We start from the raw sequence: 138,129 nt of genomic DNA on the forward strand, positions 1-138,129 counted from the left end.
AGTTCCTTGCTACGGGTCCAGATCCAGGGATCCCAAGGCGGCTCTAGTGGATGCACTAGTAGCACCTTGGACCTTCAAACTAGCTTATGTGTTCCCGCCGTTTCCTCTCATCCCCAGGCTGGTAGCCAGGATCAATCAGGAGAGGGCGTCGGTGATCTTGATAGCTCCTGCGTGGCCACGCAGGACTTGGTATGCAGATCTGGTGAATATGTCATCGGCTCCACCTTGGAAGCTACCTTTGAGACGAGACCTTCTTGTTCAGGGTCCGTTCGAACATCCGAATCTGGTTTCACTCCAGCTGACTGCTTGGAGATTGAACGCTTGATCTTATCGAAGCGAGGGTTCTCAGATTCTGTTATCGATACTCTTGTTCAGGCCAGAAAGCCTGTAACTAGAAAGATTTACCACAAAATTTGGAAAAAATATATCTGTTGGTGTGAATCTGAAGGATTCCCTTGGGACAAGGTTAAGATTCCTAGGATTCTATCCTTCCTTCAAGAAGGATTGGAAAAAGGATTATCTGCAAGTTCCCTGAAGGGACAGATTTCTGCCTTGTCTGTGTTACTTCACAAAAAGCTGGCCGCTGTGCCAGATGTTCAAGCCTTTGTTCAGGCTCTGGTTAGAATTAAGCCTGTTTACAAACCTTTGACTCCTCCTTGGAGTCTCAATTTAGTTCTTTCAGTTCTTCAGGGGGTTCCGTTTGAACCCTTGCATTCCGTTGATATTAAGTTATTATCTTGGAAAGTTTTGTTTTTAGTTGCAATTTCTTCTGCTAGAAGAGTTTCAGAATTATCTGCTCTGCAGTGTTCTCCTCCTTATCTGGTGTTCCATGCAGATAAGGTGGTTTTACGTACTAAACCTGGTTTTCTTCCAAAAGTTGTTTCTAACAAAAACATTAACCAGGAGATTATCGTACCTTCTCTGTGTCCGAAACCAGTTTCAAAGAAGGAACGTTTGTTGCACAATTTGGATGTTGTTCGCGCTCTAAAATTCTATTTAGATGCTACAAAGGATTTTAGACAAACATCTTCCTTGTTTGTTGTTTATTCCGGTAAAAGGAGAGGTCAAAAAGCAACTTCTACCTCTCTCTCTTTTTGGATTAAAAGCATCATCAGATTGGCTTACGAGACTGCCGGACGGCAGCCTCCCGAAAGAATCACAGCTCATTCCACTAGGGCTGTGGCTTCCACATGGGCCTTCAAGAACGAGGCTTCTGTTGATCAGATATGTAGGGCAGCGACTTGGTCTTCACTGCACACTTTTACCAAATTTTACAAGTTTGATACTTTTGCTTCTTCTGAGGCTATTTTTGGGAGAAAGGTTTTGCCAGCCGTGGTGCCTTCCATTTAGGTGACCTGATTTGCTCCCTCCCTTCATCCGTGTCCTAAAGCTTTGGTATTGGTTCCCACAAGTAAGGATGACGCCGTGGACCGGACACACCTATGTTGGAGAAAACAGAATTTATGTTTACCTGATAAATTACTTTCTCCAACGGTGTGTCCGGTCCACGGCCCGCCCTGGTTTTTTTAATCAGGTCTGATAATTTATTTTCTTTAACTACAGTCACCACGGTACCATATGGTTTCTCCTATGCAAATATTCCTCCTTAACGTCGGTCGAATGACTGGGGTAGGCGGAGCCTAGGAGGGATCATGTGACCAGCTTTGCTGGGCTCTTTGCCATTTCCTGTTGGGGAAGAGAATATCCCACAAGTAAGGATGACGCCGTGGACCGGACACACCGTTGGAGAAAGTAATTTATCAGGTAAACATAAATTCTGTTTTTGGCTTAAAAGCATCATCAGATTGGCTTACGAGACTGCCTGACGGCAGCCTCCTGAAAGAATCACAGCTCATTCCACTAGGGCTGTGGCTTCCACATGGGCCTTCAAGAACGAGGCTTCTGTGGATCAGATATGTAAGGCAGCGACTTGGTCTTCACTGCACACTTTTACTAAATTTTACAAATTTGATACTTTTGCTTCTTCTGAGGCTATTTTTGGGAGAAAGGTTTTGCAAGCCGTGGTGCCTTCCATCTAGGTGACCTGATTTGCTCCCTCCCTTCATCCGTGTCCTAAAGCTTTGGTATTGGTTCCCACAAGTAAGGATGACGCCGTGGACCGGACACACCTATGTTGGAGAAAACAGAATTTATGTTTACCTGATAAATTACTTTCTCCAACGGTGTGTCCGGTCCACGGCCCGCCCTGGTTTTTTTAATCAGGTCTGATAATTTATTTTCTTTAACTACAGTCACCACGGTATCATATGATTTCTCCTATGCAAATATTCCTCCTTTACGTCGGTCGAATGACTGGGGAAGGCGGAGCCTAGGAGGGATCATGTGACCAGCTTTGCTGGGCTCTTTGCCATTTCCTGTTGGGGAGGAGAATATCCCACAAGTAAGGATGACGCCGTGGACCGGACACACCGTTGGAGAAAGTAATTTATCAGGTAAACATAAATTATGTTTTGTTTTTTTTTCTGGCAATTTTCAAAATTGACTTCAATTTGCCAGCCCCCTATACCATGTGACACCCATCATCAAATCACAGAATCACACACATATACATTTTGAACTCTTGCACATGCTCAGTAGGAGCTGGAGCCCCAGAGAGTGTGCATATAAAAATGATGCACAATTTGATAACAGAACTAAATTGAAAAGTCTCTTGAATCTGAATGCTCAATTTGATTTGTGAACGTTTAATTTTGACTTTAGTGTCCGTTTAAAGGGATATTTAAACCCAAATGAAATTCCTCATAAATGTTTAAGTATAGTAATATATGTGTTGTTGTTTTTTTCCTTCTGCCTCCATAGAAACTGGAATGCATGCTGCATGATTCACAACCCTGACTCTGTTAAATTCTACAAAGCAATTGCTTGATCATTGCTAAAGCTATTTTATCTGTCCCTAACTGGCCACAGGACATCCCAGGGCTGCTAAACAGTGCAAATTTTGTTTTTTAAAAACAAACAAACAAAAAAAACAATATAAATGCTTTTAAAGACATTTATTTTATATAAATCTTTTTCAATGCAGCATTTTTTTAAATTACATATAAAAAGTACAACTACAGAAGCAATACATTATGCAGAATGACACATTAACTAGCGCGCTCTATCTGTCAAAAACTGTCAAAATGCACTGTGATAAGAGGCGGCTTTTAAGGGCTTAGTATTTATCATATGAGCCTATCTAGGTTTAGTTTTCAACAAAGAATACCAAGAGAACAAAGCACATTTGATGATGAAAGTAAATTGAAAAGTTGTTTCAAATGGCATGCCCTATCTTAATCATGAAAGTTTAATTTTGACTACACCGTCCCTTTTAGATTTTAATGATTAAATTATTTGTGTATTAGCCCTACATTAGTAAATACAAAGCAACATATAAAGTACATTTCAAGAAGTAAATTATTCTTACAATTATATGCGAAAGACAACATAATAGTATGTTTATTCATTTTTTGTAAACAAATTACATTGGCATTTATATGGTTTGTTGTTGATGCAGGTTGGAGAACTGCAATATGTTCCCTCAATCTTCTAGTTCATGTATCTAATACAGTATATCAGAATACTCCATATTTATCAAATATTACAATCATTGCAATATATTATCTCTGTCTAATCCAATTTTATTTAATTTTTTTTGCAGATTCAGTGGGGTGCATGTGCCCTGGTACTCACAGGAAATGCTGTCATTTTTTCCACCATTTTAGGATTTTTCCTAGTTTTTGGAAGCAATGATGACTTCAGTTGGCAGCAATGGTGAATGGCTTGTTAGCCCTTGTAGAACTTGCTCCACAGCGACCATCCATTCAGCCAACAAAGCCATCCTCGTTCTGGTTGAACCAAGCGGGAAGTAGCATGTGGAATTTTAATCACACCTTATCGCCATGCTTTTCGTCATGGGCATTTAGAATGGCTTACCAGGAAAGCTCTTTTACCAAGAAAACATACTTCTTCCTTTTTTATTTTATTTTTATACACGTCGTATTGGGTACTTTATACAGTTATGTTAAAAAGAAATGTTCCTCTAGTCTGTTTCTCAACTATATTGTTCTTTTGCAACACTGGCCACTAATACCCATGCTGTGAAACTACTCCTTGTGCTGGGTATGTTTTCTATCCCGTTTATTTAAAGCATTATAAAGTCTATCCCATTGCCTCTGTCCGAAAAAATGCATGTGCCCTCACTTTGCTACTGTACAGAAATTTAGAAACATTAGAGTTTGTAGTTTCATTGTGTCTATTATATTGAGGAAACAATGTACACTACTGGAACGTGTTTAATTAAATTTAAAGGGATAGTGTACTGTAAACCTCCCCCCCCCCTTCAATTTGTTCACAGTAATCTCTTTTACCTGCTAGAGTGTATTAAATTGATTGCAAATATTTTTTAGATTTTTTTTTTTTGCCTGTTGTTGTATCCCTACCTATACTGACAAAAATCCAGTACTTAAATATTGGCCTGGAAAAGCTGTTTAAAGATAACAGGAAAAGAAATTACACTCCCAGTAGGGGGTATGAGATTTAAGTACTAAAATGTACATTTACAATTATTCTCTTAATGTATACAGCTATAAGGTGGCTTTGTGTGTTTGTACAAACAGCGATAAGGGAAGGACAATTTATTTCATTGTAAGATCAGTCCATTTTAATAGGTTTTGGCTTCATAGATTAAAGTTCATATTCAAAAATAAAGGAACAATTCCCAATACATTTTATTCTCTTCAGCTGGTAAAACAAGTCATTGGAATCCAGTTTTACAGTGCACTGTCCCTTTAATTAAATAATGTAAGGGGGGTACATTAATACTTTTGTATTGTGTAAGTTGAAAACCGTTGTTAGCATTAAAATAAGATATTTAAAAAGATAACGGTTGACAAAATAATCGGCTTCTGGGCATTACAAAGGTGCAACCTCATTTGTAGACAAGCTGTAGAGGTCAGTTGTGTTAAAATATGTGGTTTTAATCTCTTGTCTTCATGACTTCCCAAGAGGCCAGGATTTTAAGATCTTTTCTCTTCCGTTCAAATTAAGTTACAGCTTGTGCTCAAGTAGAAATACCCTCTCATTCTCGTGAGAAATAGAACTGACAAATACCATTTTTTTGTTGTTTTGTTATGATGATTTAGCCTGATATGGGCCAATATGTCTACCAAGGAAAGAGTCAAGTTCTAGTGAAGACGTCACATGACTTATCTCGACAACATGATGAATATATTGTTATTTATTTGCACTTGACTTGTTTAAACTATGTTTTTTTTATTTTGTTTATGCCATAAGGATGCAGTTCAGGTAGCCCTCAGTTTACGCCGGGGTTAGGTTCCAGAAGCAATGGTTGTAAATCAAAACCGTTGTATATTGAAACCCAGTTTATAATGTAAGTCAATGGGAAGTGAGGGAGTTAGGTTCCAGGCCCCTCTCAAAATTATTATACGTAACACATAATACATTATTTTTAAAGCTTTTAAAATGAAGATTTTAAATGCTAAACCGCATTATAAACCTAATAAAATAATAACACAACACAGACTTCACTTGCATTTTTCTGCAAACAGTTCTTTCCATGCATTCCTATCTGGACTGATTTATAGACAGGAAGATCTTGTTCCTTTGAAATCTGCTTGATAGCTCAGCTCTGGTTAACTGATTAATTTCAGCTTGCTTGGCTTAACTGCAACACAAGTGGACAGCTCCACCTACTGGCTATTTTAATGAATGCACTGCTTCTCAATGCTTTTTCAATAGCAGTCACATGACTTGAAAAAAAGGTTATTATTCTGAAACGGTGCAAATTGAACCGTTGTAAACCGAGGGCCACCTGTACTGACTAGCTTGTATGATATGATATTCATAGGTCTTCTTAACTTAGAGTATGGCAAAATCAGGACTCATTCGACTTTCTATACATTTAAGAGTGGCTTTGATTTTTGCGATATTCCCCCTATAAGTTCATTTGAGAGCATAGAAAACCCAATGCTGCAATAATGGCCCTGAGCAAATACTTATGGCTGTTTTTTTATTTTTATATTTGCTATATTGTCAGTTGAATGTCGGCTTTGTACATTTTCTTTTGCACACTAAAGGTTAAATGATATGTTGTTAATACTCCCAGATACTACTGCTACATTTAACCCCATTAAAATTGATATGGTCAATGTGATCTAAAAGCCTCCTGATAGCTATAATGGGAACCAGGGCAGCTATATATGAATATATGCTCCTCATCCAGATTTGTCAGATACCTTACCACCTGGGCTATCTCCTTCATTAAGAGATACACATATGGCTGTCTCCAGACCACTTCACTTTAGCCCTTATACTATAGTACTATACCGCCATCCCAACACCAAACCTCCCCCCCCCCCCCAGAGATTTCTCTTACAAGGTAAGCATAGGAAAATGCATGCCTTGAAAACCACATCTAGACTTTTCTTCATTTCCTCCCAAACACCCCTTCAACTAAAGATAATTTATTAGAGGTCTTTCTCTTCTACTTGGGGACAACAATTAGCTAGCTGTTTTATTATCTGGTATGGGGATATATAAATCTATAATCGTTCAAAAAATAACTTAAAAAAATAAGGCTCTGTACTGTTTGTTCAGTATTTACATACCGAATATGATATATTGAGACATTTCTATGGTTCAATTTATTATGCTGTTCTACAACAACCCTTACAGAACACTGCATCTTGTATTATGTTTGTTACTTTGTAACATTTGTCCATTGTGATATATGTTCAGCCTACAAATTGTATTATTCTGAATATCTATATTTCTTTATTGCCTTTAATAAAAATTATATCAAAGGAAAAAAAACAAAAAAGGTATGGCAAATATACTAGTACCTAGATGAAACTGATTTCTACAATTAAACCTCACTTTAAAACCCCTTAAATACCCTAAACTACTATAGCTTAATTTCTCCAACATAGGTGTGTCCGGTCCACGGCGTCAGCCTTACTTGTGGGATATTCTCCTCCCCAACAGGAAATGGCAAAGAGCCCAGCAAAGCTGGTCACATGATCCCTCCTAGGCTCCGCCTTCCCCAGTCATTCTCTTTGCCGTTGTACAGGCAACATCTCCACGGAGATGGCTTAGAGTTTTTTGGTGTTTAACTGTAGTTTTTATTATTCAATCAAGAGTTTGTTATTTTAAAATAGTGCTGGTATGTACTATTTACTCTGAAACAGAAAAGAGATGAAGATTTCTGTTTGTAAGAGGAAAATGATTTTAGCAACCGTTACTAAAATCGATGGCTGTTTCCACACAGGACTGTTGAGAGGAATTAACTTCAGTTGGGGGAAACAGGGAGCAGACTTTTGCTGCTTGAGGTATGACACATTTCTAACAAGACGATGTAATGCTGGAAGCTGTCATTTTCCCTATGGGATCCGGTAAGCCATTTTTATTACATAAAGAGAAAAAAGGGCTTCACAAGGGCTTTTAAGACTGTAGACATTTTCTGGGCTAAAACGATTTATATATAAGCATATTTTATACTCCATAGCCTTGAGGAATTATTTTAATCTTGGGAACTATGTAAAATAACCGGCAGGCACTGTATTGGACACCTTATTCTCTAGGGGCTTTCCCTAATCATAGGCAGAGTCTCATTTTCGCGCCTCTATTGCGCACTTGTTTTTGGGAAGCATGACATGCAGATGCATGTGTGAGGAGCTCTGATACATAGAAAAGACTTTCTGAAGGCGTCATTTGGTATCGTATTCCCCTTTGGGCTTGGTTGGGTCTCAGCAAAGCAGATACCAGGGACTGTAAAGGGGTTAAATATAAAAACGGCTCCGGTTCCGTTATTTTAAGGGTTAAAGCTTCCAAATTTGGTGTGCAATACTTTTAAGGCTTTAAGACACTGTGGTGAAATTTTGGTGAATTTTGAACAATTCCTTCATACTTTTTCACATTTGCAGTAATAAAGTGTGTTCAGTTTAAAATTTAAAGTGACAGTAACGGTTTTATTTTAAAACGTTTTTTGTACTTTGTTATCAAGTTTATGCCTGTTTAACATGTCTGAACTACCAGATAGACTGTGTTCTGTATGTGGGGAAGCCAAGGTTCCTTCTCATTTAAATAGATGTGATTTATGTGACACAAAATTTAGAGAAAATGATGCCCAAGATGATTCCTCAAGTGAGGGGAGTAAGCATGGTACTGCATCATCCCCTCCTTCGTCTACACCAGTCTTGCCCACGCAGGAGGCCCCTAGTACATCTAGTGCGCCAATACTCCTTACTATGCAACAATTAACGGCTGTAATGGATAATTCTATCAAAAACATTTTAGCCAAAATGCCCACTTATCAGCGAAAGCGCGACTGCTCTGTTTTAGAAAATACTGAAGAGCATGAGGACGCTGATGATATTGGTTCTGAAGTGCCCCTACACCAGTCTGAGGGGGCCAGGGAGGTTTTGTCTGAGGGAGAAATTTCAGATTCAGGGAAAATTTCTCAACAAGCTGAACCTGATGTGATTACATTTAAATTTAAATTGGAACATCTCCGCGCTCTGCTTAAGGAGGTGTTATCTACTCTGGATGATTGTGAGAATTTGGTCATTCCAGAGAAATTATGTAAAATGGACAAGTTCCTAGAGGTCCCGGGGCCCCCCGAAGCTTTTCCTATACCCAAGCGGGTGGCGGACATTGTGAATAAAGAATGGGAAAGGCCCGGTATACCTTTCGTCCCTCCCCCCATATTTAAGAAATTGTTTCCTATGGTCGACCCCAGAAAGGACTTATGGCAGACAGTCCCCAAGGTCGAGGGGGCGGTTTCTACTCTAAAAAAACGCACCACTATACCCATAGAAGATAGTTGTGCTTTCAAAGATCCTATGGATAAAAAATTAGAGGGTTTGCTTAAAAAGATGTTTGTTCAGCAAGGTTACCTTCTACAACCAATTTCATGCATTGTTCCTGTCACTACAGCAGCGTGTTTCTGGTTCGATGAACTAGAAAAGGCGCTCAATAATAATTCTTCTTCTTATGAGGAGATTATGGACAGAATTCATGCTCTCAAATTGGCTAATTCTTTCACCCTAGACGCCACTTTGCAATTGGCTAGGTTAGCGGCGAAAAATTCTGGTTTTGCTATTGTGGCGCGCAGAGCGCTTTGGCTAAAATCTTGGTCAGCGGATGCGTCTTCCAAGAACAAATTGCTTAACATTCCTTTCAAGGGGAAAACGCTGTTTGGCCCTGACTTGAAAGAGATTATCTCTGATATCACTGGGGGCAAGGGCCACGCCCTTCCTCAGGATAGGTCTTTCAAAGCCAAAAATAAACCTAATTTCTCCAACATAGGTGTGTCCGGTCCACGGCGTCATCCTTACTTGTGGGATATTCTCTTCCCCAACAGGAAATGGCAAAGAGCCCAGCAAAGCTGGTCACATGATCCCTCCTAGGCTCCGCCTACCCCAGTCATTCTCTTTGCCGTTGTACAGGCAACATCTCCACGGAGATGGCTTAGAGTTTTTTAGTGTTTAACTGTAGTTTTTATTATTCAATCAAGAGTTTGTTATTTTGAAATAGTGCTGGTATGTACTATTTACTCAGAAACAGAAAAGAGATGAAGATTTCTGTTTGTATGAGGAAAATGATTTTAGCAACCGTAACTAAAATCCATGGCTGTTCCACACAGGACTGTTGAGAGCAATTAACTTCAGTTGGGGGAACAGTGTGCAGTCTCTTGCTGCTTGAGGTATGACACATTCTAACAAGACGATGTAATGCTGGAAGCTGTCATTTTCCCTATGGGATCCGGTAAGCCATGTTTATTACGATCGTAAATAAGGGCTTCACAAGGGCTTATTAAGACTGTAGACTTTTTCTGGGCTAAATCGATTCATTATTAACACATATTTAGCCTTGAGGAATCATTTTATCTGGGTATTTTGATATAATAATATCGGCAGGCACTGTATTAGACACCTTATTCCTTAGGGGCTTTCCCAAAGCATAAGCAGAGCCTCATTTTCGCGCCGGTGTGGCGCACTTGTTTTTGAGAGGCATGGCATGCAGTCGCATGTGAGAGGAGCTCTGATACTTAGAAAAGACTTTCTGAAGGCGTCATTTGGTATCGTATTCCCCTTTGGGCTTGGTTGGGTCTCAGCAAAGCAGATACCAGGGACTGTAAAGGGGTTAAAGTTTAAAACGGCTCCGGTTCCGTTATTTTAAGGGTTAAAGCTTCCAAATTTGGTGTGCAATACTTTTAAGGCTTTAAGACACTGTGGTGAAAATTTGATAAATTTTGAACAATTCCTTCATGTTTTTTCGCAATTGCAGTAATAAAGTGTGTTCAGTTTAAAATTTAAAGTGACAGTAACGGTTTTATTTTAAAACGTTTTTGTACTTTGTTATCAAGTTTATGCCTGTTTAACATGTCTGAACTACCAGATAGACTGTGTTCTGAATGTGGGGAAGCCAGAATTCCTATTCATTTAAATAAATGTGATTTATGTGAAAATGACAATGATGCCCAAGATGATTCCTCAAGTGAGGGGAGTAAGCATGGTACTGCATCATTCCCTCCTTCGTCTACACGAGTCTTGCCCACTCAGGAGGCCCCTAGTACATCTAGCGCGCCAATACTCCTTAATATGCAACAATTAACGGCTGTAATGGATAATTCTGTCAAAAACATTTTAGCCAAAATAAACACTTGTCAGCGTAAGCGCGGCTGCTCTGTTTTAGATACTGAAGAGCATGACGACGCTGATATTAATATCTCTGAAGGGCCCCTAACCCAGTCTGATGGGGCCAGGGAGGTTTTGTCTGAGGGAGAAATTACTGATTCAGGGAACATTTCTCAACAGGCTGAACCTGATGTGATTGCATTTAAATTTAAGTTGGAACATCTCCGCATTCTGCTTAAGGAGGTATTATCCACTCTGGATGATTGTGACAAGTTGGTCATCCCAGAGAAACTATGTAAAATGGACAAGTTCCTAGAGGTGCCGGGGCTCCCAGAAGCTTTTCCTATACCCAAGCGGGTGGCGGACATTGTTAATAAAGAATGGGAGAGGCCAGGTATTCCTTTCGTCCCTCCCCCCATATTTAAAAAATTGTTTCCTATGGTCGACCCCAGAAAGGACTTATGGCAGACAGTCCCCAAGGTCGAGGGAGCGGTTTCCACTTTAAACAAACGCACCACTATACCCATAGAGGATAGTTGTGCTTTCAAAGATCCTATGTATAAAAAATTAGAAGGTTTGCTTAAAAAGATGTTTGTTCAGCAGGGTTACCTTCTACAACCAATTTCATGCATTGTCCCTGTCGCTACAGCCGCATGTTTCTGGTTCGATGAGCTGATAAAGGCGGTCGATAGTGATTCTCCTCCTTATGAGGAGATTATGGACAGAATCAATGCTCTCAAATTGGCTAATTCTTTCACCCTCGACGCCACTTTGCAATTGGCTAGGTTAGCGGCTAAGAATTCTGGGTTTGCTATTGTGGCGCGCAGAGCGCTTTGGTTGAAATCTTGGTCGGCTGATGCGTCTTCCAAGAACAAGCTACTTAACATTCCTTTCAAGGGGAAAACGCTGTTTGGCCCTGACTTGAAAGAGATTATCTCTGATATCACTGGGGGTAAGGGCCACGCCCTTCCTCAGGATCGGCCTTTCAAGGCAAAAAATAAACCTAATTTTCGTCCCTTTCGTAGAAACGGACCAGCCCAAGGTGCTACGTCCTCTAAGCAAGAGGGTAATACTTCTCAAGCCAAGCCAGCTTGGAGACCAATGCAAGGCTGGAACAAAGGAAAGCAGGCCAAGAAACCTGCCACTGCTACCAAGACTGCATGAAATGTTGGCCCCCGATCCGGGACCGGATCTGGTGGGGGGCAGACTCTCTCTCTTCGCTCAGGCTTGGGCAAGAGATGTTCTGGATCCTTGGGCGCTAGAAATAGTCTCCCAAGGTTATCTTCTGGAATTCAAGGGACTTCCCCCAAGGGGGAGGTTCCACAGGTCTCAGTTGTCTTCAGACCACATAAAAAGACAGGCATTCTTACATTGTGTAGAAGACCTGTTAAAAATGGGAGTGATTCATCCTGTTCCATTAAGAGAACAAGGGATGGGGTTCTACTCCAATCTGTTCATAGTTCCCAAAAAAGAGGGAACGTTCAGACCAATCTTAGATCTCAAGATCTTAAACAAGTTTCTCAAGGTTCCATCGTTCAAGATGGAAACCATTCGAACTATTCTTCCTTCCATCCAGGAAGGTCAATTCATGACCACGGTGGATTTAAAGGATGCGTATCTACATATTCCTATCCACAAGGAACATCATCGGTTCCTAAGGTTCGCATTCCTGGACAAACATTACCAGTTCGTGGCGCTTCCTTTCGGATTAGCCACTGCTCCAAGGATTTTCACAAAGGTACTAGGGTCCCTTCTAGCTGTGCTAAGACCAAGGGGCATTGCTGTAGTACCTTACTTGGACGACATTCTGATTCAAGCGTCGTCCCTTCCTCAAGCAAAGGCTCACACGGACATCGTCCTGGCCTTTCTCAGATCTCACGGATGGAAAGTGAACGTGGAAAAGAGTTCTCTATCCCCGTCAACAAGGGTTCCCTTCTTGGGAACAATTATAGACTCCTTAGAAATGAGGATTTTTCTAACAGAGGCCAGAAAAACAAAACTTCTAGACTCTTGTCGGATACTTCATTCCGTTCCTCTTCCTTCCATAGCTCAGTGCATGGAAGTGATCGGGTTGATGGTAGCGGCAATGGACATAGTTCCTTTTGCGCGCATTCATCTAAGACCATTACAACTGTGCATGCTCAGTCAGTGGAATGGGGACTATACAGACTTGTCTCCGAAGATACAAGTAAATCAGAGGACCAGAGACTCACTCCGGTGGTGGCTGTCCCTGGACAACCTGTCACAAGGGATGACATTCCGCAGACCAGAGTGGGTCATTGTCACGACCGACGCCAGTCTGATGGGCTGGGGCGCGGTCTGGGGATCCCTGAAAGCTCAGGGTCTTTGGTCTCGGGAAGAATCTCTTCTACCGATAAATATTCTGGAACTGAGAGCGATATTCAATGCTCTCAAGGCTTGGCCTCAGCTAGCGAGGGCCAAGTTCATACGGTTTCAATCAGACAACATGACAACTGTTGCGTACATCAACCATCAGGGGGGAACAAGGAGTTCCCTAGCGATGGAAGAAGTGACCAAAATCATTCTATGGGCGGAGTCTCACTCCTGCCACCTGTCTGCTATCCACATCCCAGGAGTGGAAAATTGGGAAGCGGATTTTCTGAGTCGTCAGACATTGCATCCGGGGGAGTGGGAACTCCATCCGGAAATCTTTGCCCAAGTCACTCAGCTGTGGGGCATTCCAGACATGGATCTGATGGCCTCTCGTCAGAACTTCAAAGTTCCTTGCTACGGGTCCAGATCCAGGGATCCCAAGGCGGCTCTAGTGGATGCACTAGTAGCACCTTGGACCTTCAAACTAGCTTATGTGTTCCCGCCCTTTCCTCTCATCCCCAGGCTGGTAGCCAGGATCAATCAGGAGAGGGCGTCGGTGATCTTGATAGCTCCTGCGTGGCCACGCAGGACTTGGTATGCAGATCTGGTGAATATGTCATCGGCTCCACCTTGGAAGCTACCTTTGAGACGAGACCTTCTTGTTCAGGGTCCGTTCGAACATCCGAATCTGGTTTCACTCCAGCTGACTGCTTGGAGATTGAACGCTTGATTTTATCGAAGCGAGGGTTCTCAGATTCTGTTATCGATACTCTTGTTCAGGCCAGAAAGCCTGTAACTAGAAAGATTTACCACAAAATTTGGAAAAAATATATCTGTTGGTGTGAATCTAAAGGATTCCCTTGGGACAAGGTTAAGATTCCTAGGATCCTATCCTTCCTTCAAGAAGGATTGGAAAAAGGATTATCTGCAAGTTCCCTGAAGGGACAGATTTCTGCCTTGTCGGTGTTACTTCACAAAAAACTGGCTGCTGTGCCAGATGTTCAAGCTTTTGTTCAGGCTCTGGTTAGAATTAAGCCTGTTTACAAACCTTTGACTCCTCCTTGGAGTCTCAATTTAGTTCTTTCAGTTCTTCAGGGGGTTCCGTTTGAACCCTTGCATTCCGTTGATATCAAATTATTATCTTGGAAAGTTTTGTTTTTAGTTGCAATTTCTTCTGCCAGAAGAGTTTCAGAATTATCTGCTCTGCAGTGTTCTCCTCCTTATCTGGTGTTCCATGCAGATAAGGTGGTTTTACGTACTAAACCTGGTTTTCTTCCAAAAGTTGTTTCTAACAAAAACATTAACCAGGAGATTATCGTACCTTCTCTGTGTCCGAAACCAGTTTCAAAGAAGGAACGTTTGTTGCACAATTTGGATGTTGTTCGCGCTCTAAAATTCTATTTAGATGCTACAAAGGATTTTAGACAAACATCTTCCTTGTTTGTTGTTTATTCCGGTAAAAGGAGAGGTCAAAAAGCAACTTCTACCTCTCTCTCTTTTTGGATTAAAAGCATCATCAGATTGGCTTACGAGACTGCCGGACGGCAGCCTCCCGAAAGAATCACAGCTCATTCCACTAGGGCTGTGGCTTCCACATGGGCCTTCAAGAACGAGGCTTCTGTTGATCAGATATGTAGGGCAGCGACTTGGTCTTCACTGCACACTTTTACCAAATTTTACAAGTTTGATACTTTTGCTTCTTCTGAGGCTATTTTTGGGAGAAAGGTTTTGCAAGCCGTGGTGCCTTCCATTTAGGTGACCTGATTTGCTCCCTCCCTTCATCCGTGTCCTAAAGCTTTGGTATTGGTTCCCACAAGTAAGGATGACGCCGTGGACCGGACACACCTATGTTGGAGAAAACAGAATTTATGTTTACCTGATAAATTACTTTCTCCAACGGTGTGTCCGGTCCACGGCCCGCCCTGGTTTTTTAATCAGGTCTGATAATTTATTTTCTTTAACTACAGTCACCACGGTACCATATGGTTTCTCCTATGCAAATATTCCTCCTTAACGTCGGTCGAATGACTGGGGTAGGCGGAGCCTAGGAGGGATCATGTGACCAGCTTTGCTGGGCTCTTTGCCATTTCCTGTTGGGGAAGAGAATATCCCACAAGTAAGGATGACGCCGTGGACCGGACACACCGTTGGAGAAAGTAATTTATCAGGTAAACATAAATTCTGTTTTTCGTCCCTTTCGCAGAAACGGACCAGCCCCAAGTGCTACGTCCTCTAAGCAAGAGGGTAATACTTCTCAAGCCAAGCCAGCCTGGAGGCCAATGCAAGGCTGGAACAAAGGAAAGCAGGCCAAGAAACCTGCCACTGCTACCAAGACAGCATGAGATGTTGGCCCCCGATCCGGGACCGGATCTGGTGGGGGGCAGACTCTCTCTCTTTGCTCAGGCTTGGGCAAGAGATGTTCTGGATCCTTGGGCACTAGAAATAGTCTCCCAAGGTTATCTTCTGGAATTCAAGGGGCTTCCCCCAAGGGGGAGGTTCCACAGGTCTCAATTGTCTTCAGACCTCATAAAAAAACAGGCATTCTTACATTGTGTAGAAGACCTGTTAAAAATGGGAGTGATTCATCCTGTTCCATTAGGAGAACAAGGGATGGGGTTCTACTCCAATCTGTTCGTAGTTCCCAAAAAAGAGGGAACATTCAGACCAATCTTAGATCTCAAGATCCTAAACAAGTTTCTCAAGGTTCCATCGTTCAAAATGGAAACCATTCGAACAATTCTTCCTTCCATCCAGGAAGGTCAATTCATGACCACGGTGGATTTAAAGGATGCGTATCTACATATTCCTATCCACAAGGAACATCATCGGTTCCTAAGGTTCGCATTCCTGGACAAGCATTACCAGTTTGTGGCACTTCCGTTCGGATTAGCCACTGCTCCAAGAATTTTCACAAAGGTACTAGGGTCCCTTCTAGCGGTGCTAAGACCAAGGGGCATTGCAGTAGTACCTTACTTGGACGACATTCTGATTCAAGCGTCGTCCCTTCCACAAGCAAAGGCTCACACGGACATTGTCCTGGCCTTTCTCAGATCTCACGGGTGGAAAGTGAACGTAGAAAAAAGTTCGCTATCTCCGTCAACAAGGGTTCCCTTCTTGGGAACAATAATAGACTCCTTAGAAATGAGGATTTTTCTGACAGAGGCCAGAAAATCAAAACTTCTAAACTCTTGTCAAATACTTCATTCTGTTCCTCTTCCTTCCATAGCGCAGTGCATGGAAGTAATAGGTTTGATGGTAGCGGCAATGGACATAGTTCCTTTTGCGCGAATTCATCTAAGACCATTACAACTGTGCATGCTCAGTCAGTGGAATGGGGACTATACAGACTTGTCTCCGACGATACAAGTAGATCAGAGGACCAGAGATTCACTCCGTTGGTGGCTGTCCCTGGACAACCTTTCACAGGGGATGAGCTTCCGCAGACCAGAGTGGGTCATTGTCACGACCGACGCCAGTCTGGTGGGCTGGGGCGCGGTCTGGGGACCCCTGAAAGCTCAGGGTCTTTGGTCTCGGGAAGAATCTCTTCTCCCGATAAATATTCTGGAACTGAGAGCGATATTCAATGCTCTCAAGGCTTGGCCTCAGCTAGCAAAGGCCAAGTTCATACGGTTTCAATCAGACAACATGACGACTGGTACATCAACCATCAGGGGGGAACAAGGAGTTCCCTGGCGATGGAAGAAGTGACCAAAATCATTCAATGGGCGGAGACTCACTCCTGCCACTTGTCTGCAATCCACATCCCAGGAGTGGAAAATTGGGAAGCGGATTTTCTGAGTCGTCAGACATTTCATCCGGGGGAGTGGGAACTCCATCCGGAAATCTTTGCCCAAATTACTCAATTGTGGGGCATTCCAGACATGGATCTGATGGCCTCTCGTCAGAACTTCAAGGTTCCTTGCTACGGGTCCAGATCCAGGGATCCCAAGGCGACTCTAGTAGATTCACTAGTAGCACCTTGGACCTTCAAACTAGCTTATGTATTCCCGCCGTTTCCTCTCATCCCCAGGCTGGTAGCCAGGATCAATCAGGAGAGGGCATCGGTGATCTTGATAGCTCCTGCGTGGCCACGCAGGACTTGGTATGCAGACCTGGTGAATATGTCATCGGCTCCACCATGGAAGCTACCTTTGAGACGAGACCTTCTTGTTCAAGGTCCGTTCGAACATCCGAATCTGGTCTCACTCCAACTGACTGCTTGGAGATTGAACGCTTGATCTTATCAAAGCGAGGGTTCTCAGATTCTGTCATTGATACTCTTGTTCAGGCCAGAAAGCCTGTAACTAGAAAAATCTACCACAAAATATGGAAAAAATATATCTGTTGGTGTGAATCTAAAGGATTCCCTTGGGACAAGGTAAAAATTCCTAAGATTCTATCCTTTCTTCAAGAAGGTTTGGAGAAAGGATTATCTGCAAGTTCTTTGAAGGGACAGATTTCTGCCTTGTCTGTGTTACTTCACAAAAAGCTGGCAGCTGTGCCAGATGTTCAAGCCTTTGTTCAGGCTCTGGTTAGAATCAAGCCTGTTTACAAACATTTGACTCCTCCTTGGAGTCTCAATTTAGTTCTTTCAGTTCTTCAGGGGGTTCCGTTTGAACCCTTACATTCCGTTGATATTAAGTTATTATCTTGGAAAGTTTTGTTTTTGGTTGCAATTTCTTCTGCTAGAAGAGTTTCAGAATTATCTGCTCTGCAGTGTTCTCCTCCTTATCTGGTGTTCCATGCAGATAAGGTGGTTTTACGTACTAAACCTGGTTTTCTTCCGAAAGTTGTTTCTAACAAAAACATTAACCAGGAGATAGTCGTGCCTTCTTTGTGTCCGAATCCAGTTTCAAAGAAGGAACGTTTGTTGCACAATTTGGATGTAGTTCGTGCTCTAAAATTCTATTTAGATGCTACAAAGGATTTTAGACAAACATCTTCTTTGTTTGTTGTTTATTCTGGTAAAAGGAGAGGTCAAAAAGCAACTTCTACCTCTCTCTCTTTTTGGATTAAAAGCATCATCAGATTGGCTTACGAGACTGCCGGACGGCAGCCTCCTGAAAGAATCACAGCTCATTCTACTAGGGCTGTGGCTTCCACATGGGCCTTCAAGAACGAGGCTTCTGTTGATCAGATATGTAAGGCAGCGACTTGGTCTTCACTGCACACTTTTACTAAATTTTACAAATTTGATACTTTTGCTTCTTCTGAGGCTATTTTTGGGAGAAAGGTTTTGCAAGCCGTGGTGCCTTCCATCTAGGTGACCTGATTTGCTCCCTCCCTTCATCCGTGTCCTAAAGCTTTGGTATTGGTTCCCACAAGTAAGGATGACGCCGTGGACCGGACACACCTATGTTGGAGAAAACAGAATTTATGTTTACCTGATAAATTACTTTCTCCAACGGTGTGTCCGGTCCACGGCCCGCCCTGGTTTTTTAATCAGGTCTGATAATTTATTTTCTTTAACTACAGTCACCACGGTATCATATGATTTCTCCTATGCAAATATTCCTCCTTTACGTCGGTCGAATGACTGGGGAAGGCGGAGCCTAGGAGGGATCATGTGACCAGCTTTGCTGGGCTCTTTGCCATTTCCTGTTGGGGAGGAGAATATCCCACAAGTAAGGATGACGCCGTGGACCGGACACACCGTTGGAGAAAGTAATTTATCAGGTAAACATAAATTCTGTTATCCCCTAGACAAATGCAATTAGCTTTACTACAGCTGAAACAAAACGCGTCCATATTAATAAACGGTTTAATATAAAATAAACCCATTTCTGTTCTACTGTTTAATGAAAACAAAATATTTCTATTAAATATGTATCAAACGTTTCAACAAATAAATGTAACATGATCCATCAAAAAAAGTTAAACCTCTCTTCTATGATACGTTCGCTTGTTAATTTATTTGGTACAAGTATATCTATTGGTACAAGTAGTTCAGTGTTTTTGGCAGCCATGTGGCATTATGGAGGAGCAGGATAGCGGCAGTGTAATACTTTGCAATATTATGACGTTTTCTGTTAATTATAAATATTACATACGCTATCCAAAACTAACGCTAATTGCACAATTTTACATAAAGGACCAGTCAGTACTGTAGATTTGCATAATCAACAAATGCAAGATAACAAGACAATGCAATAGCACTTAGTCTGAACTTCAAATGAATAGTAGATTTTTTTTTCTGTCTATTTCCACTCCCCCTGTACCATGTGACAGCCATCAGCCAATCACAAATGCATACACTTACCATGTGACAGCCATCAGCCAATCACAAATGCATACACGTTTTATTCTGTGAATTCTTACACATGCTCAGTAGGAGCTGGTGACTCAAAAAGTTTAAATATAGAAAGACTGCACAGATTGTTAATGGAAGTAAATTGGAAAGTTGTTTAAAATTGCATGCTCTATCTGAATAATGAAAGTTTAATTTTGACTTGAGTGTCCCTTTAAATTGATTTAATGATAATTTGTGCAACCAACATTTAAAAAAATTATTGGCAGCTAATTGTGGGTTAATACTGGCTTAAATTTTACCTGGGTGGTCAGTAAAATCAGCTGGATGGTGTGCCCATAAAATTAGTCCATGGAAGGGCACTGTAGTTATTTACTGTTGGTGGGTCAAGGTCAGGCTGGTAGCAAAGCCACTACTAGGCTAGCAAGTTTTGCGGGCCCAATGTTCAGTGGTGGAGAAAAATAATCTGTTTATTTTACTGAGTGTTATATTGTAAAGTAAGTGTATCTCCTTTACATAAAGCATAGTGGGGAAATCCCCTTAAAGGGACAGTTTACTCAAAACAAATCTCTCCTTTAATTTGTTCCCAATGATCCACTTTACCTGCTGGAGTGTATTAAATTGTTTACAAGTATTTCCATTAACCTTATATTGACATTTCAAATAGTTTATTTATTTAGTCTGTGGTATCCACACCTATTCTAAAAGTTTTTGGACTCGAGGCCAAGCTGTGTTACCCAGCCAGTAGAAGAAATTACACTCCCAGTAGGTTATAGAAGAGATAAGGTAATAAAATCTTAATTTTCCACTGTTCTCTCCAAGTAACACAATGTGATAAAGTAATGAGATCTGATTATACCTAAAAGCTCGTCCCATTTTATTAGGTTGTGGTTTCAAAATACAAAATCGGCTAATTCATATACACAAACCTTAAAAAAGCAAATCTCATACATTTTGTACTCTGCAGCTGGTAAAAAAAAAAAAAGTAATTGGAAACACATTAAGGGGAAAACAATTTTATAGTATAGTGTCCCTTTAATGAGATACATTGTTCCCAATCCCAAGGTAAAATTGTCCCTGAGAGATCTTGTAATACTTGACAAGGCATTTATAGAATCTCTCCAGATCAGAGAGCTTTAGAGAATTGGACCCCTGGTCTCTTCCGAAACAAGTATTAAAAGTAGACAAGAAAAATAACTTTATATTAAGCATCACCTTCCCTTTGTGACACTTTTGAGACAAATAAAAACTTTGTATTATAAAAAATGTTTTAACCCATTAGCGCATAGTTTTTGTATTATTATTGTGGATGGAGTATCAACCTTTGTAATATCTCTGCAGTGCAGCCCATCAGGATATCAGTTTGCAGCAGAGACATACTGAACTCTAGCAATGCTATTAATCTTCACTTAGAAGCTAGGGTTAGGTGCTGTATTTAGAAGTTATAGTAACCCCTTTGAATACGAGAGAGGGCAGCAATACAGTTGCATATGTGTGTAGAATCGACGACCACGTTATTTCATTTTTACTAATAATGTTTACATCAGAACTTTGTTCCGATGTGAACACTATTATCCCTCCACAAAGAGGTTAAAGGAATATTTTTCATTTATTTTTCACCTTCATTATCTCACATGCAGAGCTTACCGCTTGAATGCTGTGAGGGATACATTGTATTTAGAAACGGTGTATTGCAGCCCTATTTGATGGCCTAGATAAAAAGTGCATTCCCACAAACCCACAATGTTTATTTAGTGAAATTCCAGCCTTTTACTGAATATCTGTTTTGTTTGTCACATGCATCCATTAAGGTTTAAGGTCTATTTGATGGCTGTTTCCCACCCTTATAAGACAGTTGACTTACATTGAATTGATAAATAAACCTAAAGGTAAAGCATTAAGTATATTGGAACAGCAGTCATTACATTTAATCCATTATACACTGTATTAAATATCGCATAGTCTCTATAGCTACAATATAAAATGTGTGTTACATTTCTACCCACTAGGTATTTAGTAGTGGAGCAAAAAATGTCCTTATTGAAAAATAAATAACACATTTTTGGCATCTCTTGTTAATAGGTGAGATATTTGTGTTTAAAACTTTTATTCCTGTCATACTATAGTTTCTTATATATGGTAGTAGCATGAAAAGTGAAGCAGTCTTCACGTTTCTGATGTTTTTTATTTTTATATATATATAATAATTGTTAGGGATGATTTTTTTTTTGTAGATCAGTATAGAGCCATTGATAGTCTCTTAGTATATTCAGCATAAATACGTGTTTGTTGTTTTTTTAGTTGCTTAGTATTGATATTGGGATACACTTAAATAATGGTATATGTGTGTGTGTATGGGTATATATATATAATATAGAATTTAAGTGTATCCCAATATCGATACTAAGCAACTAAAACACACACACACATATATATATAAATGTAGAAAGAAAAAAGCCATATGCTGTCTTAAATAAAACGTCCAGTTTATTGGTCAATCTTAAAAGTATTGACAGTACTCAAACGAAAAAGTCTATATATATATATTATTCATGAGCCTCCCTCTGACTATGAGTGCCGCCATTTTGGAACGTAGGTTTTTAGAACAAGTATCTGAAGGAAAGTTGCTGCCCATGTACTAACCACGTCACTACTGGAATGCAATGAAATCTAGATTTCAGCATCTCGGCACCCACAACAAGAGAAAGGCAGGTAATAACCGCAATACTATACAGTACTTATAAAATGTATTTGGTATTTAATTCCCCTTTAAAACCTAAACTGTAATTGGCCTTTGATGAATATAGTTTGTCTTTTATTTATTTTTTAATTAAATTTAAAGCAAAGATTGTGCAACAGGACAGTCGCATTGGTATGTTGTGTAGACTTACAGTATGTCGATCATAAACTCTGTTGATATTGAAAGGTCTTTACTTATACACATTATGTCTGTAATATTACCTATTTATATACATGCACTTCTTAAATTTTCTGTTTTTATTTTTCGTCACTTTAAACCATTAATACATTAATGGAATCATAGCTTTATTTAAAAAAATAAAGTGTCATATACATTTCTAGAGATTTATATGGGATCTCGCAAGCAAAAACATTTAAACACTGCATTAGTATGTTTGTCCTGAAAAAAAGAGGCTGCATTTAAGCTGATGGAAAATGAGAATGTTAGTAAAAAGAAAAAAAGTTGGTTTCTGGAATCTTTTTATATATTTTTTTTTATTAAGAAAGCTAAGATTTTGAGGACTTTAACTGACAGTTACAGTAATATATATATTGTTTTTTTGGGGGTGTTTATCATCATTGTAATTTGTAAGTATTCTTAAATTGTTAATAACTTTATACATTGCACAGGTATTTGAATGTTTAGTTCAGATGGGGCTGGATACTATGTTAAATGTGCATCATCATAAATTAACACCCTGTTGTTTATCTGGTAATATATATTTAATTTGTTTCTTGTGCACATGAGTTTGTGTGGTGTTTTTTTTTTTTTTTTTTTTGGTTTTTTTTTAAATAGAACAATTATCTATTACTTTTTTAAAATGCAATTCCTATGCTAGGCAACACCTATTATAAGATCACTTGCTTCAGACAGATAATTAAAGGGACATTAAACACTAAATAAACCATTGGTAGAATGGTGTATTCAGAGCAAATATTAGCCTGAGAATAATATATACATGTATTTTTATTTGAATAACGTAAGTTTTTACAATTTTGAAAAAACAAGAGTAACATTCTTTTGGTCATAAAGCAGTGGCTGCTGCCATATTGTAACTTAGGTTTTTTTTTCTGCTAAGACCAATTAGAGACCATTTAGATGGCCTACTAGAGTGTGCAACCAATGACAGTGTGGATTACATTTTTGTCTGCACTTGGAATTTGGGAAGCCCACAATATTCAGAATTAAATTACAAGAAAAGGGAACAAAATAAATAATGAAAGTATATTGCAAAGTTGTTTTACTACATACAATTAAACATGTTTTATTATTTCAGTGTTTAATGTCCCTTTTAATGTATTATTCTGTTTTACTTGAATGTATTGGAATTGGCCTGAACATTCTCATTTCGCAGGATTTTGTTTTTGTTTTTAAATGTCTTTATCCCTAGAGTGCACACACAGTAGTCACACAACAATGAAAAAGCTTCAATAACAGCCTCCTAAACAGAATTAAGAAACTTCAAAAGGTCATATAAGCAAAAATAGGCTACAATCTGTATGTTAATCAAGTGGCACCAATTTAAGGTATAACCCCATATTATAACACACAAAAACAAAAATAAATAATAAAATTAATTAGCCAAGTTGTGTTTTTTTTGACATCTTACCTCTGCTGTGAATAAAAAAAAAATTAAACTGAGCATTGGTAAGTCACTAACATTAAGGGCAAGATTTATGATGAGGCGAATGCCCCGACCGGTTGCTGCCTCACTTATTTGAGCCTGCAACTGAAGCAGCTGACTGACAAGCCCTACATTCATGCAATTGGTTGCGTAAGGTTAGGGGGGCAGCATTGCACGAGCGGTCCGTCATCCAATGATAAATATGGGGAAGATATCCACCTCACAATTTGCATTAAAGTGTGGACAGGTTCACAACTTGTGAATCCTGTCTGCTCGCAAATTGCTAAATCTTGCCCTAAGTATGGCTGCAAATTTGTGTTGAGAAAAAAAAACAAATTGTTTCAAATTTATTAGATTTTTTTTTTTTTTTTTAAAGGTTAATTAAAAATGTATCCAATTGCTATGTGCTTATTTAACTAATAGTGTCCTAGGGCTCCATGTCAATTCATCCATCATTGTAGACGCGGATAAACTCGCCGTTACTCGCCGCGGGCGAAATGGTGTCCGCTGTCGCTATGTACTAATAATCCCCCAAAAAATAGACACGTCTAGCCCGCTGCGAGCAGTGGCGGAATATTGATAAATTTGACGCCTCCCTCGCCGCGACTATTTTGTGCAGTATGCAGCAAACCAATATAATTTTTGCAACTTTCTCAAGTGCATACTGCATAGCACCACCAGAACGATCAAGATATCAAAACCGCATTTTCAAACCGCATGTACATGAGTACCCTCCATCTCCTAATAGAAGATATAAAAATAATTATAAAGATTGACAACAATACAAATTTAAAATATACAGATTACTCTTTAATTACAGTCGACAAATTGGGCGCAATTTATGTACATGGAAATGAGAGACAAATTAGACGCCAATTATGCATGGAAATGAGAGACAAATTAGACGCCAGTTATCCTTACCTAGAAGCCATCCTTCAGGCATATTTCCGTCCGAAATGAACAATGTAAGTACAAGGCTGATATTACTGCCTTTTTATATATGTCTAGACTGGCGTTAAGAGTGACTTTCCTATTGTTTTGTACCTTGCCCGCCACCTAAAAGGTGGCGAGGCAAAAATAACGAGGTGGGAGCGGAAATTGTCGCGAGCGGACAAATAGCTTTTTTAGTACATTCGTTTTTGGCGAGTTGGTGGTCAAATGTGTGTAATTACAGTGAAAAATGGAGAGGTAGCGAGGTTTGGCGGATAAGTACGCTCGCAATTTTAAAGATGCGAGTTTGAACATAGTTGACGACTTTGTACATATCAGTTTGCGAGTTTTGACGCAAGATTTGTTGCGGGTAGCTCGCTGACTGCTTAGTACATGGAGCCCCTAATCTCTTTTAAGGTTTATTCGCTAAGACATTTTATTTTATGCAGGTCCATGATGCTGGTTCATTATTTTGATATGCTGAAACCTTGCTTGTAATAAATGTTGTGGAAGGTTAATTTTTTGGCCATGTAACAGAAGTTCGTGTGCATTTCCTATCTATTTCTGTATTTTCTTTTTATTATTTCTTCCTTTCATAATGGTCTCTTTGACCAAAAAACAAACAAACAATATAGACTGATGTATTTAAAATAGTTGTCAAGTGTGATGTTTTATTATCTGGCTAAGATGTTAATGACAAAGCTAAATTCCAATCTATAATAGTTTATATTTAACAGAATCTCAGATATTCTATTCTCATGCCAAAAAGTCATCATGGTAGCACTCTTAATATAAATATATTATAAATACACCATTATTTCTTCCAGTTTGCTAAGCATCCTGCCTGAGACATTTATGTTGGTAAGCACCCATGCATTCACCTTGCTTACTGTTATATACATAAATAAAACACTGACTGTTCTTAAACTTTTACTAATTCATGTAAGAAGTTATTGTCTACTACACTGATTTTCAAACCTGTTCTCAGGCCTCCCTAACAGGCCAGATTTTGTGGATATCTGAACTAGAGCACAGGTCAAATATTCATCTGAGTAGTAAACATGGTTATTAACCTGCACGCACCAAAGGTAATCCTGAAAATCTGTCCTGTTAGGGACTAGTAGAACCAGTGGACTAGTACTTTTCCCCCAAAAAAATGCAATTTAAAGTGACACGAAACCCAAAATGTTTCTTTGATGATTCAGATAGAACATACAATTTTAAACAACATTTTAATTTACTTCTATTTTGCTTCATTCTTTAGATATCTTTTGTTGAAGAAATAGCAATGCACATGGGTGAGCCAATCACACGAGGCATCTATGTACAGCCACCAATCAGCAGCTAATGAGCCTATTTAGATATGCTTTTCAACAAAGGATATCAGGAGAATTAAACAAATAAGAAAATAGAAGTAAATTGTAAAATTGTTTAAAAATGCATGCTCTTTCTAATTCATGAAAGAAAAAACTTGGGTTTCATGTCCCTTTAAGTTGGTTTGATTGGTTTCTTCCCTTAAATTCTCATGTACGCTGAGGACTTTTATGTTTATGTTTTAATAGCTGCTTGTGCAAAAGTTGAATTTGCCTATAATGCTGTTATTTTCTTCTGAATTTTGACATTTTTGAGATGATCGTAATTGGACCTGCAAGCTAATTAACTGTAGCGCTAGCAGTGGGTTTTCTATTTTTTCTCTTTTTGTCATTCTTTATTTGTATATAATATGCACAATCGTTCCATACTAAACCACAAAACAGGCACTTACTGAGATTTTCGTTTTATAAGTCGCCCAATTTCCCTTTTCATATAATCCGTTAATAGTACTATTGTAGAGTATTCATAACTGTTTTGTGTGTAACATTATAGAGTTGCCCAATATTTATTCAAAAAATAGAAATGACAAAGTAGAATAAACAGTTTAAACATATATAGTGAATGCACATTTTTAAAGACTATATATTTATTAAATATATATTGTGGGTTTAACCTACATAAACATTACTGGTATAACATAATTTATCTTCTTTAAAGTGAATGTAAATTTTGAAGATAAAGTGCCCGTTTTTTAAAAAATTTGATTAAAAACAGGGGCACTTTAATTCAGCAAAATTTACATTTCACTTGTGTTGTGAAAATACCTTTTTAATCTTGACAGCCGCTGCATCGCCTGTCGCAAAGCTTCTTCCTGGGTCTAAAACGAGGAATCCGGCTTCCTCCAATCACGGCGTTTTATCAGACACTGATTCCCTCGGGGGGGAAAGCCGTGATTGGAGGATGACCGATCCGTTATTTCTGACGTAGGAAGAGGCTTGCGACGACCGGGGGAAGCTGGAGCGGCTGTCAAGATTAAAAGGTAAGTATTTTCACAACACGAGTAAAATGTAAAATCAAGCAAGGGATCCTCAGGGCTATGTAGGTTTCATTTTTGCATTCATGAGAAGTTGTATTTTCTGTGTAAGATAGAAATCTATAGAACAGTTTCTTCAATGTTTGTGTTTTCAATAACCCAAACTGACATATCTTCACATTTTTTGTTGAACAGTGAAGTAGATGTGGCAGATTATTTATTCCAAAGGACTAACTGAATTTATTTTAAAATAGATTATACGTTTTTTGGGATAGAAAAAGAAGTTGTTGCTGTATTGGTCCCACAGATTTTATCTACATCTGAAAAAAACCTGTGAGGTCTTGATAGCTTATTGAATAAAAAAAAAAAAAAAACTTGATTTTGTTGGTCCAGGAAAAGGTATCACAATCTACTAAAGGAAGTCTTTGGAAGTGATACATGAAAAGTCCAAATTAAACGTGTGTTATTCACATAGACCGTGCAGTTTTAAACATCTTTTCAATTTCTTTTTATTATCTAACCAAGCTTTGTTTTCTTGGTATCCTTTGTTGAAAAGCATAATTGGGTAGCTTCATAAGCAGCAACATACTATTGGGAGCGATCCGGTGATTGGTGGCTGCACATATATGCCTCATGTCATTGATTTATCAGATGTGTTCAGCTAGCTCCCAGCAATGCATTACTGCCCCTTCACAAAGGATTCCAAAAGCAAGTTTCAATAAGCAAGTTTGATAATAGAAGGTAAATGGAAACTTGTTATCTGAATCATGTAAGAACATTTTTGGATTTCACGTCCCTTTTTGTTTACTGTGCATGTAATATACTTGTTTATATACATGCTGTCTAGAGCAGACATCCGCAAACTTGGCCCTCTAGAGGTTTTGGAACTACATTTCCCATGATGCTCAGCCAGCATATAGGCATAAATTAGACAGCCAAATAGCTAGCATAGGCAGTGTGCAGCATTTAAAAAACCTAGAGTACAGATATGGGGGGTCTTGCCTCACTAGGGAGCTTAGGACAAATCACAATTTATACACAAAAACATGGTGTTTAATGTCCTATTGACTATTCATAGGTTCTTGGAAAGGCTTAAAGGGACACTGAACCCAAATTCAGATAGAGCATGACATTTTAAGCAACTTTCTAATTTACTCCTATTATCGCATTTTCTTCATTCTCTTGGTATCTTTATTTGAAATCCAAGAATGTAAGTTTAGATGCCAGACCCTTTTTGGTGAACAACCTGGGCTGTTCTTGCTGATTGGTGGATAAATTCATCCACCAATAAAAAAGTGCTGTCTAAAGCCTGAACCAATAAAAAGCTTAGATGCCTTCTTTTTCAAATAAAGATAGCAAGAGAACGAAGAAAAATTGATAAGAGGAGTAAATTAGAAAGTTGCTTAAAATTGCATGCTCTATCTGAATCACAAAAGAAAACATTTGGGTTCAGTGTCCCTTTAAATGGACATGAAACACATTTTTTATTTTGTGATTCAGATAGAGCATACAGTTTTATTCAACTTTCCAATTTCTATAATCAAATTTGCTTTATTCTCTTAATATCCTTCTGAAATAGCAAAAATGCACTACTGGGAGCTAGCTGAACACATATGTAAGCTAATGACAAGAGGTATATATGTGCAGCTGTCAATCAGCTAGCTCCCAGTAATGCATTGCTTTTTCTGAGCCTACCAATCTATGTCTTTCAACATTGCATACCAAGAAAACAAAGCAAATTTAGTAACATAAGTAAATTGGAAATTTGTTTAAAATTGCAAGCTCTATCTGAATCAGGAAAGTTTAGTGTTGGCTGTACTATCCCTTTTATATGCAGACCTTATCTTAAAAAAAAATTGTCATACACTGTTGTAAACAATAGTAAAGAGTTTTTGCAATAAATATTTTAATTTAGATTATTTCTTTGGCGGCAAAATATGTTTATCCCCTTAAGGACCAGCGACGTACCCTGTATGTTGCTGGCCTTTTTTTGGGACTTGATTGTTTTATAGCGCGGTCTTGCCACCAGTGTTGAGACTGCTCTATTCCACAAAGCCTGCTGGAGGGAGGGCATTAATAGCGTGTTCTTGCTAGACTTGTGCTATTATGTCCTGAAAAAACCCTTAACGACCAGTGACATACAGGGTACATTGTGGTCATTAAGGGGTTAAAAATATTCACTTGTGTTCCAACATTGGCCAGCATCTTCTTCTCATTCAACCATGTCTGCTACTGAGTAACCTCAAGACTAGAACAATTCATAAGCTGTTTTTAACTAGGCACCTTATATCATTTAACGTCCAGCATTATTTCTGTTTTAATGTGTTTATTCTTGTAAATATGGCAATTGCACACTTGTGGATTTCCTGTAATAGACAACCACAATGTTTTCATGTATTATGCACTGAAATGCTGTTGTCTTTCTCTGTACAAAAATTACAAAAAAAAAATACATTTTTGAAAAAATAAAACTTTTAAGTATGACAAATGATAAAGAGTCTGAATGTTTTTATTTGATTTTCTCGTAAATTAACTAAAAATTATACAAAATAATTTTATTAAGCAATTTATCTTGTATCTCTTAAACATAAAAGGGCAAAAAGAAAATGATCTGTGATCTATACAAGTAATAGTGCAATAATAAAATGCTCCCCTACATATTTAAAGTTCCCTCCAGAGCAGCAGTGCACGTCTGGTAGCTAGTTGAACACATTGGGTGAGCTAATGACAAGCATATGTGCATAGCCACCAATCACTAGCTAGCTTCCAGTAGTGCATTGCTCCAGAGCATATCTGGGTATGCTTTTCAAAAAAGGTTACCAAGAGAACAAAGTACATTTGATAGTAAAACTAAAATGCATGCTCTATCTGAACCATGAAATTTTCATTTTGACTTTCATGTCTCGCTTAAAGGGATATTAAACAATATTCCTTTAGTAAAAACAAATATGTTATATCAAAATAAACCTAAAAAGAAACCTGTAAAAAAATAATACTAATCGGCAAACAATTTACTTTTTTCTTACAAAATTAGCACTTTTTCAGTGTAGCCACTGGCCTAAGGGAGATGAGAGCTGACATATTGCTAACTTAAATTCTGACTCTTCTGAGCATGTGCGAAACTGATTACCTGTTTATCTAGTATTCGGTTATAGTAAACCAGCTCATGTTACTCTAAACATTTTATGACATCACGCTAGATACAGACCCCTTGTAGGGCTGTGAGAGGAAGTAATGTACCCTGCACAAAAGAAGTTTAAAAATAAGAAAAATAACCCCTTAAGGACACAGCTTCAGTTTGCTCAATTGTTTCATGACGGAATAATCCCGTCATTGGTCCTTAAAGTGAGAAATAAAAGGTAAAATTGTTTTAAAATGATGAATAATACATATTGCAATTATTTATATTAGTTATAAGCCACTACTCGGCGTACCCTGTGGATGTACTTACGTCTAACCTTCTGCCTCATGCTGTGGTCCTTGCTGTCAGCTTCCTTTACTATATGAAGGCAGATCGCTGATGCAGACCCTATACTAAGGTAAAAATTAAAAAAAAAAAAAATCTATAAAGTGGGTACTGGCAGAAAGCTGCTAGTATCTAAGATGGTGGCACCTATTTAGAGGGGATCAGGGAGCTGGGTTCCCTACAATACAGAAATAAAGAAAATACTATCCCTAAACTGCATATTGACAGACTGTCTGCCAGTACCTAAGATGGTGGTGACCAGTGGGGTGTGAGGGAAGTAAGAGCTGTTTGGGACGAATCAAGTAGGGATTAGGGGGTGTTAGGTGGGAGGGTAATCTCTACACTACAGCTAAAATTAACATTGCAAGCTACCTGATTAACCCCTGCCAGGAATATAAGAAGTGTGTTGCGCAGCTGTAATTAGTGGTCTTCTAATTACCAAAAAACAATGGCAAAGTGATGCATGTCTGCTATTTCTGAACTAAGGAAATACCAGAGAAGCTTTTACAACCGTTTGTGCTATGATTGCACAAGTGGTATGTAAATAATTTCTGTGAGAATCCAAGAGTTTGTGAAAAATTTTACTTATTTTTTTTTATATGATCGCATTTGGTAGCAAAACAATGGCACAAAATATACCAAAGTGGGCCTAGATCAATACATTGGGTTGTCTACAAAAAAATATATATAGCTTTGATAGGTAACTTTTCTGTTTAAATGGAGTGATGGCAAAAATGATCAAAAATGTTTGGTTCTTTGGCCAAGTATTTCTCTAAAATTTCAGGTCCTTATGGGGTTAGGCTGTCTTATATTCAATTATTCCACATTATAGATACAGCCTGGTGTTCATTACATTACATTACATAGAGTTTGGTAAGGCAAAACCTCTTGGCTTTATTTTTTTAAGTATAATTGATTTCGTTCCTCAATTTGTATTTCCCTCTTCCAGGATTGCTCCCTTGAGTAAAAATGTTATACTAACACTGATTCAACCAAAATTATGGTACATCTAATAGCTCTTGTATCGTGGTGATTATTTAGGTAAAAAATAACTGACGTGTTTTTAAATGCTGTTATATCTAACTTAAATATATTTACATGTCATAATACAGCTTATACATGCAACCTAATGGTAGTTTTTATATTTATAAGAATTTTTTATACATAGCGCCATTATATAGTACAGTACTGTAATCCTTAGGTAATGGATGTTTTAAAATAAATATAGACTTGCATTTTAGATGACAAAAACCATACCAAAGATGAAGACAGATATGATTGTGACTTACGACTTACTCCGATGAGTGTGTAATGCCAGTACCTTCACTTGTGAGACACTCCATCACTGCGAGCGAGAGTGTAAGAAGCAGCGGTCATTAGCTATTGCAGGAAGGAGGCTTGCATGTGCACACCTGCCCCGCAAGGGCTCCGGATAAGCTTGCACTTTTTTGTACATGGAGCCCAAGTTACCCATTTGTGTGTCTCTGATGTTGACAGAGCAGATACGATAAGGAAATCCTAGGTTTCAGCATGGAAGCACCAATTACTTTCTAAAAACCTAAAAATTTACACTTAAATATCTAAAAAATATAGTTGAGAATGCGTATTATCATTTTGCAAGCTAACCGTTGATTAGTAGTATTTTAGTAATTTATGGCCATTTAAAACCAAATAAACATTCACATTAGAAGTAATAATTTAACATACTCTGAGAAAATTTTTTTAGCCAAAAATGGAAAACTTTAAAGATAACTTTGATATTCATAAAGTTTATATGCAAAAAATATTATGGAATAAAAATATATTTAGCAGCTGTTATCTGTTATCTGAATGAATATTATGGAATAAAAATATATTTAGCAGCTGTTATCTGAATGAACAAATGTGACACATAAAAAAAAAAAGTTTTTATTTACTTTGTGATACAAAATTAAAATGCACATTTATTACAGTTCATGTTGAATTCAAACGATAACAATGATATGGTGAAGTAAGCAGATATTTGGATGTTATATGTTTTTGTGGAGACTGATTTCCAGTAAAGTTGGGCCCTCAATATCTGAGGGATTGTTTTTGAATAATACTGTCAGAATTTTTTTTTAATGTTTTATATTCATCATTTAAATGTTATGCTCAATATTCAAAACGTGAAGCTGTGAGTGGTGTGCAATAATAATCAATATTTAAAAATAATTATCAGTGTTGCGTATCGAGAGATTATGTGCAAAATAACAATCGTATGTGCTTTTTAAAGGGACACAAAACCCCCACATTTTTCTTTCATAATTCAGATACAGGACACAATTGTAAACAATTCTCCAATTTACTTATATTATAAAAAATTACTTCTTTCTTATATGAGAATACCTAGGTAGATAGCTTGCACGTATCTGAAACACTATAGGGCAGCAGTTCTGTAAGAATGCTTTTGAGCACCAGATAGCAACAGTATTTACAGAATTTATGACATTATTAAAGGGACAGTTAACACCAGAAATGTTGTTGTTTAAAAAGATAGATAATCCCTCTTACCAATTCCCTAGTTTTACATAACTAACACAGTTATAATACACTTTTACCTCTGTGATTACCTTCTATCTAAGCCTCTGCAAACTGCCCCCTTATCTTAGTTCTTTCGACAGACTTGCATTTTTGACAATCAGTGCTTGCTTCTAGGTAACTCAATGTTATCTATATGGCATACGTGAACTAATGCCCTCTAGTGGTGAAAAACTGTCAAAATGCCTTTAGATAAAAAGCGGCCTTCAAGGTCTAAGAAATTAGCATATTAGCCTACCTAGGTTTAGCTTTCAACTAAGAATACCAAGAGAACAAAGCAAAACTGGTGATAAAAGTAAATTGGAAAGTTGCTTAAAATTACATGCCCTATCTGAACCATGAAAATATATTTTGGACTTGACTGTCCCTTTAAAAGAATTCTTGCAAAACTGCTGCTGTAGATTATTCCAGACATGTGCACACGCCTAAACCAACCTACCTGCTTTTCAACAAAGGATACCAAGAGGATGAAGAAAATGTAATAATAGAAGTTTTTAAAAAAAATGTATTGGTACATTGTATCTGATTTATGAAAGAACCATTCTGGGTTTTATGTTCCTTTAAGTGTTTCTTGAAGCCCAGGTTTAAACATAGCTGCTGGTTACCCACATCCTTAGAGCAGGGGTAAATATCAGAACCGATCCTGTAATAGACACTGTCAGAAACAGCCAAAGGAAAATGCGATCCAGAACTTGAGCAACAAATTTCCAGTCTTGCACCACCTGAATAGAGGGGGAAAAAAAGTTATTCTTTTTGTATTTAAAAACGATTTTGTGCATACAATATTCATTTAACAGTTGTGGATAAAGTGACATTAAACACTAAATGCATTTCATATACCTCCTTCAAACTATGGGTGCCACCATTTTGAAACCTAGGTGAGACTGCAGGTATCTGCACATATGTAAACAAATCGGCACTGGAATGCACTATAGGGGAGGCAGCACATAATGGGTAGAAAAAAAAGCTACTCTAAAATGTAACTATATATATATATATATATATATATATATATATATATGTAAATCATAGCTTGAGGGCACTCACAGGTGCTTAAAAAATCTTTTCAAGACAACCAAACATAATTATTTATAATATTTGGACTATAGTGTCCCTAAGCCGAAAATCGATTTTGTTGAAAATATGTTTAAAGGAAAATTAATAGGATTTTTTAAGTATCTGTTAGTGCCCCCAATCTATGATTTACTTCCACATAATGTGGAAGTAATGTGGAGTGCATGGCATATATATATATATATATATATATATATATATATATATATATATATATATATATATATATATATATATATTATGGGGGGAGATAAAAAACTGAAATTAAAATCCTCCATGTCTCAAAATTAAATCAATGTAAAGTGTATAAATTAGAATCTAGGGAGCGCCTCAAAGTGGGCTGGGATATATATGCACATAAAACGTTGATAAGATTTATAAGAAAATGCACAGGTTTATTCATACAAGCACGATAAAAACAGTAAAAAAAATTGTAAAAAATATGAAATTGCAATCAGATTGAGTTGAAATTACTCAACTATTTAGATGTGTATCCTCTTATACATTAACTTATATGGTATCAGACAGGGTGGTGATACAAAAGTGTAAAAGAGTAAAAAATATAAAAAGAAGTCATTCATGGATCCATGAGTACAATATAAAATATGAATAAAACCATATAGCAGGTACAGAAATGCAAACTTCAAAGTTAAAACACTAAAATTACAATACAATATAGTTAACGATTCCTAAATATAATAATTGTGAACAGTGTGTAGTGTCTCCTATGTGTATTAGACAATCCCTGATATCAGGGTATATGAAATAGTTCCAAGTTCCTTGGGGGCAGTGCTGCCCTATGGTGAGTCGATCCTAGGGGTGATAGCTGTGAAGGTGTCCAAGAAGCCTGACTTAGTGGAAGGTGATATAAAATTTAAAAAATGTGGAAAAAACTAATAAAAAAGACTAATAGAAAAAATGAAATCCTAGTGCTGTGATCAATAGCAATTCAACTCAAATCCAAAAAATGTGATAAAAACAAGTAAAAAATTGAAAAAAGTTAAAGAATATTCGTTCTAATGTCCTAAATCCAAAATCCAAAAAATATAATAAAAATCCAAATAAAAAACGGATAAGATTCCCAGTGTACCTGTGGAATACAGAACAAAAACAAACGTTTAGGAAATTCTTAGTACAAATGAAATGAGGCTTACCATCAATAGCCAACGCGTTTCGGCCCTTCCTTGGGTACACTGGGAATCTTATCCGTTTTTTATTTGGATTTTTATTATATTTTTTGGATTTTGGATTTAGGACATTAGAACGAATATTCTTTAACTTTTTTCAATTTTTTACTTGTTTTTATCACATTTTTTGGATTTGAGTTGAATTGCTATTGATCACAGCACTAGGATTTTATTTTTTCTATTAGTCTTTTTTATTAGTTTTTTCCACATTTTTTCCACATTTTTTAAATTTTATATCACCTTCCACTAAGTCAGGCTTCTTGGACACCTTCACAGCTATCACCCCTAGGATCGACTCACCATAGGGCAGCACTGCCCCCAAGGAACTTGGAACTATTTCATATACCCTGATATCAGGGATTGTCTAATACACATAGGAGACACTACACACTGTTCACAATTATTATATTTAGGAATCGTTAACTATATTGTATTGTAATTTTAGTGTTTTAACTTTGAAGTTTGCATTTCTGTACCTGCTATATGGTTTTATTCATATTTTATATTGTACTCATGGATCCATGAATGACTTCTTTTTATATTTTTTACTCTTTTACACTTTTGTATCACCACCCTGTCTGATACCATATAAGTTAATGTATAAGAGGATACACATCTAAATAGTTGAGTAATTTCAACTCAATCTGATTGCAATTTCATATTTTTTACAATTTTTTACTGTTTTTATCGTGCTTGTATGAATAAACCTGTGCATTTTCTTATAAATCTTATCAACGTTTTATGTGCATATATATCCCAGCCCACTTTGAGGCGCACCCTAGATTCTAATTTATACACTGTTCAATATCTATAGACAAACTAGGTGTCTTACTCTTTCTGGGGAGCTAGTTGGATATAGAGGAGACGCTGTGAGGAACACAACCTATTAAATCAATGTAAATATTTGCATAGGAAATTAGTACATCTAGGCAAGTATCCCCGCTTGCTTTTCCCCAGAAATTCTTAATATGCAATGTTTCCAATGCACAAGAGAATTATGGGTAAGATATGCAAATTAGATATGCAAATTCTCAGTTTTTTTTGCTTCAAAAATACTGTTTCGACACAGCGATCCTTTTAAACAGGATTATGACAGCAAACCAGAAATCAGCTTGTCTAGTGAGTGATTTCTGGTTTGCTGTCATTATCCTGTTTCAAAGGATCGCTGTGTCAAAACAGTATTTTTGAAGCAAAAAAACTGAGAATTTGCATATCTTACCCATAATTCTCTTGTGCATTGGAAACATTGCATATTAAGAATTTCTGGGGAAAAGCAAGCGGGGATACTTGCCTAGATGTACTAATTTCCTATGCAAATATTTACATTATTTATATATATATATATATATATATATATATATATATATATATATCAATTAAGGAAGCGCACAAGGATACTCCTCATGGTGCGTATCTTTAATAATATCAAAGTTCAAATTCTAAAATAAATAACAATCCAACCCCTTAGGGTGCCTACTCACAGAATAGACCTTTAAACAATATGAGGTATGTCAGCATATGTAAGGGTTGAGTCTCCCCGACTCTCAAAGTGTCAGTGCTTGTAGCGTCTCTCAGTATTAGGTCCAAGTATACCGTCACTCATCGAGGAATAGCCGTTCCTTAAACTTGCTTTTTTCACAAAAGCTAGTAGTTCATTGGACATAACTCAGATAGTGCTCAGTTTGTGCTCCAGCGTTTAACTGAAAGCAGGCGAGAGTCTCTTCCCACAGCGTGGAACAAGCTGACAGCATTCAGTAGCATAAGGTGGGCTTACGCATTTCTCGGATATCTCTGCTTCGTCAGAAGCCTCTGACGAAGCTGAGATATCCGAGAAATGCGTAAGGCCATGCCCACCTCCAAAACCTACACCATCACACACAAGAATCCCAAAAAGCAGTTTACCTCCAAATTATATGATCTGATACTTGAAGCACAAAACCAAAACATCATCTCTAAAGATGAATTTGATTTTCTATTTAAAGAGGAGTCTAAAATTCTAATTTTTTATCTAAAGTCCATAAGCATGCCACAAGACCCCCAGGTCGGCCTATCATTCCCTCACATCAAATTTATCAGCCTTTATAGATTTCCTCCTCCAACCATATGCACAAAAAGCAAAATCACACTTAAAAGACACTAAACATGTTCTACAGATTATGCAAAATACCACCTGGCATGATAACTACATATGGGTTACGCTGGATGTAACCTCTCTATACTCCATAGTTGATCATAAAAAGGGATTAGAAGCAGTCAAATGAAAATTATCTGATGATCAGGAATTAGAACCCAAACATCTAGATTTTGTAAGTCGAGCCATAGATTTTATTTTACATCATAATTTCTTCTGGTTCAATGATAGATTCTTTTTGCAGATTTGTGGAACAGCCATAGGCACCAGGTTTGCACCAAGTTATGGCAATATATATATATATATATATATATGGACTTTTTTGAACACACTCATGTATGGCAAAATGAGGAATTTGGTGCAGACTTGGTGTCCTGGCATAGATACATCAATGTGTAATATGTATATGGAAAGGGGGAGAGGGAAAATTGCTACAATTTGTAAACAATCTCAATGAAAATAATCAGTCCATAATTTTAAGCCCTGAACATCATAGTCATGAAATTAACTTTCTAGACTTAACTTTACATACCAAACCCCCCCACAAATTAGTAACTTAACAGGTTTCTATACATGTGGAAAATGTAAGGGTTGCAACTACACAAAAAGAACTCAAACATTTAGTTCCACTGTTACTGGAAATTTTTTTTAAATAAAAGATTTTATTGCATGTAAAACTAAGAATGTTGTATATCTATTGGAGTGTGTATGTAAATGCCAATGTTTGGGTCAAACGTCTAGATTTTTAAAGACTAGGATCATGGAACATGTTAACAAAATAGAAAAAGAACACAATGACCATGGTATACCTCTACGCTGTAATAACTGTCAATTTTTCAAAAAAGAAACTTTTATGTGGATAGGAATAGAAAGAGTTAAAGTTCACTGGAGAGGTGGCGATATAGCGAGACAACTAGATCAAAGAGAACTAAGATAGATACATACCCTTAAAACTTATGCCCATTGGGGTCTTAATAAAGATACTAAGATTGCTGCCTTTGTATAAAATTAACATTCCTTTTATATACAAATATGATGTAAAATTAAATATACACAGGATTCTTGGTGATAAAGAAAGATGGGTATTCACAGTTGTTGTACTTTTAATTTGTGATACCTCACGATATAATGTGAAATATGCATCTAGTTACATGTCTAAGAAAACTAAAAGAGTAGTATGCTGTTGTCTTACAAATGTTCTTTTACAAATGTGGATGTGTTATGGAGTAATCACTCTCAAATATATACTATAACCTAACCCCTTTTTACCATATACCGTAGAAGAATAATTTAGACTCTAAGGATGTGGATGTTAGACCTCCGCTATTGTTTATAACGTAAGGGCAACTTTCAGAACTTATTCACGCTATAAGGCACACTTTTCTTTTCTTCATCTGTTCATATCGGCATACAAAGCCGATAATAAATCTAAATGTTTTGAATGGGATGCTTTCTGATTGGACAAAAACAACATGTGATCACCGCAAACAAACGCGGACCTGTTTGGAAACTGACATAGAACGTCTCGAAAGGGAACTACAACAGCCCATTGCTAAGGTTTGGCTAAGACCGGTTTAAATATATGGAAGGCGATTGATCGCTTATATATAATTAGAGTTAATACATTGTTTTTGATCCTTAACAATTAGCGGAGTACTATGTATATGTTTCACAATGTTAAATAAGATGTTATTAACTTTTTTATTACGTTAAACAGATTTTACAAAAGCTAGGTTTATTTTCATGTTAGATTTTAATTGTAACGCGTGTAAACCTGACCTCAGCCAATGAGGTATAGGGTAGCGTCTCTGATTGTATATTTAAGACCGCCTGTGTTGCGGAAAGGTTTGCTTGGTTTGTAAAGTACATTTTTATCTTTGAATGCTCATGAAAAAGACAACTTGGATCTTTGAAACGCGTTGGTCAAATGAAACCGCTTTTATACATACAGTAAGAGCTGTTGAAGTTTTCTTTGAACAAATAAGGAGCCGTTTATTCCAATATATGCTGTGAGTATCTACACTTTTATACATGGTGTATGGATGCAACACTTTAGCGCAATCTCTTTAATCAAAATCCACAGACAAATTTCTGAACTGACCATACTTCAGTGAACAAGTGGGATCCCTGGGTGAACCAGCTCCTCCTCCTATAAAAACAGATGAGACATGTTGGCGGTGTTGGAATTTCTCCTGCTCCTATCAGTACTTGCATCCCCTTACATTCTTCTCCTTTTCGTCCTTCGATGTCCACTGCATTAGGTTCCCTAATAAAGTCCTATGTGTTCCAATATCATTTGTATGCCAACGACACCCAAATCTACTTCTCTGCACCAGACCTATCTCCTTCCTAGCCTGTGTCACTAACTGTCTTTCTTACATTTCTTCCAGGATGTCCTCTCACTACCTCAAGCTAAATCTATCCAAAACGGAGCTCTTTATTTTCCCCCCTTCCAAAATCTCCACCCCCAATCTCTCTATAACTGTTGAGAACTCCATCATTACCCTTACCCCGCATGCCTGATGTCTTGAGGTCACATTTGGCTCAGAACTTTCTTTCACTCCTCACATTCAGTCCTTAGCTAAATCCTGCTGCTTCCACCTTTAAAACATCTCTAAAATTAGACATTTCCTTACACAAGATACAACTAAGATTTGAATCCACTCTCTCATCCTTTCCCACCTCGATTACTGCAACTCTGTCCTCTCTGGTCTCCCCAGCTGCCACCTAGCTCCTTTATAATCCATAATGAATGCCTCTGCCAGGCTCATCTTCCTTACACGTGGCTCTTCATCTGCTGCACCTCTCTGCCAATCCCTTCACTGGCTTCCTCTTGACTCTAGAATTAAACACAAAATTCTCACTCTGACATACAAAGCCCTCAACTGCACTGCTCCCCCTATATCTCAGACCTTGTCTCCAGATACTCTCCCTCCCGTCCCCTTTGCTCTGCTCATGACCTCCTACTCTCCTCTCTTGTTACCTCCTCACACTCCCGTTTACAGGACATCTCCAGACTGGCTCCCATCTTGTGAAACTCTCTGCCTCGCTCCACAAGATTCTCCCCTAGCTTTGAAAGTTTCAAGTGCTTCCTAAAGACTGTACTGTTCAGGAATGCATACGACCTACACTAACTTTTCTTTAACCTTCCAGTTCCTCTCCTCCATTGCTATCCCCTTGAACCTCCTAAGCATGTAAGCCTAAGAGTCCAGCTGTTTATAGATCACCTTCTTAAGAGCTGACTACAACAGTTCGACCCTTGGCAGGGCCCTCTACCCGTTTGATCCCTATAAATGTTTTGTTGTAGTCAGCCTATGTTTATAGCGCTGCAGAATCTGTTAGCGCTCTACAAATAACCTATAATAATAATAATTTTCCTGTTCTCCCCCTCTCCTTCAGAGTGGCAGTCCTCTATACCCCCCCTGGACCAACCTCCCAAATCCTTGACAACTTTGTCTCCTGGCTTCCTCACTTTCTCTCTACAAAAATACCTGCTCTAATTCTGGGGGACTTCAATATTCCCATTGATAACCCATCTGCCCATGCTGCCTCTAAACTTCTCTCCCTCACAAACTCCTTCAGTCTCTCACAATCCACCCAATTCCCTACTCACCTAGATCGACACTCTATTGATCTGGTATTCTCCTACCTCTGCTCTATCTCTGAAATCACCTGTCGCCCATTTCCCATCTCAGACCACCATCTGCTCACCTTAATCTTAATGTACAGACTAAACCTACTTTTCCCCCTCGCCCCCGCACCTGTAGAAATCTGCACACTGTGGATCCAACCTTATACAACAGCTCATCCCACACACCTCCATGATATCCTGCCCTGACCTTGCTACAACCCACTATAACAATACTCTTTCCTGCAATAGACACTCTCGCTCCCCCCCCCCAACTACGCACAACCCCACGTAGTCCATTACAGCCCTGGCACTCTCAGCAAACATGCTACCTGCAAGAACGCTCCCGCACTGTTGAACATGCCTGTAGGAAATCTCACTCTGAACTTGATTTCATCCACACATTTCATACACCTATGTTCTTTACTTAGCATGCAAATCTACTTCCTTCTCTTATATCTACTCACTCCTCAAACCCTAAATGACTCCTCTACTTTCAACTCTCTCCTCTACCAACCTGCACCAACACCTTCATCTGTCTTTAGTGCTGAAGACCTGGCAGACTACTCCTTAAACAAAACACATACCATCCAAAATAACAAACACAAGCCTGTAATCTTCCATCTCCACCCCGTCACCCCATCTGCCACTCTACATCTTCCCCCCAGCCAATGAAAATGAAGTGGGTTCCTTATTGTCTTCCTCATGCCTCACTACCTGCCCTCTTGACCCTATCACTACACGTCTAATACTTTCTCTGTCTTCCACCCTCACTCCAGCATATTCAACCTATCCCTTTCTACCGGTTCATTCCCATCTTCTTTCAAACATGCAAAGGTCACCCTCATCCTCAAAAAAAAAATCATCCCTCTACCCAAATTCTCCTGCAAATAACTGCCCATTATCACTGTTTCTGCTAGCTTCAAAACTCCTGGAAAAACGCTTCTTGTCCTCCAACTCCTTGCTTGACTCCTTGCAATCTAGCTTCTGTGCAGGGTGCAAGAAATTGGGTGGAATTTATTGGTTGCCATCCACTCAGAGGGCTAACTAAAACACCTACTTTGGGAATCCCTGCAAGAGTGAGATAAATGTATAAGACAATTTAAGTCAATCTCCGCTGTACCTTTACCCTTATCCCCTTTACTTGATAAACTATCCTTTCTTTTAAAGGTTACACTAGATAGCTTGCCTGAGAACACTATCCACTGTTTAATACCTTGTCATTCTGTCCTTCATGTTGGCAAATTGAAACCCAGAGCAGACCTTTTAGACTCTGTAGGTCCTTATTTCAACCACTGGTATAAATACCTCCATTATCTTATTTCCAATCCAGTCACCCACAAAGTTACTTTATTTTGTGCACTTACATTTACTTTCTCTTGCCTATAAAACTATTTGGACTTGTTACTAACATATGCTACAAGGTGGGAAGAGCCTATTACCTAAAAGGAGTTGTTGCAGATTTTTAAACAGATGAGTAAATCCACCTCCTCAGTGTCGACTATAAAAATGAACATAAAATTTCTATGCCGATGCTACCTTACACTAGTTATGCTGGGGTAGATAGTCAGAGGGTTTTAACTAATTGCTGCAGGGGTTGTGTAGAGAAAGGCACACAGTTTAATATCTGGTGGACATGCCCAATAGCTTAATCATCTATGTCCATCATCAAAATTGAAATGGAAAAGGTCACTACAATTACTTCTGAACAAGTTTCTTTTGCTTTTTAACAAATTCCCTAAAGTGACCTTGTAAAAGGGACATGAAATATATGTTATGATTCAGATAGAACATACATTTTTAAACAACTTTTAAATTTACTTCTATTATCAATGTTGCTTCATTCTCTCTGAATCCTTTATTGAAGGAGCAGTAATGCACTACTAGGAGCTAGTTGAACATATCGGTAAGCCAATGGCAAGAGGCATATATGTGTGGCAACCAATCAGCAGCTAGCTCCCACCTCCTGAGCCTACCTAGGTATGCTTTTCAATAAAGGATACCAAGAGAACTAAGAAAATTAGATAATTGAAGTACAAGTGAAAGTTGTTTAAAACTGTATGCTCTGTTGGAATCATGAAAGAAAGTTTTTGGGGGTTTTAAGTCCCTTTAACTACTATGACCAATAGTGCAAAGAACTTGATCCTTGTGTCTTTGAAAATCATCACCTTGTCCTCTATCTCCATATGGAGAGAAAGGTCTCCTTTGCCTTGAAAATGGAGAAATAACATTACACACGAATTAAGCGTGCAGATGATTATTATTCTATGGGGTCGGTTTATCAATGTCTGTCCGACATGATACTTCCGACAGACATCGCTGAATGCCAACAGCATATGCTGTCGGCATTTAAAGGGACAGTCAACACCAGAATTTTTGTTGTTTTAAAAGATATATAATCCCTTAATTACCCATTCCCCAGTTTTGCATAACCAACACAGTTATAATAATACACATTACCTTGTATCTAAGCCTCTGCAGACTGCCCCCTTATTTCAGTTCTTTTGACAGACTTACATTTTAGCCAATCAGTGCTCACTCCTCAGTAAATTAACATGCATGAGCTCAATGTTATCTATATGAAACACATGAACTAACGCACTCTAGTGGTGAAAAACTGTCAAAATGCTTTCAGATTAGAGGCGGCCTTTAAGGTATAAGAAATTAGCATATGAACCTCCTAGGTTTAGCTTTCAACTAAGAATACCAAGAGAACAAAGCAAAATTGGTCATAAAAGTAAATTAAAAAGTTGTTTAAAATTACATGCCCAATTTAAATCATGAAAGTTTTTTTATTTGGACTTGACTGTCCCTTTAACATTGCACAAGGAGTTCATCAGAACTGCTTGTGCAATGCCCCCCCCTGCTAATTCGCGGCCGCTAGCAGGGGGTGTCAATCAGCCCGATCGTATAGGATCGGGTACATTGCAGACCGCAGCCTCAGAGGCAGCAGACAAGTCTAAAGACCGCTGCTTCATAACTGGTGTTTCCGACGAGCCTAAGGGCTCGCGCAGAAACAGGGGCATCAAGCTCCATTCGGAACTTGATAATTCGGCCCCTATGTGTTTTCTTTGGGATGATTATATATCAAAAGCAGTGTAAAGGCTTTATATGGTTCTTTTACTGTTTGTGTGTCTTGATATAATTCTGCCACCTGATTATGTATGTTATTACCCTACCTTTATAGATGGAATGTATTTTAAAGCTGGTATTATGATAAAATGCTTATGATATTTTCATTATTCTCTTGTTTTATTTATTAATGTTATGACACTGGGTTGCTATAACGTCGGGTTACTATGATGCCGGGTTGCTTAGTCGCGATAGTTATGACGCTGCACGTCTCGCATCATTGACGCCTCACGTTTGTTTTGCTCATTGCGCCATTTCCGACGCATCGTTCTCGCGTCTTCTTTGGCACCCTTTTTCCTTTAAAAGCCATTTAGCTTCTCTCTCTCATTGCCCTAGTATTGAGTTTTGCTCTTGGGTGTGCCTTATACTTATATTTTATATTGTTTTTGGATTGTGACTCGGACCTCTTTTGACCATTCTTCTGACTGCTGATTCTACTCTGTTTGTTGCCCGATTGGTTTTGACCTTGGAAATCCTTGACTAAGCTTTTGGACCCTGATTCTGTTACCTGTTACAGTTTAGTTTGGCCTCTGGCCTGTCGACTCTGCCTTGACCTGTCCAGTTCATTTCCTGGTTACTCCTGGCTTTCCTCCTGGTGCTCAGCATATCTTCTCCTGGGTCCTCTCGCTACTATCCCTAAGATTTATCGTTATCACTCCACTTGACCCCAGGATAACAAGACTACTGGCCAGGATTGGTTTGATAGCGAAATATCTGAAGGATCCTAACAATTCATTTATTTTGAAAATGTCAATACCTATAAATGGCGATAAAGGTAATGGAACCCATGCATGAGTGATAGGATTAAGTAGATAGAGGTAGGTAGGCAGGTTCATAACAAGGTAACAATGTGAATAACTTGTAATATATATGCATTAGTTTGCCTTCTTTTACAGTGCAAAGAGTCTTGCAAAACGATGCTGGGACTATTTTTCTCTTTAAAACAAAATAAAAAGGAAGAAAAGGAACAGAGAGTATAATAAACTCTGGAAGACAAGGTGTTATGAGTTGAACATTGCTGTTTCCAGACTCCCTCTGACACTGATGTTTCCAGCTATCATTCAAGAAATTGGTTGGGGTCCCATACAAAACAGTGCTAATTCTTAACCTTTTTTTGGATTATATCTAAGAAAGTGCCTGGCTTGGTTGTTCTCATTAGCTACTCTGTAGTTTCCATTCCCTGAACTACCATGTGTTATTGACTGGCCAATATCTGCCTATTGTACCTATATTTCCATTCCTGGTACCAGTATGTGACAAACTTTCCAGGCTGCTGTTAGGATGCTAGGAATCAGACTGAGACGAGAAGTGCAAAAATAATCACACCTTTATTAATAACAAAATAAATAATAAAAAGTCCACAAGTCAAATAACAAGCCAGGAGTCAAAACCAGAGCTGGTAGTCAGACGAGCCGAGTCAGGAGCCAAAGCGAATAGTCAGACGAGCCGGAATCAGGAACAAGGAAAACAGCAGAGTCAGGAACAAGCTAGGGATCAGGAACCAGGAAGGACATCAGACAGCCAGGTAATACACAGGAACTCTCACAAACAGGTTTGAGACAACGCAAAGGCAAAGCATACTGAACAGAGGCCCTTTAAATAATAAGTGATGACATCACAATTCTGAGACTGCATCCTGTCTCACACAGATGATGCACACCAGTCTGGCCATAAAAGGAAGTGCAGGAAATGAGCAGCATCCCCCACAATGTACCATAGTCAGGAAGAGAGGTGAGTAAAATGGCTGCCAGCAGCACATGGCAAACAAAACAGGGAAAAAACCCTGACAGCTGCAGATGGTACTTGTTGACCACTGCCTTATCCTTCTGCTAGTTTCAGCCTTGTTGACTGCTATCTTCTGTTTCCATTTGTAAAAAAAAGTTATCTTTGAGTGCCTAATCCTCTAAAGATCTCTGGGCTTCTGAAATTCTCTAAGAAATCTCACCATGACCATGAAGCCCCTGTTGTAATTCCCTAAATGCATCACATTCAGAACAGTGTGTCTCACAGAGGCGTGTCCCCTAATTTTCATTGTGTGTTGCACATGGGAGGTTGTGTTCTGCTGAGCTCCCACTAGGGACTCAGTATTGCTGCTGACCCAGGAGGAGGTGCTGGGGAGAAGAAGCACAGAGAGACTGCAGTTTCAGCCTCTAAAGAAAAATGTAAAGAGCTATGAAAAGGAATATTTATCATGGATTGAGCAAGACAAAGCAAAAAAAACAAACAGCATGAAATGTCTACTTCTGAGTTGCTGAATGTTCCTGGGCTGTGCAAACAAGGCTGGATTGGTTTACCAGGACACCAGGACATTTCCCGGTGGGCTGCAGTAGCTGGGGCTGGAAAGCTATAATTTAATAGGGTGATTAATGGACGCATTTGGGTGGTAGGGTGCCTATATAACCACAATCTGGAACTTTTTTTAATACAAACTAATAAAATATAATTCTGATATAAAATATTGGGGAAGTACTATCCTAGTATTCCCCTTTGAGAAAAATGTGGTGTGTGCATTATAGTGAGTCAACAGAATATAGGACTTGTCTCCAAATATTCCAGGGCTGTTTTTTTACTTCCAGTCCAGCCCTGTGTGCAAAGTGAGCAAACAGCAAATACAGCTGAATTATAGAATTTAAAGTTGTTTAAATTCGAGATGCGGCGGATTAATGATAAATCTCGCCATTAGTATTACATATGTGCCTTATTTATCATTAGAAATACTCCCAAATTCACTTTTTATTTGTATATAAAATTGTCTTACTTTATTTTTTTATTTAAATTCAATTGTTTAAACTACTCTTGACCATGTATTACAATATTTCAATTCAAAACTATTGTAATTTTAATGTAATAAAATAAAAAATAATTATTAATCATGTGTAAGAAAGCTTTATATTTTTTTTACACATGCTACAATAATAATAATACAAACACCAGTTTAAACAATAATACCTTTATCTCCTTCCACACCCCCTGCAGAACTTTTGACTCCTATAGATATTCAAAAATGTCACTGGTGACACGTCTTACATTGATGTAATATTGTTATCTTTAGACTGATAAGCTAGTCTTACTTTACAGATAGAAATGAATAGGACACCAAATGGTTATATTGAAATCATATATTTATTAAAAAAAAAAAAAAAAAAAAGTATGTTACCTTCACATTCATCATTGTTAAAATATATTATACAGAAGAAATTTCCATCTTTTCATATCTCATTCGCATTTCCATCATCAAGGCGATTTTTTAACGGCCCTTTGCCAAAAAAATAGCAGCCAAAATTAAGAAATATTCCATCTTCTCTGGTGAAAAAAGTGGAGTGAATTCAATGTTCTCCACAGTGGTTATGGAGAACTTTCGTGGTCGTATTTGTAGGAGAATTTTAAGTTCTCCCAAGACGCAAAATAATGACAAATCTGAATTAGGCGATTAGTGAGGCGTATATCTAAAAATACGACCGAAAAAGCACATTTTTAAGCTTTATTTGGCGCACATGTGTGCCTTGGCGAGAGAGAATAGAGAGGGAGAATTTTACGGTCGTATTTGCTTAAATTTTAGGCGAATTTTGCATTGATAAATAGAAGAAAAATTATGACAGCGTATTTATAGGCGCTGATAAATGGAGCCCTTAATGGTTAGACAAGAAAATGAGAAAACTTTGCAGTCAGGTGTTACAGATAGTCAGTGATTGTGTAAACATGGAGGCTGAGTGTGCTGATCCCCCACCCAGTAATACAGACATGGATGTTGCTTGTGTATAGGCTGCAGATGGGGATTATGAAGAGGCAATGGAATTTGAGTATTAGGGGAAACACTGCTGTAAAAAATTCTCAAGCAGCCTGCAAGCAATACTAGTAAGCAGTGAAAGTAGGGCTGCCAGCTGTGCTCCATAAAAAAAAAACGAACTACCTACAGTCCTGGCCAAAAGTTTTGAGAATGACACAAATATTAATTTTCACAAAGTCTGCTTCTTCAGTGTTTTTAGATCTTTTTGTCAGATGTTGCTATGGTATACTGAAGTATAATTACAAGCATTTCATAAGTGTCAAAGGCTTTTATTGACAATTACATTAAGTTTATGCAAAGTGGTTGATTTATTAAATGTCTGACAGACATGATCCGCTATCGACATTTATCATTGCACAAGCATTTCTTGTGAAATGCTTGTCCAATGCCGCCCCCTGCACATTCATGGCCAATCAGCCGCTAGCAGGGGATGTCAATCATCCTGATCGTATCTGATCGGGATGATTGCTGTCCGCCATCTCAGAGGTGGCAGATGAGTTAAGGAGCAGCGGTCTTACAATTGCTGCTTCTTAATTTTTGTTTACGGCGAGCCTGAAGGATCGCGCAGAAAAAGCTGAATTCGCAGCTTAATAAATCTAGCCCAAAGAGTCAATATTTGCAGTGTTGACCCTTCTTTTTCAGGACCTCTGCAATTCGCCCTGGCATGCTGTCAATCAACTTATGGGCCACATCCTGACTGATAGCAGCCCATTCTTGCATAATCAATGCTTGGAGTTTGTCAGAATATGTGTGTGTGTGGGGGGGGGGGGTTTGTTCACCCGCCTCTTAAGGATTGACCACAAGTTCTCAATGGGATTAAGGTCTGGAGAGTTTCCTGGCCATGGACCCAAAATTTCAATGTTTTGTTCCCCAAGCCACTTCGTTAGCACTTTTGCCTTATGGCAAGGTGCTCCATTCATGCTGGAAAAGGCGTTGTTCGTCACCAAACCCTTCTTGGATGGTTAGAAGAAGTTGCTCTTGGAGGAGGTTTTTGTACCATTCTTTATTCAGGGTTGTGTTCTTAGTCAAAATTGTGAGTGAGCCCACTCCGTTGGCTGAGAAACAACCCCACACACAAATGGTCTCAGAATGCTTTACTGTTGGCAGGACACAGGACTGATGGTAGCGCTCACTTTTCTTCTCTGGACAAGGTTTTTTCTGGATGCCACAAACATTCGGAAAAGGGGATTCTTTAGAGAAAATTATTTTACCCCAGTCCTCAGCAGTCCAATCCCTGTACCTTTTGTACCATCCTCCATCCGTTAAAATACTGGAGTGTCTGGCTTAATACTCAACATCTGGCAACCCTAAGTGCAAGAAACTCCTGTAGCTTTTAGCAAACAAAGCACAGTATTGTAGCCTACACTGGAAGCTTCAGATTTGCAAAAGTCAATAGTGTCGACTCTCTGTGGGAATCAAGCAGCCTATAACTACAGAATTGCCAGGAGCTGAGGTTGGTCAGAAAAAGCCTGTAATTACAAGAGTGCATGGACCTACATCATATCCCAGTAGGTCTTTCCAGTGTTATGTTATCTGTACCTTTACAAATGCATATGCAACTGATTCCTTTACTGACTAACCTTCAGCTTCCAGACATGAAGCTTGGAGAGCCCCAAAGTATTTTTCTAATTTAAGTATGAAAATTCCTTTAAACAGGAGAAATGTTGTCAGATTAACCTTTTGTGGCAATCACGAAGAGGACAGAGGCCTGGAGTATGCGGGCCATCCAGGTGATGTTTATGACCTGCAGCATGCTCCGTAGTTAGAACATTATGATATCAGCTTTAAGACACCCTCTCATCTGGAGCCTTTTTGCCAGTATTATAAAATAGTAGAAGACACACCTAAGTGGAGCAAGTACAATTACCAGTCTGGAGTCTGTGTCTGTGAGCATGGTATTTGATCATGAATCCATTCCAGTAGCGGATATAATTTTCTGGCTGAAACCCTAATGTGAAGTCCTTAGTGGGCCTAAGAAGATCTACAATGGAGATTATTGGAATGGAGGTTATTTGTTTGAAGTCAAGCTTTTTTCTGCGGATAATATAAGAATCCATCTGCCAAACTACTTTTACATTGGTAACTGTCATGATACACCTATGAGGTGTAGTGGATGCCTGGAATCTCAACTTTGCAAAGTTAACCTGAATTGTTTTTTATGTGTGTGTGTAACATTCTGTGTTTGTTTCTAGCCCTCTTTGTCTCTTATGCCTCTGAAAGATGTGAAATTATTTGATCAAAAGAACCTCTGCTGTACATGTAGCTTGAAGTCTGCTTTTGGGGGCTCTAACAGATAAGGAGCATGGGCTATAGGAATTCCATCTTTAGACCAAGGAAAGGACTCAAACTCAGTGATCTGAATAAATAAGGTTTCATAAACTGGTCATGTGAGCAAGGGAGACTGGCTTTTGCTGGACAAAGGAAAAGGCTCAGGTATATAGTTGAATGTGAGCCCCAGATTCAGTTAGAACTTCAGTGGATTTTATTTGAGCAACATCAGAAAACACTTAAGATTTTCCCACTTGCCTACTGTAAGATTATTAGTGATATTTGTAAGTTTATCTTCTGTGTTTTGTATAAACCTCATTTTATTACAAGAACTGTGTTTTGCATTTGCCTTTTTGGCTTTTTGTATGTCCTTTGTTTTATGTAATTTGGCACTGTCTAACATTAACTTGTCTTTTTGTCATTAAAATATCAGTTATCTAATTCTGAATTCACAAACTCCTAGTTAATTGTGTGGGTTATTGGTACATTTTTAGCATTTTCTTTTTGAGTATTACTGGAAAGTTCTTGGGTGGTGGCAGTGTAGTTTATCTATATGGTGCAGGTAGGATTTGGGGGGTTGATTTGGTCACTTTATGCCATTGTAGAAGTATTGGGATAATGTGGCCAGAGGCTGGGTGCCATTAACCCCTTCATGTACACACTCTACCAACAGTCACGGCTGGGCAGATAGATGTCACCGTGACGGTAATGTTCAAGGTTGATGCTATTATTGTGGGCAGCCAAAATGTTGCTTTATGTGTGGTTCCAAAGGAAATTTTTCTTCAGCCTGTGATAAAATCAATTGCAGGAATTTGGTCATCAGTAAATGCTCCAACACCATTGTTTATAATTTATGTTATATTCCCAATCTTTTATATATAATAAGTGTCCAGAGGCTGAGCATAATCAGAATTTTGAAGAGGAAATTTAGCCTAATTTCAGTTTGAAGGCAACATACTGGAGCCTCATGAATGTGGCAAGATATTGGAACAGGTGGATGTTCCACTCTCTTTAGACAGCATATTAATTTCAAATTGTGAAGGAAGGAAGCTGTGACTTCTTCAGATCCTATTGTACTAAAACCTCAGCAAGGGGATAAAGCATATGACTGGCAAGTTCAACAAATATAGGGAAAAGTGTAGCTCCTAAACAGCAAAGAGGTCCCAAAGGCAAGATATTTGAAGCCTGGAAGTGGAAGTCTGGAGCTTAAAGACAGTTTCTAGCCCATTGACAAATCATGGGGTGACCATGTATAGGAGGCAGAGGCAACTTCTGATAGTTTTGGGACTAGTACTTTGGAAACAACACTTTTGTTGGAAATGCATAATTCCCAAGAATTTGCTTTGGTAACACCAGTGTCTTCACATGACGATTCCAGTGGGGTGAATTCCCCATATACTGGAAATCAAGAGATGGACTGTGATATAGGATCAGGACAGTGCAGCGTACACAGGCCTGCCACCCCCTTCTGATGTGGAGATGGTACCCCCTTCAAACAAGATACGTTTATCTGTAATAAAGGGTTAGAAATCTAAAGCAAAGAAGAAATCTAGATGACAATTATGTATTTAAAATCTGCAAACACACAACTACCTTCAGTACTAGAACTGGCAACACTTAAAGGGATAGGAAAGCCCAATTTAAACTTGTATGATTAAGATAGAGCATGCAATTTTAAGACACTTTTAAATTCACTTCTATTTTCAAATGTGCTGCACTCTCTTGGTATCCCTTGTTGAAAAAGAATATGCACATATCCTACACTAGTGGGAGCTAGCTGCTGATTGGTGCCTGCACACATTTGTTTTTGTCCTTTAATACTGATAAATGTGGGGGGGTGGCGGTATTCTTTAAAGGTTATAATGTATCTTGCCATCAGGTTCTGGATATAATGCCAGGAAGGGGTTTATTGTTAAATGTATGCATTAGCAATCATGAGTGTCACTTGATTAATATATATGGTCAGCGAACAAAGTTTGAAAGAAAGGATTTTTTTTACAAAAGTTCAACCTTTTTTGCATACTTCAATGCATATAGTTAGTCTATATACTGTGTACTTTTGCACATGCTCAATTGGAGCAGAAGCCTCAGAAAGTGTACATATAAAAAGACTCAGCACGTTTTTACAATTAAAGTATATTGGAAAGTTTTTTAAACTGCATGCTTTATCTGAATTATGAAACTTTAATTTTGTCCTCAATTGTTCCTTTTTTCAAAACAATGTCAAGAGAGTTTGTAGTGCCCAATATTTTCATTATTTGGCATGTAGAAATAAACCACAGAAACTTTTTTCAGATGTGCAAGAAAATGAGAATATTTCCCAGAAGTCATTTTACTGAGCAGTTCTTTAGGTAATTTCAATTCTGACCCATTTGAGAGATTAGGGTGGGGGGTGAAATGTAGGGAGATGTTTAGAGATAAAGGGGGATGTACAATGTTTGCAGTTAGGATAATAAATTCAGCTATTAGAGTAACTGTAGGTTGTCATGGTTAGGGTTAGTAGTAGTGAGGGCATTGGGACGCTGAGGTTAGGTCAATTTGGGTTGTAGTGAGAATCAGGTAACCTTCCGTTGGGGTTAATTAAATTGCAGATAATCTTTTTTTTTTTTTTAAACTCCACATTGATTTTTGTCAATGTTGCTACAAAAAAAAAAGGAATTGGGAGCACTGCAAATTGCCTTATACAGGGCTAGATTACAAGTGGAGCGCTAATTTATTGCGCACCCGCAAACAGTAAATTCACCCGCACAATAAATAACCAGTCATTACAAGTTATTGCTACCGTGAGCTTGCGGTCAGACCTATGGTTAATTTTTAAAAGTGCCCCAATTGGCCCCGAAATTAAGTGTGTAGTGCCTTGCATAAAATAAAAACTAATAGTATCTTTTTTCATGTTATTTTTAAATGGCACTAGGCAGTTTTTTGGGGGGCTAAAGTGTGCAGGTTGCAAGAAAAACAACGGCACCGAAAAGTGATTTTACATTGCAGTCTATAGGTGCTGTGTGTTCCCAGTAAATATATATGTATATGAATATAAATCCAAGTGATACAGTGTGTGCACTCTCACCGCCAAACTTCAACTGCCAGGGTTCTTTAGCCAGGTATATAAAAGTTCAAAAGAAAAAAGCACTCACTGGACTTCAGTCATCAGTGACAATCCTCTTTATTATGTTACACGTTTCGGGACACAAACGTGATGTCCCTTCTTCTGACAAACACCAAGTGAAAACAGAAAACATTTATAGGCCTGTATAACCCTCCCCTTGTGGGCTACCATATAAAAAGTGCCGTGTGCATAAAAATAACAGAGTCGTGTGCAGACTATATGTGCCGACTCAATAGTAAAAAATGTATTATGTGTATGGAGAACAAAATAAAGTTAACCTAATATCGATGTGAATGTACTCTTAAAAATCAATGTGAGAAGTTAATAAGGGGTATACATCAACTCAGTCCGGGCGATCAGAGTGCAATCATGTTGCTGTAAAATTAACAATATCTTAACGGCTATCTGTGTTCTGTCCACATGGCTATGACAACAATCATATCCATAGGCTTCCGAGTGTCACACCTCCACACCCGATTCACCATAAGATAGTGACTTAAGGTCAAGCCACGCCTCCCGCTCGGTCCATCTATCAAAGTCGAGGACAATCAGTTGATCACTTGAGACATCATATATACAAATACCACGTAACCCTCCTGATCAACATCCATCGATGTGACAGAGAACCTCCTGTGTAGCTTACTATTGGCGATCACTCAAATTCAAAGAGACACAATCAGGAGGAATGCGCCCAACCAGGGGGGCTCTTTTTGATTGGTAGCCCACAAGGGGAGGGTTATACAGGCCTATAAATGTTTTCTATTTTCACTTGGTGTTTGTCAGAAGAAGGGACGTTTGTGAGTGCTTTTTTTCTTTTGAACTATTGTATATGAATATATATATTTATTTATTTATGTGTTAATATGTGTATAAACACATATTAACACGTAAATATATATGTATATAAGCATATACAACTATATTTTAATTTGCTCCCCTTCGCTGCGCTAGTTCTCATGCCATGTGTCACTACTGCTACTTGGGATTTGTCACTTCGTTACTGTCATACAAATATTTGTTAGCAGTTTTACTCTCAATCAGCTATTGATATCAACAGTAATGTGTCTCTGTCTCTATTAATAGCTAATTAACCCTTTAACTGCTGTTCCTGGAATATTAGATGTTGCTCCCATTTAAACCCCACTGTAGGTCATTTTAGTGAGAAATCCACATTTATTAGATATTTTTTTTCGGCAGAATCAAACTATACCATCATTTTATGTATATATCAAGATGTGAGAAATCTACATAAAAAAAAAAAACTGTGAAAATTGCATATTTCACACATTCACTTACTTTTTTACAGCCTGCATTGTGAATGATTACTCAACATCTTCAATAAATATTTGAAAAGTAAAACTTGATTTATTCATTTAGTTAGATTGTGTTTGTCTATAATTGTGACTTAGATTGACATCACACAACATTTTATAAATAGTCAATGCAGAAGGAACCAAAGTGTTTACAAACGTTTTCTTGCAACTGGACCAATGTTCCTCAAATATTTTCTGTTGGCCTACTTGGCATATATTTAAAATTTAAGTGGCACCCCCCATATTCCATTATTGAAATAGAATGGTTAAATCAAGGATAATACTGAGAATTTAGAAGTAATGTATGCCATATGTGTAACTAATCCTTACAATATTAAGAATTTCTGCTACAATAAGTCACTGTGGGCAATTTTGTTTCTTTTTACCTCTGCTCTCTGAGTTCTGTGACCCCGGGCCGAAAATAATTAAATTTCCTCATCTAAATTATTGCCATCTCCTAAAATATTATCTCATGGTGATGTTTATCATAAGAAACCATTATACCGCCTGCAAGGGAAACTTAAATATATATATATATATATATAAAAACAATGATGATAATAGGTGCATTTGCATGCTGTATTACTGAATCTGCATGTTGCAAAACTCAAAATGTATAGATTCAAAGTTTTCTTTCCAGAAAAAGCTAAACATTTCTATTATCCATGCGAAAAGGCATTATTTAAAAATGTAAAAATATTTTTGAATTAAATTAACCCTTTAATGACAGGGTTAACTTGTCTACATCGGAACAACGTTCCAATGTAGACTAATTGAATCCTGTGATCGTGCCCGTGATTGCGAGATTCAATGATGGGATCGGGTCAGGGGGGGCGTCCCTATCAAGCTAGGCACGCCCTCTAGACCGCGATCCCATCCAGGAAGCCACGTTGGCTTCAGAAAAGCCAAACGGCTCGGACGTTCTATTCCATCCTAACTGCGCTAAAGCCTGGGAGAACAGAGCGCTGCAACAGCGTTAAAAGGTTAAGTTAAAGCTGATTGTTCTGATTGTGAAGTTAACAGGAAGTGCAGATGGGCCTTAAGATCACTTGCTGATTGGTGGACAGTAGACATGTGCAAAACTTTGGGATTCTTTTTGTTGCCCATTCTGACACTGGATTTATTAGAAAATAGTGCAACAGCAACACACAAAATCCAGAATGAGCCAAAAGCCAACATTTTTGGGATTTGTTTTAGTAACAAAAAAAATCCCATTTTGCACATATTTAGTGGAAATTGACTCACACATAAAAACATTTTTTCTCAGTACAGCAACTACAGGAACATCCGTTTTAGATAAAACAAAAATCTGTAATACATTTTAAAATGGCCTCTTTAAGATGCAATAACGTGTCCCTTTCATCTCCACATTTCTAATATTAAAAACACTTACTACTTTAACTCTATAACCATATTAAATTCAGCTTGCACTTTATATAATTCCCCCAAATATTGCTATATACTCATCAATGTTATGTATCATAAACCCATCCATCTTTGAAAATATTAAAGTGTATGTAGACTTACCTTTCTAATAAAATGCTCCTTTTTTACATGAGTTGATATATATTTAATAGAATCAGATGCTTTCTCCAAGAATGCAATCAATAATTTTTCCCCGTCGTTTGCTTGTATCAGTTTTCGTTTGCTGGATACTTTTGTTTTTGCTTGTTGGGTACTAGTCTCTGAATTCAAGAAGGAAAAACGATCAACTTGGCCTTTCATACAGAGCAGTTTAGGAAGCTTTTGTAAGAAAAGTCCTTTCACCCAGGGAGCCATTGGATGATATGTGGCGGAGGAACGATGATGAACATTAATGACAAATACGGTAACAATAATAGATAAGGTTACAAATATCATGATAAATAAGAGGTACTCTCCGATTAGTGGAATTACCTTAGAAGATGATGGGATTATTTCTTCAATAACAAGTAAGAAAACTGTAAGTGAAACCAGGACAGATGTGGACAATGACAACTTTTCTCCTTCATCAGATGGCAAGTAAAACACAAGAACAGTCAAGAAAGATAGCCCAAGGCAAGGAACTATAAGGAAAAGCGTATAAAACAACGGAAGACGTCTCAAGACAAAAGAATATGTGATATGTGGATAGGAGTAAATGCCATCTTTTCTCATTCCTTTCTGTCCTGTAGCGTTTAAAATGTCCCATTCTCCATTATCAAAGAAATCTTTCCTGTCTACATTTGCATCCAGAAGAATGAGGTCAACCATATTCCCATCATAAGTCCACGATCCAAATTTCATTGAACAGTTCTGACGGTCAAATGGAAAAAAAGTTACATCCATTGTACAGGAACTTTTATAGCTCGCTGGTGGAGTCCATATCACGGTACCATCATATCTTATTATGGCTTTAGTCATAAGGGATCCTTCAAAACGCCCATCTGCACTGAAACACAAGTAACACTTTCAGACCATCATACAATAATAGGATTTTTTTTTAGAGGTAATATCTGGGTTTTGCTTTGCTAAACAAAGTTTTTTTTTAAGGAACCAAAAAAGTAAAGAAGCAGATACCTATATTATATGTATAAATAGATATCAAAAATAAGGACACAGGCAACACTTGCAGTGAAAAAATTATCAGTATAATTTTATTTAAACCTTTATTTTATACCAAACTTCGTCTATTACTATAAAACATGTTAAAAAAACACTATGGGAAATACAGTACTGTATTATTAATGCTATATGGCACAAAAGGTACAGTTCAATGTCACATAAAACGGTTAAATCAAAGCTCAGTGAGAGCACTTAAAGTGCCGAAGCACTTTAGAGAAAGAAGCATGGCCTCTAAGGGGTCAATTTATCAAGCTCCGTATACCCCATGTTTCTGGCGAGCCTTCAGGCTTGCCGGAAACAGAAGTTATGGAGCAGCGGTCTAAAGACTGTATGATGTTAAAGCATCATACAAGTCAATATGAAAAAATAAAGGGGCACTATAACATTCAAAGAGCAGCTAAATTAATCTTGATAGTGTTTTTTGGTGTTTGGCGCATCAGAATTGTAAATGTTGACATTTATTGCTAGTAGAATTTTGAATTTTTTTACGAGAAAATGAAAATGCAAACTGAATTTGTTATCCAACTTACTATAAAAATTACTTTAACAGCTATCACGGGAGTATAATCTTTTTTTGTAGAAATTATGTGTCCCTTTGTTGTATCTCTGTACATTTTAAAATATATTACAGTATATCTATCTATCTATCTATCTATCTATATATATAAATAATTGTATTTTTTTTTTTTTTTTTTTAAAGAAAAAAGGATGTTAAATACATTTTGTTTTCATGCTCATGATTAGAATAATGTCCTAATTATCTAATGAGTAATCTGTTCCAAGGTATCAGTTATGAAAATCTGAGGTACAAAAAAATCTAGAAAAGAAAATATACCTTTCCGGTTAGTTTTGATATCAGTTTAAAGATCTTTAACTTAAATGTTTTTCATGTTAAAAAAAAAGTATAATTTCTGTTCTTTTGTATACATTATATAACTTTTTTTTATTTTTTTAGTTTAATTCCCAAACTGCTAAATAAGCTAAATGGCACAGGATTCCCAGGCTGTGACTTTCTCGATGTTGACCTTGAGTGCCTCTAATGACCACTAAAAAATGTAATAATCCAGTTAGCGGAAAATGAGTTTAAGAAAACAATCAGCACATAAAGCCAAATAATAAAAAGGCAAAAAGGTTTGTTATATTACTGACTCAATACATAATACACAATTAAATACAATGGGGTTGATATATCAAGCTCCATATAAAAACCGCTGATCCATAACTTGTCCACCTGCTTTGTGGCCGCGGACAGAAATCAACTCGATCGGGTTGATTGACACCCCCTGCTAGCGGCCGTTTGCCCGTGAATCTGCAGGGGGCAACATTGCACCAGCAGTTCACAAGAACTGCTGGTGCAATGATAAATGCCGACAGCGTATGCTGTTGGCATTTATCCATGTGCAGCGGACATGATGCGCTACATTGTATCATGTCTGTTCACACTATGATTAATCTACCCCAATGTATTGGGTAGATAAGAATTAATTCTTATTAATATACTGAAGTACTAAAAGGATTAAAAAAATAACCACCTTACACATAAAAATATGTTATATAAATGTAATACAAAGAAACAATGTCCATCTTCGCAACAGGGCCCATCTCCATCTGTTTTATTATTATTATTATTATTATTATTCTAATTATTTATTTAGTCTTTTTAATATATCTGTATTTTTAATTTTTTATACACTTGCCTGTGTACTCAGCCTTACAGAATTTGGTGGCACTGGTGGGTCATGTTTTAGGATCATTCCTCTTGTCAACAATGACTCATTTTGATAATTCTTTGCAAGCAAAATTCTAATAAACTCTTTAATATATGCACCAATGGTTCCTCTAAAGATTTGTCAAACAGCAACAGTATAAATAAATGAAATATATTGGAAATAATCCAAGCTCACAGGTCTTCAGAGGATTACAAATAATAACACGATTTTAAGGAGAATATTTTCCGGAAAAAAAGGGAATGTTATACCTGAAACAGTAAAATACCTTAAAGTGATACTAAACCCAATTTTTTTCTTTCATTATTCGGTTTAGCATGCAATTTTAAGCAACTTTCTAATTTACTCCTATTATCATGTTTTCTTTGTTCTCTTGGTATCTTTATTTGAAAAAGCAGGAATGAAAGTTTTGGAGACTGCCTATTTTTAACTCAGCACCCTGGATAGCGGGTAGCCCAGGTGCTGAACCTAAAATGGGCCGGCTCCAAAGCTTTCATTCCTGCTATTTCAAATAAAGATACCAAGAGAACAAAGAAAATTGATAATAGAAGTAAATTTGAAAGTTGCTTAAAATTGCCTGCTCTATCTGAATCATGAAAGAAAAAAAAAATTGTTTTTAGTATCCCTTTAAAGAGATATGAAACCCAATTTTTTTCTTTCATGATTCAGATAGAGCATGCAATTTAAAGCAACTTTCTAATTTACTCCCAGGTGCTGAACCAAAAATGATCTGGCTCCTAAACTTACATTCCTGCTTTTTAAAAGAAATATACTAAGAGAACGAAAAAAAATTGATAATAGGCGTAAATAAGAAAGTTGCTTAAAATTGCATACTCTATCTAAATCACAAAAGAAAAAAAATGAGGGTTTCATATCCCTTTAAGTGCAATTTTTTCAGCACCCCGGCTACTAGTTATTAATATTTTAGAAAGCATAATACCATTATAGTAAAGCTAACAATAGTTCCATATATTGCAGGATTGTCAAGGATTATGAACTCTGCCTGCTGGCTCACCCGCAGCTTCCCTTATCAGGGAAAATCCAGAGCAAAACCAAACACTGCCCTGGCACCTGCCGACTACACACCCAGGCTCCCCCCAACAGTCCCAGGATTGTCTGAACCTGCGTACAGCATACCATTGGCCACATCCCTCCTGTCCACCTATAAACCACTGCTGAGCCCCCTAGCACAAACCCCTCCCCTCTCTTCCCTGCCCCAGAATCAAGGAAATGTTTGTTATAGAATATAAAGGAACTGCCCTGTTCAGCCCACTCACCATGGCAGCAAGGCTCATCTAAGTATGCTTTTGTACTTTTTGGTACAATTTTAACTTAAAATAAGATAAAAAAAATTCTGATGTACTTTAAATAAGAATATTACTGCATTATTTTAATATTTTCAATACAGATTTTTTTATGCAAAAATTTATTATGTAATTCAGACAGAGCATACAATTTTATAAAAGTTCCCAATTTATTTATATTATCAAATTTTAATTTGTTCAAATTGTATACTTTGTTGAAGAGATACCTGCCATCTAGTGCTTTTGCTAATGGATAACATTCTTGCAAAACTGCTGCCATATAGTGTGCCAGACACATGCACGCTCCTGAGCTCCTGTCACTTTACAACAAAAGATACCAACAGAATGAAGAAAATGATTTGATAATAGAAGTAAAGTAGAAAGTTTTTTTTTAAATGACATGCTTTATCAGAATCATGAAAGAAAACTTTGGAGTTTAATTTCCCTTAATACAATTTGTAAAGTACTTTGTGCTTTCAATGCAATTTTTAAATGGCTTTTTTTTTATTGGGAACAAAGTGTAATGTATGTCTTTCCTTCTCATAAATAAATATAGGGTACACCCTTTAGCAAAGTAAGTAGTTTTATTTAAAGGGGCATGAAACACATTTTTTTCATGATTCAGATAGAGCATACAATTTTAAACACATTTCTATTTTTAGTTCTATTATCTGATATGCTTCGTTATCTTGTTATTATGCTTTACTATGAGTTAGCTCCTGATTGGTGGCTGCACATATCTACCTCTTTACTGTGTCTCACTCAATGGCCTCTAGTTATGAAAGTCTGGCGGACCTGATCCGCCAGTGCGGATCAGGTCCGCAAGACTTTGCTGAATACGGCGAGCAATATGCTCGCCGTATTCATCATTGCACCAGCAGCTCACAAGAGCTGCTGGTGCAACGCCGCCCCCTGCAGACTCGCGGCCAATAGGCCGCCAGTAGGGGGGTGTCAATCAACCCGATCGTACTCGATCGGGTTGTATTGTTGCGATGTCTGTCCACCTGCTCAGAGCAGGCGGACAGGTTATGGAGCAGCGGTCTTTGTGACCGCTGCTTCATAACTGCTGTTTTTGGCGAGTCTCATGACTCGCCAGAAACACGGGGCATCAAGCTCCATACGGATTTTGATACATATGCCCCAGTCTGTTCAGTAATCTCCCAGTAGTGCATTGCTGCTCCTTCAACAAAGAATACCAAGAACATGAAGCAAATTTGATTATATAAGTCAATTGGAGAGTTGTTTAAAATTGTATCTTTTATCTGAATCATAAAATACAAATTTTGGTTTTAATGTCCCTTTAACAGATCATAAGGAATGCACCAGATTTTTCTTGTTAAAAAACAAGTGTGAACGCCTAAATAAATGGATTGCATAAATTTAATAAACTTAGAAGTTACAGTACATAGTAACCTTATAATACAGTAGTCTATATTCATTCAAAGGGGCCGATTTATCAAGTGTTGGGTGGGCATGATCCGCTGTAGCGGATCATATCCGCCCGACATCGATAAATGCCGACAGCATACGCTGTCGGCATTTATCATTGCACAAGCATTTCTTGTGAAATGTTTGTGCAATACCACCCTGATTGGCTGCTAGCAGGGGGTGTCAATCATTCTGATCGTATCCGATCGAGATGATTGCTATCCGCTACCTCAACGGTGGCGGAGCAAAATTGATAATAGAAGTAAATTGGAAAGTTATTTAAACTCGTATGCTCTATCTGAATCATGAATTAAAAATGTTGGCTTTCATTAATTAAATAGATTACAATACCTAAAGTTCACAACAATAACTATTTCTATAAGATTTTTTTCAGTATTTACAATATCATATTTCCATATATGAGACTAATGAAGAATTAGAGATAAAGTAATCCTTACTTTTCAAATAGAACAATGTCAGGAAGCCACAGTGTTTCAGACGGAACCCTGATGTAGGTAATTCCACCGTAATCTTTAGGATTCCATTTCAACTTAAAGTCCACCCATTCCTGCGATATAAATTAGAATAAAAGAAATCATTCATGTGTCATCGTACACTTTTTTTTCTACACATAATTAAGCATTTTTTGTGGCATTCAAATAGTGATTTATGGCCCTTTTTAAGGACTTGGATTCCTGTTCAACCCAGTTTTTTAAAATAGTTTTTATTTGGTTTTCCAAATCAAAACAATATTACAAAACATTAATGTCAATGTACATATCATTACAAATGTATTTGTTGATACAGACATTTGTCACTGATCATGAAATGTATAAGGTGATCGCACATATATACAAAATGAAAAGGATGGCAAATAATCTATATACCACATCAAATTGGTGACAAAGAATACCGTTCTCAGGCAGCATCTATGTTACAAGTAATGTCAGGACATCAAATGATAAGAAGAGAGAGAGAAAAAAAGGGGGAGGGGATGAGGGAAAGAGAAAGGCGGGGAAGGAGGGGATACCTCTTAAGATTTCAGAAAGGACTAAGTGGCCAATTTATCAAATGCCGGACGGACATGATTTGCTGTAGCGAATCATCTCCGCCTGGTATCGCTAAATGTCTACAGCATACGCTGTCAGCATTTAACATTGCACAAGCATTTCACCAGAAATGCAATGCCGCCTCCTGCACTTTTGCTAGCAGGGGATGTCAATCATCCCGATCGTATATGATCGGGACGATTGCGGTCTGCCACCTCAGAGGTGGAGGACGAGTTAAGGAGCTGCTTCTTAACTCTTGTTTCGGTTGATCCGGAAACATCAGGGGTAGAATGCAGCATCCACTGCTTGGTAAATCTACCCCTTAGAGTCTAGGAACCTAGTAGTTAAGTTATCGATGCAACCAAGCATCCCATATAGACCCATCCCATATAGACCAGTAAGTTTCCATCTGACCAAATGTATTTTAAAATATATTTCCATTGTGACCATGTAATCTACTATTGCACTTATCTCTGTCAGGGATACCATCCTCTAGGACATATAACAGAGTGCTCGAGGGGGACAGAGTTGAGGTAAAGTGTAGAGAGTCTAGCAGTAATTCAATCTCTTCCCATAGCGGGGATAGTTTCGGGCAGGCTCACCATATATGCAAATCAGATCCTATGGCGCCGCAGGTACGCCAACAATTTCATCTCTAGAGACTTTTGATAAGACAGCATAAGCATATATATACTAGCTAATATGCCTGCCCAGAGGGCAGTCTATTTATTTTTTAAGCTACAGATTTACAAAAAATAAAAAAAGCTAAGATTACAGAAAAAAACAAGTTGCATTATCCAAAATAAAAAATAAATATTCCTAATCTAATACCCCTTTAAAAAAAAAAAAAAAAAAAAAAGCAAATGAGGAAACTCACTTAGGTAAAATCTAACTCTTCTGTTATAATGTTAAAAAGTAAAATAAAAGATAAGAAAGCTAACATTTACTGGTTTCTTGATATATATATATATAAAACAAGAAACCAGAAAATGTGTTTTATCTTTTATTTTACAATAGTATGTATAATAGACAAGGACTGCCTTAGAGTATTGCTGTAGCTGATACACCTCCTTGCTTCCTATACATATAATCAGAAATTTGTGACACAGGCTTTTAATAATCAAAGACTGTGTAATGTGTAAAAATTATGTGCACACTGCACAGTAACTGCCTACATAATGTTAACTCATTATGCAGTCTTTCATTACTAAAAACCTGTCTCACAAATAACTGAACTTATGTGCCACAGTTTAATCAGCAACAAATGCATCCCTCCCTTTTCCTCTCCCTCCCTCCTCTCTACTTTTTTCCTACCTACCTTCTCTCCTCCTCATTTACTTTGGAAAACCCATTACAAATTATAAAAAAAAAAGTTATGTTACAGTCACCCTGACCAATATAATATATACATATATATATATATATATATATATATATATATATATATATATATATATTATGGCTAAAAACTGGGGGCGGGCGGCAGCACAATTTTAAATGCCTAGGGTAGCTGAAAACATAAATACGCCACTGTGTGGGATTTTATATATATATATATATATATATATATATATATATATATATATATATATATATATTAAAATTATGGGGGGAGATAAAAAACTGATATTAAAATCCTCCATGTCTCAAAATTAAATCAATGTAAATATTTGCATAGGAAATTAGTACATCTAGGCAATTATCCCCGCTTGCTTTTCCCCAGAAATTCTTAATATACAATGTTTCCAATGCACAAGAGAATTGTGGGTAAGGTATGCAAATTAGATATGCAAATTCTCAGTTTTTTTGCTTCAAAAATACTGTTTTGACACAGCGATCCTTTTAAACAGGATTATGACAGCAAACCAGAAATCACTAACTAGATAAGCCTGTTTCGTTCTTTTTGGAACTCATCAGTAGGAGATAGAGTTCTGGTTGCTGCATTGGAAAAACTATTTTAATGGTTAAACCAAAATTCATTAAAATTATGGGGGGAGATAAAAAACTGAAATTAAAATCCTCCATGTCTCAAAATTAAATCAATGTAAATATTTGCATAGGAAATTAGTACATCTAGGCAAGTATCCCCGCTTGCTTTTCCCCAGAAATTCTTAATATACAATGTTTCCAATGCACAAGAGAATTGTGGGTAAGATATGCAAATAAGATATGCAAATTCTCAGTTTTTTTGCTTCAAAAATACTGTTTTGACACAGCGATCCTTTTAAACAGGATTATGACAGCAAACCAGAAATCACTCACTAGACAAGCCTGTTTCGTTCTTTTTGGAACTCATCCGTAGGAGATAGATTTCTGGTTGCTGCATTGGAAAAGCTATTTTCATGGTTAAACCAAAATTCATTAAAATTATGGGGGGAGATAAAAAACTGAAATTAAAATCCTCCATGTCTCAAAATTAAATCAATGTAAATATTTGCATAATTTTAATGAATTTTGGTTTAACCATGAAAATAGCTTTCGAAATGCAGCAACCAGAAATCTGTCTCCTACTGATGAGTTCCAAAAAGAACGAAACAGGCTTGTCTAGTGAGTGATTTCTGGTTTGCTGTCATAATCCTGTTTAAAAGGATCGCTGTGTCAAAACAGTATTTTTGAAGCAAAAAACTGAGAATTTGCATATCTAATTTGCATATCTTACCCACAATTCTCTTGTGCATTGGAAACATTGTATATTAAGAATTTCTGGGGAAAAGCAAGCGGGGATACTTGCCTAGATGTACTAATTTCCTATGCAAATATTTACATTGATTTAATTTTGAGACATGGAGGATTTTAATTTCAGTTTTTTTTATCTCCCCCCATAATTTTAATGAATTTTGGTTTAACCATGAAAATAGCTTTTCCAATGCAGCAACCAAAAATCTATCTCCTACTGATGAGTTCCAAAAAGAACGAAACAGGCTTGTCTAGTGAGTGATTTCTGGTTTGCTGTCATAATCCTGTTAAAATGATCGCTGTGTCAAAACAGTATTTTTGAAGCAAAAAAACTGAGAATTTGCATATCTAATTTGCATATCTTACCCACAATTCTCTTGTGCATTGGAAACATTGTATATTAAGAATTTCTGGGGAAAAGCAAGCGGGGATACTTGCCTATATGTACTAATTTCCTATGCAAATATTTACATTGATTTATATATATATATATATATATATATATATATATATATACACACTCCTTCTCCCCCCTCCCTCCCTTTTTATCTATACCCTCTCCCTTTCTCTCTATTTATCACATATAGTGCTTCTCGGGTGTATTATAGTCAGCACCTCACCAATGTTTGCCCTCACCGCACGTCACTGCCAAGCACTGGCAGAACACCAAAGCACCTGTGACCTTTGTGATCCTGGAAGTCCTGCCACGGTTTTGTGAACACTGCCCAAATAGTTAAATATACCCAAAAAGTGTGTGGACTGAGTAAGGCAATTTGCATTTTGGGTCCTGTGTAAAAAGTATACAGTTTGAAACCTGGACATGTGGTAACACTCAGGGGGCTGTCGGGGGGGGGAGGAGAGGCAATAGTCCCATGGCCCCTCCCCCTTGATCTACCACTGCTCACAAGCAAGTAAAACTTTTTATTCAGCACATAGACATCTGATTCTCAAAAATACTGTTATAGGTTTTATAATTACCTCTTTTACACAAAGACAACAAAGGGAAAAAAATGTTTTTGATGTACCTTTAAAAAAAAAAAAAAATCCGGAGCGTCACACAGGCTCCAATGCTATGTGTATGCTGTTCTAGCTTATGCAGTTTAGTAAATATACCTTAGGACAGTTTGTGAAGCATTATGGGCTAGATTACAAGTGGAGCGCAAAATGGTGCTCCCGCTCAAGCGATCACATTGCTAGAAGGAGGCTTTTTGTGTCTCGGGTTGCACTTGTATTATGAGGTGAAAGTAAGTAAGTTGAACTTAAAAAAAACTAACACCCATACTCGTGCACTCACCTGAGCGCATTTATTCAAGTGAGCTCAACCCCACATGAATTATGAATATTTCCCCTTCCAATGTTTTTTTGGTAAAATTAATATATATATATATATATATATATATATATATATACACATGAATATATATAGATAAACTGTTAAACCCATTATTAAATATTAATATTGAATACAAATTATTTTTCATTTTTTTAGGTATTTGACTGCAACGGGCTCCAATGTACATATATATATATATATATATATATATATATTTTTAACATCAGTGACCGAAACCGAACTGTCAAAGTACCTTTGATCCATCAAGCTATGATTCTAGTATCAAGACTTATATGCGTCTGGTCTCACAAGACCTTATGGAGACTAACAACTGAGATAACGCAATAACTTGTCTAATGATGAGAGAGAAGCAATAAAATTACTTGCAGTAGACCCTAACATTGTGATTAGGACTACTGATAAAGGAGAAGCGGTAGCAGTCATGAACTATCAAAACTACCGGGGAGAAATATTACAGCAACTGAATGGTGTTGCAACATACTAGCGCCTTGATGGGGATCCTACTAGGACTTTTTCAAGACATTATTGTGGATGCTATTAATAAAGGGAGGAGCCTGGGATGGATTAAAGATTAGACATCAGGTTATTTAAAAATCAACCATCCAATTTTCCCGATACACAAACACAGCAGTGAGCCACCTGGCCATCCCATTGTCTCTGCTAGATGGTTGTTAACATCTAGGCTAGCAGTTTTTGTGGATCACTTTTTGCAGCTGTGTGCGAGACACATGCAATTCTTTTTGAGGGACTCATCACAAATGATGTTGAATACACTTATGATTGAGGACAATTGGCTACTGGTTATGGCTGATGTATACAGCTTGTACACTATTATACCACATGAGGATGGGAAACAGTGTGTGTCTGAAACTTTAAATCGGCATACATTTGTGGCTCTTCCAGCTGCATTTCTCATTGACTTGTTGGATTTAGGTTTAAGGCTTAATTACTTGAGATTTGAAACTTCCTTTTACCAAAAAAATGTAATTGACTGCAATAGGGTCAAACGTGGCCCCATCACTTGCTAATTTATTTATGGAACACTATGAGAACACAATAATGTGTGTGTATCAGAAATCAGAGGGTTGTCTTCTACCGTCGGTACATTGACAACTTGTTTATAATTTAGGATGGCACCACTCAGGAGCTTTTGGATTGGTTTGACCATCTTAATTCTCTATATAGTACAGTAAAGTTAAAATGCAATACAATCGGAAGTCAAATTACTTTTTAGACTTGAGAATATTCAAACACTGTAGAAAATTAGTAACAACATTATACCAAAAGCTTATGGATACAAATTCTCTCTTATTACTGAGGGCTATCCCTACAGCACAACTTTAACATGTTATCAGAAATAATAGTGAAAATGAAGAAATACAAGACCAGCTTGAACAACTTAAACTTATTCAACAGAGTAGCAACATGTGTAAAAATCCAAATATGGGAAATAGGAACACAGATGATGCCAATCTTAAAAGACTGACTTTCACTATGATGTATTGTCCAGATATAAGGCTAATAGGGCAGAGTTTGTGCCAACATTGGCACATCATACAGAGTGCCTCCACACTACCATTCAATGATTGGCAACCCCGTAGTGTTGGATTCAAGCGGAATTCAAGTTTAAGGGATCTGTTAATGTTGACCTCTCCATCACACTGCTACAAAAAGACAACCTGGCTGCAAAGTTCCAAAACTGGTTCTTTTCAGTGCACTCGCTGCACCACTTGTAACTCTATGACACTGGGATCCACGTTTAGTTATCCATTTAAAAACAATAAATACACCATCAGGTATTTCTTAACATGTAAAACAAAATATGTAGTGTATCTACTTAGCTGCAGATGTGGCAAGTTTTATGTTGGCAAGACATCAAATGATGCAAAGATTTGCATGGCCAATCACAGATCATCGTGCAACCATCAATGCTAAGACGAGTGATCAACCTGTTGCTATGCACTTTATGGAAGCCGGACATAGTGTTAGTGATGTACGGTTCGTGCTAATTGATCATGTGCCGCCCTTGAAATGTGGGGGTGGAAGGAACAAGATCCTGCTACAGATTGAGGCAAGATGGATACAGCTTTTTAGTATACTTCAACCTAAAGGCTTAAACACTATAGACTGGCATTGTTTTCTTTGAGAATGATGCCCTAATGGCTTCATAATTTATATTGAGATCATAAGAATCATGGGTTTATTTGTAGAAGCATCTGCACATACAAATAGACAAAGTGGTGTTAAGTGTTTTGATTTTTTTGGATATTTATACATGTTATAGTATTTGGTTGCTATTGGATTAGTTGGATTTATTACTAATTTTAGTTAGCACATTATAGTCAGCACAAGAAACTTCTGTTCTTGTTAGATTTTTTAGTATTGAGGCTACATTTATACTGAATAATTATAATAGTCATGAAATGCTGCTTAGTTAAAACCATATGCGCCAAAAGGTACACCCCCTAGCTGGTCTTTACTTGGCTGCTAAATTAGGTATATCTTAGATAGTAATCATAAACTAATAGATACTTTGTACACTATTATGTATTTGTAAATATGTATTTACAATAAAAAGGACACTATCCTGTAAGTGAAGAACATTTAAATGTTAAATATGTACAGTACATATACAGTAAAACACAAATATTTAAATACATATGTACACATATATATGCAAACATACTCATATTTAGACATGTGCATGTATGCAATTATATGTTAAAGCATGTAGAAAGGGGAAGTGCCGCTACCATAGAACTTCCGCATGTAGTGAGCGAGTGGCGGATAAACGGACCAGACCAAACCAGGTATGGGAGTGTGTGGAGCCAACAAAAAGCGGTGGACGACCACACATAGTCAAGTGAACAAAAAAATAGAAGGCTACCAAGCAACAGTTAAAAAATCCTTCATTCTTTATTCCAGTAAAAAAGAAAGATACAAACACGCCAAAAGGAAGGTTCCAGCTATCTTATATATTTTGCGCCACAAAGCGCTTACTCATAGATGCTAAATGTTATAGCATGCCTTTTTTATATAACACTTGAAAACTCATATCTTTTGAGCCCTTATAACTTCTTAAAGCAGTATTTTTAAAAAATTTTATCAGTGTTATTATAAGTGTAACTGTACTTTATAATGTAATTTTGATGTTTTTTGTGCAACTTTTTAGTCTTGCGTAACAGTTAACCAGAGCTCTGAAGTAGTGCTAACCCGACGTGCATTAAATTCAATTGCACTCAAGCAAATGCATTTACTTTGAACTCAAAATATGCACACTATTTCCGACGTGCGTAAAAGAACCTGGAAAATACCCCTTACCACTTTTGCACAACACTTAGCACACCAGGTGTAATCTAGCCCTATATGGGTAATATGAAAAACACACTATAGAATATTAACAAAAATTCTAACATGGCTCTTAAATGATGAAGTATTTAGCACCAGAACTTGACCAGACGTCATCAAAGTAAATCACTCATATGTGATTTATTTTTGGAGCAATAAATGTATCACTTTACTTTAAAATCCCATTGGCTTCAGACAAGCTCCTTAATGACCTTATTTATTGGCCTGGTATTTTTATCCACAGAAGGGCCTTTTAGAAAAGTCCTTTGGGAAACCACATCAATAGACCAATAAATTAGGAGTCTAAATATAGATCTGTGTTGGTGATTATTTTATGAAGTGCTATTCTGGTACCAGACCCTGTATTGTGTGTAACTGTAACTCTTAATAGTGTGTACTTTAAACCACTACTAGCTCACATCTTTTGGGTTTTAATCTTGCAGGTAGTAAAATACATTTAAAAATGTACTTCAATCAATGAGAGTTGCAATATATATATATATATATATATATATATAATAAATAAATGTAGCTTGAAGTATACATTAACGGAGTAATAATGAAAACCTAGCTTGATATATAATTATATCCTGTTCAAAATGACCCATCAGTAAGGTAAAATATAATCTAAATTGATTTTACAATCTAAATTTTTATTATCACTTGCAATTATTCAATTATTAAAGGGATATTAGACCCCACAATGTTTCTTCCATGACAATAATCAGATGTTAGAAAAGAATATTTAATTCATCTGAAATACGTAAAACCAAAGAAGTGTATATGACAAATAAAATATTTGACAAAATATGGGTAAACAATGTTGTGGCCACCACTATAAAACTAATTTGATCCAAGAAAATACATATACAATACACATAAAAACGAGCTGCAGTTTAAAATGTAATCGAACACGATTAATAAGTGAAATTATAGCATAACTGTGACTCAAAACCGTTAAAATTAAGAAGTGTTGAGGTTTGTATATTCTATTTTAGTAATTCTATATTACCGTTCCATACATAGGCAGGATGGAACTAAACACTAGGATGGAAATAAAAAATAGAGGACTGATTTAAATCTAATATCAGCCGCTTCTAGTGCTTAGATACTTAAATAAGGTTAATATAAATTAATAAAATACAATGTTGCTAATAGGCAGAGTGGTGGACAAAAGCTTTATACAATGTATATAATTCCTTTAGGACAGTCAGAAAGCCTTCTCTGCTGAATCGCAGTATATGTAATTATACTCCAAGTGGTAAAAGAGTCTAGATGGATAAGTAGCTGACCGGTCAGTAATTCAATGTTAGTTTCACAACTTGCTAGCCTTACCGGACCGACTTGCCTGCTTTGGATCTCCTTGTTGTGGGTTTTCAGCCTTTTTCCCAGCTTCTTCACTGACTGTGCTGCATGGGGGGGTCACATGACCTGTAGCCAATCGGATGGTCATAACAGGATTTGGCTCCAAATTTGAAAAAACGGGTGTGATCTTGCGCATCTTGATAAAGGCATTAAACTGCTGAAACGCATAGAAGGAAGACTTGCTGTTCAGTGGGATTACTGAATAGGAATACAGTGATACTACAACACCCGCCAAATCCTGTTATGACCATCCGATTAGCTACAGGTCACATGACTCACTGCAGCACAGTCAGTGAAGAAGCTGGGAAAAGGCTGAAAACCCACAACAAGGAGATCCACAGCAGGCAAGTCTGACTGTGTTTTCGGACTACACCACATACCACTATGGAAGTTCGGTCTGCTACTTATCCACCTAGACTCTTTTACCACTTGGAGTATAATTACATATACTGCGTTTCTGCAGAGAAGGCTTTCTGACTGTCCTAAAAGAAGCTTTTGTCCACCACTCTGCCTATTAGCAACATTGTATTTTTTATTAATTTATATTAACCTTATTCAAGTATCTAAGCACTAGAAGCGGCTGATATTAGATTTAAAATCAGTCCTCTGTTTTTTATTTCCATCCTAGTGTCCTGCCTATGTATGGAACGGTAATATAGAATTACTAAAATAGAATATACCGACCTCAGTACTTCTTAATTTTAACGTTTTTGAGTCACAGTTATGCTATAATTTCACTTATTAATCGTGTTCGATTACATTTTAAACTGCAGCTCGTTTTTATGTGTACTGTGTATGTATTTTCTTGGATTAAATTTGTTTTATAGTTGCGGCCACTACATTTTTTACGCATATTCTCTGACAATTATTTTATTTGTCATATACACTTCTCTGGTTTTACGTATTTCATATGAATTAAATATTCTTTTCTATACATCTGATTTTTCACTATATGATTATTGCCAATTAACATCCTCCAGCTCCCACCAAAGCGCCACTCAACTCAGCCCCTTTTTCTTTGCTACCATATACAACCATGTGTGAGAGAATCACGGTTTACCTCCTGAGTGTGCTTAGAGGATAAGATAGGAGTTGCAGATAAACTTGTTTTGTTTTTTTGCAATTTTTTCCTCCATGATTTAGATAAAGTATGCAATGTTAGAAAACTTTCTAATTTACTTCTCTTATAAATGTTTATTTGTTCTATGGGTATTTTGTTGAAAGCAGGGACATATGCTTAGGAGCCGGCCCATTTCTGAAACACCATATGGCAACAGTTTTGCAAGATCACTAGATGGCAGCACTATTTCCTGCCATATAGTGCTCCAGATGCCTACCTAGGTATCTCTTCAACACAGATTATCATGGGAACAAAGCAAATTTGTTAATAGAAGTAAATTGGAAACTTTATAAATATGGTTTGTTCTATCTGAATCACAAAAGAAAATGTTTGGGTTTCATATCCCTTTAGCATTAGATAGATAGATCAAGAACAAGGGGTCATGATATCAAGCTGAAGGGTAGTAGATTCAGGAGTAATTTGAGGAAACACTTCTTTACAGAAAGGGTGATTAATTTATAGGGGCCGATTTATCATCGGTCTGTCCGTCATGATCCGCACAGCGGATCCTGTCCGACAGGCATTGATGAATGCCGACAGCTTTATCATTGCACAAGTAGTTCTTGTGAACTGCTTGTGGAATGCCACCCCCTGCAGATTTGCGGCCAATCGGCCGCTAGCAGGGGGTGTCAATCAGCCCGATCATATAGGATCGGGCGGATTGATGTCCGCAGCCTCAGAGCAGGCAGACCAGTTATGGAGCAGCGGTCTTAAGACCGCTTCTTCGTAACTGCTGTTTCCGGCGAGCCTGAAGGAACAGGGGCATCAAGCTCCATTCAGAGCTTGATAATTCAGCCTCACAGAATAAACTTCCACAAGAGGTAGTGATGACAAACACTGTGGGGGACTTTAAGAATGCCTGGGATAAACATAAGGCTGCCCTACAAACTAGTTAAGTTTATACTTTTAGAAAATCGTGGGGAGACTTGCTGGGCTTATGGCACTTATCTGCTGTCAATATTTATGTTTCTATGATAGATGATAGATAGGCAGAGTGATCTAGTAATATCATTTTATTCAGCTATCATTTTGTAAAATTATATTTTCAGTATCCAAATATCCTTTTTTCAATAGCAGCATTAGATTTAGAATATACAATAAATGTGCACTAAAATCACAAAAAAATCCAAGTATAAATAATAAAATAATGATACCGTGAGATATATATCACAATCTATGAATTATATAATATCAAAGGAAATGTCTGTATGATATCAAAGTATTTAAATAGGGTGGAAATATCACTACTCATGTGAAACAGAGCTATAACTAGTTCTGTCTGATGCGCACACCTATGTTTATACTGATAGGTACACAGTATCCCAGGGTAGAAACTTCTAAAATATTTATTATAAAACCTACATAAAAATGACCAATAATAAGTGCTGTATGGTATTTTCAGGGGTACAGATGTAATACAGTTTTCAGTCACTGTCCAGAGCTATCTTTTTTACTGATTGGTAATGGATTAAATAAAGTAAGAAACACTGCTCCAGTAACCGATATTTCCAAAAGGATAGGCTGTAGCTCCGCCAACGACGTTAAAGGGACATTAAACACTTTGAAATGGTAATATAAAATGATAAAAAATATATTTAAAAATAACTCTGCAATATACTTTCATTTATTTTGTCACCTTTTCCTGTAATTCTATCTGAAATTGTGAGCTTTTCATTTCCTTTTAAAAATGGAAGTGCACAACACTTATATTACACACAGCCATTGGCTGCACATTCCAGTGACCTATTTATAACTGTCCCTAATTGGCCACAGTAGAGAGAACAACCTAAGTTACAACATGGCAGCTCCCATTGTTTTATAGACATGAAAACTTTACACTTATTTTGTCAATATTTAAACAACTTATGAAACTTTAAAAATACATATACTTGTTATTCTCAGACTAATCTTTTCTTTGAATGCATCATTCTATCTAGTATTTATTTAGGGCTAGATTACAAGTGGAATGGTAAATTATCGCGTGCGATAATTAACCAACCATTACAAGTGACTGGTTAGTGCTACCGCAAGCTTGTATATACTCATATCAACACATAAATGTATATAATCATATACATATATATTTATATTTGCTGCCATCGCTGCATTACTTACCCCCTTTTCTGCGCTTAGGTTCTGTGCCGTCTCTGACGGCATCAAAACGAGTCTCCCATTAGAGCCTATGGAAGCGTACTCTCATGAGCGCAATTCCCAGCAATGTGAACGCGAGCTCGCATTCGCATTGATGACAACTTGTAATAGCAGCGCACATTAGCACAAATATTGCTTTCCCTATTACTGTCATCACTGCACGCGATGAAATAGCGCAACATATATTTCACTGAATCACATTTTTATTAGTATTACTAGATATAGAATAGATATTTGAATGAAGAAAGTGGTTGTAAATAATTGCTACATTAAAATGATGCATTTGTCTGGTGTACAGTCGTTTGCTTCTGATTTGGCATGTACCATCATTATTCAGTAGATTATACTTGTCTGCATTGTATTTATTTGTTATGTTTGTGTTTACCTGTCTTAGCCAAACGTTTGTCGTCATCAACTGTTTTTTTTCATCCTTAGAAAAAAAGAGAAATGGTAGACTGAATAAATTTCTATTTTAATAAACCACGGTTTTGTAATTCCTTCATAATCTAGGTCAGCATAATGCAACAAATATGTCTAAATTTTACTATTATTTTGAAATCGTAAATAAATTCCTGTATTCAATACAAAATTATTAACAATACAAATGACTCTAAAATGGGTATTTTCCAATCTATACAGTGACATTTTTGTCTGGTTAACGTGGTATAATGAGCCATTTTCAAAGTCATTTAACCTATCAGAAAATCCTTTTTATTTTTTCAAAAGACTTCACTTTAACTATTGTATACATATAGGATTGGCAAGTGTCTAGTATTTAGCTGTACAGGCCTGTATTTCACCAGGTTGTCCAGTAAAATGTATACAAAAATAATGGACACGTAATTGTCATTGTGTTTTTAAACTGAGAACCAAAGGGGTGTAAAAACATTGCCCTATGTGTGCTACAGGTAGTCATGGTGAAAAATATTTATGGTGAGGTCAAGGGAGGGGCCACTGAGTGAGAACTCCAAGTCACCCAGAAATCATCCAGTATTTTTGTGGAAGACAGCTGGCAACCTTAAAGGAACAGTAAAATCTTAGACATTCGTGATTCAAATAGAGAATACAATTTTAAACAACTTTACAATTTACTTCTATTATTTAATGTTTTCTTATCTTGCTGTCCTTTGTTGAAGGGCTTATCTAGGTAAACTCATGAGCGGAAAAGCACCTGGCTGATAGCTCCTGATTGGTGTCTGCATATCTAGGACTTTTTTCATTGGCTCTACCCATGTGTTCAGTTTGAAACCAGTAGTGCATTGCTGCTCCGTCAACAACCTTCCATACATATCAAGAGAATGAACCAAATCTGATAACAGAAGTAAACTGGAAAGATGTATAAAATTGTATGTTCTACCTAAATCATGAAAGAACATTTCTGGGTTTCATGTCCCTTTAAATACTTACATCTGAAACAATTCACAAACCCTATTCAATGTTTCTGTTAACACTATTCCAAATGGACCCATGACCCAATCCAAAGTATATAATAATGTTATGCTAATGTATATGGCAGTAAAGTTTGTAATATTGTATACTTAATTATACAGTGTACACTATATCGCCAAAAAGTATGTGAACACCTGACCATCACACCTACATGAGCTAGTTGGACATCCCATTCCAAAACTATGGCCATTAATATGAAGTTAGCTCCCCATTGTGGCTATAACAGCCACAACTCTTCTGGGAAAGTTTTCCACAGGATTTTGAAGTGAGGTCAGAGACTATTTTTTCTTTCATGATTCAGATAGAGCATGCAATTTTAAACAACTTTCTAACTTACTTCTATTATCAATTTTTCTTTGTTCTCTTGGGTCTTTTGTTGAAAAGCAGGGACATAAGTTTAGGAGCCGGCCCATTTCTGGAGCACTATATGGCAACAGTTTTGCAAGAAAGTTATCCATTTGCAAGAGCACTAGATAGGAGCACTAGTTCCTGTCATGTAATGCTCCAATTACCTACCTAGGTATCTCTTCAACACAGAATATCATGGGAACAAATAAAAGTTGATAATAGAAGTAAATTGGAAACGTATATATATATATGAAGTTGGCTCCTCATTGTGGCTATAACAGCCACAACTCTTCTTGGAAAGTTTTCCACAGGATTTTGAAGTGTGTCTATGGGAATTTGTGTCCATTCAACCAAAGAGCATTCATGAGGTCAGACACTGATGTTGGATGAGAAGATCTTGCTTGAAATCAGCGTTCCAACTCATACTAAAGGTGTTCAATGGGATCGAGGTCAGAGCTCTAAGCAGGGCACTCTTCTTCATAGACCTCACTTTGTGCACAGGGGCACAGTTATGCTTGAACAGGAAAGGGTCTTTCCCAAAGTGTAGCAGCAAAGGTGCAAGCACCCACTTGCTTAAAAAGTCTTTGTATTCTGTAGTATTAAGATGACCCTTCACTGGAATAAAGGGGCCTAGCCCAAACCATGAAAAAATGGCCCCAGACCATTATCCCTCCTCCACCATACTTTACAGTAGGCACTATGCATTCTAGTAGGTAGCATTTTTTCCACTACAACACAGTCTAGTGGTAGTGTGCTTTAAACCACTTCAGAAGATGCTTGGCATTGCGCATGTTGATGTGACGCTTGTGTACAACTGTTTGGTCATTGAAACCCATTGTGTGCTATGCACTTCAGCACTCGGCACCCGCATTCTTTGATCTTTTGTGGTCTACTACTATATTCCTGGGCTGTTGTTGCCCCTATATGTTTCCAATTCACAATGATATCACTTAAGGCTGTGACACACTGCAAGCGATGCGGCGCGAGGCGATGCAGCTGCTTCGCACCGCGTTGCATCGCTTCTGAAGTTCAATTATTTCATCTCTGAGTGCTCAGCTACGCGACCTGACACAGCAGAGTGCTCAGAGATGAAAAGGCAAGACACACTGAGCGCGCACAGCTGCATTTACACGCTGCGCACCGCTCCGCTTGCAGTGTGTCACAGCCTTTACAGATGAACATGGCAAATCTAGTAGGGCAGAAATTTCACAAACTGACTTGTGGCAAAGGTGGCATCCTATAACAGTGCTAAGTTTCAAGTCACTGGGCTCTTCAGTAAGATCCATTGTACTGCCAATGTTTATATATGGCGATTTCATGGCTGTGTGCTGTATTTTATGCACCTGTTAGCAATGGGTATGTCTGAAACACATGACCTCAATAATTAGTAGAGGTGTTCACATACTTTTGGCCATATATTGTAATGTACATTTAAAAACATTTTTTACTTGTGAGTTCAAACCCTGTTAATGGGTTAAACACATAGGCAAAAGCTCATGTTTCCTTCAGAAAATTACGGCTGATGATTGGCTCAATTGCACATATGTCCACATTGTTTGACCGGCACTTATACTTATCATGTGGCACAGGAGTTATTGGGTGCACACATTTTCCTATATGTTTAACATAATAGCAGTGATTAAATACCTAGGTAACAGGGGATTTGTGAAAAAGCAATCTCATATAAAACTGAGCAGTTTATTTATTAAATTACAAGTATCTTTAAATTGATATTTTTTTGTATTTTTTTTATTATTAATAAACTTAAACATTTGTTTTTGGAGGTGACACACAAATATTACAAAAAGCAGCGAAGTATGGAAACTTTTACATTAATGATAAGAGAATTTAAATTGATGAAATTAGAAACAGCATATAATCATAATAAGATAGGACATGATCTATGATAAATAACATGATATAAAATGCATTTGAATATAATTAAAAATAGAATAATAGTGTGGTTTGTTACTGAAATGTAGGCCGCCATCAGAGGGTGAAAGGGGTGACTCCTGTCAGGGGCCCACTAGGCCAGGGGCCCCCATGAGGCAAACACAACTATTATTTTTTTATTTTGGCAGCCACCAGAGGGCGCTACAGCAGAGTGCTTTTGAGCGCGGGAAATGTCATTACAAGGAGTAAAGAATTAGCATTTGAGAGGATTTCTGAGTGTGCACTAAACCACTATGCACAGTGTGAGACAGACTTGACACTGTTTGTACAGTGTGTGCTTGATTCAGACGGCAGATCACTTTCATTTGCAGAGGAGATAGGACTTACTTAGAAAATGTTTTTTATTTCTTTGTGCAATTTCGGATTGTAACTTTCGTGTGGTAGTCGTTGTATAGTGGAGCTATGGGTCCATAAAAACACAATTTTTTTTGTATTATGCAGCAGTGTATTTATGTTTTATTGACAGTTCTGTAGAAATTCTATATTTAAAACCATGCAGAAATGTTTCCTCCTCAATACACAAATGGTTGGTGCCCTTTTGGCAGATATGATTTTTTATATATATGCAAGGACTTTCCAGATGCCAGGAGGCATTTTATTTAAGATTTTTATATCTGCATAAACTGGTATAGTCTCAGGACAAGATTGCTCAGTGTTTGAAATGAGACAGGTTAAATTAACACTGTTCAGTTTACACTACAGCTGACTTAATTATGAAATACATACAAACAAGTCTAAATCCTGCATTTAACCAGATCTAATGGTATGAGGCTGAGACTGAGTACCACAGCTGATGGTTCCACCAAGACCATATACAGGGAGTGCAGAATTATTAGGCAAGTTGTATTTTTGAGGATTAATTTTATTATTGAACAACAACCATGTTCTCAATGAACCCAAAAAACTCATTAATATCAAAGCTGAATATTTTTGGAACTAGTTTTTAGTTTGTTTTTAGTTTTAGCTATTTTAGGGGGATATCTGTGTGTGCAGGTGACTATTACTGTGCATAATTATTAGGCAACTTAACAAAAAACAAATATATACCCATTTCAATTATTTATTTTTACCAGTGAAACCAATATAACATCTCAACATTCACAAATATACATTTCTGACATTCAAAAACAAAACAAAAACAAATCAGTGACCAATATAGCCACCTTTCTTTGCAAGGACACTCAAAAGCCTGCCATCCAAGGATTCTGTCAGTGTTTTGATCTGTTCACCATCAACATTGCGTGCAGCAGCAACCACAGCCTCCCAGACACTGTTCAGAGAGGTGTACTGTTTTCCCTCCTTGTAAATCTCACATTTGATGATGGACCACAGGTTCTCAATGGGGTTCAGATCAGGTGAACAAGGAGGCCATGTCATTAGATTTTCTTCTTTTATACCCTTTCTTGCCAGCCACGCTGTGGAGTACTTGGACGCGTGTGATGGAGCATTGTCCTGCATGAAAATCATGTTTTTCTTGAAGGATGCAGACTTCTTCCTGTACCACTGCTTGAAGAAGGTGTCTTCCAGAAACTGGCAGTAGGACTGGGAGTTGAGCTTGACTCCATCCTCAACCCGAAAAGGCCCCACAAGCTCATCTTTGATGATACCAGCCCAAACCAGTACTCCACCTCCACCTTGCTGGCGTCTGAGTCGGACTGGAGCTCTCTGCCCTTTACCAATCCAGCCACGGGCCCATCCATCTGGCCCATCAAGACTCACTCTCATTTCATCAGTCCATAAAACCTTAGAAAAATCAGTCTTGAGATATTTCTTGGCCCAGTCTTGACGTTTCAGCTTGTGTGTCTTGTTCAGTGGTGGTCGTCTTTCAGCCTTTCTTACCTTGGCCATGTCTCTGAGTATTGCACACCTTGTGCTTTTGGGCACTCCAGTGATGTTGCAGCTCTGAAATATGGCCAAACTGGTGGCAAGTAGCATCTTGGCAGCTGCACGCTTGACTTTTCTCAGTTCATGGGCAGTTATTTTGCGCCTTGGTTTTTCCACACGCTTCTTGCGACCCTGTTGACTATTTTGAATGAAACGCTTGATTGTTCGATGATCACGCTTCAGAAGCTTTGCAATTTTAAGAGTGCTGCATCCCTCTGCAAGATATCTCACTATTTTTGACTTTTCTGAGCCTGTCAAGTCCTTCTTTTGACCCATTTTGCCAAAGGAAAGGAAGTTGCCTAATAATTATGCACACCTGATATAGGGTGTTGATGTCCTTAGACCACACCCCTTCTCATTACAGAGATGCACATCACCTAATATGCTTAATTGGTAGTAGGCTTTCGAGCCTATACAGCTTGGAGTAAGACAACATGCATAAAGAGGATGATGTGGTCAAAATACTAATTTGCCTAATAATTCTGCACTCCCTGTACAGCATGAGTACAGCATTTTCAAAATCCATAAGTACAGCTGACAGATGGGAACATTTGTACACCATATTTGAAGTGGTGCTCTTGGTTTGGGAAAATGGGGGGGGGGGGGCCCGAAACATATGTCAACCTTTCAAAAGTAGTTTTCTTCATCTACCCATTCTGACAGATCAATAATGTACAATTTTGAATTCACAGAAGTATTTTTGTTTGCACATTTACAAATATGATTCTTTAAAAAGTGATCTCTTAATTTCTGAAATTTTTTTTTTTATCATGCATGTCACACACTGTTGATTTAGGGGATGGCAATATGCAGGAATTTTACCTCCTGTGAGTGTTTCTGTGAGTGTTGAGTTTATGTCTTTGTGCTTTTGTTGGTGTCTCTATGAGTGTGTACGTATTTTTTTTTCTGTGGGTCTCTGTGAGGGTGTGTGCGTATGTCTGTGCATTTTCTGTGGGTGTCTCTGTGAGGATGTGTGTGTCTGTGTATTTTCTGTGGATGCCTCTGTGAGGGTGGGTGTGTATATCTTTGTGTGTTTTCTGTGGATGTCTCTGTGAGGGTGTGTGCGTATGTCTTTGTGCATTTTCTGTGGATGTCTCTGTGAGAGTGTGTGTGTATGTATGTATTTGTGCATTTTCTGTGGGTGGCTGTGAGGGTGTGTGTATGTATGTCTGTGTATTTTCTGTGGATGCCTCTGTGAGGGTGGGTGTGTATGTCTTTGTGTGTATGTCTCTGTGAGGGTATGTGCATATGTCTTTGTGCATTTTTATGGGTGTCTCTGTGAGTGTGTGTGTGTGTGTGTGTATGTATGTCTGTGTGTTTTCTGTAAATGTCTCTGTGATGGGTGTGCATATGTCTGTGTGTTTTCCGTGTATGTCTCTGTGAGGGTATGTGCATATGTCTTTGTGCATTTTCTATGGGTGTCTCTGAGTGTGTGTGTGTGTGTGTGTATGTCTGTGTGTTTTCTGTGTATGTCTCTGTTTGGGTATGTGCATATGTCTTTGTGCATTTTCTATGGGTGTCTCTGTGAGGGTGTGTGTGTGTATGTGTGTGTGTGTGTGTGTGTATGTCTGTGTGTTTTCTGTGGATGTTTCTGTGAGGGTGTGTGTATGTATGTATTTGTGCATTTTCTGCGGGTGTCTGTGAGGGTGTGTGTATGTATGTCTGTGTGTTTTCTGTGAATGTCTCTGTGAGGGTGTGTGTATATGTCTGTGTGTTTTCTGAGTATGTCTCTGTGAGGGTATGTGCGTATGTCTTTGTGCATTTTCTATGGGTGTCTCTGTGAGTGAGTGTGTGTGTGTATGTCTGTGTTTTCTGTGAATGTCTCTGTGAGGGTGTGTTCATATGTCTGTGTATGTCTCTGTGAGGGTATGTGCATATGTCTTTATGCATTTTCTATGGGTGTCTCTGTGAGTGTGTGTGTGTGTGTGTGTGTATGGCTGTGTGTTTTCTGTGAATGTCTCTGTGAGGGTGTGTGCATATGTGTGTGTGTTTTCTGTGTATGTCTCTGTGAGGGTATGTGCATATGTCTTTGTGCATTTTATATGGGTGTCTCTGTGAGTGTGTGTATGTCTGGTCTGTGTGTTTTCTGTGTATGTCTCTGTGAGTGTATGTGCATATGTCCTTGTGCATTTTCTATGGGTGTCTCTGTGAGGGTGTGTGTGTGTGTATGTCTGTGTGTTTTCTGTTGATGTCTCTGTGAGGGTGTGTGCATATGTCTGTGTGTTTTCTGTGGGTGTTTCTGTGATGGTGTGTGCATATGTCTGTGCATTTTCTGTGGGTGTCTCTGTAAGTGCTGAATGTCTGTGTGGGTGTATGAGTGTGTTTGTGTGTTTCTTTGTGTGCCTGCTAAAGTGTCTATATTTGAATCCTTATGTGTGAGTGTGTTGCTACCTTTACAACATTTCCATGTTTGACTACACTAATACATACTACATATGTATTTTAGTCACTTGGTCAAAAATTGCACATGTCAAAGGGGTGGGTCCTGATCAATGGTTAAGTAAGGGACCCAAAAATTTCTAGTGGCAGACATGGGTGCACTAAACTAAAGATCTGACTGATTTCTGAAAGTGTGAATACAACTGACAAAATTCCCTGAACTTATATTAAACCAAATATGTATTTTGTATAAACTAGAAATGCTATTTTGTAGAAATCTGTAATAGTTTATTGGGCCACTGAGTTCCCTGAGACTATAATAATGTGAATAAGTCAGCATTCTATATTTAGCCTTTACTTCGGGAACATTTTTTATACATTTCTATTTTCAACTATTTTTTTCAGTGTGTATTTATATTAGCATTAATGGAAATTCAGTAAAGCTGGATGACATGTAAAACAGAATTCAGGTCTGCAAGTTTGCATTTTTTATGAAGTGACCTAATTTATAGGACCTAAAATACATATGTCTTACTATTGCCATTTTAATACTATAATAATATAATCTGTTTCTTGTATCTACAAATACTTTACATTTAAAGCTACAATAGGAAACTGATTTATTCCAATATGCTTTGCCTATAACTAGGGATGCCAAGTGTCCAGTATTTAGCTGGACAGTCCAGTAAAATCTGTACAAAAATACTGGACACTGAAAGGACCATTAAATACAGTAGATTTGCATTATCAACACATGCATGATTAAAAAGACAATACAAAAGCAATAAGGGGCTGAATTATCAAGCTCTGAATGGAGCTTGATGCCCCTGTTTCCGCGCTAGCCTTCAGGCTCGCCGGAAACAGCAGAGTTATGAAGCAGCGGTCTAAAGACCGCTGCTCCATAACTTGTCCGCCTGCTCTGTGGCTGCGATAAATACAAATAGTCACCAGCACTGGTATGATACTTATAAAACTTTCATTGGAGATACATAAAAAAATAGCGACGTTTCTGGGATTAACCCCTTAGTCATGCTGTCACTAAAGACTGCTGCTCCATAACTTGTCTGCCTGCTCTGAGGCTGCGATAAATACAAATAGTCACCAGCACTGGTATAATACTTATAAAATTATAAAACTTTCATTGGAGATACATAAAAAATAGCGACGTTTCTGGGATTAACCCCTTAGTCATGCTGTCACTAAAGACCGCTGCTCCATAACTTGTCCGCCTGCTCTGAGGCTGCGGACATCGTATCATGTCTGTCTGCACTTTAATATATCGGCCCCTTAGTCTAAACTTCAAATGAGTAGTAGGTTTTTTTCGTACAAATTTCAGTTATGTCCATTTCCACTCCCACTGTATCATGTGACAGCCATCAGCCAATCACAAATGCATATAGGTATTTTCTGTGAATTCTTGCACATGCTCAGTAGGAGCTGGGGACTCAAAGTGTAAATATAAAAAGACTGTGCACATTTTGTTAATGGAAGTAAATTGGAAAGTTGTTTAAAATTGCATGTTATATCTGAATCATGAAATTTGTCTGCATTTCAATACAAATTTGAACTTTCCCATAAAACAAGATTTTTTACAGAACATTCTGGATTCGATATTTAATGCAAGTTAACTATATTATTTTTTACTGAATTTAATGAGATTTTTAAATTACGTTTTTTTTTTTTTGTAAGCCCTATTGTATGCATTTCCTTGACATACTTAAAGGGACAGTCTAGTCAAAATTAAACTTTCATTATTCAGATAGGGCATGTCTTAAAGGGATATGAAACAACAAAAATGTTCTTTTATGAGTCAGACAGAGCATCCAATTTTTGTTGGATACCTAGGTAGGTGTCTGGAGCACTACATGGCAGGAAATAGTGCTGTCGTCTAGTGCTTTTGTACACGCTCCTGAGCTAACTTTCCAGATTTTCAACAAACGATTCCAAGAGAATGAAGACAATTTGATAATAGAATTAAATTAGAAAGTAGTTTAAAATGCCATGCTCTAGCTGAATCATGAAAGAATAATGTTGGGTCACAGGTTGGTTTGTCAATCACATGCAGTATTTATGCTTAGCTGTTAATCACCAGCTTTTGTCCAGCTACGAATTGTCAGTGTATTGCCACTCTTGAGCTCACTTTAACTCTGTATTTAACACCTTTGTAGGGGTTATACACACAGTTATAGGCAAACTATGATGCAATAAGAAAATGCTCTAATGCAGGGTTGACCAAACTATGGCTATAGGGCCACATGTGGCCCTCCAAGGGTTTTTGCATGCACTCTGAGCAGTAGAGCAATATCAGTAATTGGTATAAAAATAAATAGTTCAACACATCTCATTAGGTTTGAGTCATTATCTTTAGCATTATTATAATGTAATGTGGCCCCCTGGCTAATACCACCATTAGTCACATGGTGCTCCACAGGAGAAGTCATTAGTAACCTGGCCCTTCCTACAAAAAAGGTATTTAATGATTTTCTATATTAACAAAATGTATAAGTGGGGGGCGGAGCTAGCCAGCAATGGAAGCAGCAGTATCTGAAAGGAGCTCTGAGTGAGAAAAGAGTTTAAACTGTTAAAAAGAAGCTATTTGTGGCCACTGAGGCCAATAATCAACTCCGGACAGTACCCTTAACTATGGGGTAATAAGTAGAAACAATTTTAGAAAGTTTACAGAAAGCACATTTTGAACCGGAATTTGAGAACCGGAACAAAATCAGGAAAGTCCGCAGCTGCAGCCTAGTCCGGGCCGAGAGGCCATTCTAAAGGGGAAAAAAAACTGCTGAGACAATAACTACAGCCCAAACCAAACAAACAACTATAGTGAGAGATCAAGCGAAGTGGAGGAGAAGCTGCAGAAAGCCCTTTTAGACCCGGAGAAAAACGGAGGCCCTTACTCCCAGCAAACTTAGCAGTCTCATAAAATAAAAGTGGTGGAGGTGAAATTGAAAATATCTAAGTTGGGCAGAGGAACTTTCACAGATTTGTCGGACAGAACGCATCTCCACAAACATATTTTATTCTGAGCTATGATGACTATTGAAAGATCCGCAAAAGATTTATGGGGTCTATAGAGAGAGTACTAACTGCTCACTTTGCTAAGTTTGAGAGCCGATTAGATGCCATCATCCAAAAATATGGCTGTCCGGAGAGATTCTGTGACACTGGTGGAGATGACTACCCTCTTACAGTGGACACCTTGACTTACATGGCAACCCCAGAGGTGCGGATTAGCGACCAGGTTGCTGCTCGTCACATGCCAGCTGGAAGCACAATGATCACTTCTACGCCCGGAACAACTGGAGTTCCGGCTGTGATGAGGCCCGTTCGCTGAGCAGCTTATAACAAGAACACAAAACGTCTGAAAAGATGGAAAACTAAGCCATGTACTAAGAAGAAAAGGCTCTGGAGATCATATACCCCTCTAGCGCAGGGGAAGCAATGTCTCTTGCACTTGCTGAATATCGCTCAACTTGTTGCAGATGATGGCGACAATTATTCTCTTACTGGAACAGGTTTGCTTTATTTATGCACCGTAATAGCCGTGAGAATGGGAGTAGGTTAAGACAAAGACATACACGAGAGACAAACCAAAACTCTGTTATGAAAATCTTGCTCCTACCACTCACTGAGGATAACACAACCCCTCTACAGTTTATAATGTAGACGTTTTAGTAATTTGTAGTTTTACTGTATCTCCAACTTTTCTCTTACTATAGTGAAAAATGTATTGCTCCTGATTCCTTTGTGTTTAGAGTGTGATTGCTGCGAGATGTACATTCCCCTCTGGCCTCATGCTTACTTTTTTGTATGTTGGTGTACTCTTTGTTTTCAGGCAGTGTAGTATAAGATAAAGCCCAAATGTCTGACAGTTTTAAGCTGTCACACGCTATCAACAGCCATTTTAATATTTTAAGGTCAGTTTAGAAGCATACTCTGCATGGTGATTGGTCTCTGTTGATCTCCAATTATAGGATGTACACCTTACAACTGCATCTGCGCCATATGCTAAAATTTCTATATATTCTTGGATCAGATCCCTATGCATACGTTGTATACTCCTTTAACTAATGTGCTCATATCCATTTAGATGGGTTGATGGCTTATATACTTAGAGGACTACAGCTTTTAGGTATGCTGCAGCGCTTAAGCTTGGCGATCGATATTAAGCATTAAACCTGATTATTACCAACGCCACTATATTGCACATAATGTTTTGCATGATTCTTTTATATGATTTTCTAGTTTACTTCCTGTATGTAGCTTGGAGATTTTGAATTATTGGCTGCTCCCCTTCTCACAAGAATGTACAGTAAGCTTTTTGCATTCAGCTTTCTGTGGAATATAGATTTTATGCCTTATAAAGAGTGAGGCCAGCCTTCAGCATATATGGGCATAATGGTCTGGGTCATACCTCATCAATCCTAAATACACTTATCTGTACTGAAAAGTAGATGTGTGGGAACTTAGCTATGGGAGCTACTATTGTTTATATTGTTCACATGGTATGCTGCTCCTCTTGACTGCCGATATACTTCTGTCCTGCACTGTTAGTGTTCCACTACCACGCCTATAGTAGTACATTTAGAAATCATTGCCCCCACTACACTGTCTTGCCTTGGATGTCAAGCTAATACCTTCATTTAGCTTTCTCTTTAGTAACTTTTACTCAAAACATATAATTAGCATTGCACAGTGCTTATAAGTTGCCATTCAACTTGGGAGCCCTTGGGGAATAGCTGTTTCTAGATCCTCTTTTTTATTTTCTCACCATTGATAGAGTTGTTTTAAATGTCTGGTATGTGGGCCAACAATGATGAAGGAGTACACTATTACTTGAATAACCTCCATCCCCCATCACTTTTATGCGGTAATGGTTGAATACCTCCTCCTCCGCATTCCCTTTTGGCAGAGTTAAGTAGCCTCTGCCTAGTCTGAAGAACCGTGACTAAGTTTTCTCCTACATTCCATAAATAGGTTCTTCGGGCCCTAGTACAAGAAATTTGCTATGTTTATCAATATGCAGTTTTATAATATCCACTAACATGAGAACTTATGTTAATATGGTCTTGTCTGGATAAAATGTATTCATTCTTGGTATTGCCTAATGCCCATCTTGGCTATAATAGTTTTGCCCATGGTACAGGTCAGCATATGTGGAGAATAATATCATTGGTCTAATGCTCACTACACCGCCCCCCTTCCCCCTCTCTATGCGGTAAGGGATGAGTAATTTCTCCTCCACATTCACACTCTGACAGATTTAAGTAGTCTCTGTCCTATCCGTAGGGCCTTTGCTTTGGATTGTGCCTACATGTATGTAAGAATGGCTCTGCGGACCTTATTGTTGAAAGTTATATCTAATTATTATTCTGTGTTCTAAAGTCTGCAAAATGTCCATCCTTGCAATTACAGTATACATATCAGTTCATGTATATATTTAATGTATATGATCGATTCCTTGTTGAGATGCTTGGAAGTTAGAGGATCTAAGGTAACCAACACAAGTGTTTCCCGAGTTCTTCATAGAATAATATCCTGTGGTGCGATTAATAATTCACAAAGAAAGAATAATGTTGTTAGGTTTATATATATATATATATATATATATATATATACTCTTTTCTATATATTGTTTGTTAGCTGTTGTAACTTTCTCTTATTTAAACATTAACCAGATGATGAGTTAAAGGGACATTATACACTCATTTTTTCTTTGCATAAATGTTTTGTAGATAATCTATTTATATAGCCCATAAAGTTTTTTTTAAAAATTAATGTATAGTTTTGCTTATTTTTAAATAACATTGCTCTGATTTTCAGACTCCTAACCAAGCCCCAAAGTTTTATGTGAATACGCTCGACTACCTACTCCAGCTTGCTCCTGTTTGTGTAAAGGGTCTTTTCATATGCAAAAGAAGGGGGAGGGGGGGGAGTGTCTTATTTGCCACTTGCAGTGGGCTTTCCAGCTACCTTTTCAACAGAGCCAAACTGACAGCTTCTAAGTACGTTTTTAAACCATTTTATACTGGATTTTTATATCAGTATCTGTGCATATTATTCTTTATAGTAGTGTCTATTACATGCAGTTATATGAAAATGAGTGTATACTGTCCCTTTAACATAAGATTGCTCACTGATCTTCTTTATGTGCCTTAGACTGAAACTGTTATTACTTGCGCTCACATCGGACCAACTTGCATTCTTGTGTTGCTTATATTTCATTCATATCACTGTGTTATATTGTGGAATGTCTAATATTTGTTTTGAAGATGCTTAAAGGGCCATAATACCCAAATGTTTAAACACTTGAAAGTGATGCAGCATAGCTGTTAAAAGCTGACTAGAAAATATCACCTGAACATCTCTATGTAAAAAAGAAAGATATTTTACCTCAAAAGTTCCTCAGTAGCCACCTCCCATTGTAAAGGATTTCTAAGCAGCATTTTAGTATGTCTGTCCTGGGACAGCTGAAAGGATGAGCCTCGTGAACTCTCATGTTATTTCACCAATCAGGTAAAGGAAGCTTACTATGAAATCTCATGAGAGTTAAGTCAAATCTCATGAGATCACAGTAAGAGTTCATGACCTCAGCATTGCTGATGCTGATTGGCTGCTGTTCATTTCTTCATTTTTTTTTTTTTTTTACCTGCAGCTGGGAGCAGCTGAGTATAACTTTTTACACAGAACTTACTCTGCTGAGCTGAGGAAATTGTGAGGTAAAATATTTTCCTTTTTTACATAGAGATGCTCAGGTGATATTTTCCTGTCAGCTTTTTACAGTTATACTGCATCAGTTTCAAGTGATTTAGCATATGAGTATTATGTCCCTTTAAGCAGGTTCAGTTTGAGTATGCAGATTTCTTAACTCACTATAGGATATTACTGTATTATTGATGTGTCGTCATCTATACCCTAGTCTTCTGATCCCTTGGGTGGATCTCTGTTACACTGATGACACTATGCAGATACACCAATAAAATGAGGTGCAATGTTGAAGGGTACTATTTGGAGCAGGATAAGCGAGATGTGATTCCCTGCTCATTGATGTTTTGAACTATGTAACCAAGGTCTCTTGCATTAGTGTACTTGTGATGTTGCCCTTCAATGTGTAATTGATATGTGTTTGTTTGGATTGCCTCAATAAAAACATTTAAAAAATATATATAAAATAAAAAAATGTATAAGCACCCCTGGCCTAAAGAAGTAAAGAATTTCCTTATTGCAGTTGTATGTTCTTATAAAGGGATATGAAACTGTACTACTTTAGTATAAAAAAAAATGCTAAGTCAAAATAAACATAAAAAAGAAACAGTCTGATTTTCATACTTGTTTTCTTTCAAAATGATCACTTTGAAATTCCTGTGTAGCCTCTGCCTTTAGTGTGATAAGAGAGATGACATTACAGATCTTACTACTGTAACATGAATTTTGCAGCAAAACTCCTCTACTGAGCTTGGGTAATAAACTGACTGCTGCTAGAGCTGACTCCTAGCAACCACATCAAAGGAAGAGTTACTTCTTTGCCTTCCTGTGGAAGCAAACAGCTCCCTTATGGGGCTGTGTCATGAAGTAAAGGACCCTGCACATATTAAAGGGATATTCCAGCCAAAGTTGAAATGCACACAGGTGCATTTAGGTTTAGAAATTTAACATTTTTGCAATACACTTGTATTAATACAAATGCTTCTAGTAAAAGCTATAGCTGTTTCAAGAGAACATTTTTGCCAGTAGATGTATTTTGCAAATATGTCTCTATCCAAATGCAACTTTGTGCATTTTCATTTTGACTGGAATGTCCCTTTAAGTATAAAAAAGAAAAGAAATTAAAGTTAAAATCTTTTTAAAATGATAAATACACACTACAATCATTTCTATTAAAAGGGACACTTGATCTTTCGTGATTCGGCTAGAGCATTCAATTTTAAGCAACTTTCTAATGTACTCCTATTTTAAAATTTTCTTCATTCTCTTGGTATCTTTATTTGAAAAGCAAGAATGTAAGTTTAGATGCCGGCCCACCAATAAACAAGTGCTGTCCAGCGTTCTGAACTAAAATGTGGCTGGCTCCTTAGCTTAGATGCCTTCTTTTTCAAATAAAGATAGCAAGAGAAAATTAGGAGTAAATTAGAAAGTTGCTCAAAATTGCATGCTCTATCTGAATCACAAAAGAAAATGTTTGGGTTCAGTGTCCCTTTAAGTATAACCAATTTCTTAGTGCATTTTTATTATGACAGACTGTTGTATATCCCTTTAAGTGTATCCAATATGCTAAAATATCATAATTATTTATACTTACCACATCAACAAGCTGAGATATTTTTAAACCAAAATTGACTGTAATTGTGGTGTTAGGATTTTGCACAGGCCTGATCCATTTTTGATAGCCAGCAAATAAATTCCGTAGCAGAGTGTCTTCTATTTCTGCCAAGGGATGAAATGTGGCAAAGGCTGCAAAATAAAAACATAAAAGACAAATAGTTAAAGGACCTGTAAATATGATAAAAAGACAATATAATAGCACTTAGTCTGAACTTCAGATGAGTAGTAGATTTTTTTCTGACAAATTTAAAAGTTATGTCTATTTCCACACCCCCTTTATCATGTGACAGCCATCAGCCAATCACAAATGTATATACGTATTTTCTGTGAATTCTTGCACATGCTCAGAACGAGCTGGTGACTCAAAAAGTGTAAATATAAAAAGCACATTTTGTTAATGGAAGTACATTGGAAAGTTGTTTAAAATTGCTGCTCTATCTGAATTATGAAAGTTTAATTTTGCTTGAGTTTCCCTTTAATTTGTATATTGTCAGAAGATGTGTAGCCGTGTTTTGGTGCCAAATCAGTGAGCTACATGCGGGACTTTGCAAGCTTCTGAAGATAATCAGGACTTTGGATTATGACAAAATACAAAAATGACATTCTATATTTTTTTTAAAACTAGCTAAGCAGAGGGCACTAATGTCAACATTTTACTTTTATGGCTCAAAGTTTTCAGATAATTTTCAATATACTTCAATTATCAAATGTATTTTGTTATTGTGGTATCCTTTGTTGAAAAGAATACCTGGGTAGGCTCAGAAGTAGCAATACACTCCTGGGAGCTAGCTGGTGGCTACACACATACAGTATGTCTCTTGCCATTGGCTCACTAGATGTGTTCAGCTAAGTCCCATTAGTGCATTGCACCTCTGGAGCTGTGCACTTTTATGTCCCTATAAATGGACCTTCTAGTGTCCAAATAAAAGTGTCTATTTTGTTACAGCATTTTATTTTAAAAGAAATGTTCTTCTTTTACTATGTAATAGCACATTTTATGTATGTAAAAAAACCTTATATAGAGGATAGCTGGTGCATCACTGGTAGTCCCTTTAATGAGTTGTGATTATACAGGGAGTGCAGAATTATTAGGCAAATGAGTATTTTGACCACATCATCCTCTTTATGCATGTTGTCTTACTCCAAGCTGTATAGGCTTGAAAGCCTACTACCAATTAAGCATATTAGGTGATGTGCATCTCTGTAATGAGAAGGGGTGTGGTCTAATGACATCAACACCCTATATCAGGTGTGCATAATTATTAGGCAACTTCCTTTCCTTTGGCAAAATGGGTCAAAAGAAGGACTTGACAGGCTCAGAAAAGTCAAAAATAGTGAGATATCTTGCAGAGGGATGCAGCACTCTTAAAATTGCAAAGCTTCTGAAGCGTGACCATCGAACAATCAAGCGTTTCATTCAAAATAGTCAACAGGGTCGCAAGAAGCGTGTGGAAAAACCAAGGCGCAAAATAACTGCCCATGAACAGAGAAAAGTCAAGCGTGCAGCTGCCAAGATGCCACTTGCCACCAGTTTGGCCATATTTCAGAGCTGCAACATCACTGGAGTGCCCAAAAGCACAAGGTGTGCAATACTCAGAGACATGGCCAAGGTAAGAAAGGCTGAAAGACGACCACCACTGAACAAGACACACAAGCTGAAACGTCAAGACTGGGCCAAGAAATATCTCAAGACTGATTTTTCTAAGGTTTTATGGACTGATGAAATGAGAGTGAGTCTTGATGGGCCAGATGGATGGGCCCGTGGCTGGATTGGTAAAGGGCAGAGAGCTCCAGTCCGACTCAGACGCCAGCAAGGTGGAGGTGGAGTACTGGTTTGGGCTGGTATCATCAAAGATGAGCTTGTGGGGCCTTTTTGGGTTGAGGATGGAGTCAAGCTCAACTCCCAGTCCTACTGCCAGTTTCTGGAAGACACCTTCTTCAAGCAGTGGTACAGGAAGAAGTCTGCATCCTTCAAGAAAAACATGATTTTCATGCAGGACAATGCTCCATCACACGTGTCCAAGTACTCCACAGCGTGGCTGGCAAGAAAGGGTATAAAAGAAGAAAATCTAATGACATGGCCTCCTTGTTCACCTGATCTGAACCCCATTGAGAACCTGTGGTCCATCATCAAATGTGAGATTTACAAAGAGGGAAAACAGTACACCTCTCTGAACAGTGTCTGGGAGGCTGTGGTTGCTGCTGCACGCAATGTTGATGGTGAACAGATCAAAACACTGACAGAATCCATGGATGGCAGGCTTTTGAGTGTCCTTGCAAAGAAAGGTGGCTATATTGGTCACTGATTTGTTTTTGTTTTGTTCTTGAATGTCAGAAATGTATATTTGTGAATGTTGAGATGTTATATTGGTTTCACTGGTAAAAATAAATAATTGAAATGGGTATATATTTGTTTTTTGTTAAGTTGCCTAATAATTATGCACAGTAATAGTCACCTGCATACACAGATATCCCCCTAAAATAGCTATAACTAAAGACAAACTAAAAACTACTTCCAAAACTATTCAGCTTTGATATTAATGAGTTTTTTGGGTTCATTGAGAACATGGTTGTTGTTCAATAATAAAATTAATCCTCAAAAATACAACTTGCCTAATAATTCTGCACTCCCTGTATTATTTAGAATATCTGTAATCTGATCTAAAATGTTCTGTAATTTCATATAAAAAAAGACTCTCTCTGATATTCCATAAGAAACAAAAATGGAGACTTATGCTTTAACTAATTTTGCTTAATTGAGAATACATGAATATGAAATTATGAAGACGTGAGACTGACCTTTGCACAGCATAGCTTTTAAAATACTTGATGGAAATTCAACACACATAAACACGCATAAACACATACACGCCCAGCTTGTTACTAGTTACACGGTGTAGAACTGGAAAAAAAACTTCAGACTAAGAGGCCTATTTATCAAGCCGTCAACCGCAAATACGCTGGAATTCCGCAGCGTAATTGGGGCGAGCTTGATTCCCCTTATTTATCAAAGCCTACAGACCGGCAAAAGTTGAAATCTGTGAAGTAACATACAATCCGCCGGTCTCAGTCTGACACAGATCGATGCTTACATCATTACAGATGTTCCGAATGCAAATTCGGCACTATCTGACTACTTTTGCTAGTTAACAAATATCTAACAGGGACGCTCGCCACTATTCCGGCCCAGCATACCTGGTTTTCAATCCGCCGCCCTGGAGGCGGCGGATGCCTAGGAATCAATGGGAGTCTGAAAGCAGCGAAAGCTCATGTTCGATGCTGCCAGATATCCCATTGATTCCTATGGGAGAATAAAAGTTATGTTTACACCTAACACCCTAACATAAGCCCTGAGTCTAAACATCCCTACACCACTGCCACCAACATTATACTTATTAACCCCTATTCTGCTGCTCCCCGACACCGCCGCAACATAATAAAGTTATTAACCCCTATTCCGCCACTCCCCGACATCGCCGCCACGAACATTATACTTATTAACCCCTAATATGCCGCCCCCTACACCGCCGCCACCTAAATTATACCCATTAACCCCTAATCTGCCACCCAGACACCTCCGCCACCTACATAAAGTTATTAACCCCTATTCAGTCGCTCCTGGACCCCGCCGCAACTAAAATGTATTAACCCCTAAATCCCTGGCCTCCCACATCACTAGCACTAACTAAACCTATTAACCCCTAAACCGTCAGCCCCCCACATCACCATAAACTAAATTAAACTATTAACCCCTAAACCTAACAACCCGCTAACTTTATATTAAATATTAACTCATCCCTATCTTATAATAAATTTAAACTTACAAATATTAAACTATTAATTAAACTACCCTGTTATACTAAAATTACATTAAATTACATTAAACTATATTAACCTAATAATTAATCTACCCTAACTGTTATATTAAAATTACATTAAACTACCAATTAAATTAACTAAATTACATATTTAAAAACTTAACCCTACTCAAATAATTTAAATCTACTATAATTTCAAAGTTACAAAAAACTACCAACTTAGTTACAAAAAATAACAAACACTAAATTACAAAAAAATAAACACTAAGTTACACAAAATAAAAAATAAATTATCAAATATTTAATAACTAATTACACCTAATCTAAGAGCCCTATGAAAATAAAAAAGCCCCCCCATAATAAAAAAACCCTAGCCTACAATAAACTACCAATGGCCCTTAAAAGGGCCTTTTGCGGGGCATTTCCCCAAAGAGATCAGCTCTTTTACCTGTAAATAAAAAATACAAATACCCCCCCAACAGTAAAACCCACCACCCACACAACCAAACCCCCCAAATAAAAACCTAATCTAAAAAACCTAAGCTCCCCATTGCCCTGAAATGGGCATTTATATGGGCATTGCCCTTAAAAGGGCATTTAGCTCTTTTTCAAAAGCCCAAACCCTAATCTAAAATTAAAACCCACCCAATAAAAGCTTAAAAAAGCCTAACACTAACCCCCGAAGATCCGACATCCATCCTCAACGAACCCACAGAAGTCTTCATCCAGACGGTATCTTCTATCTTCATCCATCCGGCGTGGAGCGACTCCATCTTCAAGACATCTGATGCGGAGCATCCTCTTCTTACGACATCTTCTTCCGAATGAAGGTTCCTTTAAATGACGTCATCCAAGATGGCGTCCCTTAGATTCCGATTGGCTGATAGAATTCTATCAGCCAATCGGAATTAAGGTTGAAAAAATCCTTTTGGCTGTTGCAATCAGCCAATAGGATTGAGCTCGCATTCTATTGGCTATTCCAATCAGCCAATAGAATGCGAGCTCAATCCTATTGGCTGATTGCAACAGCCAATAGGATTTTTTCAACCTTAATGCTGATTGGCTGATAGAATTCTATCAGCCAATCAGAATCTAAGAGATGCCATCTAAAGGTAAGTTTTAATTTATTATAAGATAGGGATGAGTTAATATTTAATATAAAATTAGCGGGTTGTTAGGTTTAGGGGTTAATAGGTTAATTTAGTTTATGGCGATGTGGGGGGCTGGCAGTTTAGGGGTTAATAGGTTTAGTAAGTGGTAGTTATGTGGGAGGCCAGAGGTTTAGGGGTTAATACATTTAGTTAGTTGCAGCGGTGTCCGGGAGCGGCGGAATAGGGGTTAATAGGTTTATTAGAGTTGCGGCGGTGTCGGGGAGCAGCGGGATAGGGTTTAATAACTTTATTTAGTTGCGGCAGGCTCCGGGAGCGACGGGATAGGGGTTAATACATTTATTAGAGTTGCGGTGGGCTCCGGGAGTGGTGAGATAGGGGTTAATAACTTTATTTAGTTGCGGCGGTGTCGGGGAGCAGCAGGATAGGGTTTAAACAGTTTAGTATAGTTGCAGTGTTTAGTGACAGGGTATACCTAAAGCTGTGAAAAAGCCGAATAGCAGCGAAATCGATGACTGTTTAGTTAACAACAGTCCGCTGCTCATCGCCCCGTACTTGGTGCATGGCTTTTTGACAGCTTTTTATATAAATATGGAGAGCGTATTCAGGACCGCAGCTGTGATGTTAGGCGATGTCAGGCGAGTGTATTGGTGCCGTCGAAAGCAAGTAAGTTGACGGCTTGATAAGTAGGTCTCTATGTACAGACCTATTTAAATATATGTCTTGTTTTCTTTAGATGGACATTAAACAATTTGAGATTGTAGTTTAATTATATATATAGTACTTAAACAAAATTATAACAAAGTTTCAATATTTAGTGATATTAATTGTGAGCTTTCCAATTCATTTTCTTTCATGATTTAGATAGAACACACAATTTTAAACACATTTCCAGTTTACTTCTATTATCAAATTTGCTTCTTTCTCTTGGTATCATTTGTTGAAGGAGCAGCAATGCACTACTGGTTGCTAACTGAACACATGGGTGAGCCAATGACAATCAGTATATATATATGCAGCCACCAATCAGCAGCTAAAACCAAGGTTCGTCACTGCTCCTGAGCTTACCTAGCTGAACTTTTCAGTTAAGGATAAATAGAGAAGGAAGCAAATTAAATAATATTATTATTATTAGTAAATTGGAAAGTTATTTAAAATTGTATGCTCTGTCTAAATAATAAATATCTAATTATGACTTTACTGTCCCTTTAACACTGCTATAGTCATTAGTTGCAAATTTCAGACCATCTATTTCTGATCCTGCAGAGTGGTCATGGATTGAGTGCTCGGCCTGCTTTCTTGTCTGCAGTATCTGTATTGGGTTTCTTCATCCATTTGTACTTTTGGCTAAATAAATTCATATTCTTATTGGTGGTGCTGCTGTAACTTTCTTTTGGACATTACTGCATAGGGTCCAGGTATAGACCTTAACAGCCTGCACACCTGAACTCCTCCTAGGTGCTGGAATCTTTGTTGGTCTGGGTTTCTTCATCCAGGGCATTCCCTGACTCTGCCTGCCTTACCCACAACAATTATAACTGTCCCTGATTGGCCTCAGCAGAGAAGGAAATCTAGGTTACAACATGGTGGCTTACATTCCTTTATCATATGTACACTAAAATATTACCTTTTTTAAAAGATATTTAAACAACTAATATCATTAAAAATAACATCTGTGGGGCGTGTCTCCTTGCAGCACCTTGAATGGTCACAATATTGGCTGCTCTGAGCAGATCAAGGATCGATTGTATCTGTTAGTATATGTTAGTATAGTAGACAAATTCACCATGTACATAATAATGATATGGCTGATAAAGTCAATCGCATTATATTTTACAGATACACATATTATTGAATAATCATATATGAAATGTATTGAGTTTTGAATGAATTGTGTCATATGACACACACATAAAAATACCCTATGTGGAGTTATGAGTCCTGTCACATGGCTCGTTTTAGCCCAATGATTGATGTAGTCAAGCTGCACTTTGAACCAATAGTAGACAAGATCTGAAGCTTAGTAGCACAATATACAACAAGCCACTACACGATTCAAAGAAGGATTTATTGACAAAATATGTTCTACTGTCGATGGTGGAGGGCGGAGTTACATTATTCATTCATTTTTTGTTGCGCTTCTTTAGCTAAGTGGGCATACATCGTGATGCCAAACATTTGATCATGTTATGGTTGAGTAACCTTTGATTGACAGAAATGAGAACATTGCACATCCATTTTAATAACTAAAGGTAAGATCCAACCCAGCATTAGCGGTTTAAGATAGAACTAAACATATGACGATAATATATGTTCTGGATTTCTTCACTGTCATCATATTGTACTAAGATATATTACCCTATAAAAATTATACACTTTATACAAAGATTAATAGAAATAATGGGAGATCAGTAACACATTAGATGAACACTTCTGCAGACCAATTAGAGATAGGTAGGTGTGTGTGTTTCAGACCCAATTAGATTTGAGAACACGTAGTTGCAGCAGGTCCCTTTGAGGATACCTGATTACAGGTGTGTGATTTGTAATTGTGATACTTGATTGTTTTTTTATGGTTTAAAAAGCCAAAAATATCTGTTATGTGACATACCTGTATTTTTTTATGCCTGAGGAAACCACTGTGCCGGCGGAGAAACGCGTTGCATTTTATTGGGGCTCTGAAAGAATGTTTCAATCCCCTATTTTAAACCACTGTTTTAATCTGAATGCAAGTTTAGCATTAAAACCCATTTTGGATATTTCTAACACACACGCTTCTGGTCTGTTATATCCTGACTAATTGACCGTTGGAGTGAGCCGATCACCTCTGTGCAGTGAGCTGGAGCACTGAGAGTCTACAGAACACGCCTATCAGCACAACAGAGTGCTGCCACATATTGTGAGTACCCTGCATGATCAATATAATAAGTGTCCATTTGTCTGCTTATATGCACATGAAGCGCCCTCTGCTTTGTTCATCTTGGATTCTCATCACTTTTTTTGTGAAGTAAGAGAGGATCTGCATCTGAATTGTGCATCCCTAAAGGAACCCCAAAAAGGAGGCAAAGGGGACAAGACTCCAAATACTGATATAGTATTTACCAATTACCACAAGTACAAACCATCCAATACTCTTATTTCTTATCTGCTAACAAGACTCTATAGATAAGTCTGACATCTTTAGAATTTTCTTTTTGTGATTTGTTTTTTTCTTTTATTTCATTATATTTTATTATTATGATTATTTCTATTATAATTATTGCCTTGTTTATACAGTGATTTCTGATACATAGTATTTCTCCATGCTCATATTGATATATATATATATATATATATATATATATTGTTAGTCTTTATGGTCTAGCGCCCCCTAAAGAGACTCAGTGCTCTTATTGTTTTCTACATATGAAATTCAAGGTAATTTATATTGCATTGTCTGTTTATCATGTATATGTCGATTATGAAATTCAATTGTATTTATTGGTACTTTAATGCCCCTTTAATGAAACACATTTGTTTTTTCTTTCAGGATTCAGATAAAACATGATTTTAAACAACTTTCCAATTTATTCTGTTATTTAATTAGTTTTGTTCTCTTGATATCCTTTGATGAAAAAAAGATACCTTATGTAGGCTCAGGAGCTACTGTTTGGTGGTTGCATATATATGCCTCATGTTATTGGCTCACGTGATGTGTTCAGATAGCTCCTAGTCGTGCACTGATGCATCTTCAACAAAGAACAATAAGAGAATGAAGCAAATCAGATAATAGAAGTAAATTGGAAATTTACTTAAAATTGCATTACCTGAATCATGAAAGAAACATTTTGGGTTTCATGTTATTAGCAATGTTCAATCATATTTTACAAAGAAACCTGAGTCTTTTTTTAGCTGTGATGCTGTGAATGCATCACCTAAAGCAATCATCAAAAATACACACGGTCATACAAAGCCTCTGCACAGTTCCATAACTGTGTAATCGCTAATATATAAAGGCATGGCTGCTATGCATGCAATATTTTAGTGATAAACTCATTTATTAATATAGTCCTGGTTTTGATACTCTGTCCCACTGTCCCTCTTCCCCCTACATAGGTCCTGGTTTCATCTGCAAATTAGAGGAAGATGTGAACTCATTCAAAATGGTGAAGTCTTAACATTTTATTACATATCTCTCCTACATTCCACTGGGAGTGTTATTTCTACTGCTGATCATGTTTACATGGCCTTTTTGTAGCTAATACTTAAGTATAGAAACTTTCAGTATAAGTAGGGATACCATGGGCAGCTATTTCCAATACCAAAATAAAGTTAAAGGGGGCTATTAGTAAACAATTTAATACACTCCAGAAGGTAAAATAGATCATTGGAAACAAATTAAAAGGAATAAAAATGTAGGATACACTGTCCCTTTAATTGCCATATCCATGCCTTTTTGTCTCTGCATAAGCGCACAAGGGGCCCATATGGGCAAGAATTATAAGAGAAAAATAATTGCTGCTCCTGATAGTCAGGCAGAAAAAGAGAGACCTGCCTTGCACAATAGCTGGTCCACCAGCCCTACAATTAAGATCCAGTGGTGAGATTTAAATACATCAGCCTGGTACAATTGGCAATCATCTGGTTTGTCTAACGGGCAGCAGTCCAGGTCCATCAGATTCTTTGCACCCAAATGTGGCTAATTTGATAACTATGTCATCATGGACTTTTTATAGGAAAATGTTATATGGAAATCTCCTTCAAGATTTCTACCCCAAAATCTAATATAATAAGTAGTTGTATGCATCGCGATAATATCCGCTTTCCTATACATTACAGGTATAAGAGGAATGTAAGAAAATAAAATTATTAACAGTTACATAAAAAACAGGGGCGGAACTACCATTTGTGCAGCGGTGCAGTGGCACCAGGGCCCAAGTTCTGGAGGGGGAGGGCCATAGCAGCTTGTCTATACATAGAAATGTACAGAATGTGTACAATCCTAATGCAGGCAAGCCTTTTATTAGTGCAGGTCTAGCCTGAAAATCATTATACAAAGCAGAAGGTATATTATTTCTATTACTTACTACTGAGTTACCTTTGGGGGGTCCAACAACAAAAAAATTGCACCAGGGCCCTCTGTTGAGAGGTCAGCTACTGATAAAGAGATCCCCTTGCAAAGATGAGGTTTCAGGTTATTAAATAGGGAAGGTGTAGTCATGTAATTGAAATCATCATCACTGAATGGAAGACCATTATTTTGTGCAACTTGAAATATGAGGGTAACAGACATTTTTTTGTTCCTTCTACTAAAATTAATGGTCAGACAGGAACAATAAGGAACGTTGTAGTAGCCCTGGTGACTGAAAAACAAGTAAACCAGGAATTCAGTGGAATTTAATAACCTGGATTTATAGATTATATAGACTGGAGAAGGTGTCATTACATGAATTATGTACAGAAGAGGGTGAAGGTGAGGTTACGTGCACAGGGGTGAGACAACGGAAGAGGTGAAATCAGATTGTGTGACCTGAACAAAGAAAAATGAATGCATCAAAGCACAGGCTAATGTAGTTTATTAGAAGCAATATAATGTGCCATAATGGGGAATCTCTTTTTGTTCTGTATGTGCAGAACATTCTGTAAGAAATGCTATTAACATACTTTGCATACCAGTACATTTTATATTAGTTATATTCAGATGGTCTATAGTTTCTCAGACATGTATTAGGTTTTAGAAGCTCTGTTTATTTCAAGAAAATTGTTTCTGACAAGAGGTCATAATTTAAGGTTGGAGGAAAGGAGATTTAATCTCCTGCAACGGAAACGTTTTTTCACTGTGAGAGCAATAAAATTGTGGAACTCATTACCAAAGGAGGTAGTGAATGCCAATACCATAGATACATTTAAAAATAGTCTGGATAAGTTTCTGTATACAAACAAAATTCATGGATATGATTGCTAGTATTAAATGGGTCACATTTTAATGGGGTTATTTAAGCTTAACTGGAGCTTTTTGTAAGTATTTTAGATTTGTATAGGTTGAACTCGATGGACTTCAGTCTTTTTTTCAACCTTATCTACTATGTAAACTGACATCCCAGTGCAAAAATAAAATGTTATAGTTTATTATAGCAATTTAGTACTTTTGTCTCTTGCAAATTATGTGTTTCTACAAAATGTGTTAAGCACATTGGTAAAGTACTGTGTATGCTGCCTCTAATTGGCTCTGCACTGGGTGAGTCCTGCCCAGTAACTGCAATGCTTAACAGCTCCTTAGGAGGACTTAAAGGGATAGTAAACACCAAAAATGTTATTGTTTAACCTTTTAACACCTTTATGCCGTTCTATTCCGTCATAATTACACTGGGCTTTAGAGCCGCTATGATGGAATAGAACGTCACAGCCAACGGCTGTCCTGAAGCCTACTGCACTTCCTGGATTTGATCACAGTCTGGAGGGCGTTCCTAGGGTTATAGGGACACCCCCAGACCCGATCCAATAATTGAAATCTCGCGATCGTGTGCACGATTGCATGATTTCAATTTGTCTACATCGGAACAGTTGTTCCGATGTAGACACTTTAACCCCAGCAGGAAAGGGTTAAAAAGATAGATAATCCGTTCATTTACCATTCCACAGGTTTGCATAACCAACACTTTTATAGAAATTTACTTTTTACCTCTGTAATTACCTTGTATGTAAGCTTCTGTTGACTGCCTCCTTATCTCAGATCTTTTGACAGACTTGCATTTCAGGCAATTAGTGCTGACCCTTAATTAACTAACTTCCCATGCGTGATCACAGTGTTATCTATATGAAACACATGAACTAATGCCCTCTAGCTGTGAAAAACTGCCAAATGCATTAAAATTAGAGGCGGCCTTCAAGGGCTTAGAAATTAGCATATGAGCCTACCTTGTATTAGTCTTCACAAAGAATAATAAAAGAACAAAGCAAAATTGATGATAAAAGTAAATTAGAAAGTTGTTTAAAATGACATGCCCTATCTGAATCATGAGAGTTTAATTTGGACTTTACTATCCCTTTAAGCTATGTGTATAAGTGCGGAGCGTATACTGATTAAACTACAGGGTACTGAACAATGGTTTTCAGTCAAAGAGCACAAAAATACAATTATAACTGAAGATATCAAAAAGTACCTACCAACATATGTATAGGCCAGATATATGCAATCTCGATAGATAGTTCACTATAGTGGCACCCTGTTTCCTTTTTTTTAATGTTTTTAAAATAGTCAAAGTAATAATGGCTCAGAACTAAATACCTAACATTAAATTCCTTGTTTTGTGCCTGTTCAATTTTATTGACAATAGCGCAGATGCTGTGTGATTACGTGACTTCTGCTGAAGAAATTGTTCCAGAGGCTGCTTAGTTGAAATCCAAAGATTTGAAGAAAATTGCAGAAGACATTTTGCCCCCTGTATTTACAGTGTTGTAATGTAACCCAGTGTACACAAGGCAGGCTCAACCATGGGACTAAGTGGGTCTGCCAGCCCTGAGTCTACAGTACAGTACAAGTGAGTAATGTGCCATTCACTTATTTCCAGTACAGTGAACTATAAAAGATTGATATCATGCATATTAAAGAGCAGGTACAAATATTTTTGCTTGCTGGCACTTTTATGAAGCTAATAGAAGTATATGTCTGTGGGCATGTCTGAACCAACATCCTGCTTAATATATCCTTCTTATATGCAGAAAAGGAAAAAAATGACTGCCCACTACCTAATTAACAAAATGAACCATTGGGTTATTGGTGAAGCATTTTTAAAATGTAATATATAATTGATGCCAATTTTGAGAGGAGGCCTGGAATGTTACTCATTCTCCTCCCATTGACTTGCATTATATAACTGGATTCATTTTTCTATTTTTTTTAATATAGTTCATTCAAGAATGAAACCCACAGTGTAAATTGAGGGATACCTGTATAAGTTCTAATTTGAAGAGTTTACAATCACATTGCTGTCAAACCGGAATTCTAGTGTAAAAATATAATGTTTCTGTATTTTATTTTTAAACAAAATCCTTTTGTACTGTGTTTTAACCCTACAATGTATGAAATTCACCTTAAAAGTTCAGCTGTATCTGACAACTCTCCCATGCTACTCTAAATTAGATTAAGCAGATGATTGGAGCATATTACGTGCATATGCCTATTCTTGATGGACTAATTGGTTATGTCCTTATTTGGAATGGCACATGAGTGCACATTTGACTATATGTGCTAAAGAGACAAGAAAATCAATAGTAGAAAAATATGGCATCTTTAGACACATGGGTACTGATTGCTTTGCATTTGACTTGCAATATCCACGGAACATAATTACCAATCAGCAATGCTGTCAGCACAATAAATGGCACAGATGGTATCATTCTGTATGTTAATAAAGGGTTAAATCAACCATTCCTTTTCAATGCTACTTTGTAGCATCTCATGCATGGAAGTAAGCTTATTACCATCACTTTATGTTTAATGAAAACCTCTCTGCTAAGGTTAAATACAAAGCACGTGAAAGGTTTTATTTGCAAATACATGATCTAATGAAATCACACAGTTTTTGTACTAGAATAAACATTTAAAATAAATGTGTGTTCTTTTTGTGTGCATCTAAATAATCACAGAAATGATCGAAAATAAAACAAACATAAAAACGTATAGAACAGGTTATGTTTCTAAATGAGGACATAATGTACAAATAATCTGTTTATTATATTAGCAATTACCTGCTACATGTCTCATAGAACCTTGTCTAATGGAATGCAATATGTATGTTCTACACAATTTGTAGTAAAACAAGCTGTCAGCTAGTCATGTCACCTAAAGCTAATTTAATATATCCATTAGCAACTAATTAGGAATAGATTAACAATAACTACCCCATCCTTTTAACATCAGTACAGTCAAGTGCTTAAAAATGCAAGATCTTTGTAAGATTAATTTACAACTTTCCTATATCTTACATAAGTAATAGAAACAGACTGACAGCAAACAGAAAGACAGAAAATATACACATCATATCTATCTATCAATCTATCTATCTATCATCTATCTATCTAGAATTCCTCCTCTGTTTTAGCTTTTACAATCTATGAAATAAAACTGTGTATAAGCACATATACAAGATCTGGTATTGCCTAAATTTATTCCATAAAGTCACCCTTTTTCACTTATAAATTATATTTTAATTAACAATGTGTCCCTTTCAATGAAGTATAAAAATTGCACTTACCAGAGTTGATGAAACATATTATTATGAGTCCAGTGTGAAACTCAGCATGGAACATCTTGTCAGTACATCCAGCCTTATAGCCTTTATCAGCTGTACAGATGCACTACCATAAAGCAGTTTAATATTATGACACAATAAATAATGCTTGACGGGCAGAGAAAGGATGTTATGGCTTTTGCTCCATCTGAAAGAAATAATCACAGAGTACTTTACTATTACAGCTGCACGATCCTAGCTTAGGACTCTAAGCCCAGCCCTGTTTAACCCATAATGATCATGCACTATAGATCAATCAAATACATATATACATCTCTCTGTGTAGGTTTAATTTATATAAAGAGTCTGTACTTGGTTTTGGTACAATAAAGGAAGAGGATTACATTTATTGCGTAATTATACATTTATACTTTATTTATTTTAAATATCATCTCAAAATAGCTGTATAAAAGAGTGCATTTCATGTGACAAGAATTAAAACGTTTAATAAAACCTGATTATTATTTTATTATTATTATTTTTTAAATCAAATACTAGTAGATAGGTTATAGGATTCATATTATGTAGATAAGATACCAAGGAAAAGATTACTTATGTCACTTTTATGACTATATTATTGTCTGTGAAGAACCTTAAATTATCTTTCAGTTTAAGTACTGCAGTAATATTTTGGACTTCTTTATATTTACATATTTTATGTATATGTGACCGATTAACTAACATGATAATGGCTAGAAAAACACATCTGTAAATTATTACTAAATTATACTTATTTATATATATATATATATATATATATATATATATATATATATATATATATATATATATATATATATATATATATATATATATATGGTGTAGATTTGGAGCTGTTATATTATTTTCATTATAACATTTTGGATGTTTTATTTACAACGGTTTAATTGTTACAATGAATAATCACATTATTGTCCATTATATGTTAAACCACCAGATGTCAGTGTTTCTTACTAAGACACAACATTAAAAAAATGTATATTTGATACCTTCTTTTTGGGCTAATAGTTTATAGTAAAGGGACATTTCAGCCAAAATTGGAATCCACATGGGTGCATTTCAGTATTAAACAGAAGAAATTATGTAATATACATATGTTAGCAAAAAATGCTACTAATAAAATCTATAGCTGTTTCAAAAGTGTATTTAAAAAGGGACATTAAACACTTTGAGATGGTAATATAAAAAGATAAATTGTATATAATAAAACAACTCTGCAATATACTTTCATTATTTATTTTGTCCTCTTTGCCTGTAATTCCATTCTGAAATTGTGAGCTTTTCAGTTCCTGTTAGAAATGGAAGTGCAGAACACAGTTAAATTCAGCACAACCATTGGCTGCACACTCTAGTGAACTATTTATAACTGTCTCTTATTGGCCACAGCAGAGAAGGTAACACAAGTTACAACATGGCAGCTCCCAGTGTTTTATAGACACTAAAACTTTACACTTATTTTGTCACTTTTTAAACAACTAATGAAACTTTAAAAAATACCATCTACATGTTAGTCATGGACTAATCTTTTCTTTGAATGCATCATTATATCTAGCATGTATTTAGTGTTTAATGTCCCTTTAAGTATGCACCGTACACCAACATTTTAAACACAGCACATGCTCAGAGAGTCTAAGGAGTTTGTACCATCTGGTAATGACTCAATTTGTTCATTGCTGACATGATTACAAACCCCACTGGTGCTCTGAGAAGCTGCATTATTTAAAATGCTGGTGCACTGACAATATCTAGCTATGCTTCACATGCAGAGAAGAATAACAACACTAAAGCAGTGATAACTTCTACTGAAAGCATTCTTGCCAATAAAAGTATTGCAAACAAGTTTCTATTAAAAGATGCGACTCATCTATGTTCATTTAAATTTTGACCGTGATGTCCCTTTAAAAGACAGCGTTGCCTGTGCTTTCCCTGTACTCTGTAGACTTTTTTTCTATTAATGACAGAAGTTTGTATTATTGGTTCTATTAAAAAAAAACAAAAAAAAAAAAACGTCTCTTTCTCCATGGGTCCCTGACCTACAACCACACAATGCATGTATTTAACCAAACAACACTGAAATACACACAAGGAGGATGCCAGACTTTCTATTTGTTGGGTTAATAAATTTGTTTAGTAATTTTCCCTATGGGCTTTACAATCTGTCTGGAGTTGCTATGAAAAACAAAGAATGCGCTAAAAGGTCTACCCAAGTAAAACATCAATATATTAGCATATAAGTTTATTAGTCACAGATATCTTAAAATTGCAGAATATATAAAAAATACAATATGATACTAAAAATCTAAATGAGACATCTCATAGATTCAAATCACAGTTAATGTTAAAAACTCTCAATAAAAAATTAAATACCAATAATAGAAGTATGAATATCCTCTCTCTCTGACTAAAGTGCTCTGGGTTATAAGAGAAAATGAATCGCTAAAAGTTCTCAATATTTACTCATTAAAGGGGCATGAAACCCATATTTTTTTGTTTCATGATTTAGAAAGAACATGCAATTTAAAACAACTTTCTATTAACTTCTATTATCTAATATGCTTCATTCTCTAGATATAATTTGCAGAAAAGCATATCTAGATAGGCTCAGTAGCTGCTGATTGGTAGCTGCACATAGATGTCTTGTGTGACTGGCTCACCCATGTGCATTGCTATTTCTTCAACAAAGTATATCTGAAGAATGAAGCAAATTAGATAATAGAAGTAATATGGAAAATTGTTTAAAATTGTACCCTCTATCTGAATTGTGAAAGAAAATTTTTGAGTTTAATGTCCCTTTAAGTTTTATTGAGATCCTTTATGACTACTGCCCCTTATATTGAAAGACCAAAGTCTCACACTTGTAATTCACTATTAGCACAAATCAAAGTTTCACGCTTGTATTTCTCTGTGTGAAAATACTCTGCAATAGCTCAGTGTGTAAAGGTATATCTACCCATTTCACTTGTATCCAAATGTCAATATGTAAGTTGCAAAGTTCCCTTTTAAACATGTTAAAATAACAAGTTAGTTAATACAGACCGGAATCCGAAAGCTTCTGATTATATCCGCGTTCTCCGACTAACCTCTGGATGTTGTATACACAGCGTTTCCTTCGAATACACTGAAGTGGGATACAACAGTGAAACGAAAGTAAAAACAGACTCCAGGGCTGTGAATAGCCTCCATGCCATTTCCTTACCTCATACAGATTGAGGTTTTAACAAGTGAGTGTAAATTTGGTGTGATTGAAGTTTATGGTATTTTGACATACTACACCCAGATCTGGATTTTCTGTGCGCCATTCCCCTCTTTTATTCACCCTAGATTCTGCTGAGACTTCCTAGGTGTCGCCTCTGTATTGCATTGGAAAAAGGCTGCAAGAGAATACTGGATCTTTACTCCAACCATAAAAGAAGTGATTATATTTAATATATAGCAGGACAGTGTTTTACGTATAAACACTGAGTGAGGTGTATTTGAGATATCCTGTTTAGCGCTGATACTTTCTGTGTTTATATATAAATATATATGGAAAGGGGTGAGAGAAAGCGCAAACAGAGATCCCCCTTAGCTATATTGTTGCTGCAACACACTGCTAGCTAACAAAGCTTCACAGGAGATTATGTCTAAAAACTGTTAAAACTCAACATACGTTTCATTCCATTACATAGGAACTTTTTCAAGAGTACAGGTGGCCCTCGGTTTACGCCGGTTCAATTTGCGCCGTTTCAGAATAGCAACCTTTCTTTTCAGTCATGTGACTGCTATTGAAAAGCTTTGGAAAGCAAAGTGCACTAATTAAAATAGCCAGTAGGTGGTGCTATCCGCTTGTTTTATAGCAAGGTTATGCAACTTAACAGCCTGAAATTGATCTGTGTACACAGAGCAGGCATTAGCTATCGAACAACAAGTTTTAGCAGGCACTTCCCTATTATCTTCCTGTCCAGCTGCTTGAGGTGAGGGTGCCTAACTGCTTAATCACTGCAGATTGAAATGCATAGAATAGGTGCAGACCCAATATTATCTAACATGCTAACAATGCAGAGAACTGATTGCAGAAAAATGCAAGTAAAAAAAGTTTTTGTTTATTAAACTTAGTTTGATGATGATGATGCAGTCTGCTGTGTGATTATTTAATTAGGTGCTGTTAGCAAATGTTTTTGTTCATTAAACTTAGTTTGATGATGACACAATCTATATTATTAGGTATATAATGCTGTTTAGCATTTAAAGTCTTCATTTCAAAGCTTTAAATATAATGTATTAGGTGTTACTTATGACAATTTTGAGAGGGGCCTGCAACCTAACCCCCTCACTTCCCATTGACTTACATTATAAACTGGGTTTCAATTTACAATGGTTTCAATTTACAACCATTCCTCCTGGAACCTAACCCCGGCGTAAACTGAGGGCTACCTGTATTCTTGAAAATTGGTTGCTAATTGGTTCGAACTGACCTTAAAGAGGAGCAGCAGCAGCTGCAGAATATAACGGGAATATTTTCCACACTTGCTGAAAAACAAGGACATCTCTGGAGAAACCTTGGGTTTTCAGAAACCTGATTTATTTTATTTATCTACTGGAGACGGTACCATAACAAGTGTTTTACAATACAGATTGACTTTTATTTATTATTTTTCATATTCATGTGGTAAATGAGGTAAATGTGAATTGTTATATTTTATAACTTTTGATTTATTTCTCTTATCTCTAATATCATTGTATATTTAGAGTATTATTATTTAATATTTTTATTGGGTACCTTTAGATTTATTTATTTAGAGAGTGCAGTGCTTCTTTTGTTTATTTTTTAAAAAATAAAAAAAATATATATATAGTGTATATATATATATAAATCAAGTATAATAATTAATTACATTTTCTTTGATTTTGGATAAAAATATACACATCAAGTATAATAATTAAAGGGACAGTCTACTCCAGAATTGTTATTGTTTAAAAATAGATGATCCCTTTATTACCCATTACACAGTTTTGCATAACCAACACAGTTATATTATATTAATACACTTTTTACCTCTGTGATTACCTTGTATCTAAGCCTCTGCAGATTGCCCCCTTATCTCAATTCTTTTGACAGACTAAGTAACTCCACAGGAGTGAACTCAATGTTATCTATATGGCATACATGACCCAGCGCTGTCTAGCTGTGAAAAACTGGCAAAATTCACTCAGATAAGAGGCGGCCTTCAAGGGGTTTGAAATTAGCATATGAGCCTACCTAGGTTTAGGTTTAAACAATGAATTCCAAGAGAACAAAGCAAATTTGACGATAATAGTAAATTTAAAAGTTGTTTAAAATTGCATCCCCTATCTGAATTATGAATGTTAATTGTTCCTTTAACTACATTTGCTTAGATTTTGGATAAAAATAAATAATCAATCAATCTAAAATATTGTGTCAATAATCAGAAAATGTATGCGTCAAATGGTTATCCGTTACTAAAAAATATTCTTTTATAAGTTATATAATATATAGTCTAGAATTTAACCATTGAATGATGTTTTTGTCAGTAGTTATGAAGGTTTTGGGGGAACTGCATTAACTGCACTAGAAGTAAGCTTTTTGCGCTTGTCGGGTTGTGTTCGTATTATGAGTAGGAAGTAAACTTTTTTCGTTCTTGCGCTAAGCCGATGAGTGCAAAAAGTTTAAGTTAGAATATAGCGTGCATGTATGGCATGAATGTTCACGTTTTCAGTTTGAATTCAGTGGAGCAAAAAAGTAGAAAAAAAAACCCTACCCTTATTTGCATGCAAACCGATCGCATAGTCTCATGTGTGCTAACAGAACAAGAAAATTAATATTTCACATTCAAACATTCTTCACATAGAATAATATGTTCTATTTATTCATAAATAAATATGTATTTTTGATGTGTTTTGTGCAAAATATTTTTTTTAAGAATCCGTTAACCAGAGCTCTGACGACGTTGTAATAATTCTAGCATAAATCGAGATTGCACTCAAGCTATTGCGTTAACTTTCAACTTGTAATACCAGTGGTAAAACCGTTGAGCACAAACACCCACGATAAACCCCTTATCGCTTGCACGTAACCGTTAGCGCTCCACTTGTAATCTTGCCCTAAAAGTGCAGATAGAGGAGAAAACACAAGGTGGCTGTGCCACAAATGCCAAAGGACTGGAGGGTTTGGAGCAAGAGAGTTTGTTCAACAGTCTCAAAGGCTGCAAAGAGATCAAGAAAGATTGACAGAAAGATTTTGTGGTACGTAGGTCATTAGTAACCTTAGTTTCAGTGTAGTGTTGGGAACACATTCTAGATTGCAAAGGGTAAAGAATGGAGTTTGATATAAGTATATGTGACAGAAAGTTATACACTAGACTTCCCAAACGTTTTTAGTCAAGGGGAGTAGGGAAATAGAGCAGTAGTTGGACAGGGATGCTGGACTGAGAGAAGGTCTGACAATCGCATGGCTAGTGCATGTTTAAGGGATGAGGGAAATATTCCACAGTTGAGGGAGAGATTAATTATATGTGTGAGAATAATAGGGATGAGTGAGATGTTAGTAATTGTGAGGGAATAGGATCAAGGGGACAATTAGCAAGATGGAAATACTGTATACCACAACCTCTGTAACATGGTAGAAGGATCTAAAGTTTAAGGATATGTGGGTTATGAATATTTGTCAATGGTTGTAGGGGATAAAGATTGCTAGTTTGGTGAGAGCTTATTTCATTTCAGATGGAGTCTGTTTTGTTGAAGACATGGTAATAGGAGGTGAGGGTGGGCTGATAAGGGAATTGAAAGTGGATAAAATACTTTTTGGGTTCTTAGAACATTTTATCATTACACTATTGATTCCGTATAAATATTTGTTTAGGTGACTTTTGGTAGGCGGGCAACTTGATAGCAGCAGGTAGTTTGAGCTCTGCAATAAAGCCCTTTACTACTATGAATGTCAAGCTATTTTGACCAAGCCCCAGCTTACATCCATGGTAGTATAGCTACCCAGACCAGTGAGGACCATTGCCACAACTGTAAATAGCTGTAGAGTGCACATCTACTCTTCCCCCAACAGAGGCACAGAGAACATTTTACTGAAATCCAAGATGGCATATTTTACAAATCCTATTCTAATCTTAAGGAAGTGATCACAGCACTCCTGCCTTGGGTGGAGGTTTTATTGTCATCCTGTTCAGCCCTCTGTAAAGAAGTGCAGGTTGCTGTACTGAGTACTCCACATAGGGCACATACCTCCAAACATTTCAATGATGGGTTCCTCAAAGCATATACTTGCTGCAAAAAAAAACATGAGGTTTCTTCATATAGAGACTCGAGACCCTATAGTTGGACATTTATCCTGAATTAAATGCAAACCAGGAGAAAGTTAGTGCGCTGACCACACAAATAGCGCCATCTGAGACACTGACTGTGCCCCAGGCATGCTGGATGACCTTGAAAAACAGATTTACTGTTCCATCTAGGCTAGTGTAAGAATTCCAGGAGCCTGTGGACTTAAACTTGGAATACGGTCTGCCTTTTTTCCTGAATCGGGCAATGTTGTTGTGCAGTGCATGATTATGCAGCTATTTCTCTCATGCTGTGTAAATGAGAGTGCTTACTTACAATGGGAAAAAGCTGTTTTGATGCATGGGGAAACAACCACTGGGCCGTGTTGCTCTCATGTTATCGGAGACTTACAACTGGGTACGTTTGAGGGTCAGAATTTCTCTATAGTTATAAACCCACAAATTGTGGGTTTATAAAGCACATGACTGCCATTAGGTATTGACTGAAAGGCCACCACTTGGAACATTTTTACTGAAGGCTAAGTGTGATGCGGGAATCCGGACGTGGACCCGTTGCTCAGTGTGCTTAGAGGGATATGGCTGCACCTCACTGACGAGGCCCACACTAGGCCGAAACGTATGTCTGGGGTTTTGCTGTTTCTCTCGTTCAGAGAGGGATTGCCTGGTATTTCGGGGCTGGACTGCACTGTTAAGTCAGGTCAGACTGATATGCTTCAGGAAAGTTCTTCTCTGTGAAAGGCACATGTTGAGCAAAAAGAGGCTGCTTCTTGGGTGGTAACTAGCCATAGAACAAGCTATTATGCTATTGTTTGTTCCCAGGTTGAGCGCTTCTCTCTTTTTATTTATTTTTATTTATAGTTTATTTGTGCCTCCATCCATATCAATAGTCTCTCCACTTTATAATGTTTTCACCCTTGAGTATTAAGTTTTAGGAACTCCATAAACCTTCTTGGTACTATATATCAGCAACGTTATGCCTCTCTAACTAATAATCATTATGATGCTGTTGTTGATTTTATCAGTCTTTTCTTGCATTTTAATAGTAAATGCTTTTTTTTTAATAAGTTATACCCCCGTTGGCTGCCAATTTCATTTTATTGTTATTATATTCAGTTTTTTTAGTTATTATTATGAAAATTAGATCTTGTTATCTTTCCCTCTAGTCATGGAGTAATTTAAAAAGTAGGGTCTGCTTTTACTTATATATAATACTGCTGTGTTGTAGACTGATTGGTGAATGCTCTTTCAGTTCCAACTGAATTATGGTTAATGTTATGGTTACATATACAGAAGGACTCTTTTATAAAAGGGACACGAAACCCAAATTTTTCTCTCACTATTCAAATAGAGCATAAATTTGTAAACAACTTTCTAATTTGCTTTTTTTTTTATCAATTTTTCCTCATTATGTTTGTATTATTTGTTAAAAGTGCAGCAATGCAGTACTGGGAGCAAGATAAACACATCGGTAAGCCAATCACAAGAGGCATATATGTGCAGCTCCCGAGCCTATCTAGGTATGCTTTTCAACAATGGATACCAAGAGAAATAAACAAAATAGATAATAGAAGCAAATTAGAAAGTTGTTTAAAATTGTATGTTTTATCTGACTCATGAAAGAATATTTTTGGGTTTCATGTGCCCTTTATGTGCTTACTGTAAGTGATCTGCGCATCACAATCACTCTTGACATTGAAATATGTGTTTAAACTCTGCAAATGGGTTAAACATGCAGCTAAATTCAGCAGCAATGCACTTCTGGGACCTAGATAAATACATCTGGTAAACAAATGACAAGAGACAAATGTTTAAAGCCACCAATGAACAGCTAGTTCCCAGCAGTGCATTGTTGCTCCTGAGCCTACCTAGGTATGCTTTTAAACAAAAGCTACCAAGGAAAGATTCGAGATTTGTAAAGATTTAATTTTGTATTTCATGTCCCTTTAAAGGGATACGAAACCCAAAACTTTTTTCATTGAGACAGAGCATGTGATTTTAAAATACGTTATAATTGAATTCTATTATCAATTTTCTTCTTTCTCTTGGTATCTTTTGTTGAAAAGCATGGACATATGCTTAGGAGCAATGCCGCCCCCTGCTCGCTGGGGCCATTTGGTCACAAGTAGGAGCTTTCAGTCATCCATATTAGATCGGGATGATTTCACTCCACCACATTTTTGGTTAAGGAGGAGAGGTTAAGTTAGAGAGATTAAGTAGCAGTGAACTTAAGACCCCTGCTATTTAACTAGCATTTCAGGCAAGCTTAAAATGCTGGGGCCCTAAAGCTGCTTTTGAAGCTTGATAAATGGGGCCCATTATGTAAATATACAAAACTAGAAGCGCTGAAAACACCCTTATTTGATTTGTGTTTATTTCAAGCAGGCCCGGACTGACCATAGGGCATACTGGGCAAATGCCTGATGGGCCGCCAGTTACCTTAGACCCAACCACCATTATGGCACACACAGAGTGCGTCACTGTGGCTCTTAGTTTGCTCAAAATTTTTATTTATTGTGACATGATCGGTGCCGTTGTTACGCCACCAGTTCCCTTAGCCCTGCCCACCATTACCGCACACAATGAGAAACTGTAGACCAGTAGCTCTGTGACTTCTTTGGCAACTGGCGCAAATGTTACTTTGACACTCAGTAACATATTATTGCACAGCCGCACTGGCACTGCACCGCTGTGTGCTTCAGCTTGATCCACACATCATGGGACATGTATGAAATTGTCTCTTAAATCCAAGGGTGATTATCTAAAAATTTCTGCACTGCAGGTCTAGCAGATTTTTATTACAAACTAAAAAGTGGCGAGCTTTTGAAGACACTCAAAATACTGAATATCCTAATAGAAAAGTACATGCATACAAAAATAGATGTATGTATGTATGTATGTGTAAGATGTTACATGCACATAGCGCACAATGTTATTTGTTTTTGATGCAGGATTTAATTTTTAAAATGTGTCCCCTGCTCACTGCTAACTTCGCTCTTACCTGCAAAGTTTCCTTTTCCAGTGAGCTCCATTACTTTCTATAGGAGACATCTCGCCAATCACAGGAACTTTCCCTTTTTTAAGATAATTCCACCAGGGCAGCCCCTCTGAGAGTTGGCATGAAAAACGATGTCTGATCTGATCATTTTCAGGCCCTTAGTCTGTTGTCTGTTTTCTTGTGTTTCACTAGCTGTTGTTGCTATATTGTTTACTAATTAGTGCAGTTTTACAAACCCAGATGTAATTTCTTATAATGGATTGTAATAACTTAAAGAAACAGTCTAGTTCAAATTAAACTTTCATGATTCAGATAGGGCATGCAATTTTAAACAGCTTTCCAATTTACTTTTATCATCAAATTTGCTTTGTTCCCTTGATATTCTTTTTGAAAAGCTAAACCTAGGTAGGCTCAAACTGATTTCTAAACCGTTGAAAACCGCCTCTTAGCTCAGAGCATTTTGAAAGTTTTTCACAGTTAAACAGTACTGGTTCATGTGTGTCATATAGATAAACATTGTGCTCACTCCTGTGGAGTTATTTAGGAGTCTGCACTGATTGGCTAAACTGCATGTCTGTCAAAAGCACTGAGATAAGGAGGCAGTCTGTAAAGATACAAGGTAATCACAGAGGTAAAACATATATTATTATAACTGTGTTGGTTATGCAAAACTGAAGAATGGGTAATAAAGGGATTATCTATCTTTTTAAACAATAAAAGTTTTTAAGTAGACTGTCCCTTTAAAGGGACATGAAATCCAAAATGTTTCTTTCATGATTTATGTAGAACATACAATTTTTTTTTTAAAACTTTTATTTGTAATGCATACAGAAGGAAGAAAAAAGAAAAAAACATATCTTGTGCCACGCAGGGCCCATAAAAACAAAAAAGAGATAACATAAAATCAAAGACACAGGTTTATCAATGTTATCAACATTTCACAAAATTAAATTGTATACTCTGCTGGGGTTTTTTTTTTTTTTTTTTAAACAATTTCCTCAATCGTCATGACCTTCATGACGTCACATACAGAAAAAAAAAAAAAAAAAAAAGAGAAACCAAATAAATAAATTGTGTAATTGACATCATATATTTGCGCACATTAATAATTTCTACCAACCTATATGACAGGGTCAAACTAGAGTCTATACGCAATATCTAAAAACTTTGAGGTCTCTCTGCGGGGTGTCTTTTGTATGTACTCTTGGATTTTCCCTGATCGTTCTGTTGTCACAATTTGATCCTTATCTAGATCTAAATATTAATTGAGTCAGTAATCGAGGTCCAAACCAAGAGTAGGACAACAGCAACCACTGAATAAGACAGACCACATGGATACACCACACAACACGTAGCAATACTACATAGCTAACAGGGGAAAAAAAGAAAAGAAAAAAAAGAAAAAAAAAAAAAGAAAAAGAAAAAGAAAGGAGAACCAAGAAAATATTTGTTACTCTCTACCCCCCCTCCCCAATTACCAAATGCTAAGAAGAACTATTTCTGAATTTTTAAATAGAAAAATCAAGTAATCAATTTCCCTTTCATGGAATGTTTTTATGAAAGCTGCCCATTTATTAAAGAAATTCCTTATATCCGATTCCTTATCAATATTTGTATCTTTTTGTTCTTGTACACGTTGTTTTTTTAGATAATTCTTGACTTCGGTAATCGTCGGCAGTGTTCTCATTTTCCATTTTTTGCAAATCAAGTGTCTAGAGGCTAGGATAGAGAGATTTACTAGTTTTTCATTACTCTGATAGCTACTTTCTATATTTAAGCAGAATATGATTTGGTATAGTGATAGAGTAAGTGTCTCGGTTTTCAAAGCAGTTTTAAGCCAGTATTCTAGCTTGTTCCAAAACCTTCTAATTTTGGGGCAATGCCAGAACATATGTATCAGGTCTGCTGCAGGATAAGAGCATTTAGGGCATTTATTGAATTGTTGATTATGCACTCTGAGGCCTTTCTCCGGGGTGAAATAGGCCCTGTGAAGGAGCCTAAGATGCACCTCTCGCCAAGTAGCCGATAAGGTAGTCGATGCCACTTTATTAATTGATAGCTGAAGGGTTTTTAGTTCGATGTTTCTCTGGGGTATTAAATTCTAAATAAACTCGAATATTTATATACTTATTTTCACTAATATATTCACATTGAATTTAGTTGTCACAAATATTATTATTCTAATTCTTTACTTTTTATTTTGTATTTTTTATAGGATCACTTGGCACTTTATTTAGGAAGTTGGTTATTGAATTTGTGCAATATATACAATGTAAAATATTTTGTAACACATTTGTATCTTTGTAATTGTAAGAAATGTATTTTTGACATGCAATATTCAAGTCCACCACTAGAGGGCGATATATGTGCAATTTTTTCACAATTGTTTGGCGCCAATATGGCTATTTAAATGGTGTTTTGTTCAATTTATGTCAGGCTTGAGAAAGGGCTTATTGTTAGCCCGAAACGTTGCTGTATTTGACCTGTGTTTAAAAATAAAAGTCACTTTGCTCACTGCTGGAGGCTGCCTTCTTTTACTTGAATTGTTTGGGCTTGGTCAGCCCTCTCCGTGCACTAGTGAGTAGTGGGTGCTGTATCCATCTTTATTCATTTGAAGTATATACCTGACCATTGGATTACCTGCACCACTATGGCTTTTGAAAATACAAACACTATGAAGGGTCCTAACACTTTTGGGTACTCAGCAGAAGATGCACAGGTGATATTCTCCTCAGTTATGGGATCTAGTGACTTTCTGAATGTTGCCCCTAAAGAGAGATCCAGCAAACGTTTGGAGAAGGATAGCGTGAAGCATATGGTCCTACAATTACATGCTGTTACTTTGTCTGAGTATTTCAAAGTCAAGCGGATACCTAGAGGTCTGCGTATGTCTACACGTCCAACTCTGTTTGCAGACAAGCCTGAATATTGTGAAAGATTTGAGAGCATCTTAAACAAATGCTCGTTTGATATAATCACCTGGACTGTCGAGTATGCACAGAAGGAAATAACAAGATACAAAGGGGAAGTAGAAAAGGCGAAACAAGAATTACAACAGAGCATACCCCTTGAAGAATATAAAGCATTACTGGACAAGATCACGAAGTCTGTAAATGAATATAAAAAAATCTTGGAGGAGGGTAAACGTACCAAATTCATGCGTGATGAGCAGGACTATGCTCAAGGAAACATCTACCGGTGGTCCCAGAGAGCAGATGGAGGCGGACCCCCCAAGCCGAGATTCCAGCGTCAGAGACGTGAGAAACGTAGAGCACCAGGTGATACTCAGAGCGAGTCGGAATCGTCAGCTTGTTTTTTCACAGAGGATTCAGATGCAGACACCGGAGGGGTGGCAGGAAACACCGGAAGCGTACAGCCGCCCAATCCTGGAGCGAAGAAAGCCAAGCAAACCCGGTGGAACAGCCGGGGCAGAGGCCGGAGTCACAACTGAGTATGACACGAAGCACTGTGAGTGCCGGATTGCTATCGCATAATTCAGTTGATGTTCCTCCCCTTGACATAAGCGGACTCTTGGTAAATGACTTTTATATTTCTAATAATGCAATGGACTTTGATTTTGACAAAGATTTAAATGTTGATAATTTAACAACTAAGAGTAAATATGTAAGTGACATTAGTAATGATAGTCGGGCTGATGCTTACCCTAAAGAGGTTAATATTGTTCATAACATCTCAGGGGTTAACCTAACTAATGAAGAAGTCACTCTCCTTAACAAAGGGCTATCATATTGCCCTATTAACAAAGGGAATTTATTCCAATTGAAACATGAATTACATGCTTTTTTTTCGCAGGATTAAACTGAAATTGTTTTTTGACAAAAAAGGTAAAACTGATAATGTGGTAACCCCTTTTAAGAGCAATGAGATGCTTACTTGCCATACAGTGGGTCTTAAGAAAAATAGCAATTTTAATCCGGTCATAACTGATAATGGAGCCAATACATTCTTTGAGCTAGTACTTAGGGATGTTGAGCAATTATTCCAGATACCTGATATTATGTTCCAAAAACGTTTGATGGAATATAAAAATGACTCAGCATCCTTAAAGTGCTTGAAACAGAGAAAGGAATTGGCTATTAAGGCAGCTGACAAGGGTGGTGCCCTAGTAGTGATGAGCCAGGTGGCGTATATATCTGAAATTGAGCAACAACTTAGTGATACCTCTGTATACGTCAGGATTGGTTATGACCCCACGCATAAGATTCAAAAAGAGATTACCAGTATTCTAGGTAAAGCTAAAAACATTGGATTGATCTCTAAAGATTTGTATGATTTTTTACATGTTAAACATCCAGTGAGACCGGTCATCTATTGTCTGCCAAAGATTCATAAGAATGAGTTAAAACCACCTGGCAGACCAATAGTGGCAGGATCTGGATCTATTTTTACCAATATTTCTATCTTCTTGGACAAGATTTTACAACCATATGTGATTAAATCTACATCTTATATCCAAGATACATATGATTTTTTAAAAAAGATTGAACAACTAGATTTGGAAAATACTAAGGTTATTCTGTTTACACTTGATGTGTCTAGTTTATACACATCGATTAAACATACAAGTGGGATAGAATCAGTTGCCAAGGTTTTGAAAAATGATAATAGATTCAGTTTATCTCAGATACAATTCTTTTTAGAATTATTAGAGGTTATCCTCTATATGAATTATTTTCTTTTTAAGGATGAGTTTTTCTTTCAAAAGAAGGGTACTGCTATGGGATCCAATGTCGCCCCAACATATGCCAACATTTTTATGAACAATTTTGAAGAGATTTTTGTCTATGAACATACATTATTTAAGAAATTTGGTGCCACATGGTGGAGGTTCATTGACGATGTGTTTGGCATATGGTATGGCGACATTGGATCCCTACTCCTATTTATTGATGATCTCAATAAGTCTGTTAATGGCATTAAATTTTGTTTGACATGGAGTGAACAGTCTATTCAATTCTTAGACACATGCATTTACAAAGTGGAACATGGATTAAGAGCGGATATTTATTCAAAGCCCACAGACAAAAACAACACTTTACTGTATGGCAGCTTTCATCCACCTTCCACTTTTAAAGCAATACCAAAAAGTCAATTATTAAGAGTGGATCGTATTGTGTCTGATACTGAATTAAAAATGAAAAGACTGGAACAGATGTCAAACAAATTTTTAGAAAGAGGTTACCCTTTTGAACTTGTGAATAAAGAAAAGCAAAATATCATTTCAAGAATTGGAAAGTCTGAACCCATTGGAAATAAGAGGAATAGGAAGGAAGATAAGATCAATAGGTTATTGTTTGTCACACAATATAGCACTAGGAGTAGTCAGGTGAACAAAATTATACGAAAGTATTGGCACATTTTACAGAAATGCCATCCTGACATTAATGCATTCCATGAACCACCAATGCCGGCTTACAAAAGGAGTCCAAATATTAAAGATCAACTAGTTAGAGCAGATGTTGGTAGTCACAAATATCAACAGAAAACTATCACTGGTAAGCGGCGCACAGGTTGCTATCCTTGCCTCTCTTGCATAAATTGTAATTCTATGATTAAGGGAGGAGAATTTTTTCATCCCTACACAGGTAGAAAATACCGGATTAAAGAATATTTGACTTGTAGGACAGAGTTTATCATATATGCCATTAAGTGTCCATGTTCATTGGTATACATTGGACAATCGACAAGAGAGGCACGTGAGAGGATATCTGAGCACAAGTCAAATATCAGATGTGGCAAGGATGCTCCAGTGTCTGCGCATTTTCTACAAGCAGGACATAGTATCAGCCAATTACGCTTCCAAATTTTGGAACATATACACATGCCTAGGAGAGGTGGTGACAGAGAGGCCTTATTGAATAAAAGGGAAGCCTTTTGGATCAATGAGCTTAATACCTTATGGCCTAAAGGCCTCAATAGGGAGTGTAACTGGACAACATTTAAAATCTAAAAAGTATAATTCAATATTGAGTAAGAAAAATAGGTTACTTCTTTAAGCGTAGGGGTTTGCATTTACCTTTGCTATATATTTAATTTAGCATCATAGTGGATTATGCCTTAACTAGTAGTCAAAAAGGTCATTTGAGTGACATTATTGGATATAGATATTTGGCATTACCTATATTTTCACTGAGTACCCATTAGTTTTTAAATCTCTGACTTTTTGTGATATGGGTATCCTTTGTTGAAGGATTCCCATATATATCATTTTTTAAATTTATATATAGTCCATTCGATTGATTGTGGTCCTATATATACATATATGGTAATTAAGAAATTTTGATATGAGTATTGTGATTCATTTTAAATTTTAAATTCTAAATAAACTCGAATATTTATATACTTATTTTCACTAATATATTCACATTGAATTTAGTTGTCACAAATATTATTATTCTAATTCTTTACTTTTTATTTTTTATTTTTTATAGGATCACTTGGCACTTTATTTATGAAGTTGGTTATTGAATTTGTGCAATATATACAATGTAAAATATTTTGTAACACATTTGTATCTTTGTAATTGTAAGAAATGTATTTTTGACATGCAATATTCAAGTCCACCACTAGAGGGCGATATATGTGCAATTTTTTCACAATTGTTTGGCGCCAATATGGCTATTTAAATGGTGTTTTGTTCAATTTATGTCAGGCTTGAGAAAGGGCTTATTGTTAGCCCGAAACGTTGCTGTATTTGACCTGTGTTTAAAAATAAAAGTCACTTTGCTCACTGCTGGAGGCTGCCTTCTTTTACTTGAATTGTTTGGGCTTGGTCAGCCCTCTCCGTGCACTAGTGAGTAGTGGGTGCTGTATCCATCTTTATTCATTTGAAGTATTAGAGAAGACCACACCGCTGCCATCTTGTCTAGAGTAGGGGCACCCTTTACTAACACTTAGTGTGTGATAACACGGGGCAATAGACATGTAACCGTTTTTAGTTAAAGTTAACCAGTTTTCCAGCTTTACCTAGCGCCCAGCACCAGCCTGCCTCTTTAGTTAGTTCAGCAATAAAGTGTCTTATTTGCATGTATGCGAAAAAATCTTTGTTGAGAAGATTGAATTCATTCTTCAATTCTTCAAAGGTCTTAATACATTTTCTATCACTATCTATCAGATAAGATATCCTGTCAAGTCCATTGTTATGCCATCGATTAAAAACATTGAATTTATACCTGCTTGGAATTGTGGATTCCCTATCAGGGGAAGATAATTTGAGACAGTGCTGGTTATTGCCAGGGCTTTGGTTACTTTCCACCATGCCTTGATGGGATTATATATAGTTTTAAGTCTCTTGATCTTTGCTGGGAGTTTCTTTGGTAAGCAGTGAATCATAGTTAGTGGAAGGTATGGTTCACAGATGTTAAGTTCCAGCTTGTTGTTCAGAATATAATTCTTAGCAAAAGTCCAGTCCGTTATTATACGTGCTAGAAAACTAAGATTGTAAAATCTAATATTTGGTACTGCTAGGCCTCCATAATCCCTTGGTGCAGTAAGTTTGGCAAGAGATATCTTAGATCTTTTCCCTTGCCATATAAATTGTCTAAGTGAAGTGTTAATAGAGCGAATATCTTTCTCTAACAAGATTAGCGGGACGTTCTGCAGAATATAGAGAAGCTTAGGAAGAAGAATCATTTTAAATAATTCTGATCGGCCGGAGATAGACAATGGTAAGTACTGCCAGTCTTTTAATTTCTCCTTAATGCTGGTTAGTATAGGAGATATATTAAGTTTATATAGGTCTCTTAGGTCAGTTGTTATATGTATCCCAAGATACTTAAAAGATTCAGAAACCACACTGAATGGAGTATTTAAGATAGAGCTATTATTTCTCCTCAGCCAGAGAATCTCGGACTTTAATTTATTCACTTTGTATCCTGCGAAAGAGCCGAACAGATCGGTTATTTGAAGAAGTTTTGGTATATTAAGCTTTGTATTGGACAGGTAGATTAGAAGATCATCCGCATACAGTCCAACTTTTATCTCATAGTTCCGAATTTTTATGCCATCGAGAGATTCCCTTATCATAATTGCCAAGGGCTCAATAGCTATGTCAAAGAGAAGCGGAGAGAGAGGGCAGCCCTGGCGTGTCCCCCTGTCTATTACGATCGGAGAAGAGATGGTATCATTTATTATCAATCTCGTATGGGATTGTTTATGTAAATTTTCTAGAAAATTGGAGAAATTTCCTTTGATCGCAAATTTTGTTAAAGATTTTATTATGTGGTTAAAAATTACCGAATCAAACGTCTTTTCTGCGTCGATTGATAAGATAGCTAGATCTGGGGTGTCCTCTCTATCCGCCTTGGAGGAGGGAAGGTTCTGAATATAATCCAGTGTAACAAGAAGTTCTCTAATTTTTGGCGCGGAGTTTCGTTTATTAAGAAAGCCAGCTTGGTCCGTATGAATTATTTTCGTTAAGATAGTCTGTAACCTATTCGCTAAGATAGTAGTCATAATTTTATAGTCAGAATTTAACAGAGCAATTGGTCTGTATGACTCTTTTTGCAATGGATCCTTCGCCTTTTAAAATCAAAGTCGTAAGTGAAGAAGGAAAGGAGGGTAGGACCGGGTTGGCATTGACGTAGATCTCATTGAAGAGATTACTCAAATAAGGTGTTATTTCAGCTGATAGGATTTTGTAGAATCATTTGGAAGTCCATCCGGACCTGCTGCTTGATTGAGGGAAAGGTTGGAAATTACTTTCTCTATCTCTTCTTTTAAAATAGGAGAGTTAAGACTGGCTATCTCTTCAGCCGAAACTGATGGGTAAGTGATTTTATTCCAGAACTCTGCTGCTTTCACGGCATCATACCCTCTGCACGTGTATATATCTCGAAAATATTCTGTGAATATACCTGATATTTCTTCCAGCTTCGTTATCTGTTTCCTATTGTGAAACAGTCTTTCTATCGTTGTTTTTTTTCCTTCATTTTTAACTAATTTAGCTAGCATTTTTCCAGATTTGTTGCCAAATCTGTATAGTTTGGCTTGGAACCTGAGTTCTCTATGGGTTTCTTGGGTCATTAAGAAAGTGTCTCTAATACATTTAGCACGAATATATTTCGCCCAGTGTAAGGGAGTTTTTTCGAGTAGAAAGTGATTATATGAATTAACCAAAAAATTGCTAATTTCCCTCTCTCTTGACTTTGCCTTTTTGGATAAGGTGGAGGTATAAGCGATAATTTCTCCTCTGAGTACTGCTTTTGCAGTCTCCCAGAATATATCTGGGCGCTGTATGTAGTCATTGTTAAAATTAACGTATTCGACAAACTTACCCCTAATCCATTTTTTAAATTTTAAATCTGTGGTTAGATGATAGGGAAAAAAGAAACGTGACATTTTGGGCTTAAATTGATCAAGATAAAGTTCGAGGGAAATGGGTCCCGTGGTCGGATGGCATTATTCCTGCTTTTACTTTTGTTATGGCTAGGCGTTCATCATTAAGAATAGGTCAATCCTGGAGAGAGTTTTATGAGCTTTTGAGAGGCAGGTGTAATCTTGGGTGTCAGGGTTCTGGGCTCTCCAGATATCACGTAATGCTAAGTTATGTTTAATTTTATTGAGTATTTTAGAATCTAAGTTATCTTTTTTCTGCTTTAACTGTTTTAACATTATTTCTGAGTCTATCTAAGGGGCATTGTGGTGCCATGTTAAAGTCACCTCCTAAAATCAAGTGTCCTTCGCTAACTAATAAAAGTTTTGACTGAATTGAGTTCCAGAACTCTGGGTCAGAAATGTTTGGTCCATATATGTTACAGAGTGTATAAATTGTCTGAGTGACCTTCAGTTTTACCAGAATATATCTCCCCCCAGAATCAGTGTCAGAGTGCAGAATCACCACCTTAGACCTTTTCCCAATCAATATAGCCACACCTCTCTTTTTCCCGATACTTGGTGCTGCAAAGACTTCTTTAACCCATTGTGCCTTTAGTTTTAAGGATTCCTCTAAATTTAAGTGGGTTTCTTGTAGGAAACCTATGTCGGCTTGGGCCTTCCGCAGCTGGTCGAGTATCGCCTTCCTTTTGATAGGAGTTGAAATGCCTCCCACATTCCATGACACTATTTTTAGTTTATTTATCCCTTGGTGTCATTTACATGGGTGGGGGGGGGGGAGAGGAGAGAGAGCCAAGGAAGAGAAGAAAAGAAAGAAAGAGAAAAAACAAACAAAAAAAAACCCCATTATACATACACTAGACATATCCACCCTATCCGAGGGGGTTCCCTGGTCACAGGGCCTAACTTCTCATATACAATAAAATCATTTCTTAATGAGGTTGTGGGTTCAAAGTCTTAAAGAGGATTTTCAGCCAGTTGGGCATCCTCAAATAGATGTGTTGTATCGTTTAACTACAACTCTAAGTTTGGAAGGGTAGATTATAGTGGCATGATGATCGTTCTGTATGAACTTGGTACGTATCGGAGCCAGCTCTCTTCTCTTAGAGGCTGTATATGCCGAGAAGTCTTGAAAATTAGAATTTTGGCATTTTCTATGAGGATTGGCTGATTTTTTCAAAAATATTGCAATATCATATTCTTATCCTGAACGTTAAGTAGTCTTGCAATAACCGGTCTAGGGCGATTACCATTTTTGTTATCTAAGCGGGGAGTGCCTAGTCTATGGGCTCTCTCCACCAAAATCGGATGATAGGTTGGAGGGATTTTAAGAGCCTTTGTAAGTGTATCTGATATGAAACAGCATAAGTCATCATATTGTTTATCTTCTGGGGAGACCTATTATTTGAATGTTATTTCTTCTGGAGCGGTTTTCCAGATCCTCCAGCCTGTCATAAATTTTTTGATATTATTACTAGAAATTTCTAATTTAGAACTGTGCCCTGTCGTTAGATCTTCTAGATCTGACACTCGCTGTTCCACTTCCTGCAGCCTATTGGAGAATTGTCTAATCTCTTGGGTTAGTGAGGAAATGTCTTGTCTAATCTCTGCCCTAAGAGCATTGAATTTGGGTGTAAGAGCTTCTGTAATACTTACAACCAGGCTTTGTAGATTAGAGGGTTCCGGCAAGACTACTGTGTGGGTTGAGATTGATTGTGACTCAGTGATAGAATCCTGAGTATTTTTAGATTTCCTGTCCCTGTGTTTAGCTGCCATATTTGGGGAGGGTGTCTTTGGATGTACTAGAGAGAAATTTGGTCCATAAGCCACGTGTCTATTTGTGATAGTGAGGAAGAAGGCGTTTATAAAAAACGCTTGCAGGGAAAGTGGGAGAGGGAAAAAAAAAAAGAGAAAAAGACCAAGGGGAATTAGATAGGAGTGATATTCCCGGGTGAGACTAATCCAAGAAAGTGAGAGAATGTGAGGGCGTGATAGTGTGGGGGAAGGTGAAGGAAAATAGTGTTTCAAGGGGTGATACTTGTGATCGATGATATAAGAAAAGTGAGGTGATCTGTGTTTAAGCTAGCCTAGGGTGGCTAATGTGAGGTTCTGGAAAATATAAATGTATTCTAATTACCGCTGTAAGTGTTCAATTGTTAGTACAGGTGAAATTAAAGTGTTTATGGTTTTGGCAGAAGTTCAGTTATATGGGATTAATAGCAATTTAAGTAATGGGATTCTGGGAAATGCTCAGCCCTTGATGTTATAAAAACAACAAGCAGTTGCCTATTTCATTAATGTGAGAGTAGAGAGATTGTATAAGAGCTCTCTTCCTCTCTTCCTTATGGAGTAGAGGTTTTCTAATCTATTGAGCAGTAGCAGTGTGGGTTAATATCTCCAAATAATTTGCTTCAGGAAATCAACAGTAGATTATTTAGCAGATATTTTAGTTGTATTGTTTATGATTAGTCAAGCTCTCTGTGCCCATATATTTTTCATCTTTAACTACAGAAAGCTCTTCCCTATATTTCTCTTTTCCTCTGCAGATTATTAACTGCAGCTGATAATTAGTATTGGTGGGAGTTTGGTTGTGGCGACAGAGTAAAGTTATTATGCAAAGCATGTGTAGTAGCTGATGCTGTTTGTTTTTTTTTTTTAAGAAAAAAGCTGAAGAGACACAAGCGTAAGTCAGTTAGGCGTTGTATACTTTACCGACTCCTGACCAGAGGTATGGGATGTTTGTACTCCTGGATATGCAAATAAAGAATTGAAAAGTTTATTGGAGTGCTGCTATTCACTTTTTTGAGTTCTGGAATTTGAATTCTGGTCGTGCAGTGCCCAGCGATAGCGTGCACCCATCTTATAACAGTGTGAGCTGGACTTGTTGGATTGACAGAGGTATGGGATGCCCAGGAAATCCTCTCTATGAGACCAGGCTTCCCCTACACGCAGCACCGGTGGGAGGGGGAGCACTGCACAAACAGGAAAAGCTGGGAGGATCCTGGAGAGAGTTGCCCGGCAAGACAGGCCCAATGCAAATGCCGGGGGACCACAAGAGCCCAGATCTGGACAAGCAGCACAGCGAGCAGAATGGTCCGGGCCCCTCATGCAGCACCGGTGGTAGGGGGACGTCCGGACCAATGGGAACAGCGCTCAGGATATCGCTGCGCCTCCTCTCCCCCTTGTCGTCAGGGACGCTGTGGCTCGCAGTACCCGGCAGTCAGCGCTCAGCTTGAAGTTATCCAGCAGGCCAGGGGTCTCCACTTCAGGACCGAGTAGGGATCAGAGAGTTAGCTAAGCCGCAGACCAATGTCCGGTCAGGGTGGTAAGTCTACCTCCGCTTCTTCAAGAGGTCAAGAAGGATTAGAGGAGGGATGGTCCCGGTCAGCTAAAGTTGTTGGTGTTAGACAAGTCTCATTTCTTTATCCAGAAGATAGGTAACGTTCTGCACCCAGGGCCAATGGAGTCACTCACACGTACCACCGTTAAGAGAGGAGTGTATGGGCGGTAAGGCACTGAGTATGTACGCTAGGCAAAAGTCGCCCCTTCTGTACCTTTTCCTTAGTTACTGCAACAAGCTGAACGTTTTTGTTTAACTGTATAGGAGTTTGCGAGAAATTTTAGATCCTTGCGAATGCTGCTGCAAGCAGCTTAGTGCATTGGAGAGGCACTAAGCTGCTGCAAGCAGCTTAGTGCATTGGAGAGGTACTAATACGGGTTCCGGTAGCGGTAGTTTTGGCTATGCAAGCCGCCCAGGGTCTGAAGGTTTAGGCGCAGAATTCCCGCCAACGAGCTTGCAGGAAAGGTAGAGCAGAGCAGGTGTCTCACGTGACCATACACCTGGGCTCCTCCTCCGGAACCTCAGAACATACAATTTTAAACAACTTTCCAGTTTACTTCTATTATCACATTTGCTTTGTTCTCTTGGTATGATTTGTTGAAGGAGCAGCAATGCACTACTGGTTTCTAAATGAACACAATCGTTATATATATGCAGCCACCAATCAGCAGCTAGAACCTAGGTTCTTTGCTGCTTCTGAGCTTTCCTAGATAAAGCTTTCAGCAAAGGATAACAAGAGAAGGAAGCAAATTAAACAATAGAAGTAAATTAAAAAGTTGTTTAAAATTGTGTGCTCTGTCTATATCATGAATGTCTAATTGTGACTTTACTATCCCTTTAAGAAGTCAAAATGATCTCAGCTGCTTGGAATGTTCTCTAATGGATTGGAATGAGGACCACTGGGCCAGAGTATTATATGAGGTTAGATCTTAGCAGCTTCAGATCCTTTTTGGAAAAGCAATTTAAAATGAAACAGTCCTTAGTCTACTATAATATATAAGATATTGATTTTAAGCAAATAGTAGATGAAAAGTTAAATAATGCATGTGGATATAAGAGTGATCTCAGAGCATTTTGTTTTAGGAAGAAAATGGTCTATTTCTCTATAAATCATTATTATATTGGAAGAAAATGAATGAGTTCTATTTCAGAACTAATCCAGATTTGTGATGTACTAGAAGTATATCCATCAAAAAGAATATGCGTTTGTAATCTCATTTTTTAATTGGTCCTGTTCTACACCAGATATAAGACTTATAATTAACTGCATTATATTACACAGATCTTTATAGTGTGTTTAATCCCTTTAATCTTATCATTCATTTATTTTGCAACTAGATAAGAATAATTCATATACAAAAGAGTCTATATTTAGATGTAAATTATTCAGAAGATTCATTCAGAAGCAATGAAGCAAAAATGTATTGTGTACATCAAGCAAAATTGTCTTAACATGACACTAAATTACACTTATCCACACAATAAATTATATATAATGTCCCAGATAAAACATTTTTTTAACTATATTATACTATGTTGATAATTCACTTAAAAAGGGACATTAAACAGTAAATAAAATGATACATTCAAATAAAAGATTAGTCTGAGAATAAAATTTAGATGTATTTTTTAAAGGTTCATTAGTTGTTTAAATGTTGATGTTTTATATGTGTATATAAAACAATGGGAGCTGCCATGTTGTAACAGATTTCCTTCTCTGCTGTGGCCAATTAGGGACAGTTATAAACAACATAATTTATGTAAGAACTTACCTGATAAATTCATTTCTTCATATTAGCAAGAGTCCATGAGCTAGTGACGTATGGGATATACATTCCTACCAGGAGGGGCAAAGTTTCCCAAACCTCAAAATGCCTATAATACACCCCTCACCACACCCACAATTCAGTTTAACGAATAGCCAAGAAGTGGGGGTGATAAGAAAAAAGTGCGAAAGCATAAAAAATAAGGAATTGGAATAATTGTGCTTTATACAAAAAAAATCATAACCACCACAAAAAAAGGGTGGGCCTCATGGACTCTTGCTAATATGAAAGAAATGAATTTATCAGGTAAGTTCTTACATAAATTATGTTTTCTTTCATGTAATTAGCAAGAGTCCATGAGCTAGTGACGTATGGGATAATGACTACCCAAGATGTGGATCTTTCCACACAAGAGTCACTAGAGAGGGAGGGATAAAATAAAGACAGCCAATTCCTGCTGAAAATAATCCACACCCCAAAATAAAGTTTAAATGAAAACATAAGCAGAAGATTCAAACTGAAACAGCTGCCTGAAGTACTTTTCTACCAAAAACTGCTTCAGAAGAAGAAAACACATCAAAATGGTAGAATTTAGTAAAAGTATGCAAAGAAGACCAAGTTGCTGCTTTGCAAATCTGATCAACCGAAGCTTTATTCTTAACGCCCAGGAAGTAGAAACTGACCTAGTCGAATGAGCTGTAATCCTCTGAGGCAGAGTTTTACCCGACTCAACATAGGCATGATGAATTAAAGATTTCAACCAAGATGCCAAAGAAATGGCAGAAGCTTTCTGGCCTTTTCTAGAACCGGAAAAAGATGACAAATAGACTAGAAGTCTTTCGGAAATTCTTAGTAGCTTCAACATAATATTTCAAAGCTCTAACAACATCCAAAGAATGCAATGATTTCTCCTTAGAATTCTTAGGATTAGGGCATAATAAAGGAACTACGATTTCTCTACTAATGTTGTTGGAATTCACAACCTTAGGTAAAAATTCAAAAGAAGTTCGCAACACTGCCTTATCCTGATGAAAAATCAGAAAAGGAGACTCACAGAAAGAGCAGACAATTCAGAGACTCTTCTGGCAGAAGAGATGGCCAAAAGGAACAAACTTTCCAAGAAAGTAATTTAATGTCCAATGAATGCATAGGTTCAAACGGAGGAGCTTGAAGAGCCCCCAGAACCAAATTCAAACTCCAAGGAGGAGAAATTGACTTAATGACAGGTTTTATACGAACCAAGGCTTGTACAAAACAATGAATATCAGGAAGATTAGCAATCTCTCTGTGAAAAAGAACAGAAAGAGCAGAGATTTGACCTTTCAAGGAACTTGCGGACAAACCTTTATCTAAACCATCCTGAAGAAACTGTAAAATTCCCGGAATTCTAAAGAATGCCAGGAAAAATGATGAGAAAGACACAAGAAATATAGGTCTTCCAGACTCTATAATATATCTCTCTAGATACAGATTTACGAGCCGTGTAACATAGTATTAATCACAGAGTCAGAGAAACCTCTATGACAAGAATCAAGCGTTTCAATCTCCATACCTTTAAATTTAAGGATTTGAGATCCTGATGGAAAAAAGGACCTTGCGACAGAAGGTCTGGTCTTAACGGAAGAGTCCACGGTTGGCAAGAGACCATCCGACAAGATCCGCATACCAAAACTGTGAGGCCATGCTGGAGCTACCAGCAGAACAAACGAGCATTCCTTCAGAATCTTGGAGATTACTCTTGGAAGAAGAACTAGAGGCGGAAAGATATAGGCAGGATGATACTTCCAAGGAAGTGATAATGCATCCACTGGCCTCCGCCTGAGGATCCCGGGATCTGGACAGATACCTGGGAAGTTTCTTGTTTAGATGAGAAGCCATCAGATCTATTTCTGGAAGTCCCCACATTTGAACAATCTGAAGAAATACCTCTGGGTGAAGAGACCATTTCGCCCGGATGCAACGTTTGGCGACTGAGATAATCCGCTTCCCAATCGTCTATACCTGGAATATGAACCGCAGAGATTAGACAGGAGCTGGATTCTGCCCAAACCAGAATTCGAGATACTTCTTTCATAGCCAGAGGACTGTGAGTCCCTCCTTGATGATTGATGTATGCCACAGTTGTGACATTGTCTGTCTGAAAACAAGATGAACGATTCTCTCTTCAGAAGAGGCCAAGACTGAAGAGCTCTGAAAATTGCACGGAGTTCCAAAATATTGATCGGTAATCTCACCTCCTGAGATTCCCAAACCCCTTGTGCTGTCAGAGACCCCCACACCGCTCCCCAACCTGTAAGGACTTGCATCTGTTGAAATTACAGTCCAGGTCGAAGAACAAAAGAAGCCCCCTGAACTAAACGATGGTGATCTGTCCACCCACGTCAGAGAGTGTCGTACAATGGTTTTAAAGATATTAATTGAGATATCTTTGTGTAATCCCTGCACCATTGGTTCAGCATACAGAGCTGAAGAGTTCGCATGTGAAAACGAGCAAAGGGGATCGCGTCCGATGCAGCAGTCATAAGACCTAGAATTTCCATGCATAAGGCTACCGAAGGGAATGATTGTGACTGAAGGTTTCGACAAGCTGAAATCAATTTTAGACGTCTCTTGTCTGTCAAAGACAGAGTCATGGACACTGAATCTATCTGGAAACCCAAAAAGGTTACCCTTGTCTGAGGAATCAATGAACTTTTTAGTGAATTGATCCTCCAACCATGATTTTGAAGGAAACAACAAAAGCGATTCGTATGAGATTCTGCTAAATGTGAAGACTGAGCAAGTACCAAGATATCGTCCAAATAAGGAAATACCACAATACCCTGTTCTCTGATTACAGATAGAAGGGCACCGAGAACTTTTGTAAAAATTCTTGGAGCTGTTGCTAGGCCAAACGGCAGAGCCACAACTGGTAATGCTTGTCTAGGAAAGAGAATCTCAGAAACTGATAGTGCGCTGGATGAATCGGAATATGCAGATATGCATCCCTGTAAATCTATTGTAGACATTATAATGCCCTTGTTGAACAAAAGGCAGGATAGTCCCTTACAGTTACCATTTTGAATGTTGGTATCCTTACATAACGATTCAATATTTTTAGATCCAGAACTGGTCTGAAGGAATTCTCCTTCTTTGGTACAATGAAGAGATTCGAATAAAAACCCCCGCCCCTGTTCCAGAACTGGAACTGGCATAATTACTCCAGCCAACTCTAGATCTGAAACACATTCAGAAATGCTTGAGCTTTCGCTGGGTTTACTGGGACAACGGGAAAGAAAGAATCTCTTTGCAGGAGGTCTTATCTTGAAACCAATTCTGTACCCTTCTGAAATAATGTTCTGAATCCAAAGATTGTGAACAGAATTGATCCAAATTTCTCTTTGAAAAAAATGTAATCTGCCCCCCTGGAATGAGGGCCGCACCTTCATGTGGACTTAGAAGCTGGCTTTGCTTTTCTAGAAGGCTTGGATTTATTCCAGACTGGAGATGGTTTCCAAACTGAAACTGCTCCTGAGGATGAAGGATCAGGCTTTTGTTCTTTGTTGAAACGAAAGGAACGAAAACGATTATTAGCCCTGTTTTTACCCTTAGATTTTTTATCCTGTGGTAAAAAAGTTCCTTTCCCACCAGTAACAGTTGAGATAAAAGAATCCAACTGAGAACCAAATAATTTATTACCCTGGAAAGAAAGGGAAAGTAGAGTTGATTTAGAAGCCATATCAGCATTCCAAGTTTTAAGCCATAAAGCTCTTCTAGCTAAATAGCTAGAGACATAAACCTGACATCAACTCTGATAATATCAAAAAATGGCATCACAGATAAAATTATTAGCATGTTGAAGAAGAATAATAATGTTATGAGAATCATGATCTGTTACTTGTTGCGCTAAAGTTTCCAACCAAAAGTTGAAGCTGCAGCAACATCCGCCAAAGATATAGCAGGTCTAAGAAGATTACCTGAACACAAATAAGGTTTTCTTAGAAAGGATTCAATTTTCCTATCTAAAGGATCCTTAAAGGAAGTACCATCTGCCGTAGGAATAGTAGTACGTTTAGCAAGGGTAGAGATAGCCCCATCAACTTTAGGGATTTTGTCCCAAAACTCTAATCTGTCAGACGGCACAGGATATAATTGCTTAAAACGTTTAGAAGGAGTAAATGAATTACCCAATTTATTCCATTCCCTGGAAATTACTTCAGAAATAGCACCAGGAACAGGAAAAACTTCTGGAATAACTACAGGAGATTTAAAGACCTTATCTAAACGTTTAGATTTAGTATCAAGAGGACCAGAATCCTCAATTTCTAATGCAATTAGGACTTCTTTAAGTAAAGAACAAATTAAATTCCATTTTAAATAAATATGAAGATTTATCATAATCAACCTCTGAAACAGAATCCTCTGAACCAGAAGAATCATTAGAATCAGAATGATGATGTTCATTTAAAAATTCATCTGGATAAAGAGAAGTTTTAAAAGACTTTTTATGTTTACTAGAAGGAGGAATAACAGACATAGCCTTCTTAATAGATTCAGAAACAAAATCTCTTATGTTATCAGGAACACTCTGAACATTAGATGTTGATGGAACTGCAACAGGTAATGGTATTTTACTAAAGGAAATATTTTCTGCATTAACAAGTTTGTCATGACATTTAATACAAACAACAGCTGGAGGAACAGCTACCAAAAGTTTACAGCAGATACACTTAGCTTTGGTAGTTCCCAGCACCAGGCAGTGATTTTCCTGAAGTATCTTCTGGCTCAGATGCAACATTAGACATCTTGCAATATGTAAGAGAAAAAACAACATATAAAGCAAAATTGATCAAATTCCTTAAATGACAGTTTCAGGAATGGGAAAAAAATGCCAAAGAACAAGCTTCTAGCAACCAGAAGCAATGAAAAATGAGACTTAAATAATGTGGAGACAAAAGCGACGCCCATATTTTTTTTAGCGCCAAATAGACGCCCACATTATTTGGCGCCTAAATGCTTTTGGCGCCAAAAATGACGCCACATCCAGACGCCGACATTTTTGGCGCAAAAGAACGTCAAAAAATGACGAACTTCCGGCGACATGTATGACGCCGGAAACAGAAAATATTTTTTGCGCCAAAAAAGTCTGCGCCAAGAATGACGCAATAAAATGAAGCATTTTCAGCCCCCGCGAGCCTAACAGCCCACAGGGAAAAAGTCAAATTTTTTAAGGTAAGAAAAAATGATTGATTCAAATGCATCATCCCAAATATGAAACTGACTGTCTGAAATAAGGAATGTTGAACATCCTGAGTCAAGGCAAATAAATGTTTGAATACATATATTAGAACTTTATAAAAAAAAGCGCCCCAACCCATAGCTTAGAGTGTCACAGAAAATAAGACTTACTTACCCAGGACACTCATCTACATGTTGTAGAAAGGCCAAACCAGTACTGAAACGAAAATCAGCAGAGGTAATGGTATATATATAAGAGTATATCGTCGATCGAAAAGGGAGGTAAGAGATGAATCTCTACGACCGATAACAGAGAACCTATGAAATAGACCCGTAGAAGGAGATCATTGAATTCAAATAGGCAATACTCTCCTCACATCCCTCTGACATTCACTGCACGCTGAGAGGAAAACCGGGCTCCAACCTGCTGCGGAGCGCATATCAAACGTAGAATCTAGCACAAACTTACTTCACCACCTCCATAGGAGGCAAAGTTTGTAAAACTGATTTGTGGGTGTGGTGAGGGGTGTATTTATAGGCATTTTGAGGTTTGGGAAACTTTGCCCCTCCTGGTAGGAATGTATATCCCATACGTCACTAGCTCATGGACTCTTGCTAATTACATGAAAGAAAAGGTCGTTTCTAGGGGCGGGCAAAACAGGCCGCTTCTGCCGTGAGTGATTGGCTGTGCGTGGGCAGGGGGAGGGATTGCACACAGGGGGAGGGATCGTTGTAACTTAGTTTACCTTCTCTGCTGTGGCCAATTAGGGACAGTTTTAAACAAGGTCGTTTCTAGGGCCGGGCAAAATGGGCAGCTCCTGCCATGCGTGATTGGCTGTGAGCGGGCAGGGGGAGGGATTGCACACAAACACAAAATAGCACTCACTTGCAATCTTAAATTCCGTATTTATATGTGTGTGTTTATTAATATATGTGTGTGTGTTTATATATTTATATATTTGTATATATGTGTGTGTTTATATGTATGTGTGTGTGTGTGTGTGTTTATATGTAATTTTGTGTTTGTGATTGTTTATTTATATGTATTTGTGTTTCACAGAGGATAGCAGCCAGGGTGCACTTCAAATCCGTTACATAGACAAACCCAATCTAAGAAGGCACTCTCCGTTTAACAGTAAAAATGTTATTCTTTATTGAATAAAAGTTTTTGGGGTCTCCGCCTTCCTCACATTCACACATCAAATGAGCTTATCCCCACCTTATAGATTCCCCAAACACCAATATGACCCGGTCACCATAGCATTCCCATCTCACAACAGTGCATGCGCATGAGGACCTACGGCAACAGGGGCTGTCGAAAAATAGAAAAACAGAAAAAGCAAAGTTAAAAAGGCTTGGCTATTCTGACAAATCAGTTATTATCGTATCAACCACTATGCATTATTGATCAAGGAGGAATATGTGATAAATACAATTAAGCCAGGACAATAATGTAATAGAATTTTAGAGAAAATACATTATAATGCAGTTAATGTATACGCCTACCGCTTCAAGAATAATATTAACGGCTGGTTTGTTTTATACCTTATACATACACATCAGTATTATTCCATTGTAGAGATCTAACTATACTCCAATTACGCATGTTAGAAACTGCCAAATAAAGGCATGAGTACTAAATTGGTGAAAACCTAACCATACCGGAGAGATTATTATATAGTGTCTAAGTGCAAGCTATAATAATTTACCTCATTCTATAACTGTATCTAATTAAAGTTAAGGTGTTGCATACCCATACCCCTAGATAAAACAGTGCATGTGTACCTTTAGACCTTTGGTGTAGGTAGATCCATCTAGTCTCTCTCTGAAGTAACACCCTACCACTGTCACCACCTCTATAGAGGAGAAGGACATGATCGATAATGATATACCTTAAGTCTGCTACTGTGTGTTTACCCTGCAAGAAGTGTCTAGCCACAGGTTGGTCAGATTTACCATCCTTGATGACCTATGGTTAGCCATTCTAGTGAGTAGATCATCTTGAGTTTTTACTATATAAAACTTTCCACAGGGACAGTGGAGCATATAGATAATGTACTTCTTGGTACATGTTGCCCTGTGTCTAATGGTATACCTCTAACATGTGTAACTGGAGTATAGTTAGATCTCTACAATGGAATAATACTGATGTGTAGGTATAGGTATAAAACAATCCAGTAGTTAATATTATTCTGAAGCGGTAGACATATACAGTAACTGCATTATAATGTATTATCTCTAAAATTCTGTTACATTATTGTCCTGGCTTAATTGTATTTATCACATATTCCTTCTTGTTCAATAATTCATAGAGGTTGATATGATAATAACCAATTTGTCAGAATAGCCGAGCCTTTTTAACTTTGCTTTTTAGGTTTTCTATTTTTGGACAGCAGGTGTTGCCGTAGGTCTTCATGCGCAATTGCGAGATGGGAACGCTATGGCGACCGGGTCACATTGTGTTTGGGGAATCTATAAGGTGGAGGTAAGCTCATTTGATGTGTGAATCTGAGAAAGGGGGAGACCCCGAAAAAAAATATTCAATAAAGAATAACTTGTTTACTGTAAACTGAGAGTGCCTTCTTCGATAGTGCTGGATCCTCTGTAAAACTTTCTATACTATATTTTGATCTAGGGCACCCTGACTGAAAGACTTGTTCCCTGACCACCCCGGATTTATTGAACACTTGTTTTCACTGGGTTTTATATTTTGCATATTACTGGACAGTATGTTCCAGGCTGAGGCATTGGATAATACTGATACTGACCCTGACTCTTTAGAAGGGGTTAATGTATTCCATTTTCCCGAGGAGGATGCCAGTAGAATTTTGATGAGATTTCCATTAGAACAAAACGTGAGCAACTGGAGCAACTATACAATCACCTGATTAAATTAAAGTAAGAAGGAGTAGATCTAAAACTCCATGGCTGCTATTTGTCAGATTACAATAGGAAATCTTATACCAAAGGGCTTCAGAATTAAAAATACACC

General features: G+C 37.3%; 2 protein-coding genes across 2 annotated transcripts in view; one reads left to right on the forward strand and one right to left on the reverse strand.

Annotated features, from left to right (window-relative positions):
• Positions 1-6,170, forward strand: part of LEPROTL1 (leptin receptor overlapping transcript like 1) — a 76,398-nt gene extending 70,228 nt beyond the window's left edge. The window contains exon 4 of the mRNA XM_053703285.1: positions 3,662-6,170. Within this exon, the coding sequence (XP_053559260.1) occupies positions 3,662-3,778 (117 nt within the window). The 3' untranslated portion in view covers positions 3,779-6,170. The remainder of the gene's footprint in view (positions 1-3,661) is intronic.
• Positions 6,171-33,489: 27,319 nt separating this feature from the next.
• Positions 33,490-105,297, reverse strand: LOC128648086 (neuronal acetylcholine receptor subunit beta-3-like). Its single transcript, XM_053700754.1, has 6 exons — positions 105,141-105,297; positions 90,955-91,106; positions 75,022-75,066; positions 62,032-62,141; positions 56,059-56,941; positions 33,490-33,627 (listed from the first exon to the last, which is right to left on the reverse strand). The coding sequence occupies exons 1-6, from the start codon at positions 105,193-105,195 to the stop codon at positions 33,490-33,492; spliced, it is 1,383 nt and encodes a 460-aa protein (XP_053556729.1). The 5' UTR covers positions 105,196-105,297.
• Positions 105,298-138,129: the final 32,832 nt, after the last annotated feature.

The sequence above is a fragment of the Bombina bombina genome, chromosome 2 (genome assembly GCF_027579735.1).
Source record: "Bombina bombina isolate aBomBom1 chromosome 2, aBomBom1.pri, whole genome shotgun sequence".
NCBI lineage: Eukaryota > Metazoa > Chordata > Amphibia > Anura > Bombinatoridae > Bombina > Bombina bombina.

Coding starts and splice junctions, on each gene's coding strand:
- LOC128648086 (XM_053700754.1), bottom strand. CDS start 105,195: ATGTTCCATGCTGAGTTTCACACTGGACTCATAATAATATGTTTCATC. Junction 91,107..105,140: donor AATATGTTTCATCAACTCTG/GTAAGTGCAATT, acceptor TTTATTTTGCAG/CCTTTGCCACATTTCATCCC. Junction 56,942..62,031: donor GACATTGTTCTATTTGAAAA/GTAAGGATTACT, acceptor CTTGTGTTTCAG/TGCAGATGGGCGTTTTGAAG.